The 144,179-nt window shown below is 42.7% G+C and overlaps 7 protein-coding genes across 10 annotated transcripts; 5 read left to right on the top strand and 2 right to left on the bottom strand.

Annotated features, from left to right (window-relative positions):
* Nucleotides 1–2,878: 2,878 nt before the first annotated feature.
* palm3 (paralemmin 3) lies at nt 2,879–33,454 on the bottom strand. Its single transcript, XM_068727491.1, has 8 exons — nt 32,966–33,454; nt 13,656–13,708; nt 12,305–12,385; nt 8,407–8,534; nt 7,692–7,764; nt 6,611–6,641; nt 5,880–5,927; nt 2,879–4,796 (listed from the first exon to the last, which is right to left on the bottom strand). The coding sequence occupies exons 2-8, from the start codon at nt 13,698–13,700 to the stop codon at nt 3,853–3,855; spliced, it is 1,350 nt and encodes a 449-aa protein (XP_068583592.1). The 5' UTR covers nt 13,701–13,708; nt 32,966–33,454; the 3' UTR covers nt 2,879–3,852.
* A 6,913-nt stretch (nt 33,455–40,367) lies between these two features.
* On the top strand, nt 40,368–86,554 carry plppr2b (phospholipid phosphatase related 2b). Of its 3 annotated transcripts, none has more exons than XM_068727476.1 (8): nt 40,368–40,451; nt 44,715–44,825; nt 64,279–64,467; nt 81,319–81,439; nt 81,910–82,160; nt 82,813–82,989; nt 83,480–83,610; nt 84,559–86,554. In XM_068727476.1, exons 2-8 carry the CDS (start codon nt 44,715–44,717, stop codon nt 84,665–84,667), a joined length of 1,089 nt encoding a protein of 362 aa, XP_068583577.1. In that variant the 5' UTR covers nt 40,368–40,451; the 3' UTR covers nt 84,668–86,554. The 3 variants fall into 3 exon arrangements, with proteins under 3 accessions (XP_068583577.1, XP_068583578.1, XP_068583579.1); XM_068727477.1 differs by having other exon boundaries at nt 83,480–83,626; nt 84,559–84,681; XM_068727478.1 differs by lacking the exons at nt 40,368–40,451; nt 44,715–44,825 and having other exon boundaries at nt 63,831–64,467.
* A 12,098-nt stretch (nt 86,555–98,652) lies between these two features.
* On the bottom strand, nt 98,653–100,730 carry LOC137885199 (transcription elongation factor 1 homolog). Its single transcript, XM_068727359.1, has 4 exons — nt 100,640–100,730; nt 100,165–100,301; nt 99,993–100,063; nt 98,653–99,619 (listed from the first exon to the last, which is right to left on the bottom strand). The coding sequence occupies exons 2-4, from the start codon at nt 100,278–100,280 to the stop codon at nt 99,555–99,557; spliced, it is 252 nt and encodes an 83-aa protein (XP_068583460.1). The 5' UTR covers nt 100,281–100,301; nt 100,640–100,730; the 3' UTR covers nt 98,653–99,554.
* pld6 (phospholipase D family, member 6) lies at nt 100,380–105,818 on the top strand. Of its 2 annotated transcripts, none has more exons than XM_068727357.1 (4): nt 100,380–101,409; nt 102,426–102,607; nt 103,094–103,323; nt 104,974–105,818. In XM_068727357.1, exons 2-4 carry the CDS (start codon nt 102,429–102,431, stop codon nt 105,201–105,203), a joined length of 639 nt encoding a protein of 212 aa, XP_068583458.1. In that variant the 5' UTR covers nt 100,380–101,409; nt 102,426–102,428; the 3' UTR covers nt 105,204–105,818. The 2 variants fall into 2 exon arrangements, with proteins under 2 accessions (XP_068583458.1, XP_068583459.1); XM_068727358.1 differs by having other exon boundaries at nt 100,380–101,810.
* Nucleotides 105,819–107,022: 1,204 nt separating this feature from the next.
* On the top strand, nt 107,023–114,511 carry LOC137885149 (ras-related protein Rab-3D-like). Its single transcript, XM_068727300.1, has 5 exons — nt 107,023–107,166; nt 109,286–109,519; nt 112,179–112,297; nt 113,430–113,554; nt 113,671–114,511. Exons 1-5 carry the CDS (start codon nt 107,155–107,157, stop codon nt 113,856–113,858), a joined length of 678 nt encoding a protein of 225 aa, XP_068583401.1. The 5' UTR covers nt 107,023–107,154; the 3' UTR covers nt 113,859–114,511.
* Nucleotides 114,512–114,996: 485 nt separating this feature from the next.
* On the top strand, nt 114,997–120,530 carry tspan34a (tetraspanin 34a). The gene is made up of 8 exons (XM_068727675.1): nt 114,997–115,076; nt 116,618–116,709; nt 117,596–117,811; nt 118,428–118,502; nt 118,604–118,711; nt 119,084–119,218; nt 119,335–119,427; nt 120,037–120,530. The coding sequence occupies exons 2-8, from the start codon at nt 116,653–116,655 to the stop codon at nt 120,091–120,093; spliced, it is 741 nt and encodes a 246-aa protein (XP_068583776.1). The 5' UTR covers nt 114,997–115,076; nt 116,618–116,652; the 3' UTR covers nt 120,094–120,530.
* Nucleotides 120,531–125,859: 5,329 nt separating this feature from the next.
* On the top strand, nt 125,860–126,924 carry dand5 (DAN domain family, member 5). The gene is made up of 2 exons (XM_068727804.1): nt 125,860–126,342; nt 126,637–126,924. The coding sequence occupies exons 1-2, from the start codon at nt 125,860–125,862 to the stop codon at nt 126,922–126,924; spliced, it is 771 nt and encodes a 256-aa protein (XP_068583905.1).
* Nucleotides 126,925–144,179: the final 17,255 nt, after the last annotated feature.

Genomic DNA, 144,179 nt, shown 5'->3' with positions numbered 1-144,179 from the left:
CAGTCGGAGTGGCACATACTGGTCATTTAAATAAAGTGGGGAAAAAACACCAGTTGTTTTATTATGGTATTTTAGAAAATGCATTGTGATAAATACACATTGAAGGGCGGGAAGGAATACAAAATAAAAATAAAAAAACTATTATAAACTTGCTTCGGCTTTGTTCGGCATGCTGCAAGTTCTTGGTTGTTAAAGTCTGGAGATTAGTGCCAGCCTAAAATGTACAACTATTGTTCATTCTGAATATGACCTGTCAGGAGAAATGTGCTTTTCAACTTTGAAATTCATCATTCCTTATTCCCACAGTGAGATACATCTCTGGCACACACAATCAAACACTGCAATATGTGCTGAAGTCATAATATAGGGCCTGACATTTTTGGGGGAAAACACATTTATAAGCATAACCAAACTAACACTATGGTGTTTAGCCATTACCAAATGGAGCAGTGGCTTGTCATTAAGAAAAACGGATTAGCATGGAGGGGATGAACTGAGCGCACAAAACATAAAACGGTTTGTACATATTTTGCAGGCTTTTCTGATTATTCACGAAATCTCACTTTCACTTTTTACCATCTGCCTAAAAAGCAATCACGGACACTGTATATAGATCCACATCCACTTTATTTATCACCGTGAGTAGATATCATGCACCAAAGTGTTTTTCTTCTCAGTCTGATTGGCTGCGGTGGGACGGCTCCGGACAAAGATCCTTGGTAGGATCCATCTCAACATGTTGAGGCATGTTCAGACACTCCACCTGAGCCTTGAACTCCTCCAGCTCCTTCCGGCCCACCTGCCTCCTCCTGCTGAACAGGCACAATTCCTTTGTCTTAAGATTTGGTGAATCCACGGTGAATGTCAGCATCACACAGTCCAAACAGGATGTATGTAAGAAGGTCCCCCTGAGGTTAATTGACTCCCCAACCTTGATGTCAAAGTTAGAGCCCTCTATGGAGACGTTCTGGGAATGGGAGCGGCACAGTTCACCATAACGATTGGCTTGGGTGTACGTCGAGTTGTAGAAATCAAGAGTTACGCTGTCGGAGGGTGGAATAGGATGCTCAACTTCAATGATTTTCATACTGTCTGCAACTAGAGCCCATCTGCCCTCCAAGTGACCGGAATCTATTTGATCCAAAGGCTTAACCAGGTGTTTACAGTCCAGAGTAGCTGCATGGCCCGCAGGCATCAAGCACAGGACAGCGATGGCGCACACAGCAAACATGGCTCTGCGTGTTGGAATCAAAGGCATCTTTACCCAGTGACACTGCAGCGTCTGTCTGGAAGTGGTGCTTGTTTAGTTTTATAGTGGCTTCAAAAAAAAAAGTTTCACAATACTGAGAGCAAAGTCCACCTGTGTTCTCTGATAGTAAAGTATGATATATTTGAAGACTGTAAACCCTGATTATTCACACTTTTGTTAATCGTATTGCATGGAACATTGTAGTGAGTTCACTGTAACTCACATATTTAAGATAGCACGCGCTAAAACCTTTTGAATCTTATTGGCTCAAAAGCTACAACTTCAATATGCGCACACTTTTTCTTTAAATCACTATGAAACCTATAATGCATACTGCTAAATTCACTGAGTATACGTCTCCCTCAACTTAATTGCACTGTGGTTTTCATGGCGGAATTTGTATTATAAAGTTCCAGCAAAACCGTAAATAGTTTTTTCAATGTTGGTTTAATGAGACCCCGCCCTTAGCTGCCCTTTGCTGTTGACACAAATGACTTGTACAAATTTGTCTTCCATGAATACAGGCAGCACACCCACCATTTCTGTATTTGAGATATATACACCTTTGAAAATTACATTTCAGTATTTGTGATGGAAAGACTTGAACTTAACATTTCTTAACATGAACCTCATTCTGAGCTTCATGTTAAGATAGTTACTCTGTGGGCTTTTATTTTGAAAGGGTGGGACTGGGTGGGCGAGAGAGGGGACAGAATCATAATGTTTGACACACACGTACAGAGGTTCTAAAATGGCTTCATCAAAAGTATTCCAGTTAGAATTCACTCGGTGGGGCTTTTATTTTGAAAGTATCATGAGAAAGATAAGACTCTGCCAAACGCAGCAATGTGTTTTTTATGTTTGTGGTGTTAAAAATGTGAGCCCCAGAGCAAAATACAAAACTGGTAGTGTCTGCTTTCTTTGAGAAATTAGTGGTCAGATTTAACAAGGAGTCTAATGGAGCAGTTGGTTGGAGTTCATGTCGCTCTGCGGCTCTTTGAGACAAATGCGTAAGTTCGTTCGATTCCATAGACACATGCGTGCGACCAGCACAACATTTCCAAGCTTTTTGGCCAAAAATGGTGTATAAAGAGTAAAAATTGTGGGACTCGAAGCAATTTCTTTGTAAAAATCACAGAATACTTTTCATGCTCTGCTCCACTCTGACCGTGATGTCATTACTCTAGCACTTAACGTGCTGTGCAAAACACACCCATTATAAAATCTAAAACTCGACTCAGGCTTTGGTTTGGCCTTCAAGATGGCTGTGCTACCACAGTGGCAGGTAGAGACGACGCTGGGATCTCAGGCATCTTTGACAAGCTCCATGGACTTGGACATGGATTTCTGAGACTTGTTGCAGGGAACACCAGGTACATCATCTCATTAGTTCAGTCCCAGTGATCCCTCTCCTTTTGCAGAACGTCCCGTTAGTTGTCTTTTTCCATTCAGGGGAACGTTTAAAACAACTAAAACTGCATAGATAGACAAATACCCAGCTGTCCCTGGGTTAGGACTAAGAAATAAATAACATTGCGAATCAAATGGTTAAACATTATCCAGGGTGTTTGTTTTTGCATGGTGCAATATTGTGGTTTTGGGAACATCAAGTACATCAAACAATTTATTGCAAATGTCAGTTTAATCATTAAATCATTCATCAATCATTTCAAAGCTGACATCTCAAACACGCTCAATGCCACGTGTTTCTGTATACGGTTTATACATCCATGCACAGAGCTATGTCAGGAGCTCTGGAGCCCCGCTTTCAAAAGCACATCCGGTAAAAATACAAAATTCATACTTTCAGGTATCTTAAAATAATTCTTTTAAAACTGGAAACGTCCCACACAATATTTAGTGGCGCTTGCTGTTGTTTATAAATTACACCATTTCATACTATTAGTCTGTGTATTGTCAAAACCTGTAATACAGTGAACAAAAATGTTCAGGCCCTATACTTGGATTAAAAGTATCTCTAATAAAAGATCAAAATCCATAAAATAATTCAGCTTTAAAATCATTAAATAAGAAGAATGTCCTCTCTGAAACTCTCCAGATCTTTGGACGTAAAATCTCATATTTAGATTATGAAAATGACCTCATGCATTACACATGTGGATACAACAGTATAAAATAATACAGTCTGTTATTTTCACTCAACTGCAGCTACTATGTGGGTTTTATGATCCTATGTAGATTGGCTGGCTCATCTGCTAACCAGGAAAATTAAATACAAACTCATATTTTGGTCCACATTGTGTGAGAAGAGAATTTAAAAAGAGTAGTTCCGGGTAGAGAGCTCCTCAAGGCACTTAAACACCGACAAGTCCGGTCCACACCTCCCACCTGTCTTCATGTTGGAGAAAGCTCACTTCCTTTCAGAGTATCAAAACTCAAGAGTGGGATTGAGGAAGTTTCAAGATGAATACACGGAGTGAGGGCAGAGAGTAGGTGGAGGAGAGGGAAGTAGCTTGCGGACCGATTAGAAGAAAAAAAAAAAAAGGGTGTGAAACAAAGAGACGAGGGGAGGAGTGTGTATGGAGTTGAAGAGCAGAGAGACTGAGGAGGGAGAGAGGAGATGAATGTACAGCGAGGAGCCTCTACATGACAGAGCAGCACTGGCAGGCTTTGTGTTTGGGTGCCCCGGCCTCCTCTCCATGGCCGGCCCTGGCCGAGCTGTAAGTCTCTGTGCTGGCGGAGGCTGCTGCTGGCTCTGTTTGGGCGTCACTGGCCTTTGCTTGGGACAGGAGGGGTTCCCGCTCCCGCGGCCTGACCTCGGTCCTCTGGCTCTCCTGGGGATCAGCCAGCGGCACCTCCTGGAACTGTCCAGGCGGCGCGGCACGGTCTTGGGCTTTCAATGCCGCCTCGGATCCCTCTTGTGACGTCGCAGCTTCACCCTCTGCCTCCAGCTCGGGGGCGAGAGCGGAGGGTTGCGCCTCGGAATAGACCGGCACCGAAGCCACTGCAGTGCCCTCTAGGGCACCGGCTGGGGACTGCGCAGAGGTCGGGCCTTCGGAATCTTTGTCCCCTCCTTCGGATTTTCTCTCTCCGTTTTCGTTCGTCTCCACGCCACCCAGCGAGTCTCCATCTCCGGTTACCCATTGTTCCTCTGCAGCGGGTTCAGTCGCCTCACTCTTCTCTGGTTGTGTGAAGGTTTCTGGAGCTGCCTCTGTTTTTACTTCCCCCTGCGCAGCCTCCCCCCCCTCTTGGCCTGCTTCCTCTGTCTGCATGGTCTCCTGCTGGTGTGTAAGATCCTCAGGTACATCATCTCCGTCCTCTGTGATGATCACACGCTCTGCTCTCATCACCAGAGTCCCCACCTCCTCCCCCCCCCCCTCATTAATGTTGACATTTGAAACCTGACCAGGCTCCGCCTCAGAAACGCACAACCTCAACCCAGGCTCCGATTTCATGCCGCTAGCACCCACGGAGGCTTCTACTGGTCCGTTGGTGGAGGCCCGAGTGTCGTGATTGGCGTCTGCTTCGCCATTGGTCAGGACAGCTGCAGATTCCCCCAGCGGGGTGCTTTTTGTCTTCACTTCATCTGAAGACAAAACACCAAGTAAACATCACTGTGAGTCAAGGAGGAGATTTATGCGCAATAGCATTAATTAGAAAAATGATTGCTGCTCATGCATTTCGATGAGGCTGAGTGAATTTGCAATCAATACACCACACTGTCATTAACGCTGATTATTAGCCTTCATTGTGTGGATGCACCGTGACTTGATTGCAACTAGAGTCTATGTCAGTGCTCAATACAGCTAATTCAGTTATTGTAGTGCAGTTAACAAAAGGTTCTGCCACTTATTAATCTACACGCATTACACAATGCAACAGCTAATAAAGGGTAGCGCTGCTTTAGCTACAGGCCATGAAGCGCACCCTAATGAATGAAGGCTTTTATTTATCACAGAGCAGCATGAGCAGATATTTATTGTCAAATATAAATAAAAAAAGAGAGAAATGTAAAATATGATATGCATTTTAAGGGTAGGTCATGAGGGATGACAAACAATATTTGATGAAGTTAGACACAAAAGTGAGCGGCAGATGAAGTAGCAGCAGAACAAAGAGCATGCATCAGATGCAAATATAGATTGTGCAGTCTAAACTTAAAGACCCTGCTTGATTTAAACACTATATTCTATTTACTTCTCAGAAGTCTCTTGTCTACTTACCCGCTGCCCTCTAAAAATGAATCTTATGCCTTTGAGCACTGCTTTGCATAAATATACATGCGCAATCTTATTTAACATGCGCAAATATTCCTTCACAGCATGTATGAACTTTTTGTGAAGTGCAGGTATGCTCCTCCTTCCTTTGTGATGCTAATTTCTTAGTATATGGCATGCATACAGACACGCATTTCTATAGGGGGTTTCATGGTCTTTGAGGGGTCGGGGTAAGATGGTGAATGGATAAGAATTAACAGTAAGACAAGATCTTTTCAGGTTCAAAGGGATGAGAGAGATGTTCACATCAATGAGAATCCAGATGTGGTTTAATGTGCGTAGGACTTGTTTCTGGATAATTGGGGTGTTCCACTTCGCGCACAAGCTTTATGAGAGTATTAGGGTATAAGTTTGTGTGCATTTTACGACACACAAGTCAACTCCATACCCACCCGATCCATTGTTTTCACCGTTCTGCATGACAACATCTTGGACCATTTCTGAGCAAGAAAAAAAAAAGTATTACTGGCAGTCGTGTTTGTCAGTCAGACATGCAGTACAGAAATCATGAATTACGACAAGATGGAGCACTAATTTCTCAGAAAATAACATCATATGAAAATATTCAAACTAAGATGCACCTGTAACTGTATTATGAGGTCCCCACTAAAAATAGGGCTTAATCAACACACCTGCGCTTCCAAAGTAACATTAGAAGATGATCAAACTAAGAATGTGCGACTTTAGATAGCGTCCAAGTTTTTTTTGAATGCAAGGAAAGACATGAAAAAAAAAATATGCATTAAACAAATGAAATGTAATCGATATGTGCTGATGTAATTAGGTAAGAGCAGCTGTGGTAGCAGCCAGAAAAGCAGCGTGTCTGCACACAGTGGTGTTTAACGGGATAAAGCGTTGCAGGGTTGACATGTATTCGACAGAATAGTGTGTCGAAAGAAGCAGGCGGATGGAGGACAGCAATGCTTCGCTCTGCACAGTTACATAATGAGCTTGTCGGATTGCTTTAAAATCATCATGTTGACTCTTACACGGAGTGAAATCTGCATCGATTTATCACTTTCTCTGGTAAAAAAAAAAAAGCTAATGGAGATGCAATTTTCTGAAATGTCCACTGTAATTGTATGATTTCTCTGTACCAAAAAGTGTATCTGATCCCACTTACCTGCTTCAGCCTCCGCTTTTTTCACTGCCTCCTGTTGGGTAAGAGGAACAGTGTAAGGATTCAATTTACTGTGACTCAAATGGTGAAACCGTTTGTTGTGTTGCCTGAACGTCTGGTGTGTTTGAAATACTGGAACATCACACAGGCTTCAAGGAAACAGACATATTTGTCCTCGTTTTGTCTCGGTACATATCCAACACTGTAACCAGGAAGGACTGTACTGAAATAGTTAATGTGTCCACTGTGGTCTCTCAGATGAACGACACATTCTGCCTGGTCACAAGGGGGAGTGATTGAGCTGAAATGCCCTTCCTGATCTTTGAGAAGTTGATCCCCTTTTCACAGTTTGGTGGAGTGTGTACTCAACTGCATCAGATCTGCATAGATAAACAATCATGTATATGTGTGCACCTTTTACAGTTAAAAACAGGTTTTTTGTTTTTGTTTTTTTTCAAGGACCTGAACACATCATCGCATTCCTTGTCTCATCAGAAAGCATTAGGCCAAAAAAATCCATTTCAGTTGCCAGACATTAGCTGTCACTCACTCTCAGTCGGCCCACTAGACTAAAGCTTTGCTGCCAGGGCCCGTTTACAGTGATGTCTTTTTTCACACAGAGGATAAGGTCATAGATTCAAAATCTCTTCCATCACAGGCTGGTACAGCTATTAAAATAATCTCATCATCTGAAGCGGACGGTAGGAGGAGGAAGGGGCAACTTCTTTTTCTACCAGGAAGACCTTCAGCGAGGTGAGGCAAAACACACTCGCGCTTGGCTTGAGGTGAAAGAATAATTCCAGAGTGGGTCATGTGTTGAATTGTTTATGTAACAGGGCTGCTTGCATTCACGAAGCGCTGAACGAGAGGCGCTACATCAAACGTACATTAAGAGAGGAACAAATTATTCAGGGCGAAAAAGCCACAGACAGAAGTTGTGGGGAGTTTTCTGCGTGATGGAAGATGATGGAGCAAGCTTGTTCAACACGTATCCCAAGCCCCTTTGTGTCCACAAGAGTGAGTGGGCGAGTGTGTGTGCACGAGTGTGTGTGTGCGAGTGTGTGTGCGCGTGCAAGTTCCTCACCGTTTGGCCATCCTCCATCTGTTCCGTCAGCGACTCTTCCTCCTCTGCCAACCGCTGACTCTCTGACTGCAACCTGAGACGGACAAACGCACACAAAACATCAAATCTATAGCCTTACTTTATGTTCACAATCCAAATCACACTAAAGTTATGTTTTTGTTACTAGTTCTATGTTTAAATTGCCCCAGAGGCCGTGTGTGTGTGTGTGTGTGTGTGTGTGTGTGTGTGTGTGTGTGTGTGTGGAGTCTTCTTTGACAGTGAGACCGAGCTGTGGACCTTTGCAGTAAGAATTTGGAGTCTGGTCTTCAGGGACAAGACAGCATCGTCCACAGCAATAAGGAAAAAGTCTGGCTCTTTGTCTGCGTGCAGTTCAGTGCTGGCGGAATTAAAAGTGAACTTTGCCAAAGCATGCATAATGTATGCAGACAGCAAAAATTACAAGAAAACTGAAATAGAAAAGGGGAATGCTGACACTATCAATTATACATGAAGTTTCTACTAAACAAATACAACAAAAAAAGTGTCAGTTCTCTCCAGTGTGTCTTCTAGCTCGAACCTGCACGCACACGCACACGCACGCACGCACGCACGCACGCACGCACACACACACACACACACACACACACACACACACACACACACACACACACACACACACACACACACACACACACACACACACACACACACACACACACACACACTGTTGCTGTACTTGTCAATGCGCTTTTCGATCTCCTGGGCCTGGGAGCCCCAAAGAGGGGAGCGGGGGCTCTGGGCTTCCGGGGAGGTTGGGGACAGGGGAGGTCCCTCCATCAGCCACTGGTCCCTCAGAGACTTCCTCTGGAGTGAGGAAGAGGAAGGAAGAGAGAGTGTCAACTTACCGCAGCATTGCAATTGTGGCGATATGATTGTATTGGGTTATTTAAGCAAACTGTTATTGAAACAACAGTATAGTGTGAGATGATGTGAATTTGCCAATCATCTTTTGCGATACAATGGTTGCTCTCGCTTCAACATCTCTGGGTGTATTAGCCCATTGATAGCGGTACTGCAAGTCAATGAGCAAAAGTGCATAATTGCAAATTTGGATTGTTATTTTTTGTGATGACTTTTGTGATTTGGTACTTCATTTGCTGAATAAGACTAAAACAGACGGACCTGTGTGGTTATTTTATCCATAAACTGTCAATAGATTTTTACAGAAAACATAATACATATCTTGATATCAAGAGATACATAAAATGATTATGTTAAAGGTTTTTTCCTTTACGCCCAGCTCTTTGAATAGAATTTTGCATGAGGTTGTCACAATGTGATATGTTTTATCCAACCATCCAATCCACTATCACAGAATAGCCAACGTTATAATACATGCAGTACCTACAGATATCAGTCCAACAAGGTAATGCTGAGAGTAAACTAGAGAAAAGACGCCTGTCGAGCTTGTTTACAGAGCGGTAGATGAAGCCACCAATCTCAGTTTAACTGCTATAGAACTGTGTCAGTACTGGTTGCTACTAGCAACAGAATGTTCAACTGAAAACTAACTGCTGGGAACAGAGAAGTCTGTCCGTAATCACTCCTGATTTGGTTTCTTAGTGCACTATATTTACCCTCGGCCATTTTACTTGAGTGCAAAACACAGGCTCCACTACAGTGTCCTCATTAATGCCACCATGAAAACAGTAGTTCCCATATCACGACAACACCACTGTGTTCCTTCAGTATGTATACACTAATCTGGAGCACTGTTTTATTTATATATAGTACACAAGAAGTCAACATAAAATTGTGCTTCTCATTTTTTAGTATGTGCACTCACTCGCAAGTATACTTGAATTTATCACTATTTTTGTGTGAACTTATTATTCTAAACCTGCTTAGAATTAGTAGATAGCATGGAATTGGGACACATTGTGCTAAAAAGATTAAAAAAATACAGTCATGCCACATTATCAGTTACAATGCAAAATGATGACCCGTGATGTAAATCTCAATGTACTTCTCACTAGAGTAAAATATAGGCTGTTGTATTATGTGGTGATCGAAACAGTGATTTCAGACACAGCCTTTAGAGATAAAGAGAGAAGTGGAAAGAGAGAAGAGGTAAGACGAATAAAGCGCTGACATCCCAGAGTGGGATATTGAGATGGGGCGGGTAAAGATAAATGTGGTTATTTCAGGGTGCGAAGGTGAGAAAAATGGTGAGAGACAGAAACGCCTGCTGTGAGCCCATGTCATCTCATCTGAGCTATCCAACAGAGAGTACCAGTAGGAATTCAGAGCATGTGTGCACTCTTAACTCTTATCTTATTCCTACACCACTCCAGTAAATAGACATGACCCAGTGAACGCAAGACGCCCGAGGCTATTTACCGTTAGCTCCAAACAGAACACAAGAACAAACACTTTCAAGTTTCACAAAAAACAGGAGCGCAATTCTCTGCAGTTTGTAGAGCCGACTACTCTCTGACCATCATCTTCCGAACAGATCGTTACAAGTGTTTAACACACCATTCCTTTAAGTCTGATGCTCATTTAAATAACACACAATTTCTGGGTTTGTTTTTTTTCTACCCGTTGTTCCAGACCTCCACTGGAAATCTGGCTCTATGTGCGTTTGTGACAATGGGCCTCATGCAGGAAGCCATATGAGAACGACTTCCCTCTTATTTTTGTTTGCGTCCATCATTTCTGGGATTCACTAATGTTTTCTCATTTTTGCCTTTCTGAAAGAACACGGTTCCCGAGAAGAAGCATCGGAAACATTGGTTTGATGATAAATAATAAATACTATTAAAAAATTATTATTATTATTAAATAATTCTGTGTTCTACGGTCATTATTATAATTGGATTATTAAAGAAATACTATTGGTCGATTGCTCCTAATTAAGACTATATAAACCCTTGGATGATATTGTGTGCATTGAGCTTCAGAATAGCTTAAATACTGCTCTTCCATGCTCTTTGATGTTCATGTAACGCCACAACTGACGCTCTGATGAATCACACGTTTACATTGTTTAAGTACATTTAACAGCTCCTCAATCTCACAAAAGTTGTAAAATGGCGTGTCCTTCAACAAAAGCTGGACATATTTTGCGATACATCCATAAATCATAACAAAAAAAACGTGGCGATATACTACTGCACAATCTGAAAGAGAACCCTGGTGATGAAATTGATGTCGTGATGATGGTGGTTACAAATAATGACAAATTGCCAAAAACAAATGGAAACTTTCCAAATGGTCACATATTAAACTCTTCATTCAGATAGTTGGAAGCAGAAAACTGAAGAAGGAGCAACATTCCTCCCTCAAACCATGAGTTTCCCTGTTGGCCTGATAACAGCCGTGCTGCAACCCAGCTGACCTTGTTTCGAGGGCTTGCTTCAGCGGGAATCTGCGCTGCTAAAGTGCCCTTGAGCCGGACAATAAACCCCTGCCAGCTCTAGGAAACGCTGGTCTGCAGCTGACCCAGACAAGCGGAAATAAACAGAGTCTGTCTGCAGGGAACCTTTACTGTGGTGAATCCAATCTATAAAATATCTAACGTGGCTGTATGCAATGAAATCCACTGTAGGTCCTCACAGCAGCTGTACCTTCTCATAAGCCAGGTGATGTCTGCAGGCTTCTCACCTACTACTGAGGGGAAAGCATCTGAAAACCAGTACTCCCCTCCAGCCCCATGTTGCCCCCCCCCAAAAATAAAATCTGGCAACTGTTAGTTGGTAGCTACCTACTTAACTAGAAGCGTCACAAAACCATCTCTGTGTTTTCTCCCGAAACGCAGAACAAGCCCCGCTCTGTTCCCCTCCCTGTGCCGTCGGCTGACTGGACACCACCCCCTCCCAACGTTCCTGCAGGTCAGGAGCTGTGTATAAGCTGCTGCTCCCTCCTATCACATCTGCCATCGGGGTTAGAGTCAAAGTCAAAAGTAATGAATGCACTAAAAGCAACGATGATATCGCTTCCCTGTGAGGGAGCATCCACATAATCATTTTATATTAATCTCTGAAGCCTCTTGCAACTTGATTGTATAGATTTGTGTTTTGGAGCACTGTGCACGCACGCACACACACACAAATCGGACGAGCACATGCAAAAGTATTCCGAATGCGTGACCACACCGGCACGCATGTACGCGCTTGCGCGCAAATTTTACACAGTTTGAGGAATGTGCCCCCCGGGCCAGCGTAGCACAGAGGAGTAGGAAGTGGGAACGCCGGGCTGGAAACGATGTGAAAACAATAGAGCGGCTCTGCAACATTAAAACGGATTTCAGCAAAGGAAGGTTCTGCCCCTAAACCTTGCGGGAGAGCGGCAGAACCAGGAAGTGTGGAGGGCCGTGCAGTCTGTGTGTGTGTGTGTGTGTGTGTGTGTGTGTGTGTTTATGTGTGAAAAGAAATACATTTGGAGACCATTCGCTTCCTAACGAGCTGGAATGGGTGTGCAGAGGATTTCTGCTGAGTGAAATTAAGGCTGTGTGTGTGTTTGTGTGTGTGTGTGTGTGTGTGTGTGTGTGTGTGTGCGTGTGTGCGTGCGTGCGTGCGTGCGTGCGTGAACGAATGAGACGGGTACGATCATCCTGCGAATGCGCGTCAGACCTTGAGCTGCTGCAGTCTGAGCTTCTCGTCCTCCATGTCTCTCCTGGCTCGGTCCTGCTCCTCCTGCAGCCGACGCTTCTCCTGACGGGGGAGAAGAGGGAGGGTGGGGGAGGATTTGCAAAGGAAGAGAATGAATGTAGATAAGTGTAGGCAGAGCACACTTTCATTCAAATGAAGAGAAAGATGGAGGGAACTCTGACGTATTCGAGCTAAATTAATGACGAGAAACAAAGAAAGCGAAGAGACGGCAGTGAATAAAACATCAGTGGGAAAAGAGTAAAAACAAGGACACCTGGTCAACCATCTGTCACCAGGACACTGTCACCGCAGACATCAGATATACTCTATATCTCTTGATGTTCGGAGCAGCTGTCCCCATGGCAACCCGGTGTTGTTTTTCGTGGGACCCGGGACACCGTGGCTCAGCACACTGCTCACTCCATAAATTATTCAGGAGTAACGGACAGCTCGGAGAGCTCCTTCTCCATGCAGACGAATCGGAAGTAGACGGGCATGCAGACACGTCCCTCGTAAACATGTCTAGAACACTTGTGTATAATCTACAAAAATTAAACTTGTCCAGTTTCAACAGACTGCTGGATGTTTCCTTCGCATTCTGAGAGCTAAACCGACAACTACGGCTCATTATTTAACAAGATCGTTGCACAACCTCCGTATTTCATGGTCGGGTGGATTGGGACTCAAACAGACCGTCACTGTATTTGTGTATTTTAGGTTACTTTGTGCGGTGGTGCTTCAAGATTAATGTAATGTCTGGTAGTCTTAGGATCTAGCTTTGGGTAATGTTTAGTGGTGTAGTGCAGGGTACATTCAGTTATACGGCCTACTTTCTTTAAAAGGGAGCTACAATAACTAAATATATTTATTCTGTAATAATATTTAATACTTTTTTCCTTTCAGGAGGAGCAAGACCTTTATTCCCCTCCTCTCTAAATGCTCTGTGGATCTATTCTTTTTTTGTAAATTATTTGTATCCATAAAAATGTGATCAATATGACCTTTAACAGTACCTCATGCTTCCGATTTGGATTTAATTATGCATTTCTTCAGAATTCAATCATCAAATCATGGAATGTGATGATTTCAAACACAAGCTAACTCCTGCTGAGGTTAATCAGCTACTCTTTAAACATTTAGACTCATCTTCCCCCCAAAAAAAACTGTGTCGTCACAATTTCAAAGCAGTTGGAGACCTCCACTTCATGTCTTTTCTTGGTTGAAGCCACGCTTTAGAGCACAACACACGTGTCAGTCGCTGGATTCGTCTATACAGAGATTAATGCATGTGTGTGTGTGTGGTGTGTGTGTGTGTGTGTGTGCGTGGACTCACAGCAATGGCCTCCAGCCGCTGTTGGTACTTCTCCGTCTCATCCATCCTGGCAGCTGTGACACAACAAGACAGAGTTGAAGGTCAGAGGTTAAATAAATACAGTAATGTCTGGCTGGAGAGAATGAACCCAGGGCTCTACTTCAGATGTATCCTCTGCAATCCTCCTTCTGTTGAGACGTCTAGTCTTTGTGGCCTGTGTAAGGTTTGTGGGTCTTTGCAATTGTAGACCCACAAACTGTGGACTAAAAATCTTTCTGCAATAGTCCCCAAACTCTTTGAGTCCCACCAGTACAAAAATCAAAAGGATATAGACAGTTTCAACGGAACTGCATTGCTCGGCGACAGCTTGGTTCCATGTTGACTTCCTGTCAGCTGATGTCATGTATCCAAACATTTGGAATGTTTACAACTGTGAAATGTAGACGCTTCAGTGAACCATGTGATTGGACATGTATCGTAGTAGTATTTCCCTTCGTGACTCATGACCCACAATTCCCCTCACCCCCCCCAACCCCGTTAGGCCTTCTGTTTCTGTCACAACACGGCCTCTGGCATCTCTAAGAAAACGAGGATAAGCAGTATTTGTTTTCCCCTGCAGCTGACACTAAAAGGGACAATATTTGAGCTCGTCAAACTCGGAGGCACATGAAAGAGCATAGGCTAGAGTCATACATAGCAACCAGCTCACAGCAACTCAGTCATTAGCGACTTCCTGCCATCACAAGCCATAACTCGGCTTTTAGTCAACTTCTCGGGAGAGAAACTTATTTTTGTTCTACATGGAGTTCTGCAATGAGCGTGTTTCTCTAAAAAAATTGAATAAATATGATAAGAATAATTATAGTGAAAATAGCGTTACTGTAAATTGGAGCTTTATCCGCAATGGCAGCAATAATCCCGCGTGGCGTGTAAAGAGATCTGTTCTACACCAAAAAACACATTTAGCCATCACAGCAACTGGGATCTCGTATTGGGGGAGATCTGAGCGATGCGGCGCCCTATTTCTGTAACAAATACCACACTGTCATAGCCGTTGTCACTAATCGCCATCACAGAGCTTTGAAGCGCAAAAAATATGTGCTTACACGCACGCACGCACGCACGCACGCACGCACGCACACACGCACACACACACACACACACACACACACACACACACACACACACACACACACACACACACACACACACACACACACACACACACACACACACACACACACACTTTCCAGACTCACAACCTGCAAAAACCTCATAAACAAGCTAACGTCTATGGACACCAATGGGAAAATACAACTTAAATGGTGAACTTATCTTACCTACAGCTGCACATCGACACATCCAGTTTTATAAGGAAAAAAAATAACCTCACACACTGCCATAATAAGCTCTGACAAATCAGCTACATTACGCATCCCCCCCCCCCCCCCCCCAAAACCTGACATTCACATCCTCCACAAACGAGGTTTCTCATTTCTCCCCAGAAGGCAACTCAGTGGAGCTGATGCTTTTGTTGCTCTTCCAATACGGTAGATCTTACAGGGCCTTCGGGGGCGATAGTTAACACGGGAGAGAAACAACACCTGAAGGATTCCTCCGGCGTCCTCGAGGTGTGGGCCGGGTAGCGGGGTCAAAAGGGGAAAAGGGCCCACATGAAACACTGTGAGAAATGTAGGTGCACTGCGCACAGGGGTGGGGGGGTGGGGGGGGAGACAGACAGACGGGTGAAAGAAGAGGCAAGGGGAGATGTTTTGATGGGGAAACAAACCTCTAGCATGCCTTTCATTACGCTGGAGTTCTCTCAGGAACTGAGGTGGCGAGACAGCGAGGAAGTGTCAGCTGAAAGCCATATGATTATTTATATATGCAATATATATATATATGCGCAATATATATTTATATATGCAATATATATATATATATATATATATATATATATATATATATATATATATATATATATATATATATATATATATATATGCAATATATATATATATGCAATATATATATATATATATATATATTGCATATATATATATATATATCTCGAGAGAGATTGAGAGACAAGAGGCCTTTCTAACAGAGGTAGAAAGAAACAATCTCATTTTGGCAGTGTTTTGAATGACTGTAGGTGCAGCGACAGCTTACAGTATAAGCCTCCGTAGGGAGTGGAGGCTTGTGTCTCATCAGGGCTCCAGGAGAGCGCCTAGAATAGCAGCCAGAGATAAACAAGCAAACACAAACAGAGGCTTTGATGAGGAGGTATTGAGGAGCTCCCCGTAGACACTCGCACCGACTCCGATAATTAGACATGATATAGGAGGGAAGGGCTGACAAAGTCAAAGAGTGAAGAGGCAGAGAAAGTCAGGGAGACGGTTGCAGAGGAGAGTTGAACAGAAGACGAGGGTTTGTGGGTTCGGATCCACCGAGTCGGACGACCGGTGACCCAAATATGAGCTCACGTTTTGTTCAGGGCAGAGAGCAAACAAGGGATTGGTCAAGAAAATTGAGACATTTCAGATTAAATCTATACTCCGTTTACCATAAGACCCTGATCATTGTGATCTCAGGTAATCTGCTCATTTAAAGGTTTATCAGCATGGTCGTACCCACCAATGAGGTCACCGAGGTCCAGACCTCTACATTGTTTATGAGCCGTTTATAATAATAGTGGTGAAAAAATTGCCTAAAAATAACTTTACTGTGGTGCGCCAATTGTCACTACAAATAATCTGAGCAGCATGTACCGGAATTACTTACAATATAATAAGTGTCTGATTGAGTTAGTTGTTCTAAATGTTTTTAATGTTGTTCCTTCACATCTTATTTTGGACTTCACTCATGTTGTGTATGTCTGTGCCGTGACTTGCTGTGTGTCAACATAAACCTATAATGCGGCAGCACCTCGCCTGGGTAAATGTGACCGGCAAAAAAACTAAAACGGAAATATGAAACTGATCATGGACGATCAATCGGTTCATCCCTAATGCTTTTCTTTCAATTCAGTTTGTATAAAGGGTTGAAATTCATGTTATGATTAAGTATGTTCTGTATATACTGTATATGTGTTTATTTTCATTTGAAGATTATCCTGGCGGAGGCCGGCAATATTTCCATATAAATAGCAATTGATCCTGTGTTTACTTTCCTCACTGAGACGGAATAAAATTAAAAGACTCCTGTCATTCAAAAGGTCAGCTTTGGGAAGGAAACAGACAAGATGAGGAGACAAGTGAAGGAGACAGGAATAGCATTATGTCCCTGTGCTGTTCAACACAAACAAACAAAAACAAAGAAATCACCTGATCCACTTCAGACTTAATTACCACAGAGATGTACGGTACATGTTGTTTGGTAAATCAAGTGGAACCTATAGGCTCGATTTAATAACAGCTAGCATAATTATAGTGTAATAATACAGTATTGTATACTTATTGTGTAACACACATTTTGCTTATGTTTATGTACTGTTTCTATCTCCCTCTTCCAGGATGGACCGACATGCAAAAGATGTCAAGCAGACCAAAATCTCGATAGTAAAAATACAATATGGAAAGTCAGGGTGAGAATATTATATATACTTAAAACCATTCAGGATTTGCTGTAGATCATGTCGGTTCCTTATTTGGCCGTGTCCACATTATAAAACCAATCAGAAGTGTTATTAATGAATCTTTGCACCTTAACTGTGAATTCTCACACGACTCCCACAAACCTTCTTGTGGTATTCAGAAAGCACCGCCGCCCACAGATGTGATGTGCGACTTGTTCCCTACACACTGTATCCGATACATGTAAGAAACAAACGGCAGCAGTAAAACTCCAACACTGCACACCAACACCTGGTCCACCTTCTACATGCCAACACAGGTGACCACAATGAGCCTCAGCGCCATTACAACCGACAGGTTTCTGGTCATAATGTGGAATACACACACACACACACACACACACACACACACACACACACACACACACACACACACACACACACACACACACACACACACACACTCTCTATTAGTCAACGAGCCCTTGTCACCGTAGAAAACGTTACTGATAACATCAACATGGTCTCTGTTCTGTTCAAGAGTTCCCTGTAATTGTTGCAGCAGAACCAAAAAGGTATCAACTTTTGTTTAATGCTTCATCGTGTTTGCGTTGTCCGACTGGACGTCCTGTCCATTCTCTTGCATCTCAGGGAATTCTTCAAATTTGTCACAAACGTCCACCTGGACTCAAGGTTGAACCAATTTGATTTTGGAGGTCAAAGGTCACTGTGACCTCGCAGTGTGTGTGTGTGTGTGTGTGTGTGTGTGTGTGTGTATGTATGGGAAGGTTATTCGGTCTTCCTTCAAACTGTCAGCATGAAACATTCCTCCTGCCCTTGTGCAAAATAATGTATATTTGCCTTCAGTGTGTGTGTGTGTGTGTGTGTGTGTATGTGTGTGTGTGTGTGTGTGTGTGTGTTTACATAACAATGTATATTTGCCTAGTGGGGTGCCATGAAGCCTATATGCCGAGTGCCTGTGTAGTGACATTAGCTCTGTGGGAACAGATGGGAGAACAGCGGGGTGTCTGGTATGCAAAACCATAAGAATCAGTTAGCATCACAGCTCGCTGCTCTTGGATTCCTCCGACACACACTCGCTGGCAGTGTACAACCGCCTGCATATCTTAGGCCGCGCTACTCCTACAAGGCAAGAGGTCTTTAAATCTGAAGACCAGCAAACTATTTTGGTGTTCGGCTAAATCCAAATCACAGTGCGTGTAAAGAAAAAAATAAAAGTGTCATTATTTTCAAACTGAGCAAAACGGCGGAACAATGCCACTGAAAAAAAGAAGGTGAAAAGACTGCAGGAGAGGCAGTCAGTACAAACGGCGTGAGCTGTAGCGACTTACAACCACCAATGCCTCTGTATATGAACCTTCATCTAGAACTTAACATCAGTGACGGCAGACAGGAGCCACACCAGAGGAAATGCCCGCAAGACGTCTATGAAAAGCACAAGTTTCAGGAATGGAAATCCCATGTGACACTATGGAATCAGGAACCAGCTTATTCAAATGCAATAATAATACAAATAGGTATGGATTGCACATGTTATTAGAAAGGTGAGAGTGCAGGGTTGTTGACTTTGACTTCACAGGGACACGTGCCGCCGAGGAGCATGAAAGCTGTGACCTCTTGGCACATTATGTCTCTGATTGATGAACTGGTTGATTTGTCAATAAAATGTCAGAAAATACTGTTTGATTCAGTCCTTAACCCCAATATATTCAGTTTACCATCAAATACAATGCACTTGATGTCAGAAAGTACTTACAGTCTTTCTGAATTGGCCGATTCTGCAAATGCTGGCCACAGAGTTGCTAAAACAGCTTCAGGTCTATGGGTGTTGCAGGAAAAGTCATTAAAAGGCCACCCAGTGACATTTTGTTTTTGTGTGATGATGCAATTACTCTGCCGTTAGACCGCCGGCCACCCTGCTTCTGTGCACTTTGAAGTTTCTGCTCCATTTCTTGGAGACAAGAGGGGAAGGAGGTGGGGGATGATTACAGTGAAGACGGAGGGGAGAGAGTGGGAGGCAGAGGTGAGGTTAGAGAGTTACAGTTGATTGTATGCCCTCAAATCGCACACGGTGCTGCGAGCGCATTTGACTACCAACACTAAAAGTTGTATTAATTTCTAATACCGGTATTAGTGAGGCCACCCTGGAATCATCTTTGCTTTGAAGTGCGGCTCATCGGCTGAAGGCTCATTTACGGCGCTGCGTCGACACGTCCTATTATCCTTCTTCTATTCAACATTACGGTCTTTTCAACCCCGCTCACTCGGCACTCGAGTCTAGGACGTAGAACTGCAGAAAGGAAAAGAGCAGAACCGGACAAGATAGTAGCAGAGAAGTTGAAGGTTTTTCTAATGGTAAATCTGACTGGAAGACAGTTCCAGGCCTGTGAGATGGAGAGAAACAGAGAGAGTATTCCAGGGCCACTGTAAATTCAGAATATCCTTCCACCCGTGTGTTTGGGAACAGGAAGAGCACAAACATCGCCGTCCTCCAGACGATAAGCAGAACACGCAATCGCAAAGACCCTGATCTCTGGACCCGCGCATCCTCTGCTGTCGTCACCGGCCGGCCGCTCAGGAAGAGCCTGCTTCAAAACACACAGCCGACCCGTGGTGAAAGAAACTCCTAGATGGAGGTCCAACCGCGGACCGGTGCAGTCAAAGAGGCCGTAACTCTCTAGCTCGGGGGATGGAAGGAGCGGATTGTTGTAAAGTGCTTTTTCATCAGGTATCGATTTCCCGCTGCTTTACAGACTGCTGCAGAAATTGCATTATTGGAGATGGAATGCTGGTCTAGAAAGAAATGAATCCGACACAAGGTGGGAGGGTGTGTGTGTGTGTAAATGTGTAGGTGTGTGTGTGGGTGGCATGGGTGGAATTTGTGGAGCTTGGATGGTGCTGCCGCAACAGCACGCAGCCAAGTTTCCTCTGAGTGACAGTCCAGGTCGGGGGAATGAAAACACTGCATTCCACTGCTGTGTGTGTGTGTGTGTGTGTGTGTGTGTGTGTGTGTGTGAGTAACAGATGGAAGGTTAATATGTGTGCGCCTCCTACGTCACCGAGCGAACAGTGTGGTAGACTTTGGAGCATGTTGGGGATCATCAAAGTCAACAACGTGCATCACAGACTTCCTCCGCTGCACTTCACAGGCGTGAGAGTCTGACTTCAGTCTCAACTCGGATGTAACACGGAGGCTCACAAAATGCACGCTCATCAAAGCACCAAAAGGGTGTCATTAACCCTCACTATCCGCGCACTTGTCGGGGCAGCAGCCGTGCAGATGCGTACAGTAAGCCCGCACAACATGATCGCAACGGGACACATGCGCTCGAGAGCATCAGAAGGCGTCGCTGCGAGGGGATATCAAAAGAAATCTTTCAGGTCGCGGTGTCCTGCGGTTAGACTAAAGCGACTTTAATGCGCTGACGATTTGACTAAATCGTGTTGAGAGAGGAGACGATGATGAAACAACAGCATCTCAAAGGAGAAAATCCCTTTGCTCTCATCTTGCCTCTGCCTTATACAGCCATGAAAAGGATTTGGGGGGGGGGGGGATCAGTGTGGCTCTGCCTACAGTTACCTAGTGTGTAAAAGAACACTTACACACACACACACACACACACACACACACACACACACACACACACACACACACACACACACACACACACACACACACACACACACACACACACACACACACACACACACACACACACAGCACACCTGCCAAGGTTACAGGGGCTCTTCGGTTACTTTCACACCTGTAGTTTGGTCCATCTAGTCCCATTAGTTCTGGTCCATCGTGTGTTCACGCTGACTGACTAACAAACAAAACCAGGAGGTGTCAAAATCATGTTGTATGGACTGACAGGTAAACTCATTCGCCGTGCAGTTTCGGCGACGTCAATTTGCATCACTACACGCCACACGGATTCATGTGTGAAAACCGAATCGCAGTGATTGACAGCAAGTCGTGCCGCACTCCATAGAGTAGCAGGTACTATCCACAACTTTTGCTACAGTTCTATTTTGTAACAAGTTGACCCCGACTGCTGAACATTTAATACGGCTACTTTTATCCACCTAGTTTGTCTGACTGAGCCCATATTCTATGCCGTCAGCCATTATCTCATCAGCCAAACACACAGATGGTTGACATCAAGCTAAATATTGTTCATGGCTGCATAGACCGTGCTTGCTTGATATTGCCCTCTGCGTGGTTCCCAATATGGGCAAGCTTGATCACTAGCCATGTCAAAATCACCATCTGTCGCACACATTTAAAAAATATCAAATCTGGAAGGATTCGGGGTGAGAAAATCAGTTGTGCAGCCATTAAGCTGAGCAGCGGATCAAAAGTGACAGCACGGCGAAGCCTTTGTTGAAAAACTCGTCATCCACCCATCCAATCGGCAGAGGGGCTGCAGAGATTAACACGGCCATCCGGATCATACATACGCATGGTGAGGCGAAGGCATATAACGTGCTGCGCAGCGTGGATGAGTCACGCCGGCTCACTGAGGGTGATTAACATGCAGGATTATCCATTTAATCCGACTGTGAAGACGTCACATTGTTGCGTTGGTATGCATTCCCTAGAATGGCGCCGTTTTGGAAGTGTCAGTCAGTTAAATTACAACAGCTTTGTGATCAGCCAACTTTGGGGGAATCTTAAAGAATAAAAAGAGTTTATAAGAGATTATCAGACTGGATGTACAGATACGCGGTGTGTTATTACAGATCACGATTTAGGTTTTTCTAAATATGTTGCGTTTCAAACAGTTTTAGTCGATTTATTTTCCTCAAGCCAATCAAACATCCGCCATTAGGACTTCCTCATGCATATAAAGAGAATTTTAAAACAGCTGTTAAACTGTAGTATTTTCCTTATTAATTATTCACGCTGCAGGATCACACATCAAAGTATCTCCACACACCCTATATCAAAAGGGTAACCACAGCAACAAGAGGTTTGTTCACGCACACACACACACACACACACACACACACACAGTTTTACTGGTAAACAACATATGCCAACAACAATCTTCTCAAGAATTCTGTGTGAAAGTCAAAAACATAATTTAGTGTAGAGGTTTTTTTGGGGGGTTAGACTTTATTGTATACGTGCTCACTTAAATTCACATTAACATTAAGTATGTATATATTATCCAAATTGAGGGTCTAAGGATAGAGGGTATCATGTGTTGTACAATAAAAAACAATGCCTGAGATTATCGTATGTATTGCATTACAAATTTAATTGTAAACGTGATTTGGTTCTATTTTTTTTCATCTTCAACATAATCACGTTATAACATATAACAGCTAGACCTGGAGGAAGGCCCTTTTTTGTAGTGAACATACCAACATGACAGTTTTGGTGACATGTTCACTGCCCAGCTCTACATGTACACATGTATGTAGCACTCAGTCAAGACTTCAAAGCAGAAGAAAATGAGTCGTCAACTGTCGGCGTTACGCTGCAAGACAGATGGAATCACTGTGGTTTCAATGTTGGGGCATTCATGAAGTCTTCTATCTACGGCTTTATCTCCTCAAACGCCGTGCACAGACAGTTGACGTGCCCATTAACGTCCATGATAAGAGGGGAAGCACCGGTTTTTAACCCTGAGGTGGAATGCAGTGTGTGTGTGTGTTTGTGCGTTTTACGCTTTGCAAACGGAGTGAAGATTACAGGCTAGCTGAGGCTTAATGTGAAACACAGACAGAGTGACTGAGGGCAATATTGCCTAACCAAATGCCATTTATCAACATATTTGGGTTTGATGAACTGTGCCAGTGTGATGCATGACATATGTTGTATATACTGTATAATACCTGTCATTTTTGTTTAAGTCTCTTCGTGATGGCAAGGGGGGAGAGAAAAAGATAAACAGAATAGGAAGTAAAAGGTCAACACTTTTTCCATTCATGTTCAAGCAAAACCCGGTACAAGAACCTGACCACAGACAGACCGGGTCCTCGCCATGACCCACCTCACGGCTGACAAGCCACAGAGAGCAGGGAAACACTGTAGGGGGAGGATGGGAGACACGAAGAGACGGATACGACACAGAGACATCCTAGAAATGGAAAATCCTGCGAGGAACCAGAAACGAACGAGGGAGCGTGAACTCGAGGAAGCGGTGTGAAGAGAGCGGATCAAAGTTGGAGACACCTGTTCTGACGAGTCCTGGCGAGACACTGGGGGCTTTAAGCATTCAGCTGCTCCTCCACCAAGACCTCATCAAGTTCAAGAGACACCGTACAGTACGCGTCAGTTTCCATTTTGTCGCCGTCTCGCATGCCGATACATGCACAGAGGTTTCACAAGACTCGCTGTGTGACAGCAGCTTTCACCGCGGCGGTGAACATGCAGATAGCAGCAAACTCGTCTCCAAAAAAGACAGATAAGATGAAAAGATAAGTTGCTTAATCAAGTATTGAAACGACAGAATGGTTGATAATGTATTAACATTAGCTGGGTTATATATCAATACTGTGATATGAGGCTCGATATCGTGTATGGTAGCATGTCATAAGTGTTGTCTTTTCCTGGTTTTAAAGGCTGCATTACAGTAAAAGTAATTTACTGAACTTACCAGACTGTTGAAGCTGTTGTTTTTGTTATTTGCCATTACACACTTGGTAAATATATCCACATTACTGATGATAACTTCTCAAAAATCTCTTTGTTTAAATATTTTGTGAATGCACCAATGGTCAACCCTGCAATAGCATTACCGTATCAAGGTATTGGACTTTCTCCATGTCACCCAGCACTACAATTATTAGATATTTATTATGTGGGGATTTGTTGCTTTTCTCTATTTCGTATCACTGTAAAATTAATGAGGACACCTGGACATTTTTAAGAGTTGGACTCTACAACAACAACAAAAAAAATAAATAAATAAATAAATAAAAAAGCAACTCGATGATGTCACCGGGAAATTTTTTGGATTGTGATTTTCCACTATTGTCTGACATTTGAAAAGCTACACAATTAAGCATAAAAATAATCAACATATTAATAATTAAAACAATTGAGCTGTTGTGACAGGAAGGCTTGGACAGCCAACGGAACTAAAAGGCAAAGCGACCTTTCTTCAAACCCAGAGCGGCCCTGCTCCTCCGTCAGTGTGAGTCTTCATTGAAACTGCTCGCTGCAGGTCGTTCGTTTGTGCTGCTCTGTGATCTAATCACTCACCCCGCTGTGCACTAGAAAGGCGTTCAACTGTGCTAACGGTAAGCAGGATTTGACGGGTGGCTATCCCACAGCGCCGTACATTACAACAAACAGAAGGGTGTGAATTGGATCCGGCTCGATGAACAACAACAACAACAACAACAACAACAACAACAACAACAAAAAAGTTTAAAAGCACAACAGTGCAGCAGCAGCAGCCACAAACTACAGGGACACCAAGTCATTGTGATGCTTTTTAATGTTTTTGACAGAACTATTTTAGGATTGCCCACTAATGACTTTTCTGATTCCCCATGTGCACACATGCAGTTCGTAAGCTTTGTCTTTTAACTTTCAGAATGTGTGTGTAAGACATGTATTGGCTTGCTTCATTGATTTGACCGTGTGTATGTGTGTGCAGGATTAGTGTGTGAGTGTGTGTCAAACAGGTTTGGAGAGGAATGCAGGACTGGTGTAATCCGGTCTCGGTTCATTTTCGCCATTGTCATGGAGTCAAAAGCCTGAAGGCCTGTGTGCCTCGGGGCCCAGTCATCACACACACACACACACACACACACCAGCCCAAATCAGAATCAAGCCGCATCGGGACAACACAGTAGCGCCCTGCAAATACGGTCCATCTGTAGGTCATTCCCTACCAGCTGATAAGCCACAGAGCTTTTGTCAATCTCTAATGCGAGGGTGTCCGGCGTTCACCTTGTAAATGTTTAGTTGGGCGACGTAATGTTTAACTTTCCCTCCTTCCTCGTCATCGCTGCGAACAAACAAACTGAATTCCAGCCCATCATTAAAGAAATTATAGAGACGATCCACTCGTCTTTCAACCTGCGGCTGTCTGAGCTTACGGTTGTGAAGGCGATGAAGGGTGAACTCTCACATCAAAATGATCTTGAAGCTTTTTTTTTTATGGAGTATTGATTTAAGAATGCCATTCTCATAGCAGCATAATGTAAACAGGATCAGACCAAATCTCAGCTGTGCAATGATTTGATTTCACCTCTGCAACCTAAGGAAGAGATATCTGACACTGAGCCAATCGCAGACTATTGTTACCATATAGATGAGAATATGAAACCTCCAAATGGTTTCATATTTAATTCAAAGATCAAATATGTAGAAAAAAAAAATCACAACTGTGGCCCGCCCTGTTTGATATCTCACTTGAAACTCAGTTAACTGGTATCTCTCTGTCAATTTAATTTCAACAGATCTCTTTATATTCACAGAGTTTTTATTAGGATACTCGGTGCGTGATTGGATTCACAGTGTACCTAATCATTCTCAGGTTCCCCCTCTTCCTCTGTTCTCTCCTGTCTTTATTATTTCTCTCATCTGCCCTCCTCCTCTTCTCGGTCTCCCAAGCTTTCTGTTAGATAGATAGATACTAACTTTATTGATCCCGCGAGGGGAAATTATTTAATTTTAATTATTTAACCTTTGTTACTTTCAAAGGTTGTGCCTTTGTTATTTTATTTTATTAACAGCTCTTTCTGTAACTTTGTGATTATCTATTGATTTCAAATCTTAATGGAAGGAGTTCTTTAATCCGACACTCACCAATAGAACCGGCTGCAGGATCAAGAACGGTTCTTAAAAACCTTGTTAAAATAATGTCTGACAGTAAAGTTATCTACAAAGTACACAGGAAAACTTGTTCAGGACACATTCCCCTCTTGTAATATATACAGTAAAAAGAAACGCATGGACCCTTAGATAAACCAATAACCTTGTTAGATGAACTGAAATTCTTTAACCAATATTAATTTTTCACCCATGTCTGGTTGCAAAGCCATTTGTACCAGGGTTAAAAGGTCTCTGAGGGTTCCCAGGACCCAACACTGTGGGGTTTCAATAAGAACTCTGTCAACAGCACTCCACACCACCATGGCAGAACCAGGGTCAGCCACAGGCTGGTCCTTTTTTTAATGAAATGGTTTCATTAACAAAGGGTCATAAACACTTCTAGGAAACTCAAGATATGCTCTCTTGACCTGGGAAGGCAAATAAGGTGAGTTGTCCACCACTGGCCGGAGAGTCACGACAGATACAGTGATAGCTCACTGCTAGACTCATTTTCTAGACTGCAAACAAAGCACACCTCAAGTCTCCTAAACTATCTCAAAAGCGGATCTATATATATATATTTAATCAATAAGTCAAGGACAGTATAAAACCTATTGCTTATGGCAACAACATGCTGTCCCTTAATAGTACAAAAGAGTGATCGTAACAATCTAAACGAGGCCACATCTTAATATGGACTACTGTTCCTCCCTGGGTATTACCTTTAATGTGTGATTGACAAATTCATTCAACAGATCATCAGTCTTGAGCGAAAAGCAACTTGTGCTGAGCTGCAGTGTTAAGCAGCGTAACAGGAGTTGGAATATTTTTGTTCAAGGCAGACAAAAAAAAAAAAAGACATGCCTGTAAGCGTGAAAAGAAACGGTTAAGAAATTCCTCTGATGATGGAAAAAGGAAGTTAATGCTGCACATGTGGCGTGCATTTCCACCAGGACTCCCAAAAACAAAACCACAGCTACCAAAACCACACAAAAAAAGAAATCGACTTGGCAAATCCCTGTGTGTGGGATGCGGATCCGTCGTTGGCATTTTGAGCAATTCAGCAACAGGTGAGCTTCTTCCAAATTAGTTGGGGATTGGCAGTGATGACTGTTTTTTGCAATTTAACGGACTAGACGACACCACCACACATTAGCTGCAGCTTTGGAAGAACGTTTATCGTTAGACAGCTTGCTGGCATCGCTACATTGTGACAACACTTCCTCTCTCCTGCCACAAAGATTTACACACACGCCATGCTAAATGTGGGCCTAATTCTGCCATCCATTAACGTGTTCAATCAATTCAGTGCACATAGCCTAAAGCACATCCTGTATCTAATGTGCACTCGTGCTTTGTCGGCATTTAAAATAGATACCCACAGTTCAGTAAACAAGCATCATTCAGGTATTTGTTGGCGACCGTGTGCGGCACCTCTGAGCTGAGCTCCATGGCCAAGCAGACATTGTAACCTAGGAACCGCAACCATGTGTATTTGTTGTTGTGTGGCGTCTTGATGTTGCATAATTACCCCAATGAAGGAGGTCATGTTTACAGTTTGGTTTGTTCGTCAGCAGGATTACCGAAAAAAATACTGGCCCAATTTTCATGAAAGCTGGTGGAAGGATGTAGCCCAGACAGAGGAAGACCCCATTATATGTTGGATCAGAATCACAGGGCAGATACCACAGACTGTATAGAACGAGCAGACGTAGTCGTCGTGACGTCACCCATTGGTTCGCGGACTGCCGTTTTGAAGCCTTGAGTTTGACATTTTTGCCGTCACCATCTTGGCTTTTTGCAACCAGAAGTTACACCAGAGGGTGGATCTAAATACAGCCGAGCCCTCAATACAAAATCTTTAGGCAACAAAACTCCCAGACCAAACAATGCCATAGTAGCGACCTGTAGCCCCGCCCTAAAGCATACCCTGCTTCATGGTCTATTCAACTCAAAATGGACAATAATTTACGAAATGAACATCATGCTGTATTGAAGAAGACTTGAAAGTAGCGATTGGGACCATGAACTTATCTTTACAATGTTTACTGAGGGAATAAATCATGTTGGAGACAATCAGACTTATTTTTGAAAGCAGAGGAGTCGCCCCCTAATGTCTGTTAGAAAGAATACAAGTTTAAAGCACATCCTCATTGGCTTTATTTTACAGAACTGGAGGTTGCGGCCTGGATCCGGTTCGTTGACTTTGGAGGAGGTCTTTGCTCTGCACGTACCCTTCTAGTTTACAGTATGTTGTCTCCTTAGTTTCATTTGCACATAAGTAAGAACATCATACTTGTACAAGCAGACCTAATTATATGCTTTCAACGTGACTTGTACTGCATTTTACTGAAAGATGTTTCTATTATTTTGTCAACATAATTTACACCAATGCGGGTAGGCTAAATAAAAAGCAACAACTCTCCATATGATGCAATATGTTTTAACAAATTACAGTTTCAAGAAAAACTGAACATCATAACCTTCATGTTGGTAGGATTTATTGCAGGGCTCTTTGTATTAGACTGCCAACTGATTGCATATATTCACAGTATCTCTAATATCGTGGCTGTTCTTAGTTTTCATATTCATATTCACAAGCCACTGAAGTGCAGGGAAAAGCTTCCTAAATGGAGAGAGTAGACTTTCATGAGAAAGGTAAATTGCTGGCAAGCGATGAAGCTAAACGATTATCCTGTCAGAAAGCTCCACACATTACTTAATGGTTAAGCCTAATCCTTGTGTGCTTGATTAACACCTTGATGTCGGTGTCAAAAGAAGGGCAAGTGTACAACAGGCATAAAGTAAACTGGAGATGGCAAACAGTTTTTTCTATCCTCCTTCTCTCACCAACTGTCAGCCGGGATTTCGGAGGCGTCAAGTCAACAGACTATTGCAAATGAAAGGAATACCACACACAGACACGCACAAGCAGAATGATTTAAAGGACGCCGTCTGGAAACCGCCTCTCGTTGCCTAAACAACACACAAAGACACAAAGGACAAGAGGAGACACAAAAGGAAGAGTCGGTGGCTGTAGTTCAAACTTGAATGTGGGGGCGTGGCTGGTATCTCAGGTATGTTCAGACTGACATGGATGGTGACATCATGCAGTAACATGCTGTAGGTCAGATGAGCTCACTGGAGAATAATTCTGCGCGTGTCTCAATTTCAGTATTTGTTGTAAACCCAGCACACATTTTGCTAACTCAGACTGCAATAATCTTCATCCAATATACTGTACACACGAGTCCACTCGTCATTGTGAGTACTACGCAGTCAAATAAAGAAGCTTTGCAAAGTCTGTGTAAATAATAACCCTGGTGACGTAATAGTGATGTCATCAAGATATCTACCGACATATCTCTTCCTCTGATGCATACTTTCTTTTTTGAATCTCTCTCTTCACATATCTTGCAATTTCATAGAAGTAAAATATTGAAATGATGGAGTAGCCCTTTAAGATAGAAACTTCAATATAACTAGGCTCTACTAGTAACATTGTCCAGAGCAATGTCGTAGGGCATTTTCATATTAGGAGCTAATGATTCTTACCGTGCCATATGGACGCCCCACACCCTGGCTCTTCCAAAACGACCCGATGACTGATACTCACATTGATTAGAATTTCTATTCTGTGTTTTGGCACAGTTGGTACGCACACTTAATGCAAACCGTGCCCAAGTTTGTGGACCGTACCCAAGTATGCCAACCGAACCGTTTTATCCAAGTATGCGAACCGAACCGAACCAAAGTATGTAAACCGTACCCAAGTATGCGAACCAAACCGTACCCAAGTATGCGAACCGTACCCGGGTGCGACCCTGGGTCCCTGATGTAAAAGCCTACATAGCTAGATTATTCTCCTTTTAGCTGTATTAACAAAAAAGCAAGCTTCATGTACAGTAATGTATGTACACACATCAAACCATGTCTATTTTTTCTTTGCATTTTGTGCCACAGTTGTTTCCCTGAGAACTACTATTCATCACCATTGTTTCATCTCAATACAAAAAAAAAAAAAAAAAATTATATATATATATATATATATATATATATAAAAAATAAAAAAAACATTCTGTGTGGCCAGTGTCTTCCTAATCCCTCGTTTCCAGGTGAACCATCTTTGTTCAGACTAATCTTCTGTACAGCCATAATAAAAACAACAGCCTGAGGCACAGTCTCAGCCTGTATGAGCTGAGGCAACATGACATAAAAGAGAGGGAGTGTAGGCTAGAAGTGTGAATATTGTTATTTACTTTAATGTTCACGGGGTATCATTAATCATCAGGCTATACTTCCCAGTCCATGTTACCAGCTTGGTTGAAACATGGAAATGTACCAGCAGTCAGTGGAGTTTGTTTCTGATGACAATGCTACACTAAGAGGGAAAGACATGTGAGAATCCAATATAACTTCATCTGTGGGTGGACAGACAGACATGAGATATACTGGGGGCAATGTGGCAGTGAGGAATTTCCCTCCTGCTGAAAATCCATCTATCACCCAGGTTGCCAAGCAAAGAAGCGGTGGATTTCATCTCTCCCAGCGACGCTTTTGTCTCCTCCCCTCTGTCTTGCTGATTTTTAATCTCCCTCCACCTTGTTAAAGTCTAACTCTCTCCAACACGATTTGAAAAGATAAAACTCTCTGCTGATTGGTGGTGCTGACGACCACACAGTTTCTCCTGCCCTTTTATCAGCTACCCCTCCCACTCTGCCCATCTCACTTACTCTTTCTACATTTGAGGAGATTTCTGCAGATTCATAACAAAACCAAACTGCCCTGCAAGTGACTCGGGCTCCATGATATATTTTGTATGCATCAAAAGGAGAAAACATTTCAGCTGAACAAACAGGCCGGCAGATCAGACGGTTAAATCACCTTGAATTTGGCTTTATGCACAAAGCTGCAGAGGTTTTCGTTACACATGGAATATCTTGTGTGACGGTTGCACAAGAGAGATGACCTCAACAAGCTTTGGGTTACACTGCACTCAAGATAGCATTATTATAGTCTGACCGATGGAGAATTTTTGAGGCCAGTACAAATATTGGAAAAAAAAATTGGATTGAATATTAATTTTCTTCACGCAACCTCTGCCATGAATAAACCCATTTTAATACGATGCCCTTCAATTTAAACAATTGTAACCAAGGAATGTACTGGGCAACACATTTTACAGTTAAAAACCTGTCACTACTCTCTGGTAAACAAAACAAATCTTTCTTCTTTTCATTTGTCGGCTGATAAATGTGCTAATAGCTTTCTATATAAGGGATATTAATTTTGAACTTTACTTGCAATACACGGAAACATAACTGACACTCTCTCAGCTGACGGCGGGTGAACTGGGGATTCAGTGGTCTGTTTTGCAATTACACTGCATTTAATAGTAATTGATGGATTTAACCTGTTTGTAAATCGGTTATCAGGTTGTTGTTAGGCACTTCAACCACAGCACTTCTGCATGTAAGGCCCTTATCTAGTCAGTTAAAAGTTAATGAACGGTTAACAAGGGTCGGCTATCTGTCAGAAAAAAATAAAAATAAAAAATCAAAGTCAGCATCCCTAGTGCGCACGTGTGTGTGAGTCTATGAGTGAGAGTGCCCCTCCGTGTCCGTCCATGGTTAATCTCGCATTTTGCTGCAGCAAAAGTTGGCCAGTTGGGTGACTCACACTTTCTAAAAAACACCTTTTAATTCCTGCTTAATTCTGACATTGACTGCCTGCTGACTCCTCACTCACTACTCACTGGGGCCGCAGTCGGGGAAAACATTTGGCTCACTTCTAGCGTTTTGGGCGGTGTGTTTGGCTTACCACTAACAGCTAACGGAACTACAGAGGTTAACGTCAGTTGACACCAGCTGAAGTTCATTTAATAATTATCCCAGGGCAGTCATTGTCCTATTTGTTGTGTCATAAAACAGCAGTGATCTGCTTGACATTTATATTTCCATGCATCCTGTGCTGTAATCCTTTATGTTTGAAACCTCAGGCGTAAGCATGCTCGTTAACCAAACCCTCAAGAAAGGAACCGTTTCCTGAGAGGCAAATTAAGCCGGAGGTGGGCAACACCCCCTGGATATGACCCCAAGGCCCTCTGTTCTTAAGCCCGACAGAAGAAGAGCCGTGTCAGGATCTCCTGCTGGGATCTCTGCTTGTGAATCAGTATGCGCTGAGCGGCATCTGTTTGCTGGCTTGCAAGGCAGAAACACGCTTAGCACAGGCCTAGCATAGCGGTGGTTAAAAGTGATGAAACAGCAGTGTGTTTTGCCCCAAAAATGGGTGAGTCATGCATATCAAAGTCAAACAACAAACATGCAGTTGATCGAAACTCGAGATCTTGGTTGCAGATGCAGCTGCAACAGCAGCCAGGAAAGTGTGAAAAGATAGCCCTACTATCTTAACCACTGCATCATAAAACTGTTGTAACAGCCCTGCAGACTTGAGGCTTTTGGACTTAATTACCCTCACAATCTTGCGGAAAAGAGCTATAACTAGTCTTACACTTTATGCCAAAACAAATGTGAAACATAAATTTGCTACAGTGGGCACGTCATGGCATATCTTTAAAGATAAAACAACTACAATAACTATGATAAGGTGGCCATTGTAAATTCAGCACACAGTGAAAGTCTTTGCTTTATGCAAGTGCAAAATGTGCCTCATTAGTAACAGTTGGGTCTGGACCAAAGAAGCCAGAAAAGTGACAGAAAACCACTTGTGACAGCCACGTTATATTCCAAAAAGGTATTTTAATCAGAATATGATAATATGCGTCTCTTTGGTTTGCAATGCTTAACAGAGGTCAGACGAGTCAACAGCTGCTGGGGCTGTCCAGCTCCTGGCTGGGCTCACTTCCACCTCTTGGCCCGGTTTCAATAGGTGTCAACCGACCACCACGTACACCAGACGGGTTCATGCAGAAAAATGTCACGTTAAACTACAACTTACCTGTTCAAACGTGTCCACTTGATACGTCAAGTCCAATGACCCCCGAAAGAGGAAAAACGAAACCGAGTGGAGAAGTGGAGGTGTTGGACACGCGACAAACAAGCGAAGGAAGAAAAAGAGAGAGAGAGAGATAAACCGTCCTTCCAGCGTAATTAGTAGTTATTTAGCAACAAAGCTAAAATAGCTCAAACTTCCACCGTGTAGCTGAACACCTGAGTTAGCCTCTATGTGCTGAGCTGGCTTCCAAAAAATGCAACGCTCGTGAACACGAACACCGGAACGACGGGGTTTGTGTGACGTTTATCAAACTTTTTACAGGTCCGTGAAGTTTAGTTTTAGGAGAGAAGGTGGTGGCGTTGATAACGAAAAGTAAATGAAACACGAGGTGAAACCGTCCCCCGGCGAGCCGCTCTCCACACCGCCTCCCTCCGTGTCTGAACCCGTCTGTGAGGAGGAACAGAGTCTGTCTGTCCGGTGGTTACCTGACTCCAGTTATTACCGTGAGGCCAGCCCTCCAGACAGCGGCAGACAGCAGCCTCATGTTTCCTGTTGTTGCCGCTCGGAGAGACTGCAGAGCGGATAAACTGCGTTCACTCCAAAGTAGCAGGTTGAGATGCTTTGACATGTTCTAGAGAGACTTAAAAAGTCACTGTGATATTGACTTTTCCACACGGCCCCTGCAAAGATCAAACTCGGTATATTTGCACTTTTTTTATTTATTTGAGCAGTTAATTTGAGTGTCAACATCCTCATTATCACACTCATGTGTAGGCTACATTTAATCATGTTTTATACCATTCATTTATATTAATAGATATCACATTTAAACACTAAAAATTCATCTAACACCAGCCTCACCACTTGGTGTGTTTCTTGCACATGCTCAAGGCCATGTTCTGTTATCAGAGGTGATTTTGATTATCTGTGCTAAAATAAGACAATAAGAGGTAATAATAATACAAATTAAAACCAGAATGCAGGCAAAACTATTACATGTAATGAAAAATTGCATATCTGGATCAAAGCTGTGTGTCACTAGTGGAAACCCCTTTCATTCCACCTCCTGCAGTTTCAGGTGAAATGGGAGTACATATATACGATTGCCAATAATATATAATAATAATAATAATACAGAGCTGTTCTACGTGTATTCTGGATACAAGCCTAACAATTGTCTCCCCTTGTGAAAACAGAAATGCAATAACAAGCAATGTTAGTTCAACATCCATTTATTTTCTTGAAAAATAAGGAATTTAAATAGTCTGGAAGTTAAAAAATAAGAATAACACTTAACATTAACATTTAGACCATTAGTTACTATAGAGGATAACAGTTGTTGATTGTATCTGATTATAGCTGGATTAAACCATTTCTGACCACTGGGTGAATGTTTTTAACTGTAAACAACTGATTCAGAAATTAGTATTTTTGGCATATTTTAAGGAAAATTAATGACTGCAAAAAAAATATAGAGGTTATGAACTGACAGGTGAGAAGTAGGTAGTGGATAATGATGCAGGGGTGGTTTGAAAAGCGACTTCTTTTGATATTTCTTCCTCCTTTGGGATACAGGGTCACTGTGGGAATCCATTGTAAATCCAAGTTGGCTGCTGCGGTCGTCCTCTGTGAAGCTCTAAACCTTTCAAGCTGCTGTGTCGTATCCTTTAGGTGGGATTCTGTAGAGTGTTCCTCTAATTTAAAAGATCAGTCGAACGTAGATGCACTACACACAACACATCCGTCTGGGTGTGCTATTGGGTTCAGGATGTCTGTTCCAACTGTGTTTTTAATTTTCACTAGATTATATTGTGTTCCTTTTGTTTTATTTATGCCGTGTCTTACACCATTTAGATTTGCGAGTGTAGATCCTTTGCAATGTTTAATGAGAGGGAATATGTTGGGAGTATATTTTGCATGCAATTCAAGTTTCCTTTTACACTGTTCACACCAAAAGAAAAAAAACTATTTCCTTAAAGTGTCCTGTTTTACATGAGAAAATAATACCTACGTTGGCCCTGGTGTGGGAACGATAGGAAGTTTTGTTTGCGAGTGAAAGCAAGGACAGACCAAGGGCCCAATTCTGCTACTCTATAGCTCCAAATACAACTAGGCCAAGCTATTTTTATATATATACGTCATTATAACCTACTCTTGTTTAATATATACCGCAATATAATTCAGGCACATTTTCTCACGACTAATTGCTTTCTCAATTCCCAATCTAGGGTATGAACCCCTGAAGTACCATCGCGCTTTCGAGACGGTCAGTGTTTAAGTCACATGAATTACATCTTGTAGCTGAACTGTGCCGTATCTTCTTTATAATCCCATATTGCTAAAAATCTGATTAATTCTTTATGGCTGAAATTCCCCAGCATGGCGATTTGAAGCGAGAATGTCCTTGGCTGTGATCCACAGTGATAGTGTATGAAATAAATGAGCACATCCACTGACTCGGCCTACTTCTGATTCCCCAAGACAAGAGAGAGTCTTCACATGAGCAGCCAGATAGTGGGAGCGCACAGGCTCGTATCACACAGCTTTCCCTTTACTAAATGGCAAAACAGTCTCTCGCTCTTTTGTGTGTGTGTGTTTGGGTAACAATACCCTGCATGCATGTGCTTTTGTGCCTGTGTGCTCATGCATGCCAGTACCAGCACCTTCTAAACACCGCTCTTTGTTTGCATGTATGTGCTTTTGTAGCATACTGTAGAAAAGAGCACCATTTGTGTCTGTGCATTTGTGTTTGTGTGCATACAATAGACATGTAAAAAAAAATGGGGGGAGGGGCGGGGGGATCAGTGGTTTCTCATGTGAGTTTCATGTGGGGTGCCTCAATTTTTCAACAACATTTTGTGAGCAAAAATGTCATGGAAACCATTACCTACGGTGGCTTTGAGGGTCAAAACAAAGCAATGTTTAAAAAAACACAACCTTCGAAGAAGACTTTCTTCCAAAAAGGGTTGTTTGGATGAAAAGGGTTCTTAATGGAACCATTACTCTTTCAAAGAACCCTTGAAACCCAGAAGCAAATGGTTCTCGGTAAAACCTCAGTCTTTCAGCAAAAAAACCATTTGGAATGTATTTTTGTCACTAATGCTTTTATTTTTGTATCTCACCTTTGTGATAGCAGCTAGCCACGGTATGGTTAAGATTAGAGTAAAAATTGTGGTGATGGTAACTACAGAGGTATGGTTTTGGTTCGGGTTAGGCAATGGAAACAAGCGACACATTACTGACATATATCATATTTTTAGTTGATCTGGTGAACCCATTTACATTTGCTTGTTTTAAACATTCAGCAAACACGGAGCTGCTGTTCACTAGCTAGTTTGACTGTCTGCTTTTTAGATGATGTGCAATTAGCATGTACAGTGGTATTTTACACTTTTTTTATGGTCCAATTTCAATATTGATTATAGCTACTTTAAGGTTAGGTTAGGGTTCAGTAACTAAACACTTGGTTACCGTTGAAGGAAAGATTGTGTTGTTAATTGCTGATATGTGACAAGAGACGAACTCTGATCTTCTGCACGGAATTCGTTTACGCCATATGCCAATCCATAAGCCCAACCTCCACATGTTTACATGACACCTCACTACATACTTTATACAACCATACTGGATATAAGGATACTGGGTTGAAAGGACTTTGTACAAAAATAAAAAATAAACTGCAAGTTTGTATGTGCATGTGCATGGTTGTGCTAGCGTGAGTCTAACTACTTGCGGGCTACACATGCGTACCTCTGCATATTTGCTTCATTTACAGTGTCTCACCTTCCCCCATTCGCCCTTGACTTTGACAACTCCTCTCACTCTTTACGTTACCAGGATGATTTTATTCCATGCATCACTCTATAAGACCAGACAGGCCATTTGTAGAAGGTATCAACCGTCATGGAAGAGATGCTACTTGAAAGCCGCACACCTGCAGAGTGTGAGTTAAAGTGATGGGGCGGATGATACAGGGCCCCTCTGGGAGGCTGTAAAAGACAGATATTAATATAGTCAGTGAAATACACTGCAGTTGTTTCTTTGTCCTACAGCAACCAGGTGCTGTTGTTACATGAAAAAGAACTTGCATCTAGGGAAAACGTCCACCTTTTATGAGCTTTTAAAGGCAATGCCACTTATGGCTTTAAGAAGGACCTGGTAAAAGTGCTTTTAGTCTCTGTGGACCTCATTTTATACCTCTTTCTTCTTTTGTTTTTGTTCGAATGTAAAGCACATTGAGTTTTCCAGTAATGACATGTGCTCTATAAATAAAGCTGCTTTGCCTCTTAGGGTTTATTGAAGTGATGATGATAATGAGAAGACGGAGAGGTAGAAATTACAGCACCTTAACTTGCTTGATATGATACGGCCTTCTTAAGTTTTGAGCTTTGGATCACAATGTCGGTGATTAAAAATCATTAATGGAGTCATTTTTGTTGTCGACGCTCATTATCTCACTGAAGTCTTGGAGACGGTAGTTTTTTGGTCGCTCCAGACAGCATTGAGTGAGGCCAATTTCATTCGGTGTGTTTTTGTGCGAGCTTGTGAGAGAGGGGTGTCATTCAGCTATGGGAATTCAGTGGTTTGTGAGCAAGGCCATTTTTAAGTGCCACTGGTATCATCTACATTGTAGGTGCACTTTTATGCGCATTTCCTCGCTTGTCCTTTCACTCTATGAATGCAGCGCGTTTCCATGGGAACTATGACATCCGTCACACCACGTGGTTTTATCCATGATTCAATCATAAAAAAAAGACACTTTACTGTGAGTGGTCTGTGCCCTCTCTCTAGCTGTGAATGATTTGTTTGAGTGCAATGAGAGGGTGGGCAGCTTTTAGAAGGCTGTTTCCTTACACATTAGTCTTTTGTAACAAATGGAGATGTGTTTGAAAATTTGTATTGGCAAGAGGGATGCCTTACCTTTTCCTTGGCCACCTATTCTGATGATAATGCTCGTAATTTCTGGTTAAAGCACAAATACATATGTTCTGTTCTGAGTTTGTCACGCCACAGAAAAAATGTTTTATTAACCTTAAAGCCAAATTTGAAGGATTGCGCACTCTCATGCGCACCAGGAATGACAATCCACCGGAACACCAATGCGGTGGGCCACCAGGATTTGTCCCGGTATGCCAGAATGGCCGGTACACCACTGCTAAGTAGCAAACTGTTTGGATCATTAAACCATGATTGTGAAAAACGGTATAACTCCACAATTCAGCACAATATAGTTCAGTCATTTCACGTTTTCATGTACAATGTGTTGAGAAACAAATCTCAGGTTTTACTTAACACAGACTTGATTGGTATACTATGACTATGCACTTTACCATAATTGTGTTGCTCAAATTCGATTTCAATGGATGGGGGTGATTGGGGTGTCATCTCCCTGTTGATTTGTCATACTTTTTTAGGTTGGGTATGAGAGGAGATCATATTCACTTTCTTAAAATGTTAAAGAAATAGTTTTTCATTTTGGGAAATTCACTTATTTGCTTTGTTGCCTTAAGTTAGATAAGAAGATTGATACCATGCTGTACATGGTAAATATAACGCTACGTCCAGCAGCTGATTAGCCTAGCTTAGCAAAAATATGGTTAAGCCAATATCGGGAGTTGGTTCATCAAGATAAGTTCTAATTCTTCACTCAGGTGCCATTAAACCACTGCAGAAGAAGAGGGCACAACCAGGTGGCTTGATTGAAAGAGTGCCAATGAAACCCAAAATGGTGGGGAAGAAATGAAAGAACGTGATGTAATGCACACAATAACAGGTTATATGTACAGAAAGTCCAGGGTTCCAAACGGGTTCTTCCTGGATGGCTAAAGTTCTACCCAGAACCATTTGGTTCTGAAGAACCATTTATGAAGAAAGGGTTTGTCAAGGGTTCTTTGCGAAACTAAGGTTCCATTATGAACCCTTTATAATCAAAGAACCCTTTTTGGAGGAAAGGGTTCTTCAAGAATTTTTGAAAGTGCTCACAATCCAGCACACACACACCCCAAAAAAAATGTGACTGGGAACCATGATTGTTGTGGGTTGTTCTGCACCACATCAGCCCCTTTAGTGTTCTAGATAACACTCTTGGACTACAGAAGGGTTCTTAGAATAGAACCCCTTGTGGGTTCTTGTTTTCACCTTGATGGCTAGAGAGGATTCTGGGTGAAACAATTACATAATCGAAGGCTTCTTTGTAGAACTTCTCAAAGGGGGTCTAGGTGGAACCTTTCACAGATGGTTCTAGGTATACTTCTTTATGTTATATGTAGAACCCTCTGAAAGGGTTCCAGGTAGAACAAAAGAACCAGGGATAACAAACTAGAACCCATATGGTTGTAGTTAGCACCTTCATATCTAAATGAATGCACACACACACACACGCACACACACACAAACAGCCGAAAGCTGCTGGTGAGCTTACACCTGAGGGCCTCTGACCCACATAGGACCATGCGCAGGATGCGTCCCACTTTTACACTTGACGGTGCGTCGTTAACCTGCTGTCTGCTGTCCAGAGGGCTGAGCTGGATCGTGGTCCCAGCTCACCTGAGCTCACATTGTCAGTATTGTCATTCACAAACACAAAACACTGACACTATACCTTCAGATCACTCGTGGCTTTTTCCCCCTCTCGTGCTTTGTCTTTCCATGTCCACATACATGCGCACACACACACACACACACACACACACACACACACACACACACACACACACACACACACCTGTGCACTCACACTCTCACAGAGCTCATGGTGTCTGCCGGTATCAAAGTGGTGCACAGACTCCCATTTTAGCCACTGTGTTGCCTCAGACTCTGACACACATACAGTCCCTCCTTCTTTCTCTCCCCCTCTCTCGCCCTCCCCCTCTCTCATACACATTTTCTGCTTTCTGTCTCCTCTCCAGCTGTCTCATTCTCTTATTCCCTCTTCCCACTCTCGGTTTTCTCCTCCTCCTCTTATTTGCCTCTCCTTCTCGTTCTCTCACACACGGGCGTACAGATGCACACGCACAGACTCTCTTCTCGTATCCACCGGCAACCGCGCTGAGAAGCCTCTCTCACCAAGCCTGTGGATCCCTCCACTTGACTAATTAGCCTTGAAGTGCTGTTGAAGATCATCATATTTAGCTTAGCGACCTAGCAGCACAGTGCAGACAGATATAGACTAGGCTGACTGGAGGCTGGGTGCCTGGCAGTGGACAATCTCTCTCTCTCTCTCTCTCTCTCTCTCTCTCTCTCTCTCTCTCTCTCTCTCTCTATTCTCACTCAGAGCCGACGGGTTTCTCAGTGGCGGAGTGGCGGAAGTGAGAGGTGGTTTTGCTCTGAAAGAGACAAAAAGGGGAAAAGAGAAAGAAGCAGAGCCACAGCGCAATCAGAGAATGGGAATCTGCTGCAGGAGCAAATCCTCCTAGAGACGGAGACCCGGAGGCAGCGGTCACTGTGCAGCAGCGTTAGCAGCACTGCTTCCAACAGACAGAGATTTAAGGTGAGAGTTCTTACAAAGCAGTTACTGCTGTGCTTATCTGGTTCTTTTTGAGAGACAGTGAGTGTGATTGTGCATCACTACGACCCATATTGTTGAACCCTGAGGTGCAGCACAAGAGGAATTCTGTGCAAGACGTTCTCTCTGTTACACACACACTCACGGGCATCAGCTGTGCAGCACCACTTGTTGGACCGACATCCAAGTTGACATGTAATGCAATGACGGTCACTTGTGCGTGTGAATGAGCCTGTGCACACAGGTGTGTGAATATCAATGTGCGTATGCATCTGTGTGTGTGTGTGTGTGTGTGTGTGTGTGTGTGTGTGTGTGCGGCAGCGAGATGGTGAGTGGGTCTTTTGTTGCCGTGGTGCCAGTGTGGAGCTTAAGGATGCATATCATAGTGAATAACATGGGCAGCAACACAAGAGACAATCAGTCATGCCAACCTTGCGCCTGATTGCTTCTCACTGCTTTGGAAGACGGGTGCTTAAAGGGAGACAACCTCCTGTGTGTGTGTGTGTGTGTGTGTGTGTGTGTGTGTGTGTGTGTGTGTGTGTGTGTGTGTGTATTTGCAATCCCTTTATCTTCTGCCACAACTTGTACAACCCGCTCTCTCTAGTATCAATGAATGCCTTTTCAAGCACTTTGTGCTGTAGCCGACGTTCGACTGTAGCAGTGCTTATATTGGAATAGAGGGATAATAGTGGAATAGTGTTTCCCGGGAGGCAAACAGGCGATAGTGGAAAGAACAAGTATATGAACCACAACATGAATAATTAACACACTTAAAACACAGCGAGTGTAGTCTGTACTGCTTTGTGTGTGTGTGTGTGTGTGTGTGTGTGTGTGTGTGTGTGTGTGTGTGTGTGTGTGTGTGTGTGTGTGTGTACATTTAATTTGCTGCCATAAACAAGAAGAGATGAGTCAAAACTATTTTCTTCCTGCCAGATACCGATCCAATACCAGTGCGTTAAAAAAAACAAAAAAAAGATTCCCTCATAATATCTATTTTATATTGCTGTGAAAACATCTCCTTTTACAACTGCATTTATTTATTTTTTAAATCGTCAAAACCAACATTTTTGCAAGATTTAATTTAAATACATCACAATAACGTAACAATTAACCTTCGCCCAATACTCATTTTTACTGAACATCATCATAATGTAACTCAATGCAACCTCCTTACGTTGGCTCCATTATTTAGCCAAGCAGGACTGTGCTGCCCACCGGCTGCTAACCGCTAACGTTAACAAGCCCTCCTCCTGAAGATGTCACAATGTAGCATTATCAGGGATCCAGCATTACAGGCTGTATCGTAGGAATTTACGACACTGCTATCGGTATCTGAACGACTCTATCAAGTCTCACCTGAAGATATAAATAGAGGGCCATGATGATAAATCTACGACGCGAAACAGTAACTTTCAGATAGTGGGCACTGTGACAGCATTGGAAATGATGATGATCAAATCCCCTTTAATCCTGTATATTTAAATTGGAGGGGGCAGTACTCAGTAGCATTTTGTATACACTTTTTTTTAAAGGATATCCAAGTTTGAATAATTCTTTGAATCTCAGCTTGCTGCTGGTTCAGAAGTCTAGTAGCTACATTTTTCCGTTAGATAAAATTCTTCTGCATGAGAGACTGAATTTGGGTTACTGGGATTATTACATCTTTAATGCGTTCGTCATTAATGCATCTACCGTGATGCTCCTTAAATATGTTGCAGCAGTATTTTATAGTAATCTTTTCCTGCCCTGCTCACGTTCAAATATACAATTTGTATCGTCATCGCGAACGATGGTGAGGATTTTTGTTTTTGTGTAAGAAATATATCCCGCTTTACTGTTTTTCACGTTTGAAATCTGCCTGTCATTGATTCATGTCTCAACTGTAACATTTCTCTGTATCACGGACGGAGACCTGGACGCATTCCAACCCAGTGCAGCGGCTACCTCCCTTCTCACCAAAAGCCACCATTGATTGGAGAAAGGGCTGACAAAGACCGCCGAGATTTGCCCTCAGCCATAAAGTCAGCGAGATAATTGTTGTCAAGGAGATGAGGGAATAGGCTCGATATCTGAGGGGAGAACCAATTGGTGTTTGAATGAATAAAATGATATCGAAGACTGCTGAGGGCACTTGCTTTATGATTGATAAAAATCACGATTTCAAAGTTCTTGGAAAAACTGCACTTGCTGTTTGATTCAAAGAGGATATTGAATAAGGCGTCCCTAGAAATGAAAATGAAAGCTGACATTATTCGGCATGAGCACCGTCATTTGCATGTTAGAAACCTGTGAGCGTCTCATGAGCTGGCCTTCCTGCGCTAACTTTCCCCACCATCGCCTCCCCTGTCTCTTTCTATTCCCACTTTGGAGGACTGAAGCTGTTTTTTTTCCCCCTCAACTTCTACCTGTTATCCCCCAATTGCTGTTATTTCCCGTTGCTGAGTCTGCTGGCTTTCACCCCCCACCCTCCTCACTTCTGAAGAGTCTCCGAACGTCTGCATCATGACTTTGTCTCTCTCTTATCTCTTTCTGTCAGGCTTTTGTTTTTGATCATCGCTCCTCTGTTTCCACTCTACTTCTCCTCCTTTCAACCTCATCTCTCCCCCCTCCCAACTCTTTTGATGGCCTACCTACACTTGTGTGTGTGTGTGTGTGCGTGTGTGTGTGTGTGTGTGTGTGTGTGTGTGTGTGTGTGTGTGTGCATTTTTTGATGCATCCTGCAAAATGTATCTTTGTGGGCATCTCTGCTGTGGTGAGTGAGTTTGTGTGCGTCGTGTAAGTGTGCAAGTAGGTGTGTGGATCAAAATAATGTTTTTGCTCTGATGACACACGATAAAAGATTCTCTTTGTGTGCTCAGACATGATTATCGGTAAAATTGACAACACGGAGCTACTGTGTTGAAGGTCCCGGGTTTGCTTATGGGTGGATGGCACCAGGCGTAAAGAGTGCTCATTATGAATGATAGACCTTGTGTAGTTAGACACGTGGCATTGTTTACTGTGGAGGTTTCATCTGACTAGGTGGCGCCATGTACATCATAATTTAGTTGATTATATTTTGTTTTGATAATCTGAATCCGCAAAGACTACAGTGACTTCAGCTGTCAGATTAAGGTAGAAGAGTAAAGAGTACAATATTTCCCCTATGAAATGTAGTTTCGATGTAGAAGAGTACATCTAAACTGTATGTACAACTTAAGTAAATGTGCTCAGTTACATGTCTCCACTGCTTAGTTGTGAGGTTAATTGCAGGTCTGAGATGGGCCCTGAATGTTGGCATTAAATTTAATCGCATGCAGTCAACTGTTGCCCTGCATCACCAAAAGCGGCAGCATTAATGCAACACACATGCAGTGTTTTTAACTTGTAGCATATGTTGAGACAAACATTCAAAAAGATCAAAAACCTATCAGCGCTCAACTCTCAGGTAAAAAAGAAATTATTCAACATTATTTCCTCTTGCGATTTAATTTAAACCCTAAGATGAACTCTCAGCCAGGCACCAAGATAAATAGAGTATTATTTACACTCTTCTGGAATTTTTAGTGACTCATTGTTGTCACAAAGTTGTGACTAAATCGAGGTGCCAGGCAGGTCTCTCTCCTCGCCAAACGTGAAGCTAATTATTATCCACAGCCAAACTGACGGTTTACAGGTGGACTTGGGACTACGCCTCAAAGTAACCCGGGCTGCTCTCACATTGTTGGCAAACAATGCATTTATTTTTTAGTAGTATGGACAACAACTTTTCTATGGATGTCAGGTTTTGAGCCACGACAAAGGCCCAAACGTGGCCTGCAACAGACTAGTTGAGGCTTGTTTTTACCCTAGCCCCTACCGGCTGGTTAAGAGGAGTCAACAGGCAGTATAAGCAGTCAATGAAATTGGAACTCACCTCAACAACGGTCATAAATGGACACAACAAATAATTGGATGCTGGGTCCAGTAGTGTTGGAGATTAGCTGCGGAAAGACAAACAAGTATACACATACACACACACACACACACACACACACACACACACACACACACACACAACCGAACACATGATCCTCGCTGGCTTAAGCCTAGCAGGGACTTTGATCCACATCTTTATTTATTATGTTTGTGCTTGTGTGATAATACATTTTAATGATGTCAAGTTCAACATTTGCAATTTGACCTTTTTGCCAAAAACAAAAAAAGCAGTTAGTGTTCCCTCTGCACAAAAGTAAACTAAAGCTTTGCAATGACCTTTGACCCCCACAGATGATTGACAGTCAGCTGTCAGCACAGAGGAGGGCGATGAGGAGTCTTCCTGAAGACATCGGCCAGCAGAAGACCAGCACCTACATCGTGCCCTGCTTCCTCTTTGTTGAGGTGAGTGTTTGGACACATTCTGTTGTTGTGCTTGTTGAGCCCGACCTGAACATTGAAAGTGTTTTTTTTCCTTTCTTTTGGTAGTTCTGCACCAACAATAGTTAATGGACTGCATTTATATAGCACATTTCTTACTTCCAAAGCGCTTTACAATTTGGCCTCTCATTCATCAATTCACATTAAGTCTGTAATTTAAATAACATAACAAACATACTTTTTGTAAGCCAAACCAAGTTGTTTTTACTAAAGCCAGCCATGTAGTTTTATGTTGTTATATTTGAATTTTCAACATCAACCACATGTTTAAAACTGTGACCGTTGAGCCACAGCCGCCCCTATAACAACTGAAGGCAATATTTGCCATATCGGCCTTAACTTAAATCTCAGGCTTCCGTGTGCTGATGTTGTACAGTTGGCAGAAATGAAGCGTTGGCTGTACACTGTGCTGGCGTTGGAGGATTTAGAAAACCTCTGGGAACTTGGAGCCACACAGAGCAAACTGATGGACACATGAAAGCACATTTTACAGACTTCTGCCTGTGAATGCTCCTCTTCTTCTCCTCTTTTATTCACGTTTCTTTCTTCCATCATTTCACATGTTTCTCATGGCAGATTAACAACAATGTGTGTCAGTCGGGAAATTGCATGAATTAGCCGGCTCCGTTTTCAATTCGCTGACTCCCAAAAGCAGTGATTGATTGGATTGAATTGTCACAAATGGGTAATTACCCTCACTCCATGAATCATGTATAGATAACATTCAGCGGCAGGGCGAGGGGGTTTATTGCTGAGGTATTCATGCAACAAAGGCGCTTCTCAAGTGACCTTTTTGCTCATAAAACTCCTTGATTCCTTTCCTCTTCTCCGCTACTCTTCCCACGACTCTTCCCCTCTCCCTGTAATCCCTAAATGACCTGATGGAGCGCTCATGGCCTCAACTTCGTTTCCTAATTAATTGGCCTAATTAAGAACGAAAACCCAATTAGCCCATGCCACCACTAACACGCTCCAGGCCTGCAGGTCCTCTCAGCTACAGCAACGACTGCTGAATAAGCAGTTTGGGTTTTTTTTGGGGGGGGGGGGGGTTGGCATCTTTGTTTTTGGATTCACCCTAAATATGTAATGTTGCATTCTTGTAGGGATTCAGATATTAAAGTCTGAGGTTGGTGAAAAGTCAAACGGTGCCATAGAAAGTTGAGTAGATGAGTCAGAAGTTCGGGTTTTGCAACAGTAGAGCTGAGGACACATGTGGACGTTTTCCCACCCCACCGGTTGACACAAACTTAAGTAAACAGCAACAAGTGAAAACTTGCTCCCATTCAGGTTTTCACAATTGCTTGTGCTTTAGTGCACCTGCAATAGCACCCTGAAGGATTCTCCTCAACCTCATTCTTCCCAATTTCCTTCTTTTGTACTCATACACTCATTCACACACCTCTCTGTTACCGCTGCATCTCTTCAGAGCGCAAATATCCCACAATCCCCTGCAGGTTTTAGGCGCAGCCCTAAGCTTACTTTTATTTTTCTTTCATTGTGCTGTGGTTCATTATTAGCATCCTCCTGAGGAGTTGTTATAATGACTTTCCAGCTTTCTAATTTTTCCATAGTGCGTCTTTAATAGTTCCAGGCTTATGTCTTTCAGTGGGGCGCTCCTCCCCTCCTCCAGTATTCTCTTTGACGGTCTCTTGAGTACTGCCCAGTCACTCTTTTTACACTGATCATTCATATCACTCCTGCTCCTTTGGGTAATTACATCTTTTGCGCCATGGATCTCGCCATTATTCCCCTTTACTTGTAAAGCTTCATCTCCTCCTTCCACTCAAAAAGACCTCCTTTCTCCCTTAGCATCACGCTCTCTCATGGGTCTCCATCGTCTCTTCTTTGCTCTTTTCATTTCCCCCACCCCTCATTTCTGTTCACCCCACTTGTCCTTGCGCTCACCTCGTATCACTCGCTGGAGGGTGACGTGAACATGTACTGTACACTCCTGTGGAGGAGGTGTTGTGAGGAGCTGATGCCCTCTCTGCTTTCAGCGGTTTCTTTGCCACTTTGTCACCTTAATCGCCCCTCTCTCCAGGGTTTATTTTATTTTGCCCTAACAGGACCAGAGGTGGGCCGATGTGAATATAATTTGACTTTTATCACAATATATGAGCCTGAATGAATCTGTGTACATTGCAGTAGTTTAATAAAGGGCATTTTTAAATTTGATTCCGCCCCCTTAATGTGTTCACAGTGAAGCAGCGTGCTGTAGCATAGCTCCCCCCGGAGGGCACTCGCTCCTTTGTTGTTACATTAGCATCTCATTACCCATTTCTTTTCAAACGCCCAATCTTACTCCTCTTCCTCTCTTGTGATCTTGTCGCCGATTCCTTCTCTCTTCACCTCCTTTTTGTTCACAATCCAGCTCTTTGTCTCTCACCGTCTGGCTCTCTCTTTCTTTTGTCGCTTTGTATTTACAGCAACAGCCCTTTTCCTCTTTCTCGGTCACGTCCCGCTGTCAGTTCATCGCTGCTTTAATCGCAGGGCTCGTCTACCGTCTCTTAACTTTGATTACTGTATCGCTCCCTCCTCTCTGTCACCGCTTTCCATGTTTTCTACCGTCTTCCCTCTGTCTCTCCCATAGTCATCGTTTTCTTCTTCTGCTAGATTAAAATTGGAGAGCTGGCCTTATCAGTTCCCATACAAAATGAGGGGGGATTTCACGCAGTTTCATTTTTACTTGCATAGGATAAAAACAGCACAATGGAAAGGAGATAAGTCGCCCTCTCTCTATATATCTCTCCCCGTATCGTTCGCTCTTCTTTTCACTCCATGCTGCTGTTGCTGCCATCGTGCTGTGAAGCCACACAGGGGACTGGTCCGCAGCCTGACAGAGGCAACGCTTCAAAGGGACCCTCTTTAAAAAATAATTTTGATACAACTGTTCCCTGACGTTCTTTGGACACTGCTGGATGGAAAGGAGGGCGGTGAGTTGGTGTGATCTAGGCCAGACTGGCCCGCTGTGAAAAACTGTACTGAAGATGACTTACAAAGTGACTACAAGTGGACTCTTTGAGTGGATCTCTCTGAGCGTACAACTGGCAGCCAGTGAGTGGTGGTGTGGCATCAGCTGTAACATTGGTAAGATGTGATTATAGTGGCTGTACTGTAGCTGCTAATTCATGGCACCCAGCCCTTTTCAGCATGTATCCTGGCTTTCCAGCTCTGCCGTTCAGTCTCGACTGCTCGCTCAGAGTAGCCATGCCTCCTCCTCTTCCTCCTCTCCGCTCCTTCCTCATGCCTCATTGGCTACGCACTCCCGTGGCACAGCGGGTTCTGCAAAGTAAACAGACATGCTGATCATCAGACAACATAATGTTTTAGGTCCGCGGCCAATGCTGTCTCTGATGATACTCTGAGGTCTCAGTTCACGTCTGCTTGCGTCTCTCATTTCCCAGGTTCCCTGCAGATGACCTAGTTTTTGCCTGCTCAGTAGTTTCTGCCTAGTCAATAATATTTACGTCATTACTTTTTTTTTGCGTCATGCAAAAATGTGATGCATGAGTTCCTGTTTCAGTTTACATACTACTAATTTGCAAGTTGTTTAATTCTCTCCGCCAACCATCCAATTCTCCCCCACCATTATTATTATTATTAGTTAATATTACTATTGTTCATCATCACTTTTTCTTCTATTTTATTGTGTAAAGCACTTTCAATCAAATGTGTTGTGTGTAAAGTGCTGTATATGTAATGTTGAGTTGAACATTTTGTCCTTTTGCTTTAGTTGTTACTAACAACTAAAATGAGTAGCAAATTTGCCAACTCAATGCTTCATCCACACACACACACACACACACACACACACACACACACACACAGACTTCTCACTTCGTAGGAAAGAACATTGCTATCGCAGTGTAGCATTAGAGCATGATGGAATTAGCAAGTTAGCTAGCTTGGTGATTCTGCCATGCTTTAATGCTACGCTAGTTACAGCAGTGCTGGTCTAACGGTCCCTCCGCCTCATTCCCCGCCTCTCCGGAGAAGGACAAGCTAACTAGCTAATTAGCTATCAATCCGTCTACAAAGCTGCGCTCACTCTCTCCCTGGAGAGCTGCGACATCACGTTGCGGCCCCAATGACATGTGCTGTCATCAGAACAAATAACAATAAACATCATTTTCATTAGTGCTACTCAAATGACCACGTTCAATGTCTGTTCAATGTCTGTTCTACTCCTATGCTGTTACTTGGTAATTACTTGGTTTAGGCTCTTAGTTAAAGGGGAAACCTGCAAATTTCACATGTTAAAGTCCGCTTACAGGTTTGTGGGAGTGCTTCCGTGTTCTGTATGTGAAAACAGTTGTGTAAAGTCTGTGCAAAGTAGAATTAGTGTAACTTGAGCATCTCCCTACTCCAGTTGATAAAGCACTGCCACTCAATGTAATCTAACAAGGCAATTACATTTCCTGCCTGAAATATTTAGCAAAATTAGTATATATATATATATATATATATATATATATATATATATATATATATATATATATATATATATATAATTTCTAGGAATGATTACCAAGCTTCTGTTGTGTTTCATCTGTCTTGTAGCTGATCACAGGCTTTTCAGTGCAACCTGAGGAAACACCTTGCTAGTTGAAAGTAAATACGCTACATGTTGCTGTGTATGAGCATGGACATCCTCTGGCATCTTTTGCTGTCTTTTGGGGGGGGGGGGGGGGGGGGGGGGTGTTTAGCTGTGAAGGCAGCACAGCATCGGTTTCTTTGATAATGAACAGCATCCTATATACATCAGATCCACAGTTCCCTACAACTGAGCATCTTCCTCTCTGCATGCACTCACTTCATCCTAATTCCCTGCTGGGTCTGATACTGCCTCAGAACATCTTCTACCTTCGAGCAACACATTTGCTGCATGTGTTTACTCTTTTCTAAAGATGTTTTGTTCCAAACAGCTTTACTTGTGGCAAGACCAAGACCCCCCCCCCCCCCACACACACCCAAACCGTATCTAAGCACCATATGCCAAATATGCTCCCTTCCATTCTAACTCCAGATTTGCCTTACAAATTCTTCTGTTAAATACATCTTGATGTAGAAGCAGCTCAACTTCTCATACAGCATCCCTTTATAGCCATTTCTTAATGTACAACTAATGATTGACAACCTCTTTATGGGCAATATATAAACCACATAAGAGATTCAGCAAAGAGAAACTAATTCATAACGTCCCTGAACACGTTACCTTAGACTAGTATATATCATTGATTAATTCTCTGGTGTTAGTTTTCATGCTCGTTATATGAAAATGCTCACACAAATTATTGTTATGTGTCCCCTCCCTTTTCAACACACACACACACACACACACACACACATACACACACACACACACACACACACACACACCTCCACAAAGGCACAGTAACAGCTCATTTTCACATTATTCTCTCCCCATAGTTTCCCCCTCATTATCTCTCAGACTCCATGAATAGCACCTGCCCGCCTGTCTGCTGCGCTGGGATTTCTCTGCACTCTGGGTGGATGTTTGAAACACTTGTTAGCTGGCTGCTTCCCACCTGTTATCACTTTAGGGAGGAAAGGAGGAAGGGAGGAGTGAGAGACCCTGTATACATCACAGTATAGACTCACATTATCCGCCGATGTTGAATAGAGTAGCCATCTATCTAGGCTGCAGCACCGTGGCCAAATTATTGTATCAGACAAAAGAGGTATAAGATCTTGGAGTAAGTCTCTAACATAAAATTGCTTATGTAAGATATAGTCTTGCCCCTTGTTTCTTTTTGAGCTACAATTATGGGATTCAGAAATGCAGACTGATTCTCGCTGCTGTCAGCCACATAAATTATAACAGAGGATTTCCAAAAATCAAGATTCGCCATTTACAAAATTGGCATCCTTTCTGGCTCAAGGGCAGATTACATCAAAGTCAAACTTGTCAATGAAATTATTTTGTTGCCTGTGCTTAAAGAAACACATTAAAATGACATCAATCCTCTTTAATTCTGGAAAAAAAATAGCAACGCAAATCAGATAATAGTTTATTGAAGAAAATTAATACAAGTTAATACTTGTTTATACATGTAAGCAGAGAGCTCTGCAGTGAAACGTTCCTTGCACTGCAGGGAACTTGTTTGTATTTTGTGAGCCTGAATCTGCTTTTATTCTTCCGTTTGTAAGATGCGGGGGTTTGTTTGCTTGAGGACTGGGGATTTTGTAGAATTATGTGATTGTTGCTGCAACAAAGAGAGGGAGAAGTGAAAGGGAGGAAGAAAGGGTGAAGGGAGCAAAGCAGAAACTGTAGATTATAGAAATTGAAGGGGAGTAGAACAGACATTGAACCATTTCACGTGGTCATGGGACTAGTATGAAAGAAAATGGCAATTGTTGTTAGTTCTCCTGGTGACTACAGACAATGGGGCCATACAGTTTTGTGCTGCATCTCAGGAGGTGGATGGATGGCTGGCAAGTTAACTTGGTAGCTTTTCCTTCTCCAAGGGAGTGGCCAAAAGCCCGCTGTGTGGCAAATCTTCATGTAGCATTAAAGCATGGTGGAATTAGCAAGCTAGCTAACTAGCCAGTTGCCCGCAAGTTACAAGCCCCCAGGAAGAGTGCTAGACTTTGATGCAATTTTAACATAGTGGCAAAACATTGAAATTTCAACTTCAAGGTCCGTCATGTGATGCCGTGGGAACCCAAAAAGACTTTTCCCCATAAATTTACATCGGGAAAGAGACGGATAACTTTGTTTGAGGTGAATCAACTTCCCAGTATGAACACTTGAATAGCCCTTGTTTAAATCATTAGGTTAGTTAAGGTTAAGGAAACGCTAGTGCGCTTGCTCTTTGGGCCCATGGATGCAGAAGATTGTTGGAAGATAGAAGAAAGCAATTTTGTACTCAGAAGTTGATAATTTTTTGCTTGAATGAATGAATGGGGGGCAGTCGCTTCCGATGCTGTCAGTTCCCTTTTCTACATCCATGGCTATTTATCTAGCTAGCTCATTCCACCATGCTTTAATGTTACACTAGTTACAGAAAATTAGCCATACAAAGTTGTCACTCATCTGGCGATAGCAATGTGCTTTCCGACGTTTTGGCAAGAGTGTGCTACGCTTCTGGCTCTCTATGCTCTGTAATGTTACTGCTCATTTTACTGCAAAACTTCACCTCAGTGAGTTCACAACATGCCTTAAATTGCCATAATCCGCTACAACAGTCGCAATGGCAACTGTAAACATAGAAATGGCCACCTCTGACCATCCTGCGACATTGATTTGAATAAGAATGTCCGTTCTGCTCCTATTCTATTTCTATGCTGTAGATACAGAGAGACAGTGTGTGAGATCAGATTTGACAGCAAGGACGATTTAGAGACATGAAGGGAAATGGATCAAGTAAAGGGGAGGGGAGACAGGCAGCGTGGTTTGAAAATGATTGAGGTAAGGATGTTTCTTGACAGATAACGGAAGGAGAAAAAGAGAGCTGATGAATTTAAGATAAAGATAAAATACACAAACAAAAGAGGTGGAAGGAGAGAGAGGGAGAAGGGGGGGGAGTGCACATGGGTGCCCTAAAGATGAATGCCTGCTTTGATCCTCTCCCTTTCCCTTGCTCCCTCTTTGTATTTTACCTTTCTCTCCACTTCAAGCTCTCATACATCCTCGTTTGCTCTCTTTCACCTCCTCTGCCCTTTTGTTTTCTCTCCTCTCTGGTGCCTTCCTCGGTTTTATTTCCCAGCGGCACGGCCGGCTCTACCCCGGCGTAATCTGTGATATACTAATGTCTCATTAACTGTTTTATCCGTCTGTTTATCTTCTTCCCCTTTCTCACTCCCAGTCCTCTCTTTATGGCTCCCCCCTCTGGCTCGTCCACTTTCTTCCATCAGTCGGCTCATCTATCTTGCACTTGTCTTGCTCAGTGTGTTGTAATACAATCTGGTGACACCAGGCGGCAGTCAAGCCCATTCATTTGCTTGTTATCCATGTTGATTCAATGATATGCAAGGTTTTTTATTTTGGTGGGGGGGGGGGTTGTTCCATCACTCTTTTATGTGCAGTGGTTTGTGTCTTTCTGACTGTGTGTGTTTGCTGCCTAAATAGCTTCGTAATCATCTGCTGAAAATCAGGGAGATGAAACCTCAGCTGCTGTAAAACATTCACGAGGCTCTAATCACGTGAGCGAGTGTGATTATGTGAGCTCATCAGGAAACCAAATCACAGGAAAAAGGAAAAGAGGTGTTGCAGCCTCGTCTCATGCTAATTTAGGGAGCAGTTTTTTTGTTTGTTTTTTGTGCTGATGACTGTGAGGGTTGTAACTCTGTGTCTAAAACCAACCTGACCCTAATGTGCTTATTTTCATATATGTTTTTTGATTTGTCAAATTATTTGAGGCTGATTAATGAGCGCAAGCAGATTCAGTAAAATAAAGTATAGAATAATGTAGTTTAATGAAAAGATATGTTATAGTTATGAGTTATGTTTGGTAACACATTATTTTCAGTCCTCCATTCATAAGCGGCATATCAAATGTATTGGTTTATAACAAACTATGTGTACCATATAAGTGTTTATTAAGGTGTTCTTCAACAACTATAACTCCTCCTGTGGGCTCATGACAGGTGTCATATAAAAAAAATGTGTCTTTATGACAAATACATTACATTAATAAACACTTATACATGACAGAAAATCTGTTTACAGCTACATTAAAGTGTGTTACACTTTTTATTTCATGTTTATACAGTGCTTATAAATGATGAAACTGGATAGTTTGTCAGTCTGGAAAAAGAAAAGCGGATTTATTCAGTGTCCCATCTCAACAGTATACTGTATACTATTGGTTGCATTTTATTTTCAACCGTCTTTTTTTACAGGGAACCATACCATACTTTGTTTAGTGAGATGAAGAAACAAATTTTGTAATTATGGATGAGTACGTCAGTTCATATCTGGCATTGTTTTAAACCAGTTTGAGTTTTGAATGATGTTTGTTCCAAGCAAAAGAAGCAGTTGGCTAGTTTTAAACTTTAATTCACTGTGATGCTCAAAGGCTACGGGCAGCTATCAGCAACTTTTAAGGTGAAATGTTTTCATGCATGCAAATCAATGCATGAGTTGACATTGTAAATCGATCAACACCCCTTAAATATATAACTGCGACCGTTGCATTTGTTCGCACGACACACGCTTTAGTGATGATCGGATCTTCAAGCACTTAAAAATAATGTATATGAATTTCAAAAGGATCATGGGAACTGCAGATATTATGTTTCATCACTTGGAGAGAAATAAAGGCGGATTCAGGGACTCAGGGACTGTGACTCATTCATACTTTTAGTCAGTTCTCATTCAAAAACACATCGGACATTTTGAGAGCGAAATGAAGCAGCATGTCTCCTGTTCACCCCGAGCAGCGTGACATTCGTCGTCTCCCAGCAGGGTGCTGTCATCTCATCACCGGCCTCCGTCCACACATTCTCACCTTCTGTAAACATGTTTGACTTTATCAGTTGACTTTCCTGCCATCTGGCCGCTCCACACGGGCCAAGGGTGGACATGCAACACTTATGTGCGAGCTCACAGTTTTGGCCCCAGGAGACATCAGCGATGCCCACGTCTATTTCCCTCCCCATTACACATTATTATTGTCACATTTTATTTTCCTCTTTTCTGGTTAAAGGGCTTATGAGGGCGATATAGTTTGTGTCACATCAGTGCCGTATTAGTTGCTTTGATTTTCTCTTGCTTTTGCTGCCTTTGAAGTGCAGAGGTATGAGCATTAAGTCTTAATTACACGGCCTGATGAGTGCGTTTAGTTTACTGGGTCAGCTAGAACGAGGTCATCGTCTTAAAGCTGCCTTCTGTTGTAAACTCTGGTGGCTAAATGTATGCTGACAGGTTTCAGCAGCTAAATTAAATTGGGTTTATTTGCACAACGGAGTAATCCCTCGCTTGTCGGTGAAACCACCTCAGATTTGAAATCTGAAAAAGTTGACAATACCAAATCTGTATGATTCATACGAAATCACCCATTTCTACATTTGCTGTGATATGAGCGATCTGGTTCTTGTCAAAGAAAACATAAGGATTTAAAATTAGTGTCTTGTTTTTCCCACTTGAGTTGAATGTTTTACACGGCTGTATATGTTAGCGTGGGAGTTTGTAATCCATGAGCCTTTGAAACCTCATTATACGTTTGCAGCGTTCTTTTGTTTAGATGTGAAAACCATACTTCTTTAGATCGTTTTTTTCAAACGTATGTGTGGACAGAAGCTGTTGCCTTTATATTGTCGGACTGGTGTACCGCTGATTTAAAAAGAAAAAGATAAGAGTGAGACAAAGAGGAGACGGACATGGTTGGTGTCTGATTCTCTGTGAGGTCTTAAGTAAGCAAGAGATGTGTCATTCCCACTTGTTTAGACCATCTATTTACTTACTACTTACATGTAAGTATTCAGAGTCAATGAATGTGTGGGTCTTTAGCTTGCCTTAACGTTGAGGATGGAGGTTGCCCACTTGACAACCCCCACCTGTCAAGCGTCTGATCACCTGTGGTCTCAGCACAGTACCACATCTCATCTGTTACACACGTACTGCATATACAAGGACATGAATAAATTAAACTTTTTTGATTCTGATTGGCTAACAGTGCTGTCAATCTTAGCCGTCGTGGGCTAAATCAATTATATTGGCTCTAACGCGTCGAAGGAGGTGTCAATGATCAAATTCGACCAATGGGGGGCTGAGATACAGCCATAGACAGAGGAGGAGGGCTGGAATCTGAAATAATTTGAATGAACTGAGACACTCAGAGAGGGCTTACAGAGGATTCTAGCCTTCAAATAAAGCCAAAACTGCTCTATTTGAATGTATTGAACACCATCAGTGATACATACAAGTGAAATATATAGATTAGTACATGAGAAAATTAAAATGGCAATGAAATTTTGGAGACCTTGCCTGAAATCTCTGTACTAAAACCTCTCTAATTTTGTTGTGCTTCACTTTATCAAAGTCAAAATTTGCAGAGAGACTGTTCACATATTGTGCTATGATCTGGGAGAGGTTTAAACCTGCAGCTACATCATTCTTAAGAAATAATTATCCTGAAAGTGCTTTTTGTTTTTTTGGCGAATCTGAAAACTTTCAATTTGTGCTGTGTGCCATCTTCATTTACTCTTAATCAGTGACATATATACTGATATTTACACATCTGAACAAATCTCACAAGTGTTCCCTTTATTATAACAGCAAAGGTATTAAAATAGACCTTGTAGTTGCAGAAATATACTCATTTGAGTATGGGTATGCAATTTTCGAGCAGAGGCCTAAAAATAGGGCTAGGGCTCAAGAGGTTCCAGAGCGTTGTAACATTTTACAACTGATTTATTTTCCAACATTTTAGAAGTTATGTTTTCCTACCAATAGGAGCATCAGATCAGTAAACAATCAGATGTGTTTTTCTAGAGGGCATGGACAAATTACGTATTTTGTCATTAATTTTAAATACTTGTCTCACTGTGGATGTAACTCTAATTCTGTTTTTATTAATTAACAATTCCATTCGTTGGGTCAATTTGTTACCATAGTGTCTTAAACCATGTCTGCAAGCCAGATATCCCAAATGATCACTGAGTTGGATTGAGCTGACAGTTCCCTTCGAGTAAATCTGAATTAAACCTGTCACAGTGGGTAATGCAGGTGAACAGAGGTTTGACCCAGATGCAGCAGGATGTGTGCAGCAATTTATTGTTAGTAGCTTAGAGGCAGAGAGTCGAAATAACAGGCAGCTAACAGGCAGACCGAAAACAGCAGTACAACTCTGATGAGCCGACGACGCAACAAAGGAAGTGGCTAACGAGGGAATGAGATACAGGTGAGGTGCTGGGTGGGGGAGGCTGGGCAGTGCTCATTAGTGAATCAGGTGGATATGTGGTTGTGCACAGTTGCAAAATGGCAATTGTTGGATTTGGAAGTGGAAATGTGTCTTGAGTGGAGGGACCGAGTGTGACCATTTTGTTTTGCATCAGAACATTAACATACCACTTTGAGATGATTCTCCTCCAAATACATGATTAAAAAAAAGCTGCTAAATAATTAAGTTTTGCTTACAATTTTCGAAAAGGGGCGGTAGTTGATGTGAGGTTTAACGTGTGAGTGATAATAAAGTAAAAGATAGACAGGGACATATGGACGAACAAGGGGAACGATTTTCTAAGTGGAGGTGACAGACTGAGGATAACGGCTTATCACAAGAAGGTGGAAAACCAGTTCTATGTGGTCCCTCAAAAATCCCCTATACAGTAGCTGGACTTTATAATGCCATTTATTATCATCAGTATCTGGGGGGGGCTTTCGGGGACAATAAAGCAGAAATTAAGTTGCACATAGCAATTAGTTTTTGTGTGAACTTCAAAAGGTGTCTACTTTCTCAGACTTACAAACACCTATATGGCTGCTATGTGACTGATGACCCTGGATAAACAGCCTGTGTGGAGATGAGTCATGTGACAGAATGATGTCGGCTTGTCGTGACCCTCCTGCAGCTTAAGCTTGTCAGTAGTTTAATGTTGCACATGCAGATGACGCTTTATAAATCATTTATTATGCAGATGAATATTCCAAGGTGACCTGTGCAGGATGTGCTAATTAGAAACCATCAACTTGAAGTTGCTTTGACCTTTATTCATATTTAGACAAACTGGCTGTGGCTGCAGAGTGCGCAGGTAGTTGGTTATTTGCTCATGTGGGAGGGAAGGAGGATGAAATGTCAAATAAAAACTTTAATGTGAAAAGTGTTCACACCAAATGCAAAGCAACTTTTTTTTCGCTTGACAAGGTTGCACGCAAAGTCAATGCAAAGACCAGAATAGACGCAAATCTGCGCCAGGCGTTGGGAATGACGCGATACAGATGTGCAAAATGTATGTCCATACCACCATCCATATTTCAGTTTTGCGATTCTCCTCCTGGCATCACTGAAGTCCTGACATTGTTGAATCAGAAATGGAAAAAACTATTGTAGCTGTCTGTGAACTCTTCATTACCTCATACTTGTACAGAGACCGGACAAAACTATGTGTATAAATGTATGTGTATGAACCATAGACTTTCAATGGCGTAAACCAGAGGTCTTCAACAAGGGGTCCGCGACCCCTACGGGGCCCGCGGAGGTACTGCAGGGGGTCCACGAAATTTTTGGTTGATTAGACTTTTTTTTCCACAAATTTAAATGTCTTTAAATACACATTAACATGAATCCAAAGAATTGATAAATGGAGGCAGAATATGTTATCTTTCCGTCAGAAATGCACACATTCACGCGGAGAGCGTCACCTCTCTGCTCTGACTGCAGCTAGGACTGCTGCACGAGGCTACAGCGCAAGCCTGTGAGTGCTTTAGGGCGGCCCACGGCCCGCTGCTCATTCACGACAGTAACTGTAGAACAGTACGTGCTTTCATGTCAGAGTCAAAACACCAGAAAAAGTCGCTAGTAGCTCTTGACAAAAAAAGTCGCCAAGAGGGTTCGGAAAGTCGCCAGATTTAGCGAGAAAGTCACCAAATTGGCAACACTGGCCTGGACCTGTTCCTTCAAGCCTCCTGCACACAAAGAGGAGGACCCGCCCCTATCGCTGCTGTGCCAATCACAAGGCCGCATGTTACATGCTGGCTCTGTCAGGTTCCCCGTGATTGACCGAGAGCCTATTCAGTACCCAGCTGACTAAGATCCCAGACACAAGGACGCACGCTGCAATATTATTTGAAAAGAAGATACCGTTGTAAAAAATTTTTTTTTTTATTAAAAAACAACATTTACGTCACCCACGAATCCTTATGCAATCATTTTTGCAAGATATTCATGGCTAAAACACTGCAGCTCCTATCCAAGTGCATGGACATTGTTATGAGGGAAAATGGATCGTTTTGTAACTCGACCAAAAATCTGTCCATTATTTTAATAGTTCAGCATTGTATGCAAGAAAACAGGTATGTTTATGCATGGCAGTGGCACTAATAGGCCATCACTCATTTTTGGCTTCCACATTTATGTTTAAAATAAAAATGACAATTTGAATAGCTTGTATGCATGATTATCATGCAATTGACAGACAATGTTGATATTGGCATTGGTATCAGTTGACAAGGTATGTTTATAAATGGCAGTGGCACGGCCACCCTACTCACTGTACCTTTAAAATAAAAACATGAAGATATAAACCTGTGTATTATTTGAATAGCTTAGTATTGAATGCACAATAACAAAGTATGTTTATACATGGCACTAGGCCCAGTTTAATGCAAACCACAATTTTAAACAATATATATAGTAGGGGGTCCCTACTCTCTATCAGTTTGGGGGTCCTTGGCCTGAAAATCGTTGAAGACCCCTGGTGTAAATAATGACGTTGCTGTCGTATTCATGCCTGGGTGACTTGATTTTGAGTGTTGATGGAGCAGCTACAATGTTAGCACTAATCGATCCAGACTTCATTCAGAAAACAAGCATTTTAAAAGTTGTTTGCTTGTCGTCTCCCGACCTGACAAATATGAATTCAGACTTTTTACAAATCTGCATCACTATGTCGTTATATCAGCATCCTTTTTGTCCATTTAATGCAATTAAATCACAGCAAAATCTGTCAGGTTCATACAGTTGTAGTAAACCAGCCGACGTGTGGTTTGCTAGATGCACTAAAGCTCTGTGAAATTAACCGAGCGCGTCCGTATGATGTTATGAACCAAGACACGACGGTGGTCCGACGTATCTGGGGCTTCCACAACAAGCACAAATCAGCAGTAGTAGTTATTGTAAACTCAAAAGATCCTGCAGTCAAATTGTCGTGAGTAATGTGAGGCAAAAATTTGCATCCCGTTTGATGTAAACTCACCATAAGCGTGTATTCAGGAGGGAGGCTGGGTTTCCTGTTTGTGTTAATGCAATAAGATTGATATACTGCAACTCTTGTATTTTTGTCCTACTGACTAAACTTACTGTGATAATCTTGTCCCAGAATGAATGCAAAGCATTTTCAACTTGTGTCTTCTCAGGTATTATTCCACACATGGTTGCTACACCTCTCTAACTAACAGTATCGTCAGTGAGCACAGTCGATTTTAATGCCTAAGCAGCGCAGAAGTAGAAGCAAAACGACACGCACGATCTCCCAGGGAGGCCGTTTCCGCAGTTGTCTTCAAATGTTTGTTTAAACTTTGATGGTTGTTCGCGGACCTCCCTCCCTCGCTCCCTCCCTCCCTCGCTCCCTCCCACCTCTCTACGCCTCCCTCCCTCGCTCCCTCCCTCAAGCCTTCTGTAGCTCGGTGAGAAAGAGAGGAATGGATGATGGAGAGAAATGTTCAACACAGCGTGCCTGTGTCAAGAGTTCCTCCGCAGACATGGGAATGCACCCACATGCCTGCAGACAAATCCGAACACACGCATGGAAACACACACACACACACACACACACACACACACACACACACCCACGCACCCAGACACACATGCAGATGGAAAAGAACATGGAAAAACATGGAGCTGCTTGATATTCTTGGACTATATTTATATACTTCAAGCTGGAGGTGTTTGTGTGGTTTGCCTGCATGTGTTGATACTGTATATACAGATTTGGCTTTTAGGGGCCTCAGGGCATGTGTGTTGTCAACGAACACATCGTCCCCCCCGATGCTCTCCTCGCTGTGGTCCCCTCCCTGTGGTGCAAAGACCGCAGTATGCCGCCTGCCACAAACAAGTCAAAGTCGATTAGGTTTGCACATTGCCACGGGTACGCACAGATCAATTATTTGATTTTATTTTTCACAAAGGGAGTCATCCATAGATTTTCAGTGACTGTAAAGGAAACAGGAAAAGGTACGATGCAGAGAAGCCGAGCTGACAGCGGGGCAGAGCGTGTGATGTAAAGGGGTTTGAATTAGGTCACCCTCTCCCTCCCATGTTCATTGTCACTCTTCAGTGTGTAATAATGCTGAAATGTGTTACGTGTAACAAGTTCCCCCTCCCCAGCCGCCCCCTTATAGCACTCTGGGGTACTCTGTCACTTTGCTGAAGAGGATAAACATGTTGGAGGAGGTTCTCTCAGTGGTTTCTCACTTGTTCAGACATCTGCCACTGTGAGACTTTTCCCGTTTGGTGCCGTAAAGCAGAAAGAGGACTCTACGTCAAGTCCGGCAAAGAATAATTTGCGAGCACAAACACGTGGCAACTAAAACAACCGTGGGTGTAAACGTTGATGTCGTCACATTAAAAGCTAATACTGAAAGCAATAGTTTGACATTTTGGGAAACATGTTCATCCGCTTTCCAGCTGTGCATTAGACGATCACCCAGCATGGTGACGCTTCCTGGAGTGTTGCCAGGCAACCAGAGTAACACACTATAAAACCACAACTTGTTTTTCTTTACATTTCAGATTGAACAAAGACGATGTGATGTGTTTTTTGAGTGAGCTTTAGTTGTGCTTGTGGGCAGATTTTTCGACCCTTGGCCAGAGTCAGGCTAGCTGTTTCCCCCTGCCTCCTGTCTTAATGCTAAGCTAGGCTAATGACCGTGGAACTGATCTTTTTCTCTTACTTTCGTGAAGAAAGTGAACTGTGTCAAGTGTAATTGCCGAAATGTCACTATTCCATTGAAGATGCAATGCGTAAGATCCGGACAGAATTTGAAGTTACAGTGCTGATGTTATGTCAGATACGTCTTATGTATTGTATTTGAGATTATAAAATAGAAGTTTTTTTTCGACCGTCTCTCAGAGTTTCATCAGTTTGGTTGAATTTTGTGTATACTTGTCCAACCTTTAGTTAGTAGTTGTCTTTCTTTTTTTTTTTTACTGATGACTGTAAGATTAGTAGAGGTGAAATGCTGCCTCATATTTCTTCAGAGCATCTTTGTACACCGTATTGAATTCATTTGAATGCAAATATTCACAATCCACCATCCCAAACGCACACTTTTTACTCCTATCCGCTGCATTAATAAAAATGTAACACCATCAAGAGCTGCAGGAACTGCTTGGTTCTCACTCGTTTCTCATGTTAAAAAGTCAATCTTCGCCCAAACTATTCAGATTCAGATTGTCAGACGTTTTTCACTGCAGATATTTTCACCTGTCATAGCCAGCACAGGTGGAACTGATCATTGAGATGGGCTGTGGTCGAATAGTCCTTTTTGCTTAGGATGGTTCCTAACTGAGTGAAATGACCCAGAAGTATCTAAGTGGCTGCCATGATAAGAGCTGTTTGAATTCTCTAAATGCTAAGGAAAGGTGCTTCAATGCTTCCTTTATTAGCTCCTTTAGCATAGGAAACACTGGATTTTCCCTTACGAAAGGAAAGTAGATAATTCAGCCCCACAATTCCTTGCAGAAGCAACATTTAAAGTGACGCACCATTCGGCCATGAAAACAAACGATATGCTTATATTACACAGGTTTAACAATTATAGTCATGCAGTCATAAAGTAATGGGATTTATGTTAATTCATATTTATTTACTTTGAACATGTGACAAATAAGTAAAAAATAAAAAAGAATAAAAAATAAAATGAACAGTAAATATAGCAAACTGTCAATGAACAAATTCTCGTTCTCAATAACGAGAAGAATCAGTAAAAAACAAAACAAGCTAGGCCTATGATAGATTATTAAACTGTTAAAAAGCTCAATATAACCAAACCGTTTAATCTACATTATTGCACAAAGGAAATACACATGAGTGACAGATTTCATGGGGACATGTTTTAGTTTCACTTCACTTTTTGTAGTCCTTCTTCGTTGTAGTTTCGCCTTGGCATATATCCGCTGTCACATCACAATTACGTAGCTTAGTGAAAGTGTAGTCGGATTCTCTCTTTTCCTAACTCCTCATGAACTCTGCTTCACATCTTTCCTTGACCCCATGACATTTTCCATTGAGGTCAAGGAAAAGTGGTAAGGAATAGACGTTAGAAGGTAATTTTGGGACTTTTCGACTGCAGCCTTGGTGTTTCCTCTCCAGCATTTATGTCACTAATTACACCTGTGATAGACAAGTCGGTTTATTCAGCCCACCTCCTTGCTTGAGGTGTGCTTTGACGTATGTTAATAATTATTGTTGTTATTCTGGTAATTTACAATGGTACTGTATTATTAACCTTAAAAATGCCATGCGTATTGTAACCCCTTGAAGTTAACAAAGCAATTTGTAAGCAACAGCTGCCAAACTGCTGATACTTTTCCTGCCTCATGGGCCTCAAACCAGCAGCTCAGCCTGCCAGCAGAGGCTCCTCGTGTTTTTGGTGCTGATACATTTGTCATTCACACACAATAGAAGTCCATTGAGCAAACAATCCAGGCCGCAGATTATGATGCAACTAATCAGCTATATATAAATATATCCTTTTTTTTTTACTTGTAGGTTTTCTTGGTTCAGGCCCATACCCGCAGGGCGAACAAATATTGCACAATCCCTCAGTTTTCAGTTCGAGAAGCTTAGTGTGCAGTTGTAGATTATTTTTTTTGTTTTCCCTGTAGGGAGTTGGGCAAAGGAGTTAGAGTGCTGTTTACTGGAGTATAAATGAATAATTAGTACTCGTGCATCTGTCTCATCTGTGCAGAATGGCGTGTTTTTTTTCATGTTTTCTATGTTTATCATCGCCTCTTACTCTCTGTTAGGAATTGCTAATACATTTTTATTATCAAATACTGTTTATAATAGTTATGGAGATTATATTTTATGCTGCATGACTTGTGCTTTGCGTAGAGCTGGTAACTTAAGTTATACAGATAGTCACACACACACACATAACGCTTTTCCCACGGTTGTTTCTCTCTCTTTCTCTCTTCCTCCCTCCTCTTGTCTTCTCCACCGCTCTGCTCTTTTTCACCCCATCTGTGTCCCACCCCCCTCCCACCTCTCTCCCGTCCTCGATCAGCTCTTCCTGTTTTCCTCCATACAGCGTTATTTTCTTTGATCGGTCTCCATTTGTTTCTTTACCCTCCCACTCTACACGCTGACACCGCTGAAGGGATCGCTCTCTCTCTCTCTCTCTCGCTCTCTCTCTCTCTCTCTCTCTCTCTCTCGTCTCTCTGTCAGTGCTCTCTCTTTCCCCCTCTCTATCCGTCTTTCTCCTTATTTGTCTCCCTCTGACTCTATCTCTCCCTCCCTCCCTCTCTCTCTCTCTCTCATCCTCATCCCTCACTATCTCTCCATGCACACTTGATTCATTTTACACATTACCGAAGCATCCATCATTTGGCTCTGTGAAGGAAAAATCTCTCCCTTTTTCTTCCTTTTTTTTCATTTTTTTTTCTTTCTATAAATCTGTGACAACATTTTTTCCACTTCTCTCTTTTCCCCGGCTGTCTTTTTCTTCTCCCACCTCTTCTCCTGCGGATCCAATCCTAAAGCTGGAACCAATATGTTTTATTTCCAGCTGGTCATCATGGCAGGGACCGTTCTGTTGGCGTACTACTTTGAGTACACGGACACGTTCCCCGTGCACATCCAGGGCTTCTTCTGTTTCGACAAAGCCTACTCTAAGCCGTACCCGGGACCGGAGGACAACAGCAAGGCGCCGCCCGTCCTCGTCTACTCCCTAGTCACCGCCATCCCAACTGTGACGGTGAGTCTGTGTTCAACTTGTAAAATGAAAAGTGCTTCCACAGGTGCTCCTCATGCGCACACACACCACAGACATGACGATACCCTACATGCACACACACACACACACACAAACCTAACACATACTCACACACACACACACACACACACACACATAGTTCCTCCTCATCTACACGTGGTGTTGTGGATTGAAAGAGGACAGAGCTGTGTAGGTGTGCATCCTCGTGGTCTCGCTGCTCCGTTTGTGTGTGGATGCGTTCTCTGTCATAACCATGGCAACGGGCACTAAATTTGTCCTCCACAGAGCAGTCTGCGATAGCTACAGTGTGCAGAGAGTCTGTCCTTATTTCAAGACTGCACGCTACTAAAGCAGAATGGCTTCATGAACAAGAAGGGGCGCGTTATTTTCTTTCGCAAGACCATCTTCATCCGAGGCTTAAAAAATGCATATTGAAGCACCTTTTTAATAATTAAAACGTCTATACAGACTTGCGTCTTGTAGGTCACGAGTTCTTGGCAACACACAGCGAATCAAAGATGAATATTCAGCATCTTTATTTTTGCCATTCATTTCCACTAAACCAGTTTAAAATGAATATATCGAGGCTCCGTGGCGCTATTAGTGTAGATGCTGAATTCCATTAGAGCAGCCATACCATTGTCAGCACAGTGGGGTATTATTAATAATGAAGCATAGGTTCACATCCTCATCAAAGCTCCGTCTCCGTGACTGTCTATCTTGTCCCCCAGGGTTTCTCTCTTTGATGTCCTGCAATGCTAAGTGGCATTAGGACGTGGCAGCCTTTGAGCCACATATTTGGGCAGCACAAACACACATACAAACACACGTACAAGTACAAGCATTGACAGGCAGTCCTGGGTCATTTCTGTATTTTTTAATTGCATTTCATTTCTGTATAAATGTGACTCAGATCTCCTCTTTCTGTCACCCCAATATCTTTTCTCAGTTGTGAAAACATAGTTTTCTCTCTACATTGATTATTGTATCTGACACAATTTCACACACAGTCACATTATCACATTTGGCAGATGCACTGGCGGACTTTGTATGTGTTTATCTGTGTGTATGCGTGTTTGCTCGGAGCCTAACTCTGGACTGGATGGGGGCTGCAGGCACCGGTGCTCGCAGGCTCTGCAGAGTGGGAGCGGAGTGGCGTGATTTTGCCTGGAGTGTGAAGCGGCTTTATTGAAAATCAGAGCATCTGTGTTCTCTCTCGCTCCAAGATACCGCTCCATCCCACGGGCCTCTGTTCAGATACAATAAAAAAAAGCAGATATTTATCTCTCTTTATTTTGATTCAGGCTTTCACAGAAATTGGACGAGCTCTTTGACTGACGTACACTGATTTTGTATCCGTGTGACAGCTCAAAACTGCACAGGCTTCTCTTACTTTTGCTCCAGACCCTCTCTCTTTTTGCTGCCGTCTCTTTGTAGAATGATGGGGAGGCATACAACTCAGGATAACTCGGTTTCTCAGTGGCAAACACAAGCACTTTAAGTGAACTTAAGGTTACATTGACACTGCGAAAATAGAGGGCTGCAAGAATGACTCCTTAAACCCAGATATGAGTTAATATTTTTGCACTTCCTGTTACCTCTTCTCAAAGACAATGGGTTTTTTGAATAGGTTTTTGGTTTGATGGGTTAAATAAGGTCAGTGGTTAACACAAACTTAGGAGATTGTAAAGTTTTGTTCTGCAACATAAAATAAGTCCTTCTTGTGAACTTTTGATTGTGTCTGAAAAAAGGCGGTGGCTAAATGAAACAGCCTCGTAATGTATACTCACGCTCATGCGACCTCGGTGTAGTTCCTTTATAGCCTTACTATCTGTTGCATTCTCGCTTCTAAAATCATAAAAGTTGTGTTCATTTGTGAAGATAATCTTGCTGAACCCTAAATGCTTGTCTGCCACAGAGATTATTTTAATCATCTAAAATTCAATGGAAAAATCCTATTGGATTTTTGTTGAGGGAACCAGTGCGATGCTGGCTTCACCACTCTATTGCCCCTCGTAGCTCGTTTTGCAGCTGCTGCTTACAGCTTTATCCATAAAAACTTTTTAGTCACTAAGAAACAAACACATAGGGTCCAGGTTGAAAAGCGATGTTCCAGACATTTAGTGTTACTGCTTCCATACGGTGGGAATCAAAGAGGCTGAGATATCCTGACATTTATTCCTTGGTTAAGGTCAAGTCCAAAAAAGTATTTTTTTGTGTGCTTGGACACATACTGTATCTCTGGTAGATTTTCTAAATTTTGTTAGAGTTATATGACCACCTGTTACCACATGACCGAAGTCCAACTCTGTCGTCCTCTGAAGAAGGCCGTGGGATACGGTCAAAAGCTCTAGAAATAGCTCAATAACTTTGTCACCTGACTTCCTTAGCGGCAGTCCTGGACGTCCTGACTCACGATAACGTGGGTTTTATACTAATTACAGTGCCTTACTTTCGTAGGTATAAGTACAAACAGTGAATGAGAACAGCCTGAAAATAAATAAGGAACAACAGCTTCTGACTCTCATAGACAACTGAAACATGAAAATTTGGGTTGTACCATAATTGGGTTTGGGCCTCAAACTGCCACAGGTTAGAACAGAATCCACCGCGTCTCTTGAGCCTGATCAAAAGTCTCGAAACTGTTTAAAAGCAGCAGCGATCTCTCAGGGCTTTCATGCCAAACTGAACCTGTGAGATTTGGCACACAACAGAGTCGACCACCATTTGATCATTGATGTGGTCACCGAATTAGAATTGTGTGTGTATGTGTGTGTGTGTGTGTGTGTGTGTGTGTGTGTGTGTGTGTGTGTGTGTGTGTGCAGCAGAGAAAGAGACAACGAGAGAGGAAGTGAGAGGATGAGGGAAATAGAAGCACTTGTGTGGTACTTGGCAAATATGCTGTAAGTTGCAGTGGATCAGTGAAGGTAAGTGCGTGGGTGGATGACGGCGCACATCTTCTCCTCCTCTGCCACTGAAAGCGGATTCTGCGTGTGCAGGTGGGAGTTGGTGTGTGTTGTTGTGTGTGTGTGTGTAAGACTAGTGCCGGGATCTGACTACTAGTCAGAGTGGCTACAGGCGATCTATATGACTCTCAACTCCAGCACACACAGCCGATATACAATACATGCAGCAGACACAGCACAGGTGATTTCAGCACTCATGCCAATTATCTTGCCAAGCTAGCTGAAAGAGCACGGTAGAGTGCTATTTGAACCGTTTGCTAATTATTAGTGCGTGTGTGTATGTGAGGGTGTGTGTTATGTAATGGAGACTGTGTGTGTGTGTGTGTGTGTGTGTATGTGCTCTGATTGCACACCACAAACCCACCCATCAGTCGATACAGTTAAGCTGCAACCAATCACAGGATCAAATGGTAATTGTAGAATTAAGATGCATGTAACACAATGTGAGCCCTCACACACACACACACACACACACACACACACACACTTGTAAGCTCAAGCAAGGGGATGTGATTTCTCCACCTCTTTTTTTTCTTGTTGGTCAGGCGCATAATGCGAAATACTTTTTGCCCCCGGAGAGAGCCCCGTTGTCATGCTGCTAAATATAAGCCTCTCAATAGTGCGGTAAGGGAAAGCGAGCGTGCTCTTTGAGAGGAGAGACACAGCGAGTTCAAAATGCAGCGCACGATGGGAGGAAGGGGTAGAATGAGGAGCGCGACAATCAGAGGTACCAGAGAGAAAACGAGAGAAAACAAAACCATCTAGAATTACCGCAACCGGTCAAGTTGCAGTTTACGTCCAAAATGTTCTCTTAGACATTTGTTTGAAATTGTCATTATTAGCATCAGAATTCTTGAGTTATTTGCAAAAATGTGTTTTGTGAAGTTACAGTGGCCTTTGACCACATCAGTTCAACCTTTGACATTTGATGTTGAGTGAAAGTGTACATTTGAGTCAAATTTGAAGTATTAAAGTATAAATTAAGGTATTGCATTCACGAGAATGGACCGGACGGACGGACGGACAGACTCACAACCTGAAAACATAATTCCTCCGGCCGCGGTTGTGTCCGGCACGACCCCATAAGAAAATAAGACAGCTGAAGGAGGAAGAGTGAAGGATAGGAATTGGGGAACAAGAGAGTCTTTCTGACGCCGTTCAGTGTTTGTTTTCTGTGGTTTCTTAAAACTTGGGAAGAGTCTTTGTGCGTGATGCATCCCCATGTGACAGAAAGACGGGGATTGTTGCAAACCATGCAGGCAGACCATATCATCCAGTCATGCCAGAGTTTATTAAGTGAGAGCGCTTGATGCACCATCCTGCATTGTGCTGTTGTTGCCGTCATATCTTCAAAAACAGATGCTGGATCAAGTCAAAGCCACATTGTGTGTGTGTGTGTGTTTGTGTGTGTGTGTGTGTGTGTGTGTGTGTGTGTGTGTGTGTGTGTAGACATCTTAATAGTCTGTGCATCAGTTGAGGAGATAAAGAGGGAGAATAGTCAGAGTAGAAGAGGAAGACTGGCAGAAGTAAAGCAGATTTAAGTGAATGCAGGATGCTAAAGGAGGCATCTCTCTTTTCTTTCCAGAGGTCAAAGGTCGGAGTGAGATAGAGGTAAGCAGGGCTCTGTTTTTAGAAATGCTTATTTTGCTGTTTGGTGGTTTATCTTTTCCCCTGCAGACACCAGGATGGACATTTGGAGATAAAGCTAGAGCTATTATAACGGAGTTAGCCAGCAGGAAATAGTTTGGCTATCTATGACATAAACAGCAAAGCTTTGGACCAACAATCCTGCTGGTAGAAATCCACTGAGAAGAAGAGGCACAGATAACCAGGTTCTCCACTAACAGCAGCGTCAATAGACCAACTGCATCTCAAATCTATTGCTCTTTCAGTACCTTCACTGTTGCTTTTGCTTTTTGTACTTAACCTGTGTAACTCACATTTCAGTACAACTCGTTCTCGGGTTTGCCGAAAAGCCTTTTTTTGTGGGAAGAAAAATACATTCTTTACAGAATAACACATAAAATCCCAAATGATTGACTCAAACAGCTGACTCATTGAGGAGAATTAATTCGTGCAACCTCACGATATAGACGATGCTGGAAGCTTGCAGTGGTACGTTTCATTTGTGGCAAAAGGGGATACAAAGAGGGGAACCTTCTCATTCAGTAGAGCGGAATTATGCAGAATTAAATTGAGTGACACAGCTGATATGATTACGGACTATCAAAAGAGATCAAAGATCAACAGTCTTTGCTGTAGGTCAAAGGTGTGAATTCAGGTCCGCCTCCTTCTCCCCCTCTGCTGTTTGTATTGCAATAGCTATTGTAAATGTGTTAAGACAAAACCACCTCCTCTCCAACCGCAAGGCTGCTCTTCCAGCGGCAGCAAAATCCCCAAATCCAATCTTCTTGATTGGATCTCAGATAAAATATGGAAGTTTCAAATCTAGACCGTAGTCAGCGACACTCTCCCCCTTTTTCCCGTCATAAACACTTGGAGGAGGAACTGGTTTTCTACTCCCTGCTTAGGTGTTTGTGGTCGACACATCTGATTGGTGGTTGTAGGTGCTACAGCACACTTGCCTTGCATTAAAATACTCCCATCATGCTCCCTGTGACTGCTCCATTGTTATGCTAATGCTGAGCAAATTATGCTGTTCATAAAACCCAGGTTTTTCCCGTTTCGCATTTTTCGCCTTTTCTCTGTTCTATATTTACCTTCTATTGTTACCGCAATCACAGTTGTCATCTTTGACAAGCAACCCAAAAGAAATGTGCTCACAAAAAACGCACACTATCGTGCATAGACGCACAATTACACACTCCCACGCATGCACTGAAAAGTAATGCCGAAGCGAGCATCTTCGTGGATTTCTGAAGAGGAGAACTCGGGCGGTTCATTCGTGCAATCATGCTTTTCTTCTGACATTTTCCAGTTGATTGCAACTGTCATCGGACTTGTGTTTTATCACACAAGCTGGGGGAAGTGTACACACACACGAGCACAGACTCCTTTACACCTAAATCAGTCCAATGCCCATATGCAAATGGACAGAAGTTTGCATACTGTTAAGCCTGGGGACAATGCTTCATGAATAATGGAGTCACATATGACAGACGGAGGAGGATTGGGAAGCGCCATCGAGCGGGAGAAAAAAATTGGCACTCTGAAACTCTTCCAATCGTATTGCGAGGAGATCAGCTCCCTTGATGAATCTTCAGGGAGTGTAGGAGAGAGGAAGAACGCAAATGTTCGCCAAAAGTGATTTTTGGCACTGATGTGAGATGTGCTGTTAAAAGTCAATCAGTGTAGATACCATTATGGCAATCTCCGAGCCATCGGCTGTCAGTCTGACCGTGATTTAGCCTCTTAGGGCAGCGGAAAATATTTCAGGGCTTGCGGTGTAGTCAGCATATATCCGGATAGGCTAAGACTTCCGCTCGCGGGCGGCGGTCATTGTTTACGGTCAGTTGAGCAACTTGAGACACAAGTCGGAGTTGAGAGATAACGCCCAAGACCGAATTGTTTCACAAGTTTACTCTCAGTGAACAGTTAATAGTGAAAATAAAATGAAAAGCCAAATGTTCATCAGACGGTTTTATGATGGGTTTCCAGATTGCATTTTACCAATTTCTGCCCCTTTTGCTTTCAGCACGGACTACTATCAGGGGCGACTGTGGCTCAGTGGTATATGTATGAATGGATATAGATGAATAGTTTGAGTCCGGATGGGCAGGTGGCACCTTGCATGGTAGCCCCTGCCATCAGTGTATGAATGAGTGTGAACTAGTGAATGATGACATGTAGTGTTGAAGCGCTTTGAGTGGTCGGAATATTAGAAAAGCGCTATACAAGTACACGTCCATTTACCATTTACTACAAACGGAAAACAGAACGCTTCTGATACCAAAATCTTGTCGTGTTCCCATTCCGCATGTGCAAATATCTGTTTATAGAGACTATTGACACTGTGTTTCAGCACATTTCTTGTACTCTGCAGCAGTTTTCTCTTGTGTATTTTGAAGAATCAAAAACCAGATATTATATTATGTACCGAGTTGACATGGCAAATTGCAGCACATGACATCATACTTTGCAATTCATGTCTCTTTGCTTTATTTGTGATAAATACTTTGAAAGGATGTTGCCTTTGGGTACAACTTTTTTTCTAGGAAATACACAAAATATTAGCAGAAAAGGCATTGCATTGTGGGTGGGTGTTATACAAAAGAATACCAAAAGTCAAAGTAAGAAAAGTGCATCTCTGAAAGTTGTGAATAAAAACGTCACCTTTAATTTAAGGATTTGATTTTTTTGGTGCGTTTTCCTTCCGGCTTTTGCCCAGCATGTCGAGTAATACACCTGCGTGTGCCGCTTGTAATAAATACAAACTGCCAGTAAATAATAAGCATCTGGGCCGTGAAAATGTTTTAGAAAAATGTTAAAAGTGTCATAATTATACCAAGCAAAGGTTGAATTCAAACAAAATCGACATTATCCAAAGTGCAGCAGAGGAGTCTGTGATGGCACTCAAAACAAAGACAAAAGGGCAACAGAGGACTGCTGGCCATGGGCACTGAGAAAAAGTGTCTGGGACTGTACACTTTAGGAGCTGATTAGGGTAATGAGGGGCAGATCTGAACTGAAAGTGGGTCGAGATTAGGTGAGTGGGGAACAAGCAGGAAGAGCTTTCACATTTTTCTCTCCGTGGTCTTGATTTTCACTGTAGTATATAAGTCCTGTACCTCTATGGAAACAGCACAACCATGGCTAGAAGCAGAGAAAATCCCAAAATATCTTTTGTGCGATATAACCCAGTCGCCATGCCATAAGTCATAAAAAAAGAAGAAAAGGCAAGTTGAATATCTTTGATAATTTATTTTACAAAAATCGGAAAACAATGGAATCTATACATGCAACATTTCTAAGAGTTACTAATGTTGAAAAAATGACTTACACTCACTACTTACGGTCTCTCCTGTTCTCTCCTCAATGCTCTGTGTTCAGCAGCCTGCAGTTCGGTTGAAGTTTCAAGGATTTTTTGTCACATGACTGTTGGTCTCAGGCAAAGTAATCATGGCTTTCTAGTTATGCTGAGCAGCGCAAAATTAATGTTTTTTTACAGAATCTAGTTAAAGCAATTGGTTTATTCTGGGCGAGATTATATGTGAGACGTGTGGAATAAAATGTTTTTTTCTGAATTATCACAGTTTTAAGCTTTGTTTTGGTTTCTTTTTCTGACAGAAGCATTACTCACACATGATGTGTTCTAGGAAAATTCTGTTTTTTACAGCTTCTGAAACAAGTTTTGGCGATTGTTTAAAGAAAACATGCTTTTCAAGCCTGTCGGCGGATTTTGGGGTTCAGAGGGTTGCTCTTGTTGCCTGTGAGTGAGGTTTTAATTGTCAGGTGGGAATGTTGATAATGTGACTCTCTTTTGCTGGCATCAGTGTAATATCATTATAAGCTAATTTAATTCCAACTAAAATGCCGTATTTGGTATAATCTGTTTCGCCACTGCCCATCACCATCTGTCCATCCATGTTTAGTTATTCCTCCTTGTGTGTGTTTGCATGTGAAAAGATAGAAAGACGGACAGACAGACAGACAGATCGGTGCGTCAACAGTCGTGCTTATGAGACGGAGCAGTGAAAAAAAGGGCAAAGGATAATAAGGGATAATCACGGCTTTATCCGGTTGCTGCCAATCACGCAGGGTGGAGGATTGAGAGACGAAGACAGCGGGCCGTGCAGCCCCACGTCGATTCCCTCGACCAGCGGTCCGCTCCCACTGCGATAGCCTGTAATAAGAGCTCTAACCCTTAGATGAGAACCCTAATCCAGCCATCCACTCACACTCACACTCTGGCCTCATCCCACACTGATCCTCTGTTTCTGCTTAACTGGGAGGCAGATGGAAAGAAACGCTTCTTCTTCGAGGAAGAAAAGGGGGAATGTGAAGAGGTGGAGAGAGAGAAAGATGGAGAGTAAGCAGGATGAGGACAGAGAGGGGGGGGGGGAGAGGCTGGAGGGGAAGGGAGGAAAATGCAAAGAGACAAGAAAAGATACAGGGTCATACTTCAAACCTTACTGAACACAAAGAGAGACCAAGAAGCAGGCGAGAAAGGACAATTTATATTTGAATCAGTGTTTCCGGTAGCCTAGTTTCTCCTCCACAAAGACCTGGGAAAGCTGCAGAATAAAAGCAGAGTGAGACAGAGAAAAAGGAGATGGATGGAGAGAGTGTGGGTGATGATGAAGCAGCTAAATTGTCATGGTTACCATCGCTGGTGCGGTGTGTCAGAAGGCTGTGTGTGTGCGTGCGTGTGTGTGTGTTTAAAGTAGAGCACAGGGCTTGCAATGTCAACAACTGTCATCTGATATACTTTATGTAGACATGGTGTAATCTTCGTGATTTGTGTTTTCTTTTCACAACTGAAGAGCTGTTTAGAAGGTGCACAGGTGTATGTGACACATAGAAACACTTAGATTATGAATTTAACGCTGCACCAGACAGTTCACGGTGTAAATGCATAGCTAGATTTGGTGTTTCCTTACAATATCCCCAAGCTGAGAATGATTATAAAATCCAAACACATCTGTAAATAACGTGCGGAGACACTGGTGTAAATCTCCACACCTCCCCTTGAATTTAAGATGCTTTTTATACATTGTGACGTCAAACCGGCATTTAATGCTGCGTCACTTGCTCCCGTTAGTATGACTCACGGTACACGGTGTGTTTATTATCCGTTTACATCGCTGTATGTGTGCTGTCTTTCTTTTTTCAAGCAATGTATCTTTGCGGAGGAGCCGTGAAATGAAAGTGAGGGTTGAATCAATTGTAAAAAAACAAAAATCCAGTAGTCTACAGTTTCTCCCTAAACATTGGGAGTTTATCGTCCCACTACACGTTCCTCGGAAAATTCGATTTTCGAACTGACTGTATTTACAATCACTGTTTCATCCCTTTTCCTTTTTTTCACGATTTTCTCTCTTTGATCCTCGTTTGTCATCTTTTGTCAACTTCGTCGTACGCGCAGACACACTTGTTTGGATTCACGCTTTTAGAAAAAGAAGCAAAAAGAACGCCCTAACACTCGACTGTCACAGTGTCACAAAAGGTAGAAAATCAAAGAAAGCCAATTATATCGCGTTCAGCCACCGGAGTGTCTCCCACCACTCTCCCCTCATGTGCTCTTCTTCTTCTACTCCACCCCAAATCATTTCAATTTATCTATATAGTTGTCAGAGTTGAAAAACTCCAGAGTTGCAAAACACTCTAGACGAAAAAGTCTGACGAACAGCTACACACACGCACACACACACGTTTGTGTTCCTACATTTGCAAAAAAGGAGGCTGTGTGATCTCTGCTCTCTGAGGCGCTTTATGTCAGTCATTACTCAGCTGCCCCGTTTTCTCATTCTCTTTTTCTGTGTCATTTTCATCAGCTCCTCCAATTTCTCTTTACACACACATGTCAGCCTGTCTCCTCTGACTAGTTGAGATCTCTCTTCATCCCTCTGACTATCCGAGGGTAAAATAAATGCAGCCTAAAAAAACATAGCGATTGCCTCGAGGAAACAGTCAACAGCTGCTCAACACTAATTGGCTGCCGAGTGGTTTTCACCTTGTTCCAGTTGATTTCCAGTTGAGAATAAAACTTGAGTTTCCGTTAAGACCAAAGGAAACACGATTGAAAGTTAACATTGAACCAATTGGCATGTCGGTCATACCTGCCTTGTTAGGTAAACCGACCCGTTCTCACTCCCAACTTGTCAAATAGTGACGCTTGGTCAGTGACCCCCGACGTCTGATACAGAGGCACCCTTTAGCGTCTGTATGAGACACTTCGGGCTTTCAACTGACTCCAATTTAAACCCATCCACGTCATTATTTGACGGTCAGAGCAACTGACAGTATAAAAAGTGAGAGTTGTGGTGGACTGTTGGGAAAAACAAACAGACTTTCACCCAGGAAACCGTTGTTTATGTTATTTCACCTTACATTTTGGAACTTATGTACTTAATTCCTGTTACGTAAAAAGCCTATTTATTTTACATAACAAACGTATGTAATAACCCAAACCCTAATCTTTTGCTAAGCCTAACCAAGTAGTTTTGTTGCCTAAACCTAACCACGAAGACCTAAAAGCTGAGGAAACCTATGTTGGAATAGGCACGTCCTGATTGGCTGGCTACAATTATACCCATTTTCAGTGGGCGAATGAGTGCTCATGATTGGAGGAGAGTATTACCCATAGAGTCCAGTAGAGGGCGCCGTCTGTGCTTATAGAACTAGGGTTACAATATCGTAACCTTTGTTTCCTGTAAGCACAGAAGTTTATTTGACACGCTGTTCCCTCATCCAGCGTTGGTAGCTATACCTACGAAAAATATTGCACCGTAATTCTTGATATCCCACAAAGTAAAATCGTGTGTAATCCACAAAATCATGAACCAGACTGCAAAAGCCATGGTAGGGCAGGCAGGAGTGGTGGTGGATGGGTCAAACAAAAAACAATGTATTACCCAGGAGACCGCTGTTCATTTCCCATGTGAAACGAAAAGTCAGCGTTTATTTATTTGTCACGTAACTGGTGAATTTTAGTAACGGCACTTCCATGGTTATTGTAACCCAAGCGACGATCTTTTTGTAAACCAAACTTTGTTTCTGTTTTATTTTTGTTTAAACTATGCGTGTATCGAGCGCAAATTGATACTAGGAAATGAGGAGTCACTTACGATCGTACGATATGATACCAACAATTGTTTGTGTACGAAGAGCGTAGGGCAGTATGTGACGAGTTGGGAGTGAGATTCTGTCATATATTTCTCTGGCCACGTCACAGCATCTTGTCTTCTCAATATCTGAAACTGGATGCCTTTTTATTCCCTCAACCAAACAGCAGCATTTGCTTTAAACAACCTGTCAACGTTGGCTCTTCAGTGTTTCAGTTCACAATCTGGTGGCAAATGTGATTTCTGTTTTGTTTTTTTATCAAGGAGTTCAAGCAAAACTGGAATCATGACCCATTTTGAGTTTGTAACTATTTTCTAAAAAGCTGTGGAGAGACTTTTGCTTCACTATTATTAGTTGTTTGTTGATTTTAATACAGTTTCCAACAATATATCACAACATTTCAATGTTGTACTGCATTGCATTTATGCCTTTGGTAACAAATTGTTGCTGCGGTGTTCTTTTGGTTGCATATTTTGTTGTGTTTTTAAAACAGACTGAACAATGTTGTCTAATGGCAAACAAAGTGATGGCAGCAGACAGCTCAGCATGGACAGGAGAGTGTATTTCAGCTGCTACATGATGGCACACTGACAGTCCCCATCTGCACTGCTGCTGAACCTCAAAAATACTCTGAAATTACCGTCCTCTCCTCCGTCTGAGGCAGCCTAGTACTTTCGAAGCAGAGGAAATCTTTTGTGTTTTGTGTTTCAGGATTGCTGAATGTCAGCCCATCTCATCTTCTTCCGAGAGATTGGGGCGTTTTTTTCGAATCTCTCTACACTTTCTTTTCGATCCTCTGGTCTCCTAATAATTATTTCGTTCTCTTACACATACGCACAAACTTTTTTTTCATTAACTTTCCATTAGTGCATATTATGGCCTTTTGCTTGTGTGCCAGACCTTTCTTTGCATTGTGTTTTTCTGCCAAGTGTGTTTCATTGAATTTTGTGCAGTTTCACTTCCTTTTGTTTGCTCATGTCCCTGTATGTGTGATCTTGTGCTTGTTGATTTTTTTTGGAATGGAACATTTAAAAGAAATCAGTGACAACACGATAATGACATCCATGGACTGCAGTTGCAGTACTGTAAATGTCAAATGGCAATTATTGTTTTCTTTGACTCGTTGCGAAGTTCTGCTGAGAAGAAGTTTTGGTGTGAATGAAAAAGGAAGACAGAGAGACACACTGCTGATGGTATCTTTATGTCAGATAAGATACCGTAAGACAAAGTTGTCACTATGATTACTCACCCTCTCAATGTAATATATTGTCATGAAACCACTTAAACGTTATGTTTTTGTTTTTTATCACAATACATTCCATTACAACACATTGTATGTTACCATAAATACCCCGGCTACAATATCAGCCAACATGGTGGGGCTCGTGTTGTATTTGATGCCTTAAAATGTAAAATTAAACATTTAATATCTACCTGGGAAAAAAAATGCTGCATGCAAATGGCAAAAGGCCACAAGACCAAAGCATAACCTTTTTTTTCCTGGATATATAGCTGATGTGACAGACACGTTACAATTGTACATTTGGAGTCGTGTTTCTGCCCACCAGACGAATGCAACTCCGATATTCATTCTCCTTTTAGCTCTGTTTTGGTCTCCACCAACTCTTTGTGGATGTATCTTTCTCTTTAGCTGCTGAATGCCACATTACATTCACCAGCTAGTCGCGAACGCAGGAGCATGGTATGTCACATTTGTGACATACCATGGATGAGGGTGACATGTAGAAGTGTGCCTGCACAATAACAATTCAAGATATTCGATTAAGTAGAAAACTTGTCAGTATCAGGTGCTGAACATAAAGCTTCCAGTCCAGCCTTCATTCTCTCTGTTGACTCCTACTCAGATATCAAATTAACTACATAGCTGCCATGAAAACATCCGCAAGCTTATGAACATTTTAGTCAAAGACCAAGAGATTGTAGCCTTTGTGTATTCTCTGCATGAATATTGATCCCTGCAGTCGTCTGAACTACTGAACTACGAGCTGCTGGAGAGGAGCATGGTTACGACAGAGCCCGGAGCTATCGACACATTTTTACAGCTCTTTTCTACCACACACCTTTTTTTATTGTGATTAAAGCAGAGCAGCAGGAAGCAACCTTTCAAGTAAGTTCAGTATGAAAATCGACAGCAGATACTCTCGAATACATGGCTGTGCGAGAAATGTAGCGCAGTGGTAGCCCATCACCCGTCGGCTGTGGATGTGAACACATTAGCTTGGGAGCAGTTGAGAAAAAGTTATGTGAGCGGATGATGAAGGAGAAGACATGGCAAATGCTTCCCTAATGGGGGGACGCAGACTTCATTCTGCACCACAGAAAGAGAACAAGACGATGTTATTACCTGCAGCTTTTCACGACACATGAGCTTTCAAATTAGCTCCAGTCGTGAGGTACCACAAAGACAGGCAAATTGATTTTACGTCAGATATTCCTGTTCGTTCCCTTTTCTTTGTTTTGTTGTTGTTGTTGTGTCTCGCAGCTAACACGTGTGTGTTTATTAGGTCTGCGGCAGCAGCAGCCGGGTCGGTTTCACACACTGCCACCCTGCAGACATTTCTTCCCTTTTTAACTCTAAAACTCTTTTATTTCGTGGCATCTTCCTGTTGTCGTGCCAACCCCTTACACTTGTTTTGGCCACGCTGCTTCATACACAGCTGTTGAAGCCAGCTTGGGAAGTTCAAAATGAGCCTTTTGATAGTTTCAATTATGTTGCAATCATCCTCTTTTCTCTAATCTGTAAACTCAGCTGCATGCTGATTAATTTCCATTTGCAAGTCTCTCATGCCTTCTGCCCTTTTGGCTGCTAGCTGACTATCATCAGTGGCTGCTGTCTCCTCCGCTCCTCTTCCTCCACCTCCTTCTTCTCTTCTTCTCCCCCTCAACCATTTGTGAAAGTTTGTCCACACAGTTTTCTGTTGTAGCGACACTGCATTTTTCTTCATGGTGTTTGAATTTTTTTACAGTCTTGCTCCCTGAGTATATAATCCGTGTTCTGGCACAACCCACAGACGCTCTGATTCAATTTTATACCACACCTAAATACCAGCTCAAAGAATTCCTGCAGCCCGAAGCTCTAAAATAACCTCCCTGAAAATCGGAGGCCTGTGGAAACCATGTGCTGCAAGATGTCTGTAGTGATTTCTTTCTCAATAGATAATTCAATTAGCAGAGACAGAGACGTCAATCGGCTCTAAAGGTTTGAGCAGCCCACTGAAATGTACACATAATAACTGGAACCAGTAGGACCATTTGTTGACAGTACCTGCTGTACAGTAGGCTTTATATAAGGCCGTCACATACTAAGTCTGTCTTTGTTGCATAACAGCACTGTGGGACGGAAGATGCTGAAGGAGAGAATGAATGAACACAAATCTCTCCCTGAATCCAACATGGCAGGGTGAAATCTGTGATGCTCCCTGTACGCTTTAATGGAGGGACGCTACAAGTCCCTGCATTATAGAAGCAAGAGTGGAAAAAAACAAGAGTGACCCACGAAATGACTGGGAAAAAGTAATGGAGACTGAGACCAAATTGTGCAATTCACGTCCTAAACAATAACATAGAGTGACCCATGAGAGTGTCCAATACCTATATGTAGCTTTTGTGGCTGCCGTCATCAGAAACAGATGTCGATTCACATGACGCAACTGAGGAAAGGACGTCTCATATCTCTTAAAAAACATTTCCTCGTTTCCTCTCTCCTCGCATAGTTTCCTTGCATCTCTCCATGCATCCCTGGTGGGAGGGACTAAGACGCAAGGAAAGGACGCAAGTGAGGGAAACGGGGATGCAATTAAGAGACTTGGGATGTACCTTGGGAAGAGGAACCTGAAGGAAACTTCAGTGAACAGCCACAGCCGTAGCAGTGATGGGTTGCGGTTTTTCCCCAACATCCCTGCAACTTACTGCTCGTCCTCCATCTAGCAAGGACGTCCAGTGCTGTAGCACGTTTTCACTGTGTACGGAAGAACCAAAAGAAATCTGTGTATCAGACTCTCTGAACTTTCTAGTAAGGTGAGAAAACAACCACACCGCCATCATCTCTTAAAAAACGCCTGATGGAACCCAGAACCCTCTCTCACCACCTCACATGACTTCAGGGCTGCATAACTTTGCGGTACTCTGTTCGCCTCGTGCTCCAAAAAAAGGAACATAATTCATGTTGACACACAAGCCCCACAACCCCTCGCCGAAACCGTTCCATAACAGTCCGCGCTATGGTGTAAAACCTCCACCTTCATGTGTCACACACAGCGCAGTGAGCATCAGCATCGTCCCACGCTCCTGGCTCTGGGCCATGCATATTGGATGAGCATGTAACCTACATCCATCCATGCTTCTGTCGGGGGGGGGGTGGTGTCCCTGATCAAACAGGTTCAGTGTGCAGGGTGTAACGGTGTCCGGGAATGTGCTTTACGTGGTGTTTAGTTGATTCATTCCCCTGTCAAAAGAGATCAATGCCCTGCTGATTAGACTTGGGTTTTTAAACCCATGGCCTTGAGGGTGGGTTCTTTAAATGGGTGTTCTGAATGTGTTATGGCTATAATAATAAAGATGTAATGGCGGTTTTATTGAGGTGCGATCAGGGTGGGGTAAAACATGAATTAATGTATTTCAAATATTTCATAAAAATAGTACAACATGTGTTTGATTTATGTTATCTGGCAAACCCAATGTTCGCTTGTGGGGTTATTAACCAGCACGGCATTATTAATCAAAGTGTAGCCCTGGTTTTATAGAGCTGCTGTAAATGTGTACGGAATTAAGAAAAAAAATAAAAAAGAGAAATGGAGAGATAGCAGGTGTATGAGACATTGAGGTCGACAAACTCCCACTGATGAGAGTGAATGGGAGGTGTTAATGTTGGGATTTACTAAAGTGGCATAAAAGCAGCCAAATGGTGAGGGAAATATAAAGCAGGCCGGCCAAGGAGAAATGTAATCGCTGCGAGGCCGAGGGAGGAGCACTTGTGAATTATTTTTGCTGCGCATCACATTTAACTGGTGAAGCGGATCATCCTTAATCACACAGTTTTAGCTTTCTGTTTAACAAAAATAAAAAAAGATGTGTGCTTTCTCTATCTCTCTTTTTGTCCCAGATTCTGATCGGGGAAGTGACCAGTTTCTTTGTGAAGACAGAGGGAGCTCAGGAGAAGACCATAGTGACCGCCGACTGCTGTTATTTCAACCCTCTCCTCCGCAGGATTGTACGTTTTCTGGGTCAGTTATAGTGCTAAAGATCAGAGGTTCTGCAGCTTGGACTGAATAGAGCCTCTGTGCTCTGGGACCGAGGCTCATTTAGACTTGTACCAGCACTCCTACAAGGCCAGAGAGAGAGAGAGAGAGAGAGAGAGAGAGAGAGAGAGAGAGAGAGAGCTTGTCCTTCTTAGGTCTCCTGTGGACTCATTTTCCCCCTCTTCATGTTCTGCTGATGATCTTTTTCATCATCTCTGTAGCCTGTATTTATCCAAATTATGAATCTTAGTGATGGACCATAGATAAGAAACAAAAAAGAAAAGGCCAGGTCTGTCTGGCATTTCACTCCCACACAGTTAGAAGTCAGCGTAAGCATTTAATCCACATTTAAGTGCATGTTTCTCACCAGTCTCATTGACTCACTTATTTTGTGTTTACATACACACATCCCTCCCTCTTTTCCCACTGCGTCTCTTTTTTTTCCCGTTACACAGGTGTCTACTCCTTCGGGCTCTTCACCACCACCATCTTTGCCAATGCCGGTCAAGTGGTGACAGGAAATCAGACGCCGCACTTCCTGTCCGCCTGCAGGCCAAACTACACGGCTCTGGGCTGCCAGTCTCCGCTGCACTACATCGCCGAGCGCCGGGCCTGCACAGGAAACCCATACCTGGTGGCGTCCGCCCGCAAGTCCTTCCCCTCCAAAGACGCGGCGCTCAGCTTTTACTCAGCCATCTACACGGTGGTAGGGAAACTTTAGAGGGGGGGGGGGTGCAATGGGTTGATGGGAGACACACCGGGGGCTGTGACCAAGGGGTTTATTAATGGTTGATGAATCGTTTACTGGTACTTAATAGATCAGCTTGGAGGAGTGAGAGAGAATAACTTTACAACACACCTTAAATAAAGGCACCAAACACATTTTGTACTTTGCAAATGACCCTTCGCTAAGCCCTGCCCCTCAATCGCAGACAAGCCAATCATACTCTGAAATCCCTTTTTCAAAAATAATCATATATTAATTCAGTCAGTGCAGTAAAGAAAAGCACTACACACTTACATTTGACACACACATTCAACAATGAAATTTCTTTCATTCTTTGGCAAAACATAGCTGAAATTGGCAACACACACATGAACACAAACACTCACACACACACACACACACATGAAAACACAAACATGGCAGTGTGTTCATGGCGCTTTCTTTTGTACTCCATGGAACCCTTCAGCTGCTCTGAAATCACTGCGGAGTGCGGCCTCTTGTGGCTCATTCAAGCTTTTCACCGTTGTGAATTGTCTCAGCTGGCTGACTGAAGACTTGTTCACGGTTCATCTCACCGTGAACAAATAACATGACGTTTTGATTTGATTTGAAATGTATCTCTGTCCTCCAGATGTACGTGACCCTGGTGTTCCGGACCAAAGGGACCCGTCTGACTAAGCCCACCTTGTGCCTGGTGCTGCTGTCTCTGGCCGTGCTGGTGGGGGTGGTGAGGGTGACTGAACACAGAAACCACTGGAACGATGTCCTGGCTGGGTTTGTCACCGGAGGGGCCATCGCTGCCTTCCTGGTGAGAGAGAGGGAGGGAGGGAGATGTGGGGAAGGGAGGGTGGAGGAAGAGATGGATGGAATTTCAGAGATCAAAAACAAATTGGGTTGCGATGTTTTTTTTAAAAAGTGGTTCCCCAGAAAAACAGTTTGGGAAACACTTTGATGGACTCACACACACTGTCACACCTATGCAAGTGAATGGACTGATCTGAGTCTTTATCATGGTACTCTCAAACAGCGTAATTTGGACTTGGGACCTCTTGACCTAAATCAATTTTCTGCAAAAGTTAACTTTAAAGATCAAAGTGCCCCCTGTGGTACATCCCTATCTTCCCATGCCTCCTACAATATGTCATTATTTTTGTCTCCCTCTCATACTGCCAGTGTCCTCTTCAGTAATGTTCCCGTGCGCACTTTCACTCACCAGAAAATCCTCCCTCTTCCGAGTGCAATGGAGTGGATCTCTGTCCTCCCTTTACCTTATAACTCTTTTCTTTGCTCTCCATCAGGTGTCATGTGTGATCAACAATTTCAAGCAGACCCAGATAGCAATGCCGACTCCTTCGCCTCCACAGCGTCTAGAGCCTGTGATCGGGCTTCCTCTTCTCAGCCTGCCCCGTGTGGAGAGTCCACTCGAAAAGTTAAGTGGCCTCCAGGTAAGGGGTGGGGGAGAACATCATGGAAAAAACATTGATCAAATAGTTGAAATAATCTAAAGCAGCACAAAGTGTCCATGATCATATTTGTGACTGAAAAGTGTCATTTGGTGAGCAAATACTTATTAGCCATGTTAGCGGCATGGCTATGGGGAATGTCATGCGTTAAAGCATGGTGGGATTAGCGAGCTAGCTCACAAGCGAACTGCTAACCTATAAACTGTGTTGCTAATCCCACCATGCTGTAATGCAACACAGGTTACAGAAATTTAGTCGAACAAAGTTGTCACTCATCTGGCGATGTGCTTTCATACGCTGTGATTATATACATAAAAATGGCCACCTCTCTGACCACCCTGCTACGTTGATTTGAATGTAAATGTACGTTCTGCTCCTATTCTATTTCTATGGAAATATATCAACAGCTATTAGACACTCATGCTCTCAAGAAGATGAATCCTGCCGACTTTGGTGATCCCCTGACTTTTCCCCTAGCGCCACCATGAGGTTGACATTTGTGGTTTTGAGTGAAATATTTTGAGGGACTGTAGGCCGACACACTTTCAAGCTTTTCCCCAGAATCATTTGAATTTGTGTTTTGCAATTTTGTTTATGCCCAAATACCTTGTAAAAAGCATATCATTCCACTCAGTTACATCTGTGCTTTGCATTTAGTGATGCATATGTTAGCATGTTAACATGATAAACTAAACATGTTGCACCACTGTGCCTACAGCCTCACAGAGCCACTAGCATGGCTGTAGACCTCGTTCTTTTAAATGTGTGTCAGGGTGTCTTCACTGATAATCTTGGTTGTTTCATGTGTGTGGATTTATGCTAACTTCCCACATGTTTTGAAATGTTTTATACTCTTTGCTTCCCTCCCTCTCTATCTCTCCTAATCTTCTCTCTGTCCTCTTCCCTCCTGTTAGGCTCCAGGGCTACCGTATTCTGAGATCACATGACCATCAGCCAATCCCGTCCCCCACCCCTCCCGATGTGCTCCTCCCCTCAAGGCGTTGCCTCACCAGCGCAGTCTAGACCTGCCCTCTGAATGCCCCCCGCCCTGCCCTGCCCACCCCGTAGGACGACACCCTCTCAGACGAGTCAAATCCACGCAGGTCTGAAAGGTCCACCAATCACAGGAGGCAGAACAGCGCACACGTGCGCGTGGCATGCGCGGCTGAAACCTGTCATCCGCTAAGGACCAGTAGAAGAGGATACGTGTCCTTCTGTCCTTCTGTCCTGTTCTGTCCTGTTTCTCCTCCACGATGGCCTCCTTTTCTCCTTCAGGTGATAAAAGACCCAATGAAAGAACCCGCCAAAGCCAGAGCTGTTGAAGCAATACTGTGTCCCTATTTCCTTGTCCTGTTTTCCCACAAGACCCACAACAGAGACTCTAAAGACTGTTGGCTGGTGATGACTTGATGAAACTCTTGATCAAATCAAAGTAATTCAGCGAAGCTGAGGGTTTGGGCATCTAAGAAAATTTCAATCACCGGTGGATCGTCCTTAACAGACCATTTTGCAACACTCAGGACAATACAATGGGGACAAAAAGGGACATTATTAGAGTCAAAGACCTTTATGTAATCAAAATGCAGGTACTGTCGAGTATTATGGTACAGATTTTTATTTCTGTCTGCAAAACAAACAAGAGACGCAGTCGAAGAGGAAAGCACCTTTGTAAATTATGGCACAGATGAACCTATTTGGTGTTCAGTAAACTGTGTTGTGTCTTATTTGTTTATGGGGGGATTTGGGTTTGATCTCTGACAGAAGAGAGATTCATACACACTAGGGCTGCGCTTGTGATACCACCATTTGTTTTTGGGGCATCGGTTAATTCATCCCTGAACTAGATTTGCCATCAGCTCTCCAAATGTCTTTTACTGACTATTCAGGTGTGTGTTCTCTAAACGTCTGTAGGTTCTACGTCCATGCTGTGAAATATTTGGAAGGTTTTATCATTTGACTTACTGCCTGTTCCCATGTGGACTTCTTTGTTGGTGTTAGTTTGCACAAAATGTCCCTGTTTCTTTTTCTTTCTCTACCTGTATCTAAATGTTAAACGCATTAACCCCCTTTGCTTTCCGAAGCGATTGTGTGATAAGAGTAGTTTGGCGTCAGTTGTTGACGCCACTGTTTTATCCATCCTGTCCAGTTTCCTCACACGGACTTTAGGGAACCAATAGCACAGACCAGTGTGTAACACAGAGGTAGGACCTCTTGAGTTTTGTATAGTTTTGTACAGTAAATAGGTTTCTTTACACGGTATATACTACATTATCATTATGTTTAAATAGTGTGAACAATGTGAAGCTACCTGAACCTGTCCTGCAGGAACACGAGTCGAGGCCTGGTCTGAAGCGCAATGGAGGAAATGCGTGAAATCGAACAGCATGCGCTCGCTGTGTTTGGCTCACAACTTGCTTTGGATCTGCTCCGTTCAAAAGGACACCGCAGGGCAGGTTATTCTAGTAGGAGAGTACGCGATGGGTTATATAAAGAAGACATTTTATCAAGCGTGTGTGCGTGTACGTGCGCGTGTGTGTGCGTGCTTATTGACATTTGTGTGTATGTTTATAATGAGCACATTGTATGGCAGCAAAACTGTTAATTTGGCAATCTTTTTTTTCTTCAGTTAAACCGTCAAAAGTAGCTGGTATAATTACACACTTGTGCTTGTGTGTAACTGCAGGCCTTCAAAGGACCCCTGCCAAGGCGTCCCTAACAATGCCTGTTAAAGCAGAAGGTGCTCGTTATAGCTCGGAGATTACTTAAAGAAAAACTTTTCAGTCTGGATTTTTTTTTGTAAACAACTGAAGGGGTGGAGAACACTGTAACTGTCCAAAATTATGTTATTTTCTTGTTACAAATGTCTCTGTTTTGTATTTATTTACCAAAATAAATTGCAATTACCACACATTGCTGCCTGCGTTGCATTTTTCTCTCTTGAATTGTTGTAATATCTCGCACTCTTCAGTAAGGATACATCTTTGCTGTTCTACCAGTTCCATTTGTTTAATGCTTTTACTTCAAATCATGAGCCATGACCGCTGTACGTGAAAGTATTAAGAGACATTTTGGTGGATATCAACTTGCATTAAAAGGAAACGCACAGGTGTGTTAATAACATTAACGACGGCTCTGTTCTATTTAAGTGTCCCAGCAAGTCACTCCGGTGTGAAGCACCCCATTCATTTTATTGTTTACACCTTTGACCTTGTGTCAAAATAAGACTGCAAATTCTTTTCTTTTCTTTTTTTAAATCAACGATTTCAAATATAGAGGATTTATTGAATCAAAAAAATTTAACTTTAAGGAAAGGAAGTAGTTAAAATATTTTAAAAAATCAGAAACCTCTCAGAGAGCATCAGAGTTGTCCGCTGGCTCATGTCTGTCAACAGACTTGCTGTATGAGCTAACATGGAGTTGCTATGTAACAACAACAACAAAATGTCCCGTGATTTATTGTAATGAGGATGAAACACAACAGCATCTACTCATGGACAAGAGAGGTCTGGTCCATGCTTCAAGGCCGTGGCCTAGTTTTCCATGTTAATTATAATTCTGTTATGTATGGTGTCTGTTAGATAACAAACGACAAGATCTTTTTCAACTCATTGTCAGCATTACATGTTTTAAACTGTGGAAAACTAGATGTGTCATGGTTTGTGATCAGACTGTTATAGACAGTGATGTGGTTATAAAACACATACTCATTGACCTCAAAAGGAGAAAAACTCTAGATAAAAACCAGATCCTCCTTTGGCACTTTTTTTTTGTATCTGTAACGTTTTTTGTGTATTATGCGTGTATATGTATACATTTTGTATGTATTTATGAACTTTTTTTTTTTCTTTTTTTTTTTTAAGAAAAAAGCGTGGTTGACGTTCACTTCACTGACTAACGACTCACTGTGACTACCGACTCACGTGGGTAACGACTAAAGTGACAAAAATGTCAATATTACTTTAAGTTTCGTACGGGACACGAACAGCGGTCCCCCATTCCTATGTGTGTTTGACCCACATCTACTTTCATTCATTTGCAGTAAATTCAATGATGGGGAAGTCAAAACAATTAAAGCCCTAAACATGGCAAGAGACAGTGGATTTACTGCACAATGGTTCAAAAAGTTGTGGCAGTAAGGTAATGTGGACACCAGGTGTCAGTGTTCACCATGCCAGCCTGAGGACCTGAGTGGTTTTTTTATTCACCAGTTTTAATATTTATGAAATTAAACAGCACATTGGGAATGTAAATATATGCTACAACAGAAAAAAGGATTTTAAAATGTTTTCCACATGAGACCTCTGCTGGCCCACATTAAGCATCAGTCATCAAGCTAATACATGTAATGTAATGACACAATTACTTTGAAATGTAGACAGAGGCCATCTCTCTCTTTCTCTCTCTCTCTCTCTCTCTCTCTCTCTCTCACTCCTCTCTAAATTGCCCCAGTCTCTCCCCGCCCCCTCTTTGTGTTCCTTTGAATTTGTGTTTGTCAGTCTTGTTAACGACAAGGCACACACACACACACACACACACAAACACACACACACACACAGGCACACAAACAGAGAACTCTGCACTCTCTCGACAACATTATCTTTTCCGGAAATTGCTTCTCAAGCACAGCCGGAGCCCCATTAGAAAAGAAGAGCTCTACGCTGTAACCTTTTTAAAAAGCCATTAGTGATGCACCTGCTTCTCTCTTACTCTCACTCTCTCTCTCTCTCTCTCTCTCTCTCTCCCTCTCTCTGTTCCCATTTGTGTGTCCTATTTGTCTCTCTTGTTAACACTGACACACACAGTTCCTCCATCTTGATTGCCAGCTTCCCAGTTCCCAATCCTACAAACTGACCACTGAGCAGCAAGCATCCTTCCACTCTATTTAGAGTATGCATCACTGACATTTTAAAAGTTCTGCGTCAGAGTGCGAAACCTCTAAATTACATGATCTACGCGACTTATTCTAATGGCTTGTGACTGTTGAATCAGTGTTTTGGACATGAGTAATTCCCTCTCAAAGCTACACACTGGGAAAACAAGATATTTCAATGTCAGTGCAGTGAGGAAGCCGAGGTTTACTCCAGCAGAGATTAATGAGACATGATTCATGCAATGTTTGCCTAAATTTGAGAATACTGTACAAATGAGCTTTTAGTTATAAATGCTGCTCCCACTTATAGTGATTTAGTGTTTTCGTCATAGTTTTCTGATACCTTACACATTGAAAGCCATTTGTCTGAGACACAAGTGATTTTATATTTTACTTACTTTAATTAAGAACTGCAAATCCTAAATGAATGGGAGTGACATGATATACTGACATAGATGGTATAAACGTGTATTTCAGCACATGGTACATAGATAGATATAGGTACAAAAATATATGTGTGGTATAACATTAAATATATTAAGGGGAACTCCATCGATTTAAAAACTCAAAGTCTGTTCACAGCTCTAGAGGCAGGCGGCAACCTCCAGTTCTGAAAAGTGAAGTCTAATAGCCAGCAGGGGGTGACTCCTCTGGTTGTTAAAAGAAGTCAGATTGTATAGAAGTCTATGAAAAAATGACTCTACTTCTTACTTGATTTATTACCTCAGCAAACATTGTAAACATGAGATTTTGGTCTCAAACGGTATTCAAGTTTTCTTCAATACAGCATGATGTTCATTTAGTAAATTATGGTCCCATTTAGAGTAAAATAGACTATAAAGCAGGCTATGCTTTAGGAGCGTGGCTACCTTGTGATCGACAGGCCGCGACCACGGCATTATCTGGTCTGGGAGTTTTCTGTGTTTACGTCTTTAGACAACTTTAACCCTTTCACAGTGGGTTTTAGTTATTAGTTCAGTTAATTGTTCAATTTTTTGTCGCCAGAAGATGTCTTATTAAGCATCTGGTTGTACTTAGCTCCACCCTCTCGTGTCACTGCTGGTTGTAGTAAAACAAGATGGCGACGGTCAAAAACCACGATGGCAAAGGCCAACAACAAAGATGGCAACTGCCAACAACTAAGATGGTGGTGTCCAAAAAAATCTAAATGGCGACAGCCAAAAGTTAAGATAGCGATGGCCAAATGCCAAGATGGGGACAACCAACAACCAAGATGGCCATGGCCCATGGGCAACAATCAAGATGGCGTCGTCTAAAAACTAAGATGGAGACTGCCAAAATGCAGAGCACAAGACTTCAAAACGGCAGTCCACACACTAACATAAGCATAACCTGAATTTCTAACCGAACTGACAACGGTCAAGTTGCATTATGAGTAATGTAGGCACCAGGTTTCAACAAGGAGGTAGATTACATTTATGTTTTAAAACTGTCCATCATGAGCCTGTCAAAATGTTAGGAGACCAATACAAAAAAGAAATGATTGTGTGTATGAGTATGTGTGTGTATGTGTGTGTGTGTGTGTGTGTGTGTGTGTGTGTGTGTGTGTGTGTGTGTGTCTGTTTGCTGGGGTGCAAGTGTGTGTGTGTGCGTGTGTGTGTGTGTGTGTGTGTGTGTAACTGTGATTTATTTCCTGTGATCAGCTGAACTTTGCTCCCTGACTCAGTGTCTGTCTGTTTGGCGTAATGTACCTGACCCCGAGGTCACACACTGTCTAGGGGAGCTGAACCACTGTGTGGGTGTGTGGGTGTGTTTGTGTGTGTGTGTGTGTGTGTTTGTGTGTATGTGTGTGTGTGTGTGTGTGTGTGTGTGTGTGTGTGTGTGTGTGTGTGTGTGTGTGTGTGTGTGTGTGTAAAAAAGGAAGAAATACAAGGAGAAATAAAAGGAGTGAGTGTAAGTGAGTATGTGAACTGAGGGAGATTAAAAGTGCATGGATGATCGTGGTTTATCGCATCCCAAAACAAACCAGCAGCCCCTGGGTAATAAAAATGTACTATCTGTCATAGTAAATTACAAATATTGGTCTTCCCCTTGCTGCAGTCTCCTGATTATGCTCAATGGTCTGCCTCTGACAATTATGAAGCCATTAACGCTGTGTGTGTGTGTGTGTGTGTGTGTGTGTGTGTGTGTGTGTGTGTGTGTGTGTGTGTGTGTGTGTGTATGTCTGTGTCTGTGTCTGCGTCTGTGTGAGGGAGAGAGAAAAGACTCTATGGCTGCTTGTTTGAGGAAATATGCTGCTGTTTTTTTTTTTTATGGCCTTGAAGGCTCCAGTGCCTTACAGCTTCAGCCTTGTGGGCTCTGAAGACATTCAATTCACATGTTTGCTCCGTCTGCTGTTTCGGACGTCTTTGACAGAGTGCGAAGAGAGGAAGAAGAGAAGACATCGGAGGGGAATTAAAGATAAGTTATAGAAAAGACAAAAGCCAATTTAGCTCTAGCGTGCATCATTACCGAAGCATTCAGCACACACACACACACACACACACACACACACACATTTTGGGTTTTAGGGGCAGCTCCTTTACAGGCCACCAGATGAGGAGAGGATTATAAGAGGCCTTAATGCCAATCCCATCCAGCATGTCTGCTAAGGAAGACCATCAACCGGATACAGGGGTCCTAGGAGACAGGATTAGGAGAGGGAACATACACACACACACCACAGGCTACAGAAACCTCTATTAAGACCCTGCAGGGAACATCATTCAGGACATACAAACCAAGTCCCATTTCAGTCTATTATGATTCCAGCACTAATGACTAATAGAGTGGTGGCTTTGTCTCACACGATACTCCTCTATGTCTGCATACACCTCAGTGCTTATTTGTTATATTTATATATATATATATATATTTTATATAATGAACAGTAAATCATTGTAATGCAAAATGTGTCGGACAGCTGTTGGTTTCAAGTGTGTGCAGCATTAGATTCCACATTTGGACAAAATAATAGAAACACTCTATATACTCTATCCACACTATATACTATTGCATTACTTTACATTGTAAGTCTGTCTTAATGGTGTAAAATGAAACAATCCCACAGCACTACAAACTGTGACTTCAAAAGAGACCATGGACTTGAATCTATATTTTACAACATTATAAGCCTAAAAAAAGGCAGCAGACGTAATTATGTATTGCACATGATTGCATTGTATTTTACAGGTTTGTCCATCCCCATTAATATGAATATTATAGAGAGACTGTATGAGTCACAAAACACGCAATATAATATGAGTCAACATATAATAATATTATGATGTCACCCTATGGGGACATAATAGAACAGGTCCAATTGACCCTTCTCTAAGCCCTGCCCCCCACTGGCAGAGCTACCATGGAGCCCACACTGTCACTAACTGCACTCCCTGAAGAAATATGATCTAACTTTTGGAAAAACCTAAAAAGCGATTTCAGAGAGAAGCATACAGAAGGGTCTACAATATGTGTTTGAACGATATATGCAGGATGTCAAACTGTTTCAGCGGCAAAAACAGATAAAGGTAGAAACTAAAGCTACAGATCACATGATCCACACATCACCTGGTGATCGAGACAGAAAACAATGGAATGAAGGAACAACACTGTTCCTGTAAAACTGGGTCTTTGTTCATTGTTACTGTCATTAAAGCAACATGTGTAAACATTCAGAATACCTTGAGTAGATAGCATAGCATAGAAGAGCTAACGCTAGTTAACGATGCGTTAACGCACTCTGCTAATGCTAGCTTCACAGGTTTTTAATGTAGAAACGTAACATGCATGAGAGTCTATGGAGTAGAGCCGGATTGTCAACCCGGTGGGAAGATGCTAAGCCATGATTGGCCATTCTGCGTTCGAGGGTGGGACTTATCAAAAGGGTCAATTACCCAGGAGAAACACCCTACGAGTCACACTTAAAATGGACAGTATAAACAAGCCTAAGGATTTTGTCTGACAAGATTCTCCCTGTAAGCTTCAGTTTCAGTTGTATTTTATGTTTTACTGCGGCCTACCGGAGCTCCATGATGGACCCGTTGAGGTCCCCGCACCCCAGATTGTGAACCACTGCTCTATAGGGCATGCTCTTCGGCGCCAGTGTTGCATGGAGCCATGGCCACAAGTAAAAAAAAAAAAAAGAGAGAGAAGGAGGAGGAGCAGGAGGAGAGGTGAGGGGTGGCAGCTGAGTTGCATGGGATGCTGCTGCTGCTGCTGCTGCTGCTGCTGCTGCATAGGCTCCATCGCTCCATCCCTCCCTCGGAGAGAATGGGAAAAAAACAAGGAGTGGTTATGTGATTCCCCACAAGCAGGAGGAGAAGAGCACAGGAGAGAAAGGACTAGCAGGGGAGGGAGGAGGAGTTGGGGGGGGGGCGTTTCCCTGCACAGCATCGCCTATTCTCACACTTCAGCATGGATACAATGTGTAGCATTATGGAGCGTCTTCTTCGGGGGGAAGCTGACATAAAGGTGGACGTGGCGGTAAGTTGAATATATAATTTTTTTTCCTGCTGCTACTTACCATGAAAAAAGCGACAGTTTCACATGCGCGGCGTCGCTCGGGGTCCCGTCACTTTAGACTGTCCGTCCTGATATTTAGAGATATTTATATTCATTCAAGTGAGGGGGAAACAGGACATGTCGATTTAAGCGCCACAGGGAGCCAGCGCGTGCAGCTATACGTGCACGGCGCGGGATTAACGCCCCATCAATTCCTCGTCGGGCACGCTTTACGATCTGACAAGCAAACAGGTCGGTCCCATCAGCATCACTCCCAACTAAAGTTCCCGTTGAATCACTTGACGAGTATTTGCACCCGCACGCAGCTGAACCAGCGGCGTGGCAGCTCCTCTCTTTTTTTTTATTGTAGCCTGTTAATTAATAAAGACAAATTTGGTTTTGAATCTCCTCCACGCTCCCTGCAAAGGGTTAAAGATTCAATTCCCCCACGCTTGCCACTCTGGAACTGGGTTCTCCTTGTCAGTGGGAGCGGATGTATTTACAAACAAAGAAAGCTTAATATCCAAGCCTGTCACGTAGAAGACAGGTGCTGGGCTATCTGCAATTGTACAGTGTGTGTGTGTGTGTGTGTGTGTGTGTGTGTGTGTGTGTGTGTGTGTGTGTGTGTGTGGTTATATGGGCTAGTAGGCCAACTGGAGCCGAAGCGTTCAGGCCCATGCAAAATTCAGAAAACCAAGTGTTTCTGTTAAGTTTGTCACTGAAACTTTGTCAGAGAGGGTCTTATTCTGCACTCTCTGAGCTGAATCCGTTGCCGCATGCCGTCACCGAGTCATTTATTTTTATTTCATTTATTTTTTGTCTGGGTAGTGACTATTAGACTCCACAGTGTAGCCAAAGTGACTGGAAAGACTCGCCGTTGCAGGCGTAAGCATAAACATCCTCATAACAGCGCCTTCGGTTCCAAGCAATTAAGCAGTAATGTGCAAAGCGGCAGCCCACCGTCCGTCTCCGTCTCCATCTCAAGTCTTCAGCCTCCGGCACAATGCCACTTGCGAGTGTGCATCCCGTCTGAAACACCAGGTACATTAAAGGATTGGTACGTCTGTTGCGTCAGACATTAATATCAAAACGCAGACTGATTGTCTTTCATTAGGGCCCCCCTCTGGCTGGAGCCAGTTCACTTTTTCAATCAAGTCAATGCAGGAAATGGATTTTACTTTGCAAATGCAAACCAGATGTCCTTCGCCCATGAAAATAAAGTTGCCATCCGGACTGCACAGCTATTATTGGGCATCGCATGTATAGTGGATGCAGGGTCATTTACATGACTTGAAAGGGTCATACAGGGCCTGGGCCGTAAACACACACACAAACACATTGCAGCTTTAAAAAAAACTACACTGAAGCGTGTCTTCAAATTAGACAGAGACATTCCAGTGACAGCGGGCAGAGAACCACCGGTCCATGCGTGTGGTCGAAGCGGGAAAGCGTGTATTTTTACACCAGATCTCTGACACCTATACGTGCGCCTCTTCACAGCTCATGGTGAGAACAGAAGACACGTCCACTTGAGTTGTCATCATCATCCACAGCACCAGACATGGACAGTTGGAGATGGAGGAGAGAGAGAGAGAGAGAGAGAGAGAGAGAGAGAAAGAGAGAGATAAGGAGAAGGGAGAGGAGTGTAATGAGGGAGACGAGTGTCAAGACCTCTGGACGTCTGGAGTTTTCTGGCACTTCCCTTACAGGAGACAGTGGGTTAGGAGAGGTAGCACAGGTGTGAGTGAGGCGAGAGGGAGTGTCAGTGGCAAATGGGACTTTTTGTTTTGTTTTTGTGAGTCTGATAGGAGAAGGGGGTTACACACGAGCTGATCTGAGTACAAGGGAAGCAGTGGGGTGAGGGGGGGGGGGGTGAGAGGATGAACACGAGGGCGAGAGCGGGTGAGACCACCGAGGGATCACCATGATGAGAGAGAGGAAAAGGTTAGAGGGGAGGTGTGGGTGACTCTCCTCCCCTCTTGTTCCCTCCTCCTCCGCAGTTGATTGACAACAACTGTGTCCCTAATTGGCAAGTGTGGATGAGGAAGAGTCGGGCTTATCCTCCATGGGACAGACCGGGGAAAAGAGAAAGAGTGTGCTGGGAAGGGGGGGGGGGGCATACAAGAGGAGTCTTACCAACAATCAGTGAGTGAGGAGAGAAGAGAAGAAGAAGAAGAAGAAGAAGATGGGGAGAGAAAAAAAAGGAATGGAAAATGGAATGAAGAAGGACATGAGGTGAGGAGGAGGGGCTGGAGGTGAAGGGCTGAACATCTGTTTGGTAATCCGTCTCTCCCCTCGGCGCCGCTGTGACACACACTGACACCTATTTGATAATTGGTGAGCCTGCCCCTCTCCCTCGGCGCTCGGCTAAATGGTTGCTTGATACCGGCGGAGAGCAAAGGGACTATAGCTGTCGGCGGTGCGGTCTGTTTACTCGGTGCAGCTTGTGTAGCGCGCTGCCTGCATGTGGCTGAAGCTTATATAGTCTGGTATATTAAGTCTCAACAATGAGCTTGACAGCGTGCGTGACACGTGTATTATGACCCCCACCCCCCTCCTTGAGCACTGCCGCTGCATTGTTACTCAAGGATAAATACCGTCTCTTTTGTGTCTCTTATCCCTTTAGGTGCTGCCCTCAAAAAGATTTGCCTCCACGCGCAGACCTCCTCCCTCCACCGCTGCGATCTCACTCAAGAGTGTAGGAGCTGAGGGGATGCACACAGAAGAAGAAGAAGAACAAAAAACAAACAGGAGGAATGAGCTCTAGAGAGACAGAGAGAGGAGATGGAGTGGAGGATTGTGGGCCTCTTTGCTCCGGTCTCGACCACGGGTATTCTTGGGTTGATAATACAGATGTGGATGTTATTGCTTGAGAATACGCGTAGTCGAGTGGAGGCTTTATCATCTACAGTGGACCCAAAAGCAGAGCTCCATTCGGTATACAGTGTACCACGGCATGAGACCAGGCAGACATGTGTTAATGTGTACAGCCAAGCTGGGCAGGTGACACAGTCATGGGGCGGTTATTAATTAAGCACCCAGAGGTGACTTTTTATGGGCTTTATTCTGTTCAATCAGAAAGGTTTTTTTTTTTAATAGAATGCAATCAGCGTGCCGGGTTTATCAACCATGTCAGTCTCTTACACCTGTGGAAGAAATGAGTTGGTTTCGCCGGCCAGGTTCAGCCCTCTCCTCTGCTGGGGAGGACTCGCACCGTGCCACTGAGCTAAACCCCCCCATGGGCATTAGTTTCGGAGAGCTTAACACCAAAGTCCCCAGACTCAGGCGTTAATTCCAAACCTTCTTGATTACATTACCCTTGTCAGTCAGTCGTGCTTACAAGTGAGCCCATAATCTTATCAGCTGATGAGTGTCTCTCACAGCCCCCCCCCCGCCCTGCACCAGACGTTTCCCCTCGTGCTGAGCAGAAATGTGCAATGTGCAAAAATAAATGTAATTGGCTCCTCGGACGCAAACGGGACAGTACATTGCAACATGTGCACAACCGCCCATCCCATCCCACCACGCTGCACTCTCCTATTTTTGACTCCCCGGCTCGTGCCGTAGAAATGTGTGAGAGTTTGATGCCTGTAGCGGCAACAGGAGACAGTAACACATGAGGACATGTCAAGACTCGCACCCTCGGCTGACATCTCAGCTTTCGGGCTCAGTTGACTGGCTGTTATGATGGAGACGCGCACACACACACACACACACACACACACACACGTATATAAATTGCATGATCTACATGCCAGAGGGGAAATTATGGGATTGATGGATCTTATGAAAACAAGCATACAGACAGATCCCCCCCCCCCCCCCCCCCCATATGTTTGAATATACACACACTCACACAGCATGGGTTCACCGGGTCCAGTATGCCAGTGGGGAAATAAGGGATTGATTGATTTTATGGGTAACTATTTTTAGTCAGAGTGATGGATGTTTATGTCTTTTATTGATCAAGTCGAGGTGTGGGTCTGAGATGTCGGGACGTGCACTGATTAATCAGGTGTTGGAATAAAACATCCCGGTTTATATTTTTTGGAGCATTAGCATTATTGCAAAAGTATTATAAATTAGAAAATCAACATTTCATTGCAAATTCAGCAATATATTAGCATCCGTTTGCAAATGTGCCTGTGATGAATTGCACTCTTCTCATGCACCACTCCATGATTTCTTACTACTGCGTAAGCAAATCGCTTATTTATTAGCACTGTGTGTAATTATAATTTATACAGATTTTCACACTGACGTTGTGTAAACTTGTTGATCTGGCAAAGCCCTTTCTCTGGTTTTGTGTGTATTTGTGTACACGCGAGTGTGTGTGTGTGTGCTTCTAAGCAACAAAATGACTATTGTGAGCACAGCTCCAGGTGCCTAGCAACCGAAATCGCTCTGTTTCCGTGGCAACCGTTGCTTCGCACCCACTGTGTGGGTGATTGGCAGCCTTGACAACGGAGACGGGAGTGACACTTGACCTCGCGTGCTGAATGGGAGGGAGAGAGAGAAAGAGGGAGTGGGAGGCGACGCTCGGGGAGACAGAGGAGACACTAAGTGATAATCATTCCCCATTGTGATCCTCCTCCAGCGGGTTTCGTAAGGCGTCGTCAATACCCCCCTCCAGCTGCGGTCCGTCGCCAAACACAGCACGCAGCATAGCGCGCGCATGCACGGACACTCTACCTGGGTGGAGAGGCCGGGCGGGCACTCCACATCTCATCTATTATCACTCAGCCCTGCCTGGTGCCCGGCCCCCGCTGCACTGTGTCGTCTTTCATTCAGCCTCATCCTGGGCTCCGCGGGCAGGAGCGGATGCCGGACTCCTGAAAAATGTGTCACGGCCACAGATGCCAACGGGAGATCAGAAGCCGCGTGCACCCGATATATTTTACTTTGGAACTGGCACTGCCTGGTGTCTTTGACCCCTTTCAATTGAAGTGCTGTACATGTGTTGTGGGTTTATGAGTGTTTATGTATGTGTGTGTGTGTGTGTGTGTGTGTGGTTCCCCCTTCCATTAACTAGCCGAGGGCATCTCATTTTTGTAAGTTTTCTTAAAACCAAAAAGTTCATGGCTGACTCCACCTGTGAAACAGTACAAACTCAAATAAAAAGAAAAACACACCTTTGGAAGTCACCAAGTGTGTTTTCACCTCATTCAACATTACTAGAAATTATATAATACTCAGCACAGGGTCATTTAAGATGCTTATTATCTACTGATACTGACAAAATGAGTGGATATGATTTTTTTTTAAATAAATTAATATATTATAATATTAATAAATTATTAAAGCTTAATTTCTTCAACAGTGTAATTAAACCTCAACTGTAATTCTGAAGTTGTCCCTCCATTTGTCACCAGCTGGTGGTGCTCAGTGCTGTACAGGATGTTTATGTCAATATCATCACTCAGTCCTTTCCCATTCAACCATTAAAAAAGAAAAGAAAAGAAAAAAAGACTTGCATTCAACTAAATCAACTCAAAGTCAAACAACCACATCTTCATCACAAAAAGAAAAGGCATGAAAAAAATCCAGTGTGTCAGTAAATCTACCCTCAAAGTGGCATTAAAACACAGTACATTAAGTTCATTATACAATGAAAACAAATAAAGGCATACTGATATCAAGTATTATTGCTTCTTTATTTCCAAGATCACACTTAGTGTATTACATTTTTGTAAAAAGCAGCCTGCTTTTCAATACTATCGGCTGCTGCGTAGGAAAATAAGCAGTCAATATCAACGTTTGATTTCAAGATAAGATTACACTATTCTGTAAATATGCACTTCATAATAAAGATCATTTGATGTTATTTTTTTGTGATTTTTTTTATTTGAAAAGGTAAGCCCAAAACATACAATCAAATGAAAAACTCAATGATTCAAGAACAATTCAAAACCTTTGGTTTTAGCAGCTAAGCGTAAATCTCACACATTCCCGTTCCTCTAACCAGTGGAATGACCCAATGTTGTGACACAAATGTCTTTATGAGGATGAGGACGACTGTGGACACGACCAGTAACATCATGCCTGAACTGTCAGTGTATGATAGATGAGGCAGGTCTCCCTCTTGTAATGCTACCCGAAAAGATTTAACTCTCTATTGATTTCACATTAAAATGCCAAGATGGGAGGGAGCCCTTTCACTTACATTACAGGACGCTTATTAAAAATACAAAAAAAATTAACAGTATCTATCAATTAAAAAAAAGTAAGCAGAACCCTGCAGAATAGCAGAATAATACTATTTAAAAATAGGATTTTGGAGCCACAAAAAAAAAAGAAAAAAGAATTGTATATTGAAAATAGAAAGCCCCGCTGAATGTCTGAAGACAAATCCGGTCACGTCGCAAATATCGAAACTGAAATTTTGTCGTGTCGCTGCAGTTTACACAAACTGTAAATGACCATATGGAAACCTCTGAACAATTAAAAGTTTCCTAAATGTCCTCTGACCAGCTGGATCCTAATGGGCCACGTCCTCATCCTCTTCAAGTTCCTCAAAGTCATCCAGCTCCACGGGGGCTACTGATTGGCTGATTCACAGGCATCTATCCAATCACTGTACACATCGACTGGCTCCGACAGATCTGAGGAGCAACGGGTTAAGGCCTCAAAGGGTTTTGTTGTTGAAGAGTAAGAGTCTGTGCAGGATGGTCACTACTTTGCAGCGCAATACAGATGTTATTATAATGTGAAATAAGTGTGCAACATCAGTCACATGACAACAGGTGGTTGTATATGGAGGGGAGACCATAACCAGCCCCCAAACTAATCGTAAAGGTGTGAGGGGAGGAGGTCTCCTAAGCCACGCTGGGCCCCTTTGTGGGATCCAGTAGAAAGTGCAAATACATTTTGTTTAAATACTATTATTAGAAGAAAAAAACATGAACACTAAAAGCTACTAAAATAATTGTTATATTTCCGTCATCATTTTGTTAAAGTATGTATGAATAAGGATACAGGTAATGGGGGTCTGGAACTCCTCCAAGCAGACCGTGCATGATATGATTCCAGTATTTCTGGTTCTCTCCCTGTTGATGGAAAAAGAAAAGAAAAAGTTTGGCAACAATCACCTTAAGAAATCAACGAATCAAACGTGTAGCAGACCAGCGTTTGGTGTCACTTTACGCACATTTTGACGTCACATGATTTCTCGTGATTGCAGAACGGACAGGTGAACTGAGAGTCCAGATCTCCCGTCATCTTCTTCTTCGGGGGGGGCTTTCTCTTTGACTTGCGGCGACCCATTGCACACAAAGTGAGTCGAGTCTGTGTGGGAAAGCGATAAAACAAGCAGCTTCAATAAGTAGACCACGTGCGACGGTTGAATAGCACCAAACATACAATCCCCCCAAAAAAGAGAAACTCTCGACTAAAAATCATCTCCAGCTGCTGCTCCATATTGTTAGCAACTAAAGTTAGCGGGCTATCGTTAGCATGTTTGTTGTTAGTCTCCTGCAACGTTACAACACAATCGCCTCGCGATCAAAAGGCGAGTTGAACAGACCACGTAAGAGAGCATCATTGGTTATGCCTCAAGTAACCGTAGCGATTAAACTTGATCGTGGTTGTTTAATGTTATCCAGTAATAGCTTAATCTTGTTTACCTTTGCTTTCAGAAAATACACGTTGCGGTGAGGTGGAAGAGGCTTCGTCAAAGACCCGGCACCGGCGACTGTGTTTCACGTTAAGTGATTGGAGGAGAGCATGTGCTTCACGGCCAGTCATTGGCTCTCTCGCGTGTCAGTTATGTTGATTGTCAGATGCCAACACCGGAAGTTAGCATCCCGCTGCTTCCCTTCGCATACATAACAATGGGATTTTTCCATTGGATTTTAGATTTTTGCAGAAAATAAACTATGTGCTAAACTCACGTGTATGATACTAAGACGTTTTGTTCAGCAAGATAGTATTTACAGATGAACACCAATTTAATGAAATTTGAAACGTGAACGCAAACGGCAGTAGTAACAAGCTAACGTTTGGCTATGAAGGAACTACACCACGGTCGCATGAGCGCGAGAGTGCACAACGAGTGGACTCGTCGCTGTGATGACGTTTAGTAGTCTCATTTAGCCGCTCGTTAGCAACCGCCCCCTTTAAGACACGTACAAGCTTTTAAAAACACGAGAGTGGTATTCACTGCCGTGTTTTATGTCGTAGAAAACATTTTTTAAATCCCTTAAGCTTATGTAAACCACATACCTTATTTCGGGCATCTAACCAAAAACTCATTCAAAAAAACTATTGACTTCGAGACAAGGGAACCGGAAGTGCAAAAATGCTAACTCGTGTAATAACCACAACAGCGTCCTAAACGGTACTAAGTCCTGCAGCAATCTATTCCCACGTGGTGGCGACAGAAGCCATCTCTCAGGTCTGGTGTGTTATCGAAAATACTCCCGTTATGTGTTTTGACATGTCCTGCGAAGTTAAGTAAACATTAAGTTAACTCCTTATACATCTTGGCTGTTAGCGTGGTTCAAATGGTTTTACTTTGTGGTGCGTCTTCTCTCCTCGGTGTTTGGTATTGATGTGGAATGATGACTTATAAACCACCATCACCTTGTAATCAGGGTCACTGAGGAGCGAGAAAACACTGGTTCCACCGTGTTAGTTAAGTCAAATTTAGTTCTTTTTTTAATGCTTAATTAGGTGGTTTAACCAATTTAGTGAGCTGTTTTGCTTAGCTATAAACTCAAGCAACGTTACTGTACTTGAGTGCAATTTTGAGGTACTTTTACTTTACTTGAGAATTTCCAATTTCCATTCTGCCCAGTGAGTACTTTTACTTTGATGCTTTAGGTATATCTTGCTGTTAATAGTTTTTATTTTTAACAGAACAGTATTGCCAGATATGAGCAGAGTTATGAGTGCTTCTTCCACCACTGATTGAGTACCACTAAAGAAAGTGAACACTTTTCAAGTCACAATAAAAAATATGAAATAAGTGATTCATAAGTTGGTAAATGCTTAAATACACTATTTATACGATTTGTATAATTACGTTCAGTAGGTGTGTAATTTGTCAGACAGGATTATAACAACGTTCATATAGGTTTCATGCAGAGTTATAGATATTCTTTATTTGACATAAGATTATTATATTCATCATCGACTGATCTGCTGATTATTTTTGCTTTATTGTCTTCGTCTCTAAAATGTCAGAAAATAATGATAAATTAGTTAGTTAAATAAATCACTCATGATTTTCCTAAACAACCATAAAAAAACATTTGCAAAAACGACAACATAACCATAATTTATTCTTTATGATGCCTGTATGCAAATTTCAAGTCATGTAAAACAAAACCCACAAAAACATGTAATGGTCATATATAAAGTTTGCGTTCCACCACACGTGTGTCCCTTAAACGTTGTTCCGTTTTGTAGCCGATGTCGGGGATGTGGACGGTGAAAGTGCTCAGCCTGGGTGTGGTGGCGCTCTTTCTCGGCGTGGAGCTGCTCGGCCGGCTCCTCCGGCGCCTCAGGCCCCCTGTGACCCTCAACGAGGTCCTCTTCTTCCCCTCAGAGGTTGCCTGTGTGGAGCATGTCTTCACTTCTCTGTCGCCACGGTGAGCGAAACATACTTGCTGCAGCGAGTTAAAGGAAGCTGTGATTTTTCTCTGTGTCGCTGTCAAGTGTGTTGTAATAATGGCCACTGATGCAAAAAGAAATTCACTGCCCCAAGATGCTTTCAGTAAGTGGATTTAGTCAGTGTAATCACCATTCCTCATCCCACTTGTTTTTCACTTAACAGGGTTGTTAACTGAATGTTGTTTTATTCACATAAAATAATACTTAGAAAACCAAATTTAAACATAAGTATGAACCACTGGGTCTATTTGCGTTTCTGCCGGCTTGAAAACTGCATTATTTCTGCTAAATAGAGTTATTGTAACGCAACAGTTGGTTTCCTCACTTTCCTCAGCACACCCTGGGTGAGCAATGTTATAATATATATAAAAGGGAAAGAAAAGCATGCCGGATATTGAGCACACTCTGCAGATGATGTGACAATAAGTACAAGTCTTATTTTCTCTTGTTTTCGTCTCCTCCAGCTCCTGTCTCTGCCCGTTGCCTCATGGCGCAGAGACGTCTCTGTCCCGTCTTCTCCACCGCATCCTGTCCACCTCCTCCTCCCTGGACCTGTGCGTCTTCGCTTTCTCCAACGTAAACCTGAGCAGGGCCGTGCTAGCGTTGCACGCTAGGGGGGTCACCGTCCGAGTCCTCACCGACAAGCACTACGTCGCCATCCCTGGCTCCCAGATAGGGGTCCTCCGCAAGGCCGGTAAGGGAAACAAATTTGATTATTTAAAAAAAATAAAAATAATTGTGAAGTATATAAACTGTGGGACTTTAACAATCACTGTGACGAATCACCCTTACAATTTCACAAAACGGGAGACCAGGGAGTCATTTTTAGCGCTCTTAGAGATAAAAAGTCACGCTAAACCTCCATGGGGTCGTTATTATGGACACATTTCTCCTGAAATACGGGAAGGAGGACTCTGGTCTCACTCAATAACAGGTTCCTCTGTCTGTGTTCCCGGACTATCAGTGTCTTTGTCAGTAAGTCCCACAGGGTCCCTGTGTGATGATAGGAACCGTCTGGGTGAACGGAGGTTTCCACTGCGAGCCCTCCTGTGAGCTCTGAAAGATTTTTGTGTCACACTTTCTCTCTCTGCCCTCTGCATTTAATAAATTACCGCCACTGTATATTGTTAAGTAAGAATTAAGTAAGTAAGAAATTGGCAAACAGGGCAGCAAATTTCATTAGGCAAAGTGTTTCTAAGTGTGTGTCGACTGCAAACCTCGTGAGAGCCAAGAGACAATCCACTCCTGTTTTCATACTGAATCTGTTTTGTCTGCAGAATCCGTTTTTTGTTATTATTATTATCCTCAAATAACTGAAGGTGACTGGTTTGCTGTCACCGGTTTGGGTTTGTCCAAACTTTTCCATCAGAAGGAGAATCTTCCGGACTGTCTGCGCCCTGAGGTCAAAACTGAAGAGATGTCAAAACTTTTAATTGCCAGGTGCACTTTCTCGTTACGGAAAGATTTCCAAAAAGCCAAAATGGGAATTTCACCCAGAGCGATTAGGGGGTCAAGGGGATAAGTTCCTTTGCAAGAGAAATGGACCGTTAAAAACACATGTCTGTTAGGTGTTTTTTAATTTCTTTAAAGGGGCGTGAACTTACCCTTTCAAAAGAGGATTTGCAGTCTCTCTCCAAATTTTGTCTGCACTCCAATGTAAAAATTCCTAGTGTGACGCAAACCGAGATCAAATACCCGAAAGTAATCTTTCCGTCTAAGACAGTTTCTACTGCACCCAACTGATGAGAATCAATTTCTGCACAAAAGATTAGAAAAGCATTTAGTGTTCGAACCATATTCCGTATTATAACCAATATTATTGTTTTTTTTTTTTTTTACTGTATAAGCTTGGTTTATGAAAAATAGCTTCTGCAGTTGTTTAGTAAGCTAATTTTCAGTTACAATATCATAAAATTCTTCAAAAAGCTGATAGCAAGAAATAAGTAAGTAATCATAATAACTGTAAGTACGCAATCAGCCCAGGTTTAAAGTTGATTGTCATATTTTTACAGCTCCTTTGCAGGTTTTTCCATCCTGTTGATTTCTTCTGCTCTGTCTGGAAAAGAGAAGAGAAACAAGCGTCCTATGGTTTTATGGAGAGGATGAAAACATTCATTCAATACAATTACATTTATTTTATATAGCCCAAAATCCCAAATTCCCCTCAGAGGGCTTTACAATCTGTACACATGCGACATCCTCTGTCCCGGGACCCTCACATCAGTACATATATGTGACCTTAAATGTTAAGTGTTGAGAGCTTTTGGTGAAATGACGTGTAGTGACCTGTGTAGTGCTTCCACATTCTCATTGGCGACATTCTCCTTCCTCTGCTCCCCGTCAGGGATCTGCGCGCGGTACGACGCCAGCTCCGTCCACATGCACCACAAGTTCGCACTGGTGGACGGCCGACTGCTTGTCACCGGCTCCCTCAACTGGACGCAGACGGCAGTGCAGAGCAACATGGAGAACGTCCTGGTCACCGAGGAGCCGGACCTGGTGCGACCCTTCATCGAGGAGTTCCACAGGTTGTGGGAGAGCAACGACCCGGCCAGGTGCCTCCGCCCCAAGTGACCAAAAGTCTGACGCCAGATCTTACGACTGACTGAATAGCCACGGAATTTTATCTTGTGATGTCGAGCTTTTGACTCTTTTACTTTAGTTCAGAGGACTAAAAGTGACAATGTTGCTGTTCAAGATGATGGAAAGTTTCATGTCAGTTTTGTTTTAAATATGTATCATAAGAGTTGTCCGATTTACCAGACTGAGTCTGCAGTTAAGAGTTCCTGTTTGGCTTACTTCTGTTTGGCACAGGCCTAAGATTTTTATTTAAGTTCATGTTTTTTTTATATTGTGTCACAGGTTTACAATAATTCTAGTTGCATTTATTTTTAAATATCTCCCCCGAGGTGATCAAATTCATCTTATTTCTTAATGGTCATAATGTAATAAATCTATTAGATCATACTTTTTCTCCTTTAGGACTAAAAGGATCATCTAGGCTAGTTAGGAATTTAAGTTTAATACCTTTTTATTTATAAAAACAACAATCATCCACAGCTCACCCAGTGTATGAGTCTGCTCTAACTTGCAGTGGCTGTATAAATCCAGTGTATTGTTTATTGCCTGCTACTGCTCTCAGGGACGAGGTTTTGCAGAGCACCAATAAAAACCCTCTTTCACACTGCAGTTTTGGCAGGTCTGTTGCATCACTGCCCCGCAGCTGTAGTTTCTTTTCTCTCTTGCACAAACATGATTTGCTTTGACTCAGGCGTTACAGCACAAAAACTTGCTGGTATTCTCAAAGCTTAACAATACCACCCTTTGAGGTTTGCAAAAACCCCAAGTAGAGCTGATCTGTTTTGGGCATGATTAATGTTCCTGGGTGCATGACTCCTCTGCATTGCTCCCAGTCAGGATGACGCTTGCTGATGAAGGCCAGGACCACTTGGGTTTAGTCAAGACTTGTTGTATTTCACCCATTTGCATCTCGTAGTTCAGCGTATGAAATGGCAATGTTAGACTTCAGGAATCAGCTGCTATATTTTATCCACGCTGTGAAAGTGATCAATTCAGCTGGGAGTCATGAGTTTTTGATGCGTTACTAGTGCGTAAAGCCTGCGCCGTTCAACACATATTACAGCAGGGCCGCCAGAAGTTTACTATTGAAACGGCATTAAGCGCGACAGAATAATTCCGGAAATGTGGTGATTAGACCTTCAAATTAAAAGTTTGGCAGGACAAACGCTCATGCAAATTGGGTCAATGTAGTTCCATACTGATTTCAAATTATTTTGATAAGTCACCTGATTTTATTGTTGTAATATGAAATACTTTTAATAATTGATGAATTGTTTAGATAATTTCTCATACAATATTGCCTAACATTTGATGTTACCAGCTATTTAAGTGGAAGTAATTGCTAAGTGTCTTAGATGGTCGGTTAAAACCAGCCATTTGATGTCACCATGCAGCATTTTTCACTATAGTGTTCTGAACAATGAATCCATCTAAACAAACAAAAATCAAAACATTAATGGGTTAGCAAAGCGAGTACTAGTCACAGCTCTACATACTACCTTCGCTGAGTATAGTTATTATAATTTATAGTAGCTCTATGGTACCACTCTATGGTATGAACACTTGACATGATCACAGAGGATGAAAAGCAACAGCCACCATATACTGTATGTAGTACCGAACATTGCAATGTTCATGCACAAACCAAACTAAAACAATGACAGCGCACATTTGCTCCGAAGTTGCTTTAACAAATAACTCGCAAACGATAAGAGAAAGAAATGTCGTGGTTTTATTTTGACAGTCTCTACCGGAAGTTCCGTTCATATAACCACGGCTGACTTGACTGTGGATACACCGGCGGTGTCCCAGTGTTAGGCACATGCACAGCCTGGAGATCCGGGAGCGGAGCGCCTTAAGTGGAGCGGCCGACGGCAGCGCACGCCCATCGTCTTACAGGTAGAGGTGGAAGACCGCAGGACGGACGGAGGAGACGGACTCATAAATGGCAATCAAGGTGAGTTTAACGTTCACACGGTAGTTAGTTAGTTAGTTTTTGATGGCATGAGTTCGGAGTTCAGCTACCGTATGGTGTGGCAGTTTAGGCAAATTAGGCTAACTATCAGTAGGCTAGCGTCACTCAATTTAACGTACATCTCAGAGAACTTTTTATCTTTGAGTTTGCATAACATCAGGGCTGGTTTGTATAGAAATCATTAGATTGATTCCATGTGTCAACAAGTGTATGACCCCATGTGTCCCCGTGCGAACAGTATCCTGGTCTTGCGAAGTGCACACACCCATTTCTATAAACTACTTCAGCCCAGATGACAACAGAGATGTGAAGTGACGTTTTGCTTCCTTTGCGAGATGAACACCCAGCGTTATACGTCTCCACACACACACACACACACACACACACGGCAGTGTTGCGTGTTCTCATACTGACGCGTGGAGCATCATCGTGTGAGTGGGTACAGCAGCAGGTCGCCAAGTCCCCTCTTTATGGTCTTGGAAGTGGTAATGCTGAGCTGGTCTCCAGAGAGATCTCAGCAATCAGGGAGGAGTACAGGACTCAGCCCTGCCTCTCTGAAAGAGGAGGAGGAGGAGGATGTGTGGATGAATGGATGGGTCAGCCAGCCTCCTTGTGATGCAGAAAGATGTGAGGAAGGAGAGTGTGGGGAGTTGATGAGATGTGGATGGATGATGACAGCAGGGATGCATAGATGGATGGAAATGAGAGAGAGAGATAGAGAGAGAGAGAGAGAGAGAGAGAGAGAGAGAAGATAAATATGGGCGTGTGTTTAAATGGATCGATGGATGGTCAGATGATGGATGAGATGCACAGGGAGGGGAGGATAGTCTATTTTGCCTCGCCCACCGCTCAGCATCCACCGACCCCATAAGTTTATGCAGCGCGAGGAGAGAGAGAGAGAGAGAGAGAGCAGCGGGTGACGGATAGAGAAGAGAAACAGTAGAAGGATCTTGTCCCGGTTGTGATTCATAGCACAGGGATGAGAGGGATGGATGGTAAACAACACCTCCATTTACCAACATCAGCATCTGCTAAGCTATCAAGAGTGGATGAATTCCAGGCACGTGAGTGTGAATCCTGAAATAGCTGAGATTCCTCACTCTGATATTCAAACACATGTTACTCTGTTACCACATCAACCCCCCCCCCCGTCAGTGAATAAGCCAGTACCAACCAGGGATATATGGGTCTGCATGTTCTCGCCAACGTAGGCAGTTTATCAGCTGAGCGCATAGTTGACATACTTGTTGCATGTTGCAAATAGTTCTATAATACGCCGGTATACAAAGGAAACCCTGGACGTTGCACTAGTCCCATGTCTTCCTCACTTTTTCAGTTGCCATTAGTTGACGTGACCGAATTCCTCACATTCACGTTCCCTCCACAATAATCTCTGTTAAACTCTTTTTATATGCAACAAAAGATTTGGTGTCATTATCAGTTCATCTGTAGTTTGTTTATTTTGGTTAACTGATTGATTATTTTGTCCATGAAGTATCAGAATGCAGTGGAAACTTTTCCATAACTGTCTCCAAAAGCCCGAGTTCATGTCATGAAATCGCTCTCTTTGTTTCGGCGTAGTCCAAAATACAAAGATATTCATTTAACAGTCTCATAGACAAAAGAAGTACTGTTTTTGACTAATACATTAACAATTAATAAAAAAAATATGTATTTGAGTACAGAAAGAATCAGGCGCTATAGTCATTAATCCTGTGTGTTTAGGAATTTACTTAACCCTAACCCTGTAAATACTTCTTTGTACTGAAGTCTCCTGTTTCTATGTGGGATTTCTGTTCTATTTTTGACAAACGATTACTTTCATTGTCAGTTGATTATGTTTGCTGTTTAATGGATGAAGCGTACATAATGTCAGGAATTCATTTTCCGAGAGCCCAAGGCAACATCATGAAACGTCTTGTTGTGTTCGACCAGCGGTCCAAAACCAAAAGACATTCAATTTACAATGATGTCAAACTGAGAAAAGCAACCGATCCTCACACAATGAGAGCACAGAATGGTGGGATTTTTCTATGAATGAGTTTCAGTGTGTTCATGGAGTCGGGAGTGTGACAGACCGTTCTTCTACTTCCTCTGATAGATGGCTCTAGCCAGAGATCCAGGGGCGGGCCAGGAGCAGAGAGACGCAGCCGACCAAAACTTTGACTACATGTTCAAGCTGCTGATCATCGGCAACAGCAGCGTGGGGAAGACCTCCTTCCTGTTCCGCTTCGCAGACGACTCCTTCACCTCGGCCTTTGTCAGCACAGTGGGCATCGACTTCAAAGTCAAGACCATCTACAGGAGCGACAAGCGGGTCAAACTTCAGATCTGGGTTTGTTGGGAAAATCTCCCACATGTGGCGTAAACACCAGTCGTTTGTAAAAGACAAAGCTGTGTGACTTTATTGTAGATTAAAGCAACATTTTGAGATGTAGAATAATAGGATTTTTCATTATCTTTTTTGTCCTTTTTTAAGTGGTTTGTACTCTTTTAGCTTGGCAACTTATCCTGGCATGAAAAAGAATCGCTCAGCTAATTCAAAATCCCTTACTCTCCTTCACCTTGCTGCTTTCAAACTGTTTACCGTCACGCGCTCATAGTGTGGTTTCTCCTCTGCAGCAGGAAGAAAGTGTAAACGCTTGGCAGATAAGGCCAGAACAAACTGATAGATGTTTGCTCAGTGCAGAGACGTAAAAAGCTGGCACACTGTGTTTCAGTTCGGCCAGGTTTAACTCTTAATTAATCTGGCGCTTAAAATGTTTTAATAACTCTGATATTACATATGTGCTGCTACTTGTGGCGGTTGCAGACTGCCCGGAAAAGTTAGAGTTAGTCACCTGGTTTGGCTCTCGTTTGTATACCCTTAAGGCTAATTTGCACCTTTAGCAGTTAGCCCGTGGCTAGCTCTATTGAACCAAAGCTGCAAACAGACTCTTTTAGGATTAGGACTAATATTTTTTGCATCAAAGATGTTAATGTTTGCAAGATTTTAAGTGAATGTGTTTAGGAAGGAACAAAATTCCTTAAAATATTCCCATCAAACTCCCAGACCGGACAACGTTGTGGTAGCGACCTGTCAATCACAAGGTAGCCCCGCCCTAAAGCATACTCTATTTGACTCTAAATGGACCATAATTTACTAAATGAACATCATGCTGTATTGAAGCAGACTTAAAACTAGGCTGCAACTAACGATTATTTTAATAATCGATTAATCTGTCGATTATTTTTTCGATTAATCGATGAATCGGCGGGGAAAAGGCGAGTGAATAAAAACGTGTCTTTAGTCTTGCAAACTATTCCACCCCTGCTTTACTACTGTTATTAACGAGCTAACGCTAACTTGTCATGCTTGTCAAGCTGGATAAGTTGTAAACAGCAGCACCAGGAGAGCTACTGGAGGGACGTTACGTTCGTCACTTCAAAATGGAACAACAGTAGGATTCTGTGGTGACTTAACCTGCTGTTGAACTCTTCCTCCTCATCAAGGACTCCAACATGTTTACGTTTTAGGTGTTGAATCATCGCCGTGGTGCTCCCGTGTCGTGCCATGTCGCTTTTGCATATCTTGCAGTTAACACACTTTTTAGATTTATTTAGTGTGAAATGCTCCCACACCTTGGATGACTTAGGTCGTACTGATTTCTCTTCCTCCGCCGTGTGTTTCAGAACAACGTTACAGGTCTCTCCAAAGGTCTTTCCTCTACCTCCGCTCTGCTCCGCGCTCAACTCAACTTTTTTTATTATACTCAAACATCTCCGCGACTTATTGAGTGGCGTAATAATCGCGCGACACAACGAATTTTTAATAAAAAATAATAATCGACTTTAATCGATTTTATTCGTTGTTGCAGCCCTACTAGTGATTGAGACCATCAACTCATGTTCACAATGTTTAGTGAGAGGTAGGTTCATTTTCTCATAGACTTCTAAACAATCAGACTTCTTTTTGAAACCAGAGGAGTCGCTTCCTGATGGCCATTAGAGAGAATACAAGTTTAAGGCGCTTCAGCATTGGCTTCACTTTTAGTCCCTGAGGTTGCTGGCTGGTAATGAAGCATAAAATCATTATTTTCTCAATGGGGCCCAAGTATTGTATAAATAGGACAGCGGGGTATCACAATCATCGAGGATAAAGAAAAGAACCAAAAGTCTCTTCTTCTCTCGCATAAACAAGACTGAGAAGAACAAACATTATGCTTATTGAGTAGGTTTAACCAGATAAAGAGTCTAGTTAGCCTCCGGCAGAGGTGTTCGTTTAGAATCATCATTATTTTATGAAGAGGTTTCCAAGAGAATGCTCAGGAAGCGTTTTCACTCCCCACAGTAGATACAAAAAAATATATATATATTCTGTACAGAGCAAACAGGCTTGCTGGCACTATATCAGCAACACTAAGCATACAAGACTGCAGTCTATTTAATGCCAGGGCTGTAATTTACTTGAGGTAATTATCTGGGGTTGAGAGGTCCTAAAATACAGCTTCAAGCGATGGCAGAGGGAATCGTGCTTTTGAAGGCGTTGTTGCGCAACACGGACTGTTTATCCTCCCCACATTCCCTAGTTCGCCCTCTCACACGCCGCTGCCTGTCACGGATGTGGAGTAAACTCATTCCTCACACTCTGCAGCTAATGACAGTCGATGTTCAACATCGTCCCCAGACAGCGGGGTTCATGAAAGATGCATGGGTTTGAGCTGCCAGAGCTGAATGTGCTTACCGCGCAGACTGACTCCGTAGGACAGATCTATTACTGAATGTTGTTGGAAGGTGAGGGCTCAACCCTACACTACTTCATCCAACACTTAAACAGTTCTAGGCACAGCCGAGAAGCATACATCCTGGTGTATATACAGGGTGTGGCAGCATCAACACATGCCGGGAAGGATTAGCTTCTGTTCCACCAGAAGTCATTGATTAACCCCGTCCTCTCCCTGCTCCTCTGGGGTTTCAGCAACACAGACTTCCTCAGGTGTGTCATGTGTTCACAGGACACAGCGGGGCAGGAGCGCTACCGGACCATCACCACAGCTTACTACAGAGGAGCCATGGGGTTCCTGCTGATGTACGATATCACAAGCCAGGAGTCGTTCTGCGCCGTGCAGGACTGGTGGGTAGACCAGTATTCACATGTTGGCCTGCGTATCGGCCGTTATCAGCGATCATATTACCATTCTGAGTTTCTACAGTGAATACAAGATACTAGGAGAGATTAAATGTTTGGGGGTTGTCCCCAAAAGACATTTGAAAGGTTTTTTTTACTTAAAGCTATGCAATTTCACATCATTTTGGACCATTATTGTTACTATAAATAAGTACAAATTGAATTATTATTTTCTTATTTACACGTATCACAGCTGTCATATGAACATTTAATTCTTCTGGCAATGTTTGCCCTGTAAAATCATAAGAGCAGTAAGAGCAGATTCAGAAAACGTATTAAACTAATTCATTTTTATTCACAATTTCTTTTTCTTTTTAAGTCGTAACGAACAATTCAAAGCGATGTGTTGTCCTATGACACTTGATTGTTTGGAATTGTTTCTTCATCTTTAAACAGTGGTGGAGGAACTAGTATGCTTATCTTTTTCTTGGGCAAAAGTTAAATTCCTGCAATCAAAATTACTAAAAGAGTAACTGCACACTGTGTTCTTTGAGATGTGAGTTAAATAATTTGACTGTACTGTGATGAAACACAGATGTTAATATTGACGTTTATAAAAGATCTGCAGTTCATAGGTTAAAAATGGCACAAAACGCCCTCTACTATATATAGATATATATCTATATATAGATATATATCTATATATAGATATATATCTATATATAGATATATATCTATATATATCACACTCAGTGTGAAATGTAAAAGTACTTGTGGCAATAAAAAAAAGCTCTTTTAGAGTGTTATGTCGCTATATACGTCATATTACTGGAACGATATTACTGATGTGTTAATAAGTAAGTCGCATTTTATTTCTCACTACTGGTTGAGTTGGTTTCAATCACTTGTAAGTTGATAAGTTTTGTATGTAATATTATAATGTACAAAAGTCACTTTACCTTTCAGACAGAAGTAGTAAAAAAGGAGCATTAAATTTAAATACTTAAGTGAAGTATTTACACACTGTACTTAAGCGCAGATCTTGATTAAATGTGCTTTGTTACTTTCCACCACTGGCTGCAGGTAAATACACTAAAGTTTGTTTATTGTGTGAAAACATTGCTTTGCTGTTTCCCAGGGCAACCCAGATCAAGACGTATTCGTGGGGCAACGCTCAAGTAGTGCTGGTCGGCAATAAGCTGGACTTGGAAGAAGACAGGCAGGTCCCCACCGAAGATGCCCAGAGACTGGCTACAGAGCTCGGTAGGTACACACACACACACACACACACACACACACACACACACACACACACTTTTACCATGCACTCAGCAAGAACACACGAGACAAAGCGCCTCTCTTTCCTCCGCTCTCCGCAGGCTTCCAGTTCTTCGAGGGCAGCGCCAAAGACAACGTCAACGTGAAGCAGGTGTTTGACAAGCTGGTGGACGTCATCTGCGAGAGGATGAACGAGAGCGTCAACGGCGACGCCAGTCCGTCAGCCAATCACAAGGAAGCCGGTCTGAAGGAGACGCCCCGCAGCGGCCCGGGCGGCTGCGCGTGCTGATGGCTGGCAGTGGGAATTCACACAAAGCAAACACAAACACACACACACACACAGATTACGGGATTGTCCAAAAACGATCATTGTAGATGTACTTATTCATGTTACTGCAATAATGGATGCTTAGCTCCTTTTTTTGTTGTTATTTGATCTTTTCACAACTTGGTGACGACTCCCACTTCGTTGTCATTCTAAAGTGACTGTTACACTGAGATGCCAAAGAGCTGCACTGAGCGGCTGTGCCTTTTCTTTTTCTCTTTCACCTCTGCTTCAGTACTTAGTGGGTGAAAGGCACCTGTTGCAGGTGAGGATGTAACTGAATGGCAGGAGACCTTGTTTGGGGGGATGTCTGGGATTTTTACCTGTGTCATGCCGCCCCCTTGTGGCTGCTGCACAGAAATGCATCACTGTGACTCGTTACCGCACACACTGTGTCCCCTGTGAACTTGTCCTGCTGAGGAAGAAGGAAGTTCAAACATACCTAAAGGGTGCTGTGTCATTACAGTCTTATTACTGTTTTGGATGGATATTGTCATTTGGTTTTAATTTATATTTTTCTTTTTTGTACCTTTTAATGGTTGATGCTCATTCAATTTTTCCTTTGCCAGGTTTATTGTGTCTCTATACGTGTGGATTAAAAGATGTGGATCCATACAGTACGTCTGTTGGTTTTCATTTGCACAAAGTCTGTTATGTTAATGTTATTTTTCTGAATTAAACAACGCTTCTAAATAATAAGAACAATTATTTATAAGTTTCTAAGAAATTAGTCACTTTAACATGAAACAACAGTCAAACATGTATTCCCCCCAAAAATGTGTCTCCATTTATTAGCTCATGAATTATTCCTCAAGTTTATGTTTATATACGTTATTCATTTATTTAGGCTTTTTCTTTAGCTTTGTGTTGAATTTAGCAAATCATTCATGAACATCAATATTATATATTTACAGGTTTCTGGACATGAAAGTTTCTGTTCTACTTTTGAAGGGACTTTGGTCAACAGGAAATGTTGCTTGGCCCAAAAGCAAAGTCGGTGACGTCTAGGGCATGAACCCTTTTTTTTCTTTTTTATCTGTGTGTGTGTGTGTGTGTGTGTGTGTGTGTGTGTGTGTGTGTGTGTGTGTGTATATATAAAGATAAAGGAGCATGTAAAAGCCTTGTTGAGCAGACACTCCTGGTTGATCAGACCTCAGCGGACAGACAGACAAAGCAGCACAGGTAAGAGCTTCATGCTCTTTCATACTTTTAATTAAATCATCCAACTATATGATCAACAACAACAAAAAAGTATTTCTTGCATAAACCTGCGTTAAAAACACATTATGGCGAATTAACATATGACATGATCCAGTATGAGAGAAGAGAACCTTTCCAGCTACTTTAGTAATAGAACTAAGGGATGATGAATGACAAATGTTTTGAATTAGATAATTGATATTTCCCTCGTAATCAATCATATTTACCTTGAGGTAGCTGATAACCTGATTGTTATTATTTTGTTTGAGTAGTTGTCATATTTGAATGGGTTCACTTTAAATATATGACACTTTATTATGTTTGCCAACAAACTAGTTGAACCAAAAATCATCCAACTCGCTTCTCTTTAATAGTATATAAAAAAACAAAACGCTACATTTCAAATAAAAGAGTTGATGTCAGAAATTAAAAATGTTCTCTGATTCTTTGATTTGGCCTCCATTAAACGCATTCCAAACAAACAACGTGGGATTTTCCTGGTGATATAAAAGCATTTTATAGCCTCTTGGAAACGGTATGTTCCCAATGAATATTACAGCCAAAGCTGCAATAAGGAAGATAAAAGGATCAATAACTATAAAACTGAGCTCATACCTCTGACACAGAAGGAACAAAAACAAAGTTGTTCAAGGTTGAGGACAAGGATGTTAGTTTTATGGCTTTTCTGGGCTACTTGCAGTGTAACAACCAATAAATTGATAAGACTACTTTTCCTTAATTACCTAATCATTAACTCATCGGAGGACATTTGAATAATTGCAACCATATCATGACATACCATAACATGTTCATGACCTATACTTACTTGGTACCTTTTTTAAACCTGTGTTTCATAAATGTTATGGCATTCTGCATTTCAAGTCGTGAACACATTTAACATTGTAGAAAAGACACTTTTACTAGCCGCTGATGTATATAGTGGTAATAATTGGATGGTAAAATTGCAAGAGAGAACCACAGTACTATAAAACTGCTCATACAGTTTTACAATGAAAAGTACAAAAGTTCAGAGATGGAGGAAGTGAGTTTGCTGCCTCTCTACCAGATGGGGACTTATGTGTAAAGAGAAAACCCACAAACGTATCACAGGACTTAAAGGTGTGCTTGGTAATCCTTTAAATAACTTGCAGGCAAGGCTAGATTTAAAAAAACAAGTAAGTGTGGGTATGAACGAGCAATTTATCTCACACATCAACCGAAACCCCGGGATTAGGTCAGCAGAACAAACCTGCCAAATTTAAAGGAGATTAAGACCCCTTGTGTTTTCCTGCCAGTTACTGTGGTTAATGTATAACCAAAGCAAATGCCGCTTGACCCACGTTGGTGCTCGCTTGTGTTGTCAGCCATTCTCATACCATTGATTTTCCTATGAGAGGTAAAATGCAAAGTTGTGCAGTTAACCAAAATCCCCTAACAGATAAATAAGGAAGTGTGACCAGTTACACTATAATTTAGCTATCGGCTCAGTTTAACAACCTTTTTTCTTCTCTGTTTTATTGAAGTGTGAAAAAAAGAAGAAGGAAATATAAACGCCAAGATGTGTTGCTCCGGCTTTCTCAAAGTGATGATGTTTGTCTTCAATGGTGGCATCTTTGTAAGTTGCAAAAAAAGGAAACTACTTCTTTTCGACTTCTGTTGCCCAGCTCTTTTTCATGTTGGCCTGGTCCCGGAAGAAAACAGACGAGAGAGCACTAGCAAGCTATTCACTTTGGCTTAGTATAAAATTCTCCTTTACAGCAATACGTTAGCTGTGTACTTCCTATATTCAGTGATAGCTGAAAGGAATAGTTTGACATTTTGGGAAAAACACACAAGTTATACGATAAGATTGATACCACTCTTGTGTCTGTAAGCTAAAGATGAAGATACAGTCAGGAGACAGTTAGCTTAGCTTAGCATAACATTTTTTTCCCCCCAAAGAGTGTTCTGCCTAGTCCTGCCCTATGTTCTGTGATTGGCTAGTACTGGCTAGTATTACTGTGCTGGGATTGGCTAGTACTGGCTAGTACTACTATGCTGTGATTGGTTAGTACTAGCCTGTACTACTGTGACTAGTTTATAAACCCTGCTTCCTGTCTTTATGCTAAGCTAAGCTAACCAGCAGCTGGCTGTAGCTTCATATTTGCCGTAGGCACAAATGCAAATAAGCTAATTTCCAAAAATGTCGAACTATTCTTTTTATCTTTTTTTAAACATTCTAAATAATTCTGAACTCGCTGAACTCGTGATCACCTGCTAATGACCTCTCATGTCCACAGTTCATCACAGAACAAGTATTTTTAATGGAAGGCCTACAATTCAACCTTTTTTAGGATTCTTAACTTTTGCATTTTCCTGATTATAAAAAAAACAACTCCTTTTCAGCATGTCTGCACTGCATATTCTATAACACTTTACTATTATTCCTCCATGCTTTAACTCCACATCCTTGTATCCTCTCTTTCTTCTTTCTCTCTGTTCTTTCCTCACCCAACACACAGTTGGCAGGTGCTTGCATCCTGGGTGTGGGAGTGTGGGTGAAGGTGGACAGCAGTTCTCTGCTGGGTTTGCTGGATAGCGTGGAGGGCACTCCGTCTGGGTTATCCCAGCTGGTCAACGTCGCCTACCTGCTCATCGCAGTGGGCGCTGTGCTGCTGGTCATTGGCTTCCTGGGCTGCTGCGGAGCTGTCAGGGAGAGCAGGTGTATGCTGCTGACGGTGAGTGATGTTTGATAGATCAACTGCACTGGATAGGATTGAAGGAACTTAGCGCATCTTCTTGTCGTTTTTTAGAAAAGTTTATAGAAATTTGAAATAATGCCACAACCTTTTAGACCTTTTTAGCTACTTAAAACATAATGGATCACAATATTAAATGAAATAATCTGATTTAATAAGATAACATTCAATTCATTTCTTACTTGTGGTAGTATGAGGTATGTTCAAAATGACATAAACCTTCTTTTGAAATATAACTATTATCTTTTTAATAAAACTGGTGAGAATAGAGAATTGCCTCTACATCTGAGATTTTTTTGGATATGAAATGTGAATTCTGGTAGCTGTAAAGGTTTATGTTTTTTTTACGGTTGTTTCACCATAGAAGTCAAGCAGAATGCCTTCTCATTCGGTCCTGGTATGAATGTGCTAGATATTTTAGCATGTAGCTTTAGATTTGCTGTCTTTCTACTGAAAATAGAAAATCGTAAAAATATGATTGAATGCTCTTTGTCCAGGCCTGTTTCTCACTCTGTTGGTGAGGTTTTATGGATTCACAATGCTGTCTGACAGTGAAAGTTTTACACCATCATTTATGATTTTCTCAACCATCCAGTTCTTCAGCATTGTGCTGATTATCTTCCTCATCGAGGTAGCGGGAGCTGTGCTGCTGCTCGTCTTCAAGGATGTGGTAAGTGGCTCTCAAGGATCCACTTGGCAATAATTGTCGTTTGGTCAGATTTAGTTTGAAAAACCCTGAAGAGCTTTGCTAAAAAATTGTGTCCTTCTCAGGCCATGCAGATTCTTGATCGTCTGGAGGATGACGTTAAAGCAACCATTAAAGAGCAGTATGGACTCAATGAGAGTTTCACCTCTCTCTGGAACGCCACCATGGATGAGGTATTGCATTTTTAATCTATCTTTTAAGTGAAGTAAAGTCCTGATGTGTACTCAGTTGATGCAACTTTTGAGACAAAGGTAGTGGCTCTTTTTTCCCCACAGCTCACACAGGTATTTGATTACTTGAATATACTCTGTGGATTTGCAGTAAAGACACACTTTGTTACTTTGCTACAGTGAAAAGAGTAGCCCTATGCTGATGACCAAAACTGTCTCCTTTTCCAAATTTCATGGGAATGTGTATTATTTTCTTTTACATTTTTATAATCCACACCTCTGTCTACATTATAGCATCACAGCAGTGGAGTTAAGACTATTAAATTGTGTTTTTGTTAAGATTTGTGACTAACACTTGTTGTGGTTTCCTTCTAGTTTAAGTGCTGCGGATACAAGAACTACACAGATTTCGACGGCTCTGCTTTTTACAAGGACACCGGAGGTCTTTATCCAGTCACATGTTGCAATGAAACCATCACCACGTGCACTACAGACAAAGCACATCTTTCGGTAGGAGACCACTCTACTCTTGGTTTAACTCAGTGAGCGTGAGCAACAAAACCATTGAGTGTGACAAAGCGCAAGTCATTCCTAATCTCTGCTCAAACCTGGTGTTTCCCTTCCAGATGATTGATGGCTGCTTTACAATGCTGCTGCAGCTGATAGAGGAAAACGCTGTGATCATTGCAGGGGTGGCTCTAGGAATCGCTGCTCTAGAGGTATCAGTATCAAATAGACATTATACAGACATTACATAAACTTTGGCCACACAGTTGCTTTTATAGAGCGGTATTTGAATGAAAATGATCTCTCATATTGCCATGTTCTGATAAATAGAGACTGGAATTGCATTGCTAGGCAACATCTCTGGTTCATGTTTACTAACTTGTTACAATACTTGTCTGTGGACACATAGTGACCTTTGAAGCGGCTATAATTGATATTTTTATAATAACAATTTATCAGATGACAATGTGAGAGGAGTTGCTGGTTTCATTGCTTGGTATTTGACCACTTTGACTTTCAGGCCACTAAGGATTGCTGATTTTGGTGTCACACGATGTTAACACTGTCACCTCCTGGGAAATATTTCCAGCATAAGTTGACTTGAACTGTCAATTTAGGCTGTTACAAACCCTTTACAACTGATTTACTTTTAAACATTAAAATGGTTTAGTTGTGATCCAGTGCCTGGGTTTTTTCAGAAATCAATGATTATGCAGAGTATATCCTACAGAACTGTATTAAATTTGTACAATCTGTTACTTGTATGTCAGATCTATTACACTGTGTTTAGATAATGTGTTGATGAACTGTTGTCTTCACAGGTTGCTGCCATGGTGGTTTCGATGGTCCTCTACAAGAATATTGGCAACAAGGCTTGAAATTCCCTGTTTGGGATAAGATAATGCCATTCTAATTGGTGAAGAAATCGTACTTGTAGGCTTTAGCAGTTTTTCTATGGATGAAGGTTTTTGTATTTGATTCAAAACAGACTGATTATCAAACAGACAAACTTTTAATGCTCTACATGCGTTATGTAGAGCATTGAAATGGAGAGGTAATGCAATACATTCTTAGTTTCAGAACTATATCTGTACACATTTATACCGTGATTTATTTATGTTTTAAGAAGCAGACATTGTATGTGCTGATACATATAGTTAGTAATATGTGATGATGCACAGGACAGAAAGAATCTGCATAAGTCGTGGCAGTTGTTTATTTCCCTCACACTCACTGCAAGCTGTAATATAATACATTTATTTTTGTATGTTTGATCATATTGAAATAATAAATATCATAATATCACCTCCTTTTATTTACACTGTGATTCTGGTCTTCTTTGGGATGTTTTCATTTGTTATTTTAGGAAACATGCAATATACAACTGTCAGAGGATAATGGTTAATCTATTACCCATAGATTCTGAACAAAGCATATAAAAACAACTAAAGCATCACTTATTAGAATTTAAACTATAATCAACTGTTGACTTTTCCACCAATTTTTAACAGTTTTAACTTTAACATTTTGAAAGTTAAAACTTCAAGCTATATTACGTTAGCGCGCTGCACGCGATTTAAGTAGTTCTACAGTTTCGTCTAGCTAGCAGCTTCTGCTAATTCCAACTATGGCTAAACAGCTAAATTTGAACCACTTGTTTTAAAAAAAAAAAAAAAAGAGGACTCGCAGCAGGATGGTGGTTTGGTGGCTCTGGGAATGAAAGAAGCGGCTAACGTACATCCTCATCGTCATGATGCTAACGTTAGCAGTCATGCTAACATTAGCAGTCTTTCTAACGTTACTCACATGCACTGTCACCGGCGTCCAAAGAACCGAATGAGGGACCTGCCGCTCAACCAAAACTGTTAACATTCCCAGCTACTGTCACAGAAATCGCGTTCACTCAACAGCAATTTGTATGGGAAGTTCAAGTGGACTCAATATAAAGTACAAGACTTTATTATATTTGACCACAAATGCACACCTAGTTAGCTTTTCTAAGAAATGTCTACAAAAATTGGAAACATCTCAGAGAGGCGGACTACGAAGACAATCAAGTGTTCAACTCAAAGCTAAAGTTTCTGTGAAGAAGTTCTGAATTGTAGCATTATGGTAACTAGGGTTATGTACTATGTGCATGTTTGATTTATTATCGTGTTATTGTCTCTTGATAGGCCTGTTGTTTGATGACAAATTGTAAGCAGATGTATATCAATGAATTAATTGTATTTGGCTATCATCAGGCTTTATATTATTTCGATATATTGATAGATATCGTCTCAGATTTTGTGTAGCGTAAAATTTCAAAAGTGCAGACTTTTCCTGGTTTTAAAGGCATGTATCACAGTAAAATGTTGTAATTTTCTGAACATACCTGGCTGTTTTAGCTGTTCTATTATTTTCCTTTACCCACTTGGTGACTATATCCACATGAAGGATGACTGTTTATCCAAAATCTCAATGTTTGCATGTTTTCTAAAAGCACCAACGGTCAACCCCACAATATTGTTGCAATATTGATATTGAGGTATTTGGTAAAAAAAGATTGTGATTTTCTTCATATTGCCAAGCCCTCGGCTATCATAAGCCAATGCACTGAGCTTACTCGCTGTCCTGATTTACGTTCTTCAGATGGCCAGACACAGAATGCTGATGTTACTTTGTGTCTGCTGCATGGGTCTATAAGCCACTGTTTGCTAGCGCATATCAACTTTATAAGGTGGCAATATGTCAGTGTTATGTTTACAGCTTGTTTCTGCTGCCCCATGTGGCTAAAAAAAGAGGTGGAAGAATGGACTGGGGATTTAAGGTGACATGCTGGTCAAGAATGATGGCCTGTTTCACAGATTAAGGACAGACATTTTACCTTCACATGCTGAGTAAGAAAAAGGAGGCATGTGATATTATGGCACCGATAGAAACATTATTGCATTACATTACAGTCATTTAGCTTTTATCCAAAGCGACTTACAATTCAGTTTCTATCACATTTCCACACCGTAGGCACAGCTACGGGAGCAATTTTGTGGTTCAGTGTCTTGCTCAAGGACACATCGACATGCAACTAGTGGAGCCGGAGATCGAACCACCGATTCTCTGATTGAAGGACAGCCCTGCTATCCACTTAGCCACAGTCTCCCGGTATCCAAAAGTGTTTTATATATATTCTCCCAGTCACAAACGGGAAGCTCATATTATTTCCACTAAATCCCTCAACAGCCTGTGTGTTGTTATAAATAATGTCAATGAGCTGCTATTAAATTACATGGGGGGAATGGAAAGGTGAGTGTGTTCCATATGGTCTGGCCTTCTGGTCAGAGCTGTTTTAATTTGCTTCATGCAATGTAAGTAAATGACATTTCAACAGGTTTATTGCTGCTTATACATTACACGGCAGTTTACATCAGACAGGGTCGATTACAGTTAATGCGTCAGCATGTGTGTGTGTGTGTTTAGTGGGGTAGTTAGTGAAGTTTAATGTGTGCACACTGCTGGCAGCGGGTTCTCCCGTCACATGCTGTGAGATAGCTACCTGATGACCCTCCTCAGTGGCGTCATAATCTGGAGAAGTTGTCTCCATTACTGTCATCGTAAAACGGTTGGAACGGCAGTTAAATGCAACATGTGACTATGCCTCATATCAGTTTTCTCTGGGTTAGGCAGTTTTAATGTCCGACTGTGGGCACTCTTGTAAAGGTGAACTTGAGCATTAAGTGAAGTCGAGATACACTGTGAGTCACACTTGTGGCACTTCAAACCTATATGAGTATATTCTGAATCATTTATTTCTATGCAAAAATATGCTGCCCCTCTCAGGTTTCATGTTACAGATCTATTAAGTGCTTTCAAGGTAACCAATAGGACACATTCTCTTACAAATAGCCAACTAGAACCATGCAGGTTTCTTTGGCTTTTCCTCACAGGAAAACACTGTTTGGTTCCTGGTAGAACCTTTTATTAAGGTTCCACCTGAAATCCTTTCAGAGGGTTCTACTTAGAACCCAACGTAAAAACAGTTATACCTATGGGACCATATGTGAAAGGTTCCACCCAGAACCTCCAGAGAACCCTTGGTTCCGTTCAGAACCCTCTTCTATCCTGAACCTTTCTACCTTCGAAGAGTGCTAACAAGACAGGCTTTTACTGTATATTCCAAGGGTTTCATTTTGGTCTTTGACTAAATAAATACTTAGACGTCGAACACACACGATTTTGTCAACTATTTGATTAGTCTATTTAATCAACAGATCTGTAAAATTGAGTTTCTCCACAAAGAATCACACAAAAGCACCATTTCAAATATTGTGGGTAACAGAGATGTGCTCACAAGTTTCTTGGTAATAAGTCACTGAACATGAAAAGGCATAAAAAATATCTCATCTATTAAAGAAATCTTACTAGACTAATTTTCAAAGAGGGGGCAGCCATACCGGCTACTCTTCTATATTCCAGGGGTTTCATCTCGAACCCTAAAAACCAGGGCTGATGTGTTGCATAACCCACAGCAATCATGGTTCAGAATCACAGTTTTAGGGTTTGTGTGGGATGGATTGTGGGTGTTCACGTTTAACACTCATGCTTTCAACAATCCTTGAAGAATCCTTTGTCTTCCACAAAGGGTTCTTTGAATGAAAAGGGGTCTAAATTGAACCCTTAGTCTCACAAAGAACCCTTGAAAACCCTTTCTTCAAGATACAGCTGTTGTTGTGTATGTGTTTTTAACATTTATTTTATCTTAATTATGGACTGTATGCCCGAGCAGCAAAGCTAACTTTATACAAATAAACAACAATTAGAATGTAGTCTTGTTCAAAATCAAATAGGTAGCATTCAATTAAAAAAATCTATAGTTCAAGATCAATAGTTTCCTTAGTTCTGTATACTGTGTTACACCATGCAGGTGTTTTTAAGTCTAGTTTTATTGACTTTATTTCTCCTGGCTTTATCAGCGGCAGTAAAATAAAGTCAATAATTCTGAGAGAAAGAGGTGTGTTTTATAACTCTATCGATTCTATATAACTTTATCGACTCTAAACTGAGTTTCCCCTTTCTGACGGTATGATTCATCATCGTCTTGACGGCCCCACCAACATTGACCTGTGTTGAGAAGTTGTCATTAGCTCTATCAAGTTTGTCACTGAGGCTTTGCAATGTAAAAAAAAAAAGGGAGACAGCATTACAATACAGTGTTTTTTGTTTTAAAAAAAAAACAATAAGTATGCGTGAGAAACGAGGAGGTACATTTTTTTCTTCTTTAAATGCCTTCTATAGTTCATTGAGACTGGCTGTCTGTAAGAGTGAGAGAGCAGTGTGATCGTCAGGAGAGATAACACTTAGTAAACTCTGCCCTCTTGTGGAAAACATTTATTCTACAGCTAGAAGAAGTGATTTTATGACGTATTCAGATTAAAGTAATTTACATTTCCCATTCTTGCATCTAAATGAACCATAATGTCAAGTGGTCGATGATGGGAAACAGACGTGGAAAAGTGCCTGTTAACACCAAGGTCTCTATGAGAAAGTCAAACACCCTTTGACTTGAGACATTGTCGGCCAGTCGGCCCTCAGCAGCCGGTGTGTGTGTGATCAGGTCACGGGTGACGGAGCACACTGAACTATAATGGTGTAATGATGGGACGTCAAGGGAGGGGCTGTGGAGATGCTTGTGGGAATAAATGGACAGGAGACGGCTTGTTTACACGGAGAACATAAACTCATTATTGCTTTACAACCAATATATAACGGGAACACCTTGTTGACTCAGCAGTCTTCCTGAAGCTGTGGCCATGGGACTCAAAATAGTTTGAGTTTAGTTAAAGTTCATCCCCTACATCAAGTTAGCTATTTTACTGCCAGTGGTTGAAAAGGAGCCACTCGTCTGCAAGTTGGGTATCTATAATGTTCCCTCAGTGCATGTTTTGAGCATATTCTACTTAGTAATGACTTCAAATCATCTGCTGTGTGCAAGATGAAAAATCTAAATCTGCTTGTTGGTTGTGGCTTTAAAAGGGACAACATGGCATAGAATTGCCATCACAGTCACAGAATCTCAACCATTGACAATGTGACTAATTTTCCAGTGATATGTGGCAGCTTTCTCCACCACCATCATTAAAACATCAAAAGTGGAAATATCTTTTGGAAGAATTGCTCTCATGCTTCCTGTAGCGCAGAAACTAGACTTTTAAAACCTGGAAATAAATAAAAGTGAATAAATCCATAGCGAAAACTACATCCATGGAATCAGGTTAGTTTGAACCCTGAGGACCAAACGCCCTCTTCAGATGTTTTTTTTTATTTTTTATGACCACACTCACCTTGAAACTGAAATCCTCTCAGTCTGGCGACCATCCACGACCTGGAGTTTTAAGCTTGGTGTGATGTCTGGTCTGGTGTGGGAATTGCGACACCTTCTTTGCGTTAAAACGCAGGTGAGAACTGGCAGCTACTTATATAAAAGACTCCCTCCACCACACTGACAAAAGCACTGACAGCAAGGTTACCGTTTGGAACCTTGGACCGCACCACCAGACAAAGATTTTTTTTCTTGAATAAAAATTTTTCTGTAATTTTTTTCGTAGTTTTGTCACTTTTAAAAAACAAATTAGCTCTGTTTTGAGAATCGTCCCTTTTTGTGTCAAAGAATGGCTCGCCCTATCAGCTTTGTTTTTTTGTCAAGTTGGACAGCTGTAGCTTTTACGTTCCCTCACAATACTTTTGACAACGTTATTAAATGGTCAAGGGTGGAATTAGAATCATCTGGCAGCGGACCGGATGAACCTGTCCGGGGAATAGTGAAGGTTGTGCAGCTGGACCCTCGTGCCCTGGCCCAGTCGGGCTTCTTCAGAGGAGGACTCACCCCCAGAAGAGCACCCTCCCTCAGCTCCAGATTGTCCTTCCCTGCTTTCTTGTCTCACGGGCGTCCAGGTCCGGCACTGGCCCCCAAGACCCCAGTGAGTCCGCTACGTCTCCTGCATCCTAAAAGACCCGCTGAGATGGACCTGAAGAAGAGGCAAGGCCTGCAGATGTGGCAGAGAGCCGTAAATAAAGGAGACAAGATGAGCGTATCCTTGCCAATCAACCTGAAGGACACTAAACAGGCGTGCACTGCGGTACCTTTCACTCAGGTAAGAGGGTTTTATTTCCCATCTCTGTTAAATAGATGTCTGTGCAACACATGGCCAATAGCATTCAAATGAGCATTCTTTATCGTCAAATAGAAGAAAGCAATGCAAAGTGTTTATTTTTCAGTGGCAATAATCTGTCTGCTCACTCATAAAGCTGATTATGCCACTGGCGGAGGATTAGCCATGATGGTGATGAGTTACATAAACACACAATGTTGATTTTTACACCCTCAGAGGTAAATTAACTCTGACAATATTGCCTAATGTATATTGCCCTCCCTGCCCCCCTCCCAGCGCGTGACAGCGGACGGATGCGACGCAGTAACGGTGCACAACAAGCTGTGTTTCGGCCAGTGCAGCTCCCTGTTCGTCCCGTCCGAGGGGGAGTTTGCTGGGCCGGGGGCCCTCCGCCACCGGGCCCCTTGCTCCCGCTGCGCCCCTTCTAAAACCCACATTGTGGCTGTGCCCCTGCGCTGCCGAGCCAAGATCCAGGAGAAGCAGGTGATGGTGGTGGAGGAGTGCAAGTGCGAGACGGGCCGAGAGGAAAAGAGTGCCGAGGCTGCTGCATCCACACACTTGTAACCAACTGTGTTACAGTTTAAAACAGAGAGTAGAGGGGCGGGGGAAGATTTTCATATGGACTGACACTGTTAATCTCAAATCTCAGCCAAGATATGGATTGTTTTTTAGAGTTTATGTGATAATTATTGACACCTGTAATGAGTATTTATACCTGTATGTTTATTTGTCTATGAGTCTGAATGTGTTATTCAGAGTAAGAGATTCTGGTGGGTTATTCCACCGCTGATCGCTGACAAAATGACCTATATTTTGGTCATGCAATGTTCTGTTGCAACTTACAGAGTTGTCCACACTGGATTTGTGCTGTTGTTCAAAAATGTGTTTGGATGGATCGAAACTGAAATATTGTGATCTGTAATATTGTCATTAAAATGTCCTATTTGTCCACATTCCCTTTGCCTCGGCGTCACTAATTAGTTTCCTGACAACACTAGTTGTTTTTTACAAGTGCAATTTAGTTTGCATGCAAAGCTCAAGCAAAAACATGAAGAGCATTTGTTGTTTTTTTTCCACCCACTCTCGCATTCAAGCGCTCGAGTGTCGGCACCTATATTTTATTAAAAAGCCGCGTTCCACCGACTTTTAGCACGTAGCACTTACATCTGAAAGCACCAAACTAGAGAGCAAATGAGCTATTGAGCGCGGGTACTCAGCAGTAAGCAAACATAATTGTTTCAGCATGGACCCCTGAATTATGTATAGGAACCACCTATTCTCATGCCCAATCTCTTTTCAGTGTAGTTGTGGGAATTCGAACATCATTCACCACAGATGCACTTGAGCGAGTGGGTATGTGTGATTATGTGCGTATGTGCTCTTTTTTTTTCAGTTAGGACCCATAAAACCTATTATTCATTTATACCCTGGCACCTGGGCCTGGTAAAGTGAACTCATCCCACACATCCCTACATACATTCCCAGAGGAGCATAAAGAAGGGGGCTCTTTACGACGTCTTGGCATGCTGTCAAAACGACTGTTTAGATGGCCATTTGCATTCACGTGGGCTTTCTGAAAAAGTGAAAGCGTTCATTTCACTACGGGAGTGCATTGAGTCCCTTGGTTTCCATTAGCATGTGATTAACATCTCTGGTTGATGGCTATATTTTTCAAGATTGATGGGACAAATATTTGCCCAGGTCTTAACTATGAGGAATTAGGGGCCTCTTATTAATCAGGCAATGGTTTTTTTTGTTGTTTTTTTCAGAATATGCAGAAGGTGGAGCAGGGAGGCTCATATAGACGTGTTGACAGATCAAATTCTGCTTTTGCAACTTTCATTCCTCATAGTGAGGAAGGTAGCTTGTATGATGCCAGAATTGGAGTAATTTATGACTATAACCGAAGTCATCCGTCTCTGTCTTTTTACAATGGTGCACTTTCTATCTGTAATAATCCACTGCGCTGTTGTGTGTGTGTGTGAGATGATGCCGCTGAAGAGAGAGTCATAATCTCACTATCTGTTCTTTACAAACTCCGCACACTCTTCTTCCAATCTTTTGTCTTTAAAAAATATATATAAAGGGCATAGTGATGGGGGGGGGGGGGGATTGGAAGGGGGGGGGGGGGGGTTGTTGATTGAACAAACAAGGTGCACAAGAGAGTGCACCACTTAGCAAGACAGATGTCAGCCCCCTTTGCATTGTGGGATCCGGCGAAGCACTCCTGCGTCATTAAGGATGGCCTGGTTCCCATGGCGAGGGGAAAGGAAGGAGCGAAAGAAGGAGGGCCCGCTGCCAAGTTCAGCGCCTCGGGGATCAGATCAGCGTCACGGGGTGCTAAGTGGCCTAGTTAGCGCTTTAAAACGCACAATGAGCTGCCTGCTCTTTCTCTCTGTGTGCAGGCCTTTTAACTGTCAGACATGGAAATGGTTGGGAGCTGTGTGTGATGGAGGAGAGGTGGAGGGGGGGGGGGGGGGGGGGGGGCAGACGATATCTGTTCAATCAAGGTGTATCAAGGGGAAGCTGAACACGTTTTTCTTAGAAGTTTAACTTTGAAAAATGTTTTTCTAGGCCGGCAGATGCAGTTAATTATTCTTTGCGCGTTCTGGTAATTGGTTTGAATATTCCCAGGTTGATCTGTTTCGATGCTGTACACCTCTTGTTTCCTTCTAAAGCCGGGGCCACATAGACCAAACAATGCTAACTAGCTCGCTGAACAGTGCTGGAAAAGGGACGCTCCACCAGATTTTCCCCGTGCTGCTGGGGGCTCTGCTGGAGCTAAACCGCCACGCTAGAATGGAGCGGGCCTGGACTGCGGATCAGGCTCCCGGATCTGGCGTCGGCAAGTGAGAGCGAAACGGGGGTCCATCAAGCCCTCTAAGAAATTGGGGATGGCGAAAGGGGCCCGCCAGGAGAAACGTGACGACCTGTTCAGTCACAGACCAGACAGATTCTTCTCACCTAAATCCCAGCAGTGCGGCTTTTAGTGCTGCAGGTGTCGGCCTCTAGGTGTGAGGGTGTCTACCTCCCCGCTGATACGCCGGTACGCGCTCACTCCGTAGTGTTAGTCCGGACCAGCTGGTCAGAGTTGGCTCTGCAGGAGATGGTGGCCCCGGGCTAAGCCTGCCAGCCTACTGCCATTCTGCCTGGCTGCCAGCCCGCCTGCCAGGCTGTCTGTTGGGTGCAGAGGAGGACAGAGAAAGGTGTAGCCTGCGGATCTGGACAGCAGTTTGTCATTGGATACAATCCTACAGTGGTTTTAGTGTCTGGTACCACTGTCTCAAAAGTCAGGTTCCCATATGATCACTGAAGATTTTGCTTGCTAGTCGTTCCTCCTGTTCATACAGGCCATCAAGAGTTCCCTTCTTCATGCAGTCGATGGACGTGATGGGAGACAAAATCCACAGTCCTCGTTTGGTGCAAATATATATTCTAAAGTTCATCTGAAGGTGAAATGAGGCTTCAACTCAGCCTCAGTTAGACACATCTCATCTCTTCTTTGTTTCAAATTTTGTCTGAAAACTTCAGGTCTGTCGTCACTGAGCTAAGAGACAATGAATGCATTGGTGCAGAGTGTCTGGTTGGAAATGTCTCATATTGACGAACCATCTTGTTAATGGTGTTGGCATTGCTGATAGTCTGCTCCCCAGTGGGAATTTAGTCTTGTTCTTCCGTTGTTTGTTTTCGAGGTGCTTATTTATTTTGTTTTGTTTCTTTTTTTCTTTTTTTTCGATTGCTGTTTTATTGTGTCTGATTGTTTCTGGTTTTGATAAAGCTGATCTTTCACCTTTGTAACCTGCGGATTACTTGTGGCCTCCGATTGCGGACTACAGATGAAAATGAGCTTTTAGCTATATCTGGTACGATATTTACGTATTTTGTGCATTGTCCCTGCTCAAATAAATAAAGTGGGTTTCTTTTACCATTACAGTCTATAAAGAGACAGTTTTTTGGAATGTGGTTTGATTTTCAATGAAAGCATGTTAGACAGGAATGAGTACAGCAAGCGAAAAGTGCTTCAATGTACATTGAATTGCGTGAGAGCATTGTTTTAATATTTGTATCTTAAGGTAGTCTTTTACGATGCGATTCCTTTTTACCTTTCTATGCTTTCTGAAAAGATATAATTTCTTTGATTTTCTGTTTCTCTGGTAGTTGAGGAAGTGGAAGACAAATATTTGACCTACTGACCCCCTCGCCTGCAGAATCATTTTTGCATGTTTGTTTGTCTCTCGACTGTGCTTCCTCATTGTGGCAGTGGCGAGCGTCGAGATGTCCGTCAACGCTCTGCTGTAGTGCGATGATGATGGCGATGTCGCTGTGGCAGGTGCGGTCCTGCGTGCCGTGCAGGTGATGTCTCTCATGCTCACTTAGCTAATGACTCCAATTAAAGTAATTAAGAGCTGGCACGGTGAAACCTGCTCACCCGCCTGGTGCCAAGCCATCCATTCCCCTTCACCAGAACACACGAGCGCCCGCCGCCTCGTACCACTACGTGCCACCGCCATCGTCTCGCCCCCGCCTCCCCTTAACGTTTCTCTCGTGGGCACCTCGCCCTCTCCTTCTTGCCGTCCTGCGCACCTCTGCTCTCGCCGAGGCCTTCTAAAAGAAACATGAAGCCTAAATTCGGTTAAGCGCTCCACTCCAGAAGCACTTAAGAGACCCTCAGCTCAACTTATTGTCGCAGGGACGGCTACGGAAGGGGGAGAGCGGAGGCCGGGTCCTGCAGGGGAAAAAGAGGGGTGTTTTGAGAGGGAGAGGGGATGCGAGCCAGGTCCTAACGAGGGGAGAGATAATTGTTTTGTTTTGTTAGGGGCCCTTCTTCAGCGTGGAGGGAGTTGAAATGACACGCCGCACATGTTTTTTTGGATGGAGTGGGTAAAGGGAGGGGGGATGCATGCTTGATGCAAGAGCGGTGAAAGTGTTGAGGAGGGGGCTTGCAGCACAGGCACGGCGGTCATGCGTACGTAGCACTCCAAAAAGCTGCAACCACATTGGAATCTGCTCAGTGTTCTTTTTTTGTGTTAACGCTGACAGATTCACGAGCTCCCACGAAACTTTGAATATGATCGTGCACTTTGTTGTCTCCCACTCGCAGAACCTCGAGAAGATTTCAATGTCAAAATACGCATTCATCACGGAGAAGTTCAATATCACAGTCCAACAAATTCCACCAGTGGGAAAGATTGCAGCGGGCCAAGCTGGAGACACAACTTTGGCTACTGGGCCTGGTCAGATTTATCAAAATTTATGAAACGGCAAACATATGAATCTCTGGTGTCTTGGTGTTCTTTCAACACTTGGATTCGCAGGCCGATGGTCGACGTGCCTGGATTTTGTAGTTGGCCTGGCGGTGCAAACACTTTTCCAGAATCTCATCCCATTTTCTGTGAGGGGGGAAAAAAGACTTTGATGTGAACCCTGGGTTTACCTCCCTCTGTTCTCCTCATGTCTCCATCCACTGCAGCCCGTTTCCCTTTATATCTCAACATTTGATCAGACCGCTAATGTAAAAAGTGCGGTTGTTATAAAACATAAAATATGTGTAAAACGAGCCATTAAACCTTTTTGAAGTATACGCTGCATTTAATTTCCCTCGCGTAGTGACACAGCGAGAAAGCATCGCTGGTGACATTCAAGAAAGCCGACGCCTCGTGAAAAACCAAACCATCATCAAAACTACAGCTGAGCACACTTTGGTAATCTGGCGACTACCGGCATCAAGCAAATTATCCTGGTGGACTGTCTCTATGAGCCAGGCCTGGCGAATCACCTCCAGAAGCCTGTCACCACTTCCATGAAGATAAATGGTATCATTACACAGTCTCCCATCATGCATTAGCTGATCTGGACTCCGCTTTCTGCTCGGAAGTGGGAATGTTCGCGGATTGCGCTCAGTTACTCATGATGACGTTGACAGAATGTTACGGTAAACTCATTTTGCTACGGGATGCTGCGGCATTTAAAAACAAACAAAAAACAAAACAGTTTGTTAATTTCCTCATCTTAAATTATGGTCATGAAGTCCATTGTGTCTGCTAATAGGATCAATACCAATACAGATTTTAACCCAACACATTCTGCCAGTGTCATAGATATCTGTCCACAAACAGTCATCCTCACAGTGGGCACAGGAGGAAGAGGAGCCTGCCAGTGTGTGTGTGTGTGTGTGTGTGTGTGTGTGTGTGTGTGTGTGTGTGTGTGTGTGTGTGTGAGAGAGGGAAAGAGGAAGAGTGATTGAGAGAGAGACAGGCAGACACAGGGTGTGTGTGTGTGGGGGGGGGGGGGGGGGGCAGTGCGCCCAGTGTTCAAGAGAGATAGGCCAAGTGAGAAAGCGAGTGAGTATGTGTGCATGTTTGGGTTCGTGTGGAGGGGTACAGAGGAGGGGTGCAGGTGGCGCGGAGCTGGCGCAGGCCTGGCCCACTGTCCCCTGGCAGTGCCAGGCTCCATCTGTCATCAGCAGGAACATCTGCAGCCCAAGGTGCCCTTGTCACCCAGCGTTAGAGTAACGAGTTTGGCGTTTCCATTAGTCCGGGGCCCTCGCCCGGGCCCGGCCCGCTCTCGCCAAAACCGTGGCATTTTGGGCGTGAGCTTGTGTGCGTCGTTGCCTGCGAGTTGAGTGTGCGTCTCGATATGAGACGGAGGGAACGAGCCGAGCTGAGCTGAGCTGGATTTGTTGTGTGTGTTTGTATGGGGGGGGGGGGGGGGTCGAGCGCCAAGCCAAAACAACATGGCAGTGCAGAGCGTTGACCCAGCTGGGCTGAGCCGGCATGTCGAGTCATGTCCCTTCCCGATGTGAGCGTGCCCAGTGCGCTCGCACCGCTGCCAGACCCAATCTCTGGTCCCCTTCTCCTCTCCTCTCCTCTCCTCTCCTCGCTCCCTCCCTCTCTCTCTCTCTCTCTCTCTCTCTCTCTCTCTCTCTCTCTCACTCAACTCTCCCTCTCTCATCTTCCTGTCTCCCATCTGTCTGCCTCGCTCTTATCTGCCCTCTCTCCCTTACCTCTCCGTGCCCCTTGTAGTTTCCTCCCCCCCAGTACGCGGACTCCTCTCACACCCCGAGTCTCTGCTAACATTCTGCCTCTGAGCGCTGCTCACATTTTTATCTTCCTTGTCCCTAAAAAACAGATGGTACTTCTTTCCTGGCTCCCTCTTTTCATCCCTCTCTCTGAGCCCCCCCCCCCCCCCTCTTGTCCTGTGTTTCTTTCCATCCAGCCGGTGTATCACTGATCCTAACTGGCAGTCCACCTGTTTATTCTGTCTGTAATCTAAAAACCTGAATCATTTCTTCTCTCTCAAGGGCAATAACATGATTTTATTATTGCTTATTGTAGTTATTCCTTTTCTACATGACATTTTGTTAAGACTAAACGAGGCTTACACAGTTATCAGCGCCACTTGCAGCAAGATGGCTGCTGTTTGTGTTCGCACCACATGGTGGCTCTAACGAGCAGCAATCTGTCTTAACATTAATGATCCGAGCTTTGGCTGCAATTGTGTCAATTACCCCACCGAATGCTAATCGGACAAACATGAGCACATCAGAATGAGATAAGATTGATTATTCTCTCTTTTTTTCCCGTGTTCGGTATTACATGTAGGCGTGCATCATAAATCAGACGCCGGTGTTTAGCCTAAAGGTCTGCGGGAAATTAGACGTCGCTTAATAAAAGCCGCACATCCAGACCTCGAGCAAGTCGGACTTAATGACACGACAACTTTATACGCTTGCAATCCCGTGCAGCAAACACTTTGTATACAATATTCCCCCCAAAAAGGTCTCACTTAAAGCTGCAGCTTTGTTCCTTGGCCCTTCAAGTCCTGTCACTTCCTGCGAGAGAGCAGAGGGTTTCAAGTTATAGTTAAGATTTATTTTGCTCCCTTTCTTCCCTCTTGGCCTGTCCTACAAAGGTTTCTCATCCCCCCTATCAGCACTTAAAAAGTGTGCGGGGATCGAGTGAGCGAGGCAGCAAAGGAGAGCCACGGTGAGATAAAGAAAAGGGAAGCGACAACTGCTAATCAATAAGATTTCTCAAACCTCGGTTTTTTTCTCTCCCCCCCCCCTCTCTTCCTCTCTCTCTCTCTCTCTCTCTCTCTCCCTCTCTCTCTCTCTCTCTCTCTCTCCCCCCCGAGGCCCGCGGCATTCAAGACGAGCCAAGACGAGCTTGGCATTGTCGAGCACGCCTTAAAAAGAAACACCTGCGAGGTGGAAGACTTAAAAAAAACAGCAGAAAAAAAGAAGAAGAAAAAAAATCCTGCTTTTCGCAGCTCTTAAAAATGTTGGCAAATGTTCCATGGGTTTTCTGGGAACAAAACAGTAAAAAGAAAGAGCTCCCATGCAAGTGAAGACAAAAGGGGATGGTTTTCCATAGAGATGGAGGTGTCATTACACTTGAGACGGTTGCCAGATTTGGACTTATCTTACCCCCCCCCCCACCCAAACCCCATCTCTCCCCATACCCCACACCCGTCCCCCTATCTATACCATCTTTTCATCGGAGCTGGAGCAGTGTGGCAAACAAATAATGAATAGTAATATTTCGCTGTTGACAAAATATGTATGTGGCTGTAGTGGGAGACGGGAACGGGGGAATGTGCAGAGAGACAAAGATGGAGAAAGCCTAGGAGGAAGGGGAGAGGGGAGAGAGGAAGCTGGAAAGGGAGGGGTGGGGGGGGGGGGGGGCAACTAAAGCAGATGGCACTCTTGGCATCCACCTCTCTCTTAAATCTGTTTCTGCTGTTTTTCTCATGTGCAAGAGGCTTTAACCCTGTGGTAACCTGTGTCCCGGACTGACCCCGAACCGAACTGCTGTATGTAACAAGCCTGCGTGTGTGTGTGTGTGTGTGTGTGTGTGTGTGTGTGTGTGTGTGTGTGTACACACACGCAGGTTCATCTCTAATCGGCACCCTATGGAAGCGAGCATCAGTGTATGTGTCCCTCACCTCCACCTGCACTGCATCGTTCTCCTACTTTACCTGCTCTATTCTTGTTCTTTATTCAACAGCTGTGGTTACTTTGCAGACCAGTATTTTGTGTGAGTTTATATACAACAATGCATTTCCATAAGCTAATATGAATTTAAATCTATACACATTAATGCATTAATGAAATCTAACAGTTTAATACATCTATTGCAGTGACAGGAGCCATTCTGTACATGGAGTACTTTTTCTTTTTTTACCAAACATTTTGCATACTGCATACCCAAAATTCAGTATTTCTACTTTGCGTTGTTTGTATTGGTACTCAATGAAACGGTCATAATATTTTCTACCCCCAGTGGTGGAAAGTAACTAAGTACATTCACTCAAGTACTGTGTGTAAGTACAATACTACTACTTTTCCAGAGGCATATATTGTACTTCTTTATTTAACATCTGTTCCTATACTTTTAGGATTATAATTGTTACACACAAATCAGTTCATAAAACATTTTTGTACATTCAACTACTATATGAATGAATTAAATTGGTTCCATCTCAACATTCGTATTTCCATATTTATAGATCAATAATAGTGATCAGATTGTTTTTCGGCATAAAGACTACTTTTACTTGTACATTTTTACATTTTTGTTTCAGTGGAGTGTCTTTATTGGGTGTTTTTTCTACTTCCACTTAAAGTCTGAATACTTCTTCCACCACTGATGGTGCTCTTGATATGGCGCACGTTCTCACCACTTTGTTCAATTAGTTTGTTTCGAGCGCCATATTGTAAGCGCTCTTCCGTCCGTTCGCAGCTGTTGCAGATCAGAGAAACGTCTTTTAATATCTCAGCCTTGAGTCGAGCGATCCGCCTGCAAGCCCAGGAAATATTTTTAGTTGTGTTATTTTTTTTATTTTTTTTTATGGCATATTCTGACAAGCAACATTAAAGCGCTGCAGCCCGGTGACTGATGGAGGAAATATTGTGGTATGGTTCACACACCTGGGACGTGCACTGTGTATTTAGGCCACATCCGCCTCTCACTGAGTAGAAACATTCATGCCGCTGACTCCCGTGCATGCTCCCATAGACGGACTATAGATTTCACTGAATGCACATCACTTATATGTGGGGTGCCGCGGTGCTGTGAGCTCATTTGCATAATCTCCCATTTAAAGAGGGATGTGCTGGAAGCCGATGGGGGGTTGATGGTAAGGGCCGGGGTGGGGGTGTGGGGGTGTGTGTGTGTGTGTGGGGGGGGGTGTACAAAGTGCCCATTGTGCAGTCCCAGGATAGGGAAAATGCCCTGTAGGGCTTGATTCGTGTGTGTGTGTGTGTGTGTGTGTGTGTGTGTGTGTGTGTGTGTGTGTGTGTGTGTGTGTGTGTGTGAGAGAGAGAGAGAGAGAGAGAGAGAGAGAGTGTGTGTGAATGTTTATCTCTGTGTGTGGGAGCCACACCTGTCAGGAGAGCCTGAGGGAAGCAATGAGACCACTATAATGACTGTGTACATGTCTATATATATGTGTGTGTGTGTGTGTGTGTGTGTGTGTGTGTGTGTGTGTGTGTGTGTGAAGCACATACAGTCAAATGGATTTCATCGTGACATTAAAATCGATGGGCCACGTCAATCTTTTATGTCCTAATTGTTTCCCTTTATTAACTTGGCTTGTTAATATCAAACACACACACACACACACACACACACACACACACACACACACACACATACACATGTACGGTCACACATACCCCACTCGCTTCCACCCACACTCAGCAGTAACCACACTCTCCCTCACGCCAAATCATAATCTACCCAAGACGCAGCGGGCCGATAGGATCAGTGTGGAGGAATAATGGTGAAATCAATTTTTTTCTTTTTTTTTTGAAGGGTGGGGGGGGGGCTTTTTCGAAATACAAAAAAAGAGCCCAGAAGTGCTGAAATAGCTGGTGGCTGTGTGTCTCTAATGGTATAACGTAATGCTCAGCAATCTGCTTAATATCCCTGCCGCACTCATTAGATTAGTGAACATTAAGGAGATTGGAAGATTTGCACTCTATTGTTTTACGACGGCGACGCAGGGGCACAGAGGCGATGCAGCAAATGGCGGGGGAACAACAGGAGGTTGCTGAACGCAATAAGCCGGTGTCATCTCTGGTGAGGAGGCCGTGTGAGGCGGCGAGAAAGGTGAACAGAGATGTGGTAAAGAATTCAAAGAAACGCCTACCGTTTACACTTACAAAAAAACCCAGAGAGAAACATTTCAGAACCCCCACAACATCAGAAAGATCATTGTCCGATTATATTCTTTTCTTCATCAGCATGGGAAACAGTAGCAAGCTGAAGTCGTCCCCCTATTAATGACTAATTCCTCGGCTGGTTTGGCTCGGGGCGCGGCAGAAAGCCGTGTGTGACCACCACCAGTAAAAGCAGCACCGTGCTGGGATTCAGGAACGTTATCGGAGCTCAAAGTCCTAATTCCACACTGGGAATTCTGCCATCAGTAACATAATAAGTCCACTTTGGCTGTGAGGGAGAGAGAGAGAAAGGTTTCTTTTTCTCTTTTTTTGCGCTGGAGTCTTGGCTCCTTCGGTTGTAAAGTTCCTCAGGCGAGCGTAAACAGATCAACAGAAAAACAGCTATTTTATTTTGCAGGCTCCCAGCAGTTGTAGAGGCTCAAAAGAATAACTATTAAACTCATGTTCTGGGACCCAGGGAGGGATTTTAATTTTATTTCTTTTTTTCTGGTGGGAGAAGGCGAGTTATATGACCTGAGCTCTGTAGGGTGTTTTATACTGCTGGGGTGAAAGCTGAACACAGATTAGTATTGCACATATCCACTGCAATTGCAGAACTTGTCAGAGGCTTATTTCCCAAAGCCTTTTTCATTCCTCTGTTTCCTTTCCTCTTATTGGCCTCATATGTGCTCGCATCTCACCCACAAACCTGAATTTGTCTCATTTTAGGAAAGTTGGAAATTGAAACCTGCGTTTAGTTTTCGGAACATTATTATCGATGAGATCATTTTGTCCCCACTTAATGTAAAGCTGCATTTTCTGAGAAAAACGTCGGCCAAAGATGATCCAAAAAGGTTACAAGATTATATGAACATGTATATACATTTTAATGAAGGTGCATTACTTTTGACTCCATGATATTTCAAAAATCCCTTGAGGGCACATGATTGTTTCTCTGCATTGCGCAAAACAAAGTCTTGCTCTACATTTTGTTTTGTTTTTCTTGGACTACCATAATCAGAATTTTATTTCACAGGGATTCAACTTAATTTGTTGTTTTTTTATAAACATAAATTACAAACATACTCTGCTGATGCACACTATTCTCCCATAATGCAATGCACAAAGGAAATGGAAGAGTTACTCAGCTGGATTTTTTTAAATAAATTGTGGACAGTGTTGAAACAGCCCCAAGAAAGATCTTGGTAAACAAAAAAAAACTATGAAAATGTTTCTTTGTGACGTTTTATTGGCAGTGACTTCCCAAAGTTGCAGTTTGATTCATATCTGGTGTCACATGCATTGTACAACTTCCTGTTAGTATAAAATAGAAAAGTATGTATTTATGTTTGTTATACACTGATAAAACTATATGCTATGACGATACGTATGCAATGTGTGCTGTATGGAATTAGTATAGTATGGCTGTGGACATAGCTGCTGTGTTCAGGGTCCTATGAATGATGAGATGTCATCACATCATAGTAACATCATATTCAAACCACTAGAGGCCACTAGAGGCCCTGTCCATAGGGTTGCGCTCGTGGATGTATGAGATCATGAACTCAATAAGGCTGTCTTCAGTAAGTGTTTCATTTTCCAAAAATGTTTGCAATAATAATAATTTTTTTTATGTCATGATGTGAGGATTGTTTTTCAGATTTTTCTGGCTTAAGATGAGACACTACAGGCAAAAACATTGTTTTTCATGCACTGGTTTCTTCCAAAACATGACTTATTTCAGATTAGTGGAAAGAAAACATCCAAAATACACATTTAGCTGTTTATTTGACTAATTTGTATATTTTTGTCTCTAGCTTTTTCCTAAATTCACCAAATGTCACCATTAGATAATACAGTATTTACATATTTAAACACAAAAAATGATTGTCTTATGGTAAGATATTAGTTAGATTATTCTATTCACCTGTAGTGTCTACAAAATGCATGCCATTTTACAATCCATATCTTATCATCCATATCAGACTCTGAGCCGGAGACCTCCACTGCAGTAGCACTTACATACACCAAACTTTCCAGTTGCTATCCTATCTATAGTCTGAGGGTTTTTACAGAGGGACTTTGTTTTTGGTTTTGTTTTGTTATGGCTGTTGGCAGTATTTTTTGATTTATGATACAAAGAGATATCCAAAATCCTTTGACTCTAATAGGTCAACAAAATTAAACAATCATTTTGAACCTGGCTTCATCCAATATATATATTTTTTTTTTCTGGAAATGTATGCAAAATTAGCACATATTCAATAAGACAATGCTTAATTTGCATATTGCATTTTACATGATCAGAAAACAACAACATAGAAGAACAAACAAGAAACCAAAAATAATTGTCCAAATAATCAATTGTGTAAGTTTCATGATGAAATATATTAGTTAATTTTTTTGACCCTATATATTCACATGTAGTGTCTCCCTTTATAGAAACAAATAATTGAGCACATTTTTGCCACTTTTATGACTGAAGATAAAGAGAAATATTTGGGGAAGCTGTTATATGTCACGCCATTAAAGGATCTTTAATCAGCCTAAAATCAAATCAAAACTGTCTTCAATATGTGGAAAGATTTAGATCACAGACATGCTGCAGTCGCTCACGGCTCCCATTCATGGCACAGCAGCGGAGGCTCCATTGCACGGAGGTCAGACCACAAAGTGTAGTTTCACTTTGGGCAAATACTACTTTGAGGTCAAGGAACCATTTGACTATCACGGAGAGAGATTTATAGTTGTCATATATTACCTTTAAACAAAACACACACTCAGATTATTACTAGCAAGAGTGCTGTGGCTCTGACCTTTCTGCATCCTTCACCATCAGTTGTATGTACCGCTGATAGGGGATTTCAGGTTACTCCTGCACTCACTGCTAACTACTTTGGATGCGGGGTGCACAAAATATATGCACACACACACACACACACAAAGTCACACACACAAACATTAGCAGGGACAAAGAAAGATGCCAGTATGAAAACATTAACCATCAGTGGCAATCCAGAGCCAATTTTAAAGTTAGCACTTGGATTTTGAGACTCTCTGGGGTAAGTTTAACCAAAACAAACACAGAATGTACTTTGCAGAAAAAGCATGTGTGCTGTTTACTCTCGGTTTCTTTTGTTGGTGAGTTTATTAATCAATAATGTGCCGCAGCCAGAAACACGGTATACTGTCTTTATGTAATGTTGCACAAATAAACAGTTTGAAAAGCATTGGTGAGATTAGATGCAAAGAACAGAATAGAGTGGGACAATAAAGTGCCTTGTGGTTGCGTATGTGTGTTGCTGGATATACGTAGTGGCCTGTGAGCATGAGTTGGCGGGCAAAGTTGAACTCTGTCGCTGTCCCGGGTTTCCTACCAGCGTCTAAGCATTTAGCCGAGGTTGGCACAAGATGTCCATCGCGTGCATGCACGCACGCACGCACACACACATACACACACACACACACACACACACACTTATACAATCGTATGCTTTATGAGGTGCCCATCGATGTCATGGCAACCCCATATCCTCAGCAAGAGGGAAGATGCCCTGTGCCAAAAAAATGCCATGGTAACTTTTTTTTTTTTTTGAAAGCCACGTTGCCCAGAAACCTTTGAAGCTTATTAAGTGAAACCAGTAGGGAGACAAATGGACAGGGAGGGAGAGAGAGAGAGAGAGAAAGAGAGAGAGAGAGAGAGAGAGAGAGAGAGAGAGAGAGAGAGAGAGAGAGAGAGATGGGAGTACGTCCTGTTCCAGGGCCAAAGTGGCTCTTTGTTTTAGGGAAGGGAACATTGTGAACCTGCAGTGAAGAGGCGCAGCTAGCTTGCTTATGGTGCCTCCAGTGAGTTTTTCCTGCCTCCAGATGACAAGTTCACCTTAGGCTATTGCTGCTATGATTATAGTTGCATAGATGAATCGATTTGTTGTCAACTACTGATTTAATTCACCAACTGTTTTGATAATCGGGGAATCAGTGTTTTTCAAATCCTCTGATTCCAGCTTCCTAAATCTGAATATTTTTGATGTTCCTTTACTCCTATTTGACAGTAAACTGACAAAAGAAATACGTCATCTTGGGCTTTGGGAAACGCTGATCGACATTTTTCAGTCTTCTGACATTTTATAGACCAAACAAATGTTAGATTAATGGAGTAAATAATAGACAATAAAATCAATGGTTAGTTGCAGCCTTAGCCGTGATGGTGTATTGAGTTGTGTTTATCAGCAAAGGTCAACATCCACGTTGAGCTCACGTTCTCATCTACTTTAAAAGGTTGCACCAACATAACTAGCTTTCATGCTACCTTTCTTTTTGGCAAGAAGTGGCTAATGGGCAATATTTGACAGAGTGTTGTGAGCCGTGTGTGTGTGTGTGTGCATGCTCTCCTACATTTGCCTTTTTAATCTGTGTATTTGTGTGTGCGATTGCATTTTTACTCATGATTATTAAACTGCATGCAAAGTATGTGCATGCGTGCGTGTCTCTGTCTCTCAGTGCACGTGTGTGTTTACGTGTGTGTGTGTGTGTGTGTGTGTGTGTGTGTGTGTGTTTACGTGTGTGTGTGTGTGTGTGTGTGTGTGTGTGTGTGTGTGCCCTCGCTGCGTAATTAAATCAGTCCATTTCTCCTTGAGTTAGCTCGCGGCGCCAGCGGTGCTGCCCAGTGAGACGGTGTCGAGGTCTGCCAGTTTCATTAGTCCTGATGGATGACCTCATGACAAGCATTACACTCACCTACACTTCAAAAAGAGCACACACCGACTTTGGACCAGTGGAAAAGTGAATGTGTGCACTTGTGTACGCATGCCAACGGGGACAACAGCGGGAGTATTTCATTTCATGCCCTTATGCCCTGAAACTACGTGTGTGTGTGTGTATTTCTGTGTTGTAACTATGCACACATGTGAACAGCCTGCAATTACTTCTTCATGTTTTTAATCATATATGTGTGTGTGTGTGTGTGTGTGTGTGTGTGTGTGTGTGTGTGTGAGAGAGAGTGTGTGAGTACAGTGTGCAAGTACAGTGTGCAAGCAAAGCACCATTGTGAGCTGGGTGTTGTCCCTTTTTGACCATGTGTGTGCATGTGTGTGTGTGTGTGTGTGTGTGTGTGTGTGTGTGTGTGTGTGTGTGTGTGATTGCACCGCTTTGCGCATGTCCGCATGCACTGTGTACACTGTGCACCGGGGGCAGGGCTCGGCGCTTAGTTAGGATTTTTTGGTGGCGATTTCCATATTGCCTGGGGTCATGTGGGCACGGTGCCCACTCCTGGTGCTGTGGGTGCCCGCTGAGGCGTGGGGAGATTAAAGCGGGCGCACGGTGCCACAAAGGGGCCTGTCTAGTGCTTTTTAATTCCCCTAAATTAGGGCACGGTGCCAAGGCAGCTCCCTGCTACGGCAAACACTCCATAACTGGCACCATAACTACTGCTCAGCAAGACACAGAGAGAGAGAGAAAGAGAGAGAGAGAGAGAGAGAGAGAGAGAGAGAGACGCTGAACACCGGGAGAAAACATTCCCTCACTCTCTCTTTTTCACACACTTGCTTGCATACTTGTAATTAGTGAGCCTTTGCTAGTTTGCAGGGGGACTGTCTTGGTAATTCGCTGTCATTCACATCACTTCGGTCCTATTCAGTGAGTTCAGTTGCAGTGATGTCAGAAGCACCAGTGGAATGTGCATGCTGGTGTGTGTTTGTCTGCATGTATTTTTTTTTTCTTCGTGTGTGTGTGTGTGTGGGTGAGTGTGTAAATCTGCACACCCCGAGGGCAGTGGCACGCCACTAAAGACACAGTAGGTGGACGCTTGGTTGGTATTCATGTGTGTTTCTTTGCGTGTGTGTGTGTGTGTGTGTGTGTGTGCATTCATGCCCTCAGGGTAGTGGCGTGCTGCTAAAGGGCTAGTGCGTGGACACTGGTGTGTGTGTGTATGTCAGGTCTCTGAGGTCCTTTTCTCTGTCTGCCTCATCCAAATGCACTTTCTGAGGTGCGGCGTTGGCAGCAGGACTTCATCTCTGCCAGCACTGCCAGGGCCTGTTGGTTCGTCATCGGATCTCTGATACCTTTTTATCCCGTATACGTTCCTGCGTTTGATCTAGCATTTCACGAATGCCATAAAGGTTTAGAGGGACGCTGAAAGCCCTAGAAGTCAATTTAGTTTGATTAATGTTGAAGCAGATACTGGGTCTTTTCTTTGTCTTGCTCATGTTTGCTCCTCCTGTGTAACGTTCACTCACATGCAAGCATGTGAAGTTATGATGCAATGAACAGCCCAAGAGAATCTTGCCTGTGCGCGTCTGTTTGCGCGTGTGTGTCTGAATACAAACGCCGGCGTTAATCCCAGTCTCTCCCAGCATCTGGAGCCTTGACACAGTTTAAAGGGCTGGCTGTGTCCGCACAGAGCCGGGCCAGTGCTCACACACACACACACACGCACACAAACACTCACGCAGCTATCTAGGGCACCAGAAGGCCCAGGCAACGCCAAGGCAGAGGCTGCCCACTTTGGCACCACGAGGTGGGGCTGCGCTGGCGCTTTGGGGGAGAGAGAGAAATGTGTGTGTGTGGTAGGTGCTGGGAGAGAGGAGGGGAGAGGACTGGGAGGGGGTGAGGTGTATGTGTGTGTATATGATGGGAGGGGGGCACCTGGCATGTGATAATA

The sequence above is a fragment of the Cebidichthys violaceus genome, unplaced genomic scaffold (assembly GCF_023349555.1).
Source record: "Cebidichthys violaceus isolate CVI_PGR_0920_01 unplaced genomic scaffold, fCebVio1.0.p SCAF_4, whole genome shotgun sequence".
In the NCBI taxonomy this organism is placed as follows: Eukaryota; Metazoa; Chordata; class Actinopteri; order Perciformes; family Stichaeidae; genus Cebidichthys; species Cebidichthys violaceus.
Note: the sequence above shows the minus strand (reverse complement) of the source record. Positions and strands in the feature narration are given on the sequence as shown.

Excerpts from the sequence above, each read along its gene's own strand:
- palm3 (XM_068727491.1), bottom strand. The coding sequence starts at position 13,700 with ATGGATGAGACGGAGAAGTACCAACAGCGGCTGGAGGCCATTGCT. Across the intron at positions 12,386-13,655 it reads AGCGGCTGGAGGCCATTGCT|GAGAAGCGTCGGCTGCAGGA; the intron begins GTGAGTCCACGC and ends CTCCCCCGTCAG. Across the intron at positions 6,642-7,691 it reads AGATGGAGGATGGCCAAACG|GAGGCAGTGAAAAAAGCGGA; the intron begins GTGAGGAACTTG and ends CTTACCCAACAG.
- plppr2b (XM_068727476.1), top strand. The coding sequence starts at position 44,715 with ATGATTGACAGTCAGCTGTCAGCACAGAGGAGGGCGATGAGGAGTCTT. Across the intron at positions 81,440-81,909 it reads CAGGATTGTACGTTTTCTGG|GTGTCTACTCCTTCGGGCTC; the intron begins GTCAGTTATAGT and ends CCCGTTACACAG. Across the intron at positions 83,611-84,558 it reads GTGGAGAGTCCACTCGAAAA|GCTCCAGGGCTACCGTATTC; the intron begins GTTAAGTGGCCT and ends CCCTCCTGTTAG.
- LOC137885199 (XM_068727359.1), bottom strand. The coding sequence starts at position 100,280 with ATGGGTCGCCGCAAGTCAAAGAGAAAGCCCCCCCCGAAGAAGAAGATG. Across the intron at positions 100,064-100,164 it reads AAATCATGTGACGTCAAAAT|GGAGAGAACCAGAAATACTG; the intron begins GTGCGTAAAGTG and ends TTCCATCAACAG. Across the intron at positions 99,620-99,992 it reads GTTCCAGACCCCCATTACCT|ATCTGTCGGAGCCAGTCGAT; the intron begins GTATCCTTATTC and ends GTTGCTCCTCAG.
- pld6 (XM_068727357.1), top strand. The coding sequence starts at position 102,429 with ATGTCGGGGATGTGGACGGTGAAAGTGCTCAGCCTGGGTGTGGTGGCG. Across the intron at positions 102,608-103,093 it reads TTCACTTCTCTGTCGCCACG|CTCCTGTCTCTGCCCGTTGC; the intron begins GTGAGCGAAACA and ends CGTCTCCTCCAG. Across the intron at positions 103,324-104,973 it reads AGGGGTCCTCCGCAAGGCCG|GGATCTGCGCGCGGTACGAC; the intron begins GTAAGGGAAACA and ends GCTCCCCGTCAG.
- LOC137885149 (XM_068727300.1), top strand. Across the intron at positions 112,298-113,429 it reads TTCTGCGCCGTGCAGGACTG|GGCAACCCAGATCAAGACGT; the intron begins GTGGGTAGACCA and ends GCTGTTTCCCAG. Across the intron at positions 113,555-113,670 it reads GAGACTGGCTACAGAGCTCG|GCTTCCAGTTCTTCGAGGGC; the intron begins GTAGGTACACAC and ends CGCTCTCCGCAG.
- tspan34a (XM_068727675.1), top strand. The coding sequence starts at position 116,653 with ATGTGTTGCTCCGGCTTTCTCAAAGTGATGATGTTTGTCTTCAATGGT. Across the intron at positions 118,503-118,603 it reads TGCTCGTCTTCAAGGATGTG|GCCATGCAGATTCTTGATCG; the intron begins GTAAGTGGCTCT and ends TGTCCTTCTCAG. Across the intron at positions 119,219-119,334 it reads CAGACAAAGCACATCTTTCG|ATGATTGATGGCTGCTTTAC; the intron begins GTAGGAGACCAC and ends TTTCCCTTCCAG.
- dand5 (XM_068727804.1), top strand. The coding sequence starts at position 125,860 with ATGGCTCGCCCTATCAGCTTTGTTTTTTTGTCAAGTTGGACAGCTGTA. Across the intron at positions 126,343-126,636 it reads CTGCGGTACCTTTCACTCAG|CGCGTGACAGCGGACGGATG; the intron begins GTAAGAGGGTTT and ends CCCCCCTCCCAG.